The 144179-nt window shown below is 36.8% G+C and overlaps 10 protein-coding genes across 23 annotated transcripts in view; 4 read left to right on the top strand and 6 right to left on the bottom strand.

The window, feature by feature from the left end:
* Positions 1–2780, top strand: part of LOC110798144 (protein WVD2-like 4) — a 4380-nt gene extending 1600 nt beyond the window's left edge. For 3 of the 5 annotated variants that reach the window (XM_022003300.2, XM_056831058.1, XM_056831057.1), the window contains 6 exons: positions 1–52; positions 169–249; positions 342–426; positions 528–599; positions 718–825; positions 2039–2780. The exon at positions 1–52 is cut by the window's left edge and continues 7 nt beyond it. In XM_022003300.2, the coding sequence (XP_021858992.1) occupies positions 1–52; positions 169–249; positions 342–426; positions 528–599; positions 718–825; positions 2039–2494 (854 nt within the window). In that variant the 3' untranslated portion in view covers positions 2495–2780. Of the gene's footprint in view, positions 53–168; positions 250–341; positions 439–527; positions 600–717; positions 826–2038 lie in introns of all 5 variants that reach the window. The other 2 variants (XM_056831055.1, XM_056831056.1) reach the window with 1 other exon arrangement.
* Positions 2781–13264: 10484 nt separating this feature from the next.
* Positions 13265–18529, bottom strand: LOC110798141 (fasciclin-like arabinogalactan protein 16). The gene is made up of 3 exons (XM_056831235.1): positions 17115–18529; positions 13668–13823; positions 13265–13567 (listed from the first exon to the last, which is right to left on the bottom strand). The coding sequence occupies exons 1-2, from the start codon at positions 18367–18369 to the stop codon at positions 13747–13749; spliced, it is 1332 nt and encodes a 443-aa protein (XP_056687213.1). The 5' UTR covers positions 18370–18529; the 3' UTR covers positions 13265–13567; positions 13668–13746.
* Positions 18530–32480: 13951 nt separating this feature from the next.
* On the bottom strand, positions 32481–42914 carry LOC110798142 (E3 ubiquitin-protein ligase RHF2A). 6 transcript variants are annotated; one of them, XM_056830715.1, is made up of 9 exons: positions 42550–42914; positions 41011–41154; positions 38196–38242; positions 35415–35477; positions 35215–35320; positions 34719–35104; positions 34509–34610; positions 34097–34408; positions 32481–32760 (listed from the first exon to the last, which is right to left on the bottom strand). In XM_056830715.1, exons 2-8 carry the CDS (start codon positions 41140–41142, stop codon positions 34186–34188), a joined length of 1059 nt encoding a protein of 352 aa, XP_056686693.1. In that variant the 5' UTR covers positions 41143–41154; positions 42550–42914; the 3' UTR covers positions 32481–32760; positions 34097–34185. The 6 variants fall into 6 exon arrangements, with proteins under 6 accessions (XP_056686693.1, XP_021858987.1, XP_056686694.1 ...); XM_022003295.2 differs by having other exon boundaries at positions 34509–34607; positions 42550–42800; XM_056830716.1 differs by lacking the exons at positions 38196–38242; positions 41011–41154; positions 42550–42914 and adding an exon at positions 36167–36589 and having other exon boundaries at positions 34509–34607.
* A 1140-nt stretch (positions 42915–44054) lies between these two features.
* On the bottom strand, positions 44055–45184 carry LOC110798133 (uncharacterized). The gene is made up of 2 exons (XM_056830717.1): positions 45051–45184; positions 44055–44918 (listed from the first exon to the last, which is right to left on the bottom strand). Exon 2 carries the CDS (start codon positions 44898–44900, stop codon positions 44355–44357), a length of 546 nt encoding a protein of 181 aa, XP_056686695.1. The 5' UTR covers positions 44901–44918; positions 45051–45184; the 3' UTR covers positions 44055–44354.
* A 2111-nt stretch (positions 45185–47295) lies between these two features.
* Positions 47296–48996, top strand: LOC130462469 (uncharacterized). Its single transcript, XM_056830718.1, has 2 exons — positions 47296–47644; positions 48628–48996. The coding sequence occupies exons 1-2, from the start codon at positions 47518–47520 to the stop codon at positions 48891–48893; spliced, it is 393 nt and encodes a 130-aa protein (XP_056686696.1). The 5' UTR covers positions 47296–47517; the 3' UTR covers positions 48894–48996.
* Positions 48997–51481: 2485 nt separating this feature from the next.
* Positions 51482–57976, top strand: LOC110798132 (B3 domain-containing protein LOC_Os12g40080). 3 transcript variants are annotated; one of them, XM_022003281.2, is made up of 6 exons: positions 51482–51822; positions 53031–53592; positions 53677–53965; positions 56653–56734; positions 57123–57348; positions 57492–57976. In XM_022003281.2, exons 1-6 carry the CDS (start codon positions 51779–51781, stop codon positions 57798–57800), a joined length of 1512 nt encoding a protein of 503 aa, XP_021858973.1. In that variant the 5' UTR covers positions 51482–51778; the 3' UTR covers positions 57801–57976. The 3 variants fall into 3 exon arrangements, with proteins under 3 accessions (XP_021858973.1, XP_056686921.1, XP_056686920.1); XM_056830943.1 differs by lacking the exon at positions 51482–51822 and having other exon boundaries at positions 52855–53592; positions 53677–53920; XM_056830942.1 differs by lacking the exon at positions 51482–51822 and having other exon boundaries at positions 52855–53592.
* Positions 57977–58388: 412 nt separating this feature from the next.
* On the bottom strand, positions 58389–66371 carry LOC110798140 (dolichyl-diphosphooligosaccharide--protein glycosyltransferase subunit DAD1). Its single transcript, XM_022003292.2, has 5 exons — positions 66190–66371; positions 66054–66101; positions 60279–60366; positions 60152–60195; positions 58389–58713 (listed from the first exon to the last, which is right to left on the bottom strand). Exons 1-5 carry the CDS (start codon positions 66271–66273, stop codon positions 58630–58632), a joined length of 348 nt encoding a protein of 115 aa, XP_021858984.1. The 5' UTR covers positions 66274–66371; the 3' UTR covers positions 58389–58629.
* A 1287-nt stretch (positions 66372–67658) lies between these two features.
* Positions 67659–75030, bottom strand: LOC110798139 (sucrose-phosphatase 2). Its single transcript, XM_022003291.2, has 9 exons — positions 74837–75030; positions 74520–74596; positions 74143–74442; positions 73467–73568; positions 73151–73345; positions 72774–73064; positions 70473–70659; positions 68108–68154; positions 67659–68014 (listed from the first exon to the last, which is right to left on the bottom strand). The coding sequence occupies exons 2-9, from the start codon at positions 74577–74579 to the stop codon at positions 67919–67921; spliced, it is 1278 nt and encodes a 425-aa protein (XP_021858983.1). The 5' UTR covers positions 74580–74596; positions 74837–75030; the 3' UTR covers positions 67659–67918.
* A 16981-nt stretch (positions 75031–92011) lies between these two features.
* Positions 92012–98614, top strand: LOC110798138 (prolycopene isomerase, chloroplastic). The gene is made up of 13 exons (XM_022003290.2): positions 92012–92733; positions 94178–94384; positions 94475–94574; positions 95257–95339; positions 95460–95516; positions 95592–95744; positions 95855–95933; positions 96029–96177; positions 96257–96391; positions 96590–96703; positions 97528–97638; positions 97728–97836; positions 98192–98614. Exons 1-13 carry the CDS (start codon positions 92149–92151, stop codon positions 98263–98265), a joined length of 1956 nt encoding a protein of 651 aa, XP_021858982.1. The 5' UTR covers positions 92012–92148; the 3' UTR covers positions 98266–98614.
* On the bottom strand, positions 98557–109933 carry LOC110798137 (ABC transporter G family member 22-like). Of its 3 annotated transcripts, none has more exons than XM_022003286.2 (11): positions 109766–109933; positions 109243–109623; positions 102322–102392; positions 101565–101800; positions 101298–101453; positions 101018–101201; positions 100598–100906; positions 100167–100454; positions 99630–99914; positions 99411–99518; positions 98557–99248 (listed from the first exon to the last, which is right to left on the bottom strand). In XM_022003286.2, exons 2-11 carry the CDS (start codon positions 109616–109618, stop codon positions 99036–99038), a joined length of 2226 nt encoding a protein of 741 aa, XP_021858978.1. In that variant the 5' UTR covers positions 109619–109623; positions 109766–109933; the 3' UTR covers positions 98557–99035. The 3 variants fall into 3 exon arrangements, with proteins under 3 accessions (XP_021858978.1, XP_021858979.1, XP_021858980.1); XM_022003287.2 differs by having other exon boundaries at positions 109243–109620; positions 109766–109906; XM_022003288.2 differs by lacking the exon at positions 109766–109933 and adding an exon at positions 102086–102169 and having other exon boundaries at positions 109243–109296.
* Between the last annotated feature and the right edge of the window lie 34246 nt (positions 109934–144179).

The raw sequence follows: 144179 nt of genomic DNA, 5'->3' as shown, positions 1-144179 counted from the left end.
AATCTGTTTCAAAGACTGCAAATGCTAATGGTCATGTCTCCGAATCCTCTATGTATGTTTTGGCGACCTTATAACTTTGCTTGTTAAAATATGTCAACTGAAATATCTTTTACTGCTATTCTTGCACTTGAACAACCTAGATTCTAATTAGCTTCTAAATAACTTCAGAGTTGTTGATGTATGTCCGAAGCCTGAAAAAGAAGTGTTTCCTGAGGTCGAAGATAGCGATGATTCCAAGGATTCAAATCAGTATTGTTCTTACCCTGCAACTTTCTTTTATTATGATGTTTATCCTTTCAGTATTGATCTGATCTCCTCAATGGGATGTCTTATGTTAACAGGAACCAAGATGATACTTCATCGAAGAAGAGTTGTACCTCTGGATTTGCCTTTAGGTTGGATGAACGTGCTGAAAAACGAAGAGAGGTATTCATGAATGTGTGTGTTATCTCAAATTTAGCTGGCAAACTTTTTAAGCTTTTATTATCAACTGTTATTACAAGTGGTGTATTGTTTAACTTCTTCAGTTCAATATGAAAATTGAAGAGAAGATCCATGCCAAAGAGGAAGAAAAAAACAACTTGCAGGCCATGTCTAAGGTATTGATACTCAGCTTTCTGTATACACAGTTATAGGTGTCTTAGTTTTGTTGCTCATATATTTGTAATTAATCTGATCCATATTTCATATATATTATATGTACTTTGATGTGTACAGGAGAGCCAGGAGGCAGAGATCAAGCGACTGAGGAAGAGCTTAAATTTCAAAGCTGCGCCAATGCCAAATTTCTATAAAGAACCTCCGCCAAAAATCGAAATAAAAAAGGTAGCTTAGCCATGTGATTGATTTTTCTCTGTTTTACGTACTTGAATGCTGTATTTCTAATGTTCTAATCAGAATATTTTAACGAAGCACATCCTCAAAATTTCTGCATAAATTCTTGTTTAGCATCAATGAAATTCCCGTCAATGTCACCCTTTTTCTGCAAGCTCATATTGGTTGGCTTGACCCATTAGGAACATGTTTATCAGGTTAAAGCTTTAGAAGCGTAATACATTGAGCTGTCCATTTTAGTCAAGCTCTTTAATGATAAGGGCTGATTTAGTTTAGCCTTGATGTGATTCAACAACATTGTGCAAAAATGTAGTTCTTCTGAGAATTTAGGAAGATTACAAAATCCCCTTGTATGAATACTTGAGAAACCCCTTTTTTTGTATTGATTTGATGTCCAGGCGATGTTTTAGGCATCTCTTGGGTGGATTGGCAGTTGTCATCTTACTCATATAGAGTATTGAAGTGTTATATTCTCTGCTTCATAAGAGATTCTTTGCTGGTACCAGGCTGTCCGTTATACTGTCCTCGCTATGACTATTATGGGCACTAAACTTAGGCTTGTCCACACATTCTCATCTATTGTTTACAGGATCACCCTCACTTTCTGTATCTATCACGTACACATTTTGTATTTATCTTATGCTTTTGGCTGTTTGTGTGTTTGTTGCATAATGTTCTACTTGCATCAGCTATATACATATATGTGTACTTATCAAACTGATAATTGAAATATTACTTACAACTTCACATGGTATCAAAGCAGTCATCCATCATCACCTCCTTAATAAATTATCCTAATTATCAATCTTTCACTGCTAATTACTGTTCTCACGGCTTAACCCCGATGGTAACTAACAAGAACCAATCAACCTTTCTTGTTATCATAATCCCGAACTCTGTCAAGCACTAAAGCTGGCACAAAGCAATCACTGAACTTTAATCTTATAAAACTTTCCAGGTTCACAATATCCTTAGCATAGTGACAAAATGAAGGCAACAATAATGCACAAGTTAAAACTTGTGGGTTGTGACTTGCTTCTGTTTGAGAAAATTAGCTCAAGCTAGAAGTGAACTGGAGTATTGTTTAATCATCCAATCCCTGGCTCATACACCTACTTGATTGAATTGATTGCCCCCTTTGGCTTTAACTTCCACTTGGCTTCTACTTTTTCCTGTTTCTGATAGTGTTAACATACTCTTTCAGATACCAACAACACGTGCCAAATCTCCAAAGCTTGGGAGAAACAAGAGCCCAGTTGCAGCAAATACTGCAGCATCTGAAGGAGGTGCAGCTTGTGTTAGCCCCCGTGTGAGCAATGTGGTGAAAAGAGCTCATGTAAATGGTGAGAGAAATGCTGATTCTTCTACTCAAAAATCTGCTAAGAAATCCCAATCAAAGCTTCAACCTCGAGAATCTGGTACTACTAAAAGCGAAGAGAAGAATGTTAAATCTAAAACAAAGAAAAAGGAAGTGATAACCGAAAATGATAAAGCAAGTGGTGAGGTGACAGAAGAGACCCAAAGTTCACCTCAAATTCCTTTCGAGGTTGCCGAGGAAGCGAAACAAGTCTCACCGATGGAAATCTCAAAGGACAATGGAGTAATAGAAAATGCTAACAGAAGCGAGGCCATATCCAGTGAAATCATGGTTGGGGGTTGAGGAAGAGTTTAGCGCGGAAACTGCCTGAGGTTGATGCAGTTGTAAAAAGAATTGCTTTTGTATATGGAGAGTTGTATATCGTTTATTAATTTGATATGTTGAAGGGGGGAAGAAGAAGATGAGAAATGTATGTATTGGCACCTAAAAAGGTCAAATACATTGTTTGTCTTTGGTTTTTTTTTTTTCTGTTCATTTATATCATAGTTTTTGGGTAAACTATCTAATCCTTTGGTTTGGTTTTCCCTTTAAACACTAGAAAATATGATTATCAGAATACATTCAGACCCTTCCTCCCTTCCCCAATTTACCTGTCTCTTTTTTTTTTCTTTTTATTCTAGTATGGATATTGAGTTTTACCCCTTAGTTTTTTTTTGAAAGATTTTCACCCCCTTAGAAGGATTTTTACCTCTTAGTTAATTGGTATTCATTATGCCCTTAGGAAAAACGGATATTAGAAGATTGTTTTGTATTGATATTTTCTTTTGTAATGATATAAGGTAAACTAATTGTCGTTCTTGTCTTTTTTTTTGAACCTCCATATTGTTCTCGAGTACATCCAACCATTTAGGGGTGTGTGTTTTTTTTTTTTTTTGCGTAACTCGTAAAATGAGCAAAAAAAAAACACCAATAAATACACCTAGCTCTAGCTGTACCGAAAACACGATATATTTTGTACGTAGTCCTTTTGTGTCTTTTTATATCCATAATTCCTCATTCCTGAAAATCTGAAATGAGTTTGAAGTAATTATGAAGTCAATTGAGTCTACTTCAGGAATTCAGGATGTAGTGGATACAAGTTTTGTTGGGCCATAAAAAGGACTGACTGGACAATAAAGCTTATGGATCCAATTAAACATGATAACAACTAACATGGACTCACTGCGAACACTTGATTGGGTCCAATCCAAAGTCACAATCAAGTAATGTACTCCGTCCGTTGTCCTGATCTTCCATTCTTCCTACGTTACGTTTACATGTATTTCCTCATGTAACTTTTTCTGTTTTTTTCTATTTTTTTTTGAAAGGTAAGGAGAAAAGTACCTTAGGAGCCCCTCCGCACGAGGAGTTCTCCTAAGTAATCACTATCTAAAATGGACAGTAATTAGGGACTATTACAAGATTCTATACCCATAGTGTTACTAACTAGATGTCCTATATTTGCTATCCAATCTGCTGCTCGATTTGCTTCTCTGAAGACGTGCTTGATATCCCAAGTGTCGAATAAGTTGAGAATATCCTGAATGTCCTGAATAATATAATGGAGTTTCCAAAGGATGTTCCAAGTTCCTTTGACTGCGTTGATGACTAATAGGTTATCACCTTCAATCACTACAAGAAAACACCAATTTTCCGACAGCCAAAAGTAGTCGGAAAAATGGTGAAAATAGTCGGTAAAAAGTTTTCCGACTGAAAGTAGTCGGTACTAAGTAGTCGGAAAATTACTGGTCGGAATATAAGAAAACTCAACTGAAAAGTAGTCGGGAAAATTCACCGACTACTTTACCGACTAAAATGAGGTTGCTAAATTTTCGACCACTATTGTGGTCGCTAAATTATCAACTACAATAGTAGTCGGAAAATACCGACTACTTTTGTAGTCGCTAAATTAACTACTACAAAAGTAGTCGGAATTTTCCAACTACAATTGTAGTCGTAATTTTAGCGACCAATAAGGTTGTCGTTATTTTTCCGACTGCCATATATAGTCGGTAATTTAAAGTCTCAAATTTTTTTTTTTTAAAAAAAAAAAAAAAAAAAAAAAGGTGAAACCAGCCACTGTAATCTACCAACGCCTAATTCCATTAGCCAAACTTTAATTTGCAACCATACAAAACAATAAAATTTTCAATTAAGCAAAAATTGAACCATTTTTCATATTACTAATCTGGTAAAATAAAATAAACACAACTTTATATCATCAAATTTTCACAGAATTCCAAAACAACACTTGTAACAAGAACTTAGATCTAAAAATCTAAAACCTGATCTAATTAAAAAAAAATATGAAAAATACCTAAAATAAAAATACATCCTTAATTCACCTAAAAAAGGTAGACATATGTACAAACTTCAATTCTTCTCCCCACTTCAAAAACTTGCTTGAAAACGTGAGATATTCACCTACAATCACATATAAATCAAAATTCAGATATATCAAATTTAAAAATAAAAAGAAATTAAATAAGAAAATTAAACGAAAGATAAGGTGGAAAAGAGGAATTTCAAGTTTCTTCATTGTTGAGCATTTGAGACCCTTGGCAAACACTAGAGATTCCCATCCATTTCACTCATAATCCACTACTCCGTATGTCCGTATATAGATTCACCAAAAACTTTTGCATGGCTCTGATTTACAATAATATTGTCGTGTAGTATGTCTTACTGTGCATATATAATTAACAATATAATTCTTCCCTCTCATCTCCCCCCCTTATTTTTAAGGGTTTATTTACTTGGTCATTGTAGGTCGAAAATAGTCTAACTTTCAAAGAAAATAAGACTATTTTTCGAACCTATCTCTTTATAATTCAACCATTTTCTCTTAAGTTTAATAAATTTCACCATATGGACGAAGTTCGTCCTTGTTCGTTAGTCTTCATGTGGTGGAGTTAGTTTTAGTACGTTTGGTTTGTCGTTCCCTCGTAGTAGATTTATGTAGAATTTACTCGTTGGTAAAGTGTTATACTGGTTGCAACACATTAATTTTCCGAGTACATTCAGATAAATCAAGTGAAAATCATCCTCGAGGCTACAACAAATTGTTAGATCCTCTCTCTGAAAAGGTTGCATGTTCCAGCATAACATACAAGGCACGTTCAATTCTACAGTGTAAGATCTATTCAACGACCGTAGTTTTAATGAAGGAAGTAATATTTGATTCAATTTTGATGCATCTATCTATATATTATACTAAAAGAGAGGAAATCAATGTGGAGCTGACAAGTGTCACTCTGTGATTTGCCTCTCTTTTAATATTATTAATTAATTTATAGATAATTTATTGTCATATTTAACTTACTGTATTTATGGTAGCTGACTAATATGAAAAATACATAAAGAATGAAAGATTCTTTAATATTTTATTAGCAATATTTTTACCAACTTTTTTTTGGTAAGTAAGAATAATATATTTATTCCAACTTATATGGAGCATTTTCTATATATATACTTGATTTCACTCATTAACTTCCTATCAAATATTTTAGGCAAAACAATTGAACTATAACAAACATAATATAAAATATAGAGGAAGAAAATGACAAATGAATTTGTAGTTCAATTGTACTCCGTAATAAATTGTAATTCATTACTTTTTGCCTAAATTGCACTATTAATAATTAAATATGATAATCAACCATTAAGTCATACCCATTAATACCTGTATTTGCATAGGATGTATACGGAAAATTTGGTAATTGTATTTTTTATATTAAAAATTACAACAAATTTTACTAAATTGGTATTAATTTACCAAAAAAATAATTCCATTGACAACAACGTCATGCGATACACCGTTTATAGAATATGATGTGGGTTCTATCGTAGTCGTTAGGCTCGATAATCTAATATATATATATATAAAGGGGAGTTTTTTCAAGAGCATTTAGAGCGTCCACGTAGGATAGCCATGTCACTAAATAGAATTTTAAGATTATACTAATAAAATCGATTAGAAAAATAAATAATAATTTTTAAACTTGTAATTATCTTTAAAATTTTATATTTATAATTAATTAAATGAGAAGATTGATTGGGTTCGCTTATCCAATTGATAAGGTTGTAATGTATCAAATAACTAATGTTTTGTTTTTAAACGTAACCTAATACATTATTGAAGTACGATATAATTTTTTGTAATTAAATATTAATTATTAAGTACAAAATATAGATGAAATAATTTTGGGATATATTCAATGAGATAAAGATTAAAAGAATAGATAAAATTTTGGTTCAATAAAAAACCCAGAGATTAACCTAACTAAAACTTTCAGTAATTGAAACATTATAAATAGGCTTGATTTTCTTAGGATTAATCGTAAATTTGTAACACCTCTCTTCATATCAACTTTTCATTTATTTGCGGCAGTCAATTGGTTTTTTGTTGGTGAATTGTACGAATACGATGATGATTGTAGTACTTTTAGTTGTAACGTCTATCGTAAAATTTTCTCAAATTCCTTCACATCTTGATTATGTAATATATGTGGTTGTTTATTCATCTAAAATATATACGTGGTTGTTTGATTGTAATTCTTATTTTTATCTTTTATATTTGATGTTCATGTTTTGTAATGCAATCATATATACAATATGTTGAAGAAGAACTCAAGAACATATACTTCGTATATTTTATGTGAGAATATATTCTTGGATGTAGAGAGGATAAAATAGTTCTTCGAATCAGATTCAATATGATAATTTATAATGAAGATCAATTTTTACTATTCAAGATAAAATAATAATGCATATTGAATCTACCTGAAACCAGATTTTAACACAGATAATTTTTTACTTTGTACGGAGTATGTAACTTCTGAAGTCACACTATATCTCTACTTGAAGTAAAGTCTAAATCATTCTCCCCAAAAAATGTACATATGCTATGTATATATCCAAAAAAAAAAAAACCACGCACATATAATTAATTAAAATCTAAAACGCTTATTTATTAAATGATAGAGTTAAATAGATTATCAAAATAACCAATTAATGTTAAAAGTTGATTAAAACATTATCCAAACTTTTAATAATTTAAAGATAAATTTGTTAAAAACTACCTTATAAAATCATATTTCTTACTCCGTTCCAATAGTATTTACCATTTACTTTTTAAGGAAGTTTCACAAATATTGCAGCATTTCCATTATAGGAAATAAAATAGGTGTTTTTACACTACAAATATCTAATATACCTTTAAATCTTAACCCTTCTTGATTTATTTAATGTTGCAATCACATCATGACAAGTTTGTATTTTTATCTTTCTCTCTTTTCTTTTTAACCACTGCCAAATTCTTTGATATAATCACATCATGGTGCAATAATATAGGAACAAAGAAAGTATGAAACTTTGTGCAAAAAAATCCGTGCATCGCACGGGCATCAAATCTAGTATAATAACATTTTCTATATAAATTAAGCTCCTCCAAATCTGTTAGCTAAACAATTGAATTGTTTAATAAACTTTTAACAAATATCTTGGTGCCGAGCACTATATTAACTGAGAGGAAAATCGATGTGGAGTTGACAAATGTCTCTCTCTTATTTTTCTCTCTTATAATATAAATAGCTAACCTATGATAAAAATAATTAATTAATATAGTTCATATATATTTTACCTAAAATTTTCTAATTATGGTAATAACCGATTAAAATATGAATTAATTATTTACTTATGCAATAAATTTCTTGATTTAAATCCATATCTATATCTATATACTCCATACTATACTTAAAGAGAGACAAATCGATGTCAAGATGACAAATGTCTCTATTTGATTTGCCTCTATTATACATAAATAAATAATGACTAATGTACATATGTACTATCAAGTTTTGTTTAGAAATTTGGTCATATACTGGATGTGGATATGTAAAAAAACCTTTACTTTTGATTGTTTGTTAATTTTAATCCAATAACAAATCTTTGCATACAATTTCTGATAATTGACCGGTATAGAAAATCTTATAATAGTTGAACTTATACTATGAATTAAGACTTTATTCTGTTCGACTTATTTTGACTTATTTCTGACAGATAAGTTCAGTTAAGCTCAGATAATATACGTTCAGAAAAAATTTGTTTTTCAGACATTTTTGCACACAAATAAGTCTATTTCAGACCAATTCAATTTTTTGAGATAAAATAAGTTTGATAAGTTCAGTTAAGTTCAGCTAAACTCAGATAAAATAAGTTTAGAAAAAATAAGTTTTTTCAGATATATTCAGACACAAATAAGTTTATTTCAGATAAAATAAATTTAGATAAGTTCAGTTAAGTTCAAATAAGTTCGGATAATATAAGTTCAGAGAAAATAAGTCGAATAGAACGAAACCTAAATTATTGTAATGCTATCAATTTTTAAGAAATTGTGTCATATAATGAATATGGATATGAATAGAAACCTTTAACTCTTTATAGGTGTTGTCACAAACATTTTATAGGCCCGATGTTAACTAACAAAATGAGACCCCTAGCCATATAAATAAGTAATTTTTAATAACGGGCCCTATCGTATTTTTAATCTTAAATATAAAAGAAGGATTTTTCTAGATTCTCATTATCGTAATATTTTTATACGGAACACGAATAATAATTTTTTCGCTCTTATTATTGCAGTCTTAAGGGCATGTTGATTGAAATTTTGACTAATATATCGTAATCAAATACATCCAATATGCACCAAAATATATTTGGATAAGGGAACTTATGAAATTAACAACCTAATTACTAAATCATTTAAGTAAAATAGTGTAGTATGTAAGTATGTGCAAAGTTTTGATATTTGAAGTCAATAAATTCACAATCCCAAAAAATCAATCGTACCCAAAATTGTCTTTGTAAAATCAATTACACAAAAGTCAATCAACAATAATTATTAATTAACGAAGGAAAATTCAGATCTTTTAGACTGGAGTGCAGGTTTTTGGATTAAGAAAAATCTAAGATTATTATAAAATTGCATAAGTAACCTAAAATAATAACAATCTATAATGTAATGAGAATATATATAATTGACATACAAGTATAATGCAAAACTTAAATGTAGAAACATCATAAATTAGTGTTGCGATATGACATCTATATCTATGTATATTGTACTAAACCTAAGGTCCATAGAACCAAAACTGATATATATGGAGCTCTGTGGTTAAAAGTTTTCCCCCTATTAACTGAATAATGACTTAAAAAAACATTATTTGAATATTATGGTGCCCATTATAAACTAATCCTCTACACAAGCCATAGTCTTTATAATGATTATATCTTATAAGGGTTTATATTGTACAAAGTAGTATCTTATATTATAAATTACTATTAATATGTTTGCAACAACAACAAAAATATATGTATATGTTAATGCAGAGGATAGCAATATCACTTATATATATATATATATATATATATATATATATATATATATATATATATATATATATATATATGTATATAGTATGTATATGTATATATATATATATATGCAATTTTATAAAAATATATGTATATGTTAATGCAGAGGATAGCAATATCACTTTTAAATATATGTATATGTATATGTATATATATATATATAATTTTGTGCAAAATTAACATTTTGATGTGTAAATCGTGCATCACACTTGATGATGGAGCGAGTTTTTGGATTTTAAATTGGATCGACGACGAAGATAAACAAAGATGATTGACTAATATTGATTAAATAAATACATATTTGGTGTCGGTGAGCGGGTATAAAGATGACATGTACCCATCTTCGAGATCGGGCGAGTTTGAATTTATTGAAATTGAGAATACTCACCTAATTTAATTATGTATATCACTTTTAAATATTTTATCAGTATATAGCTAATACAATAAATTTTAATAATAAACTTATGTCAATAAATTCAAAGTTAGCTGAAAGACAAAGTTAATTATTTACTGAATATAGGGATATCAAATTGTCAGTGGGACAGGTTTTAGGGATATCCCCGAGTCATCCGCCTCAAGTGGGTGAGGATGAAGGACAGTTTTGTTGGTGATAAGGTTAAGAAATGTATTCGTCGCGGGTGAAGAGGCGATGATGTATTTTATATTGTTGGGTGACAGTGTTAAAAATGTATTCGCCGTACAACTGTCCGCCTTGCTTATCTTTCATATAATGATTATAAATATATCAACATTTTTTTTAGGAAATTTTGGTATTTACTACCTTTAAAATACACCACTTTTGTATTTACTACCTTATGAAATTTTTATTTTAAATTACTACCTTAAACTTCCAGATTCTTTTTATTTACTACCACTTTACAGTTTTCTCATTTTAAAATTAAGATATCTCCTTCGTTTCTTAATCGTTTAAAGTGATTCGAAGTTCATTATTTTCCTTTTTCTATAGGGATTTAATTGAGAACGTCATTTCAAAAAAAATCGTTTGATAATTCATAACATTTTAAAATTTTAAAAATAATATTTAATTTGTTTAAACTTTTACGAAATGTTAAAAGGTAAGATCCCTATGGAATCCTTACATATAAATGAGAAGAATGAGCTTTGAATCACTTAAAATGATTAAGAAACGAAAGAGATATCTCAATTTTAAAATAAGAAAACTGTAAAATGGTAGTGACTACAAATAAAATGGAACTTTAAGGTAGTAATTTAAAATAAAATTTTCATAAGGTAGTAAATACAAAAGTGGTGTATTTTTAAGGTAGTAAATACCAAAAAATCCTTTTTTTTACTACTAACCTGCATATTGTAATGTATTGCTTATTTTACTCAATTACTTTAATTAGACAATCGAATTTTCAAAGACTCTAGAATAGAGTTTTAAAATTCAAAACTCTATTACAAAAAAAAATGTTGAGTACAGGGGTAGGTTTAAGACGGGTGTGGATACACTGGTGGGTGACAGGGCGGAGATGAATTTTATTTTTCACCCCTCGAGATGGATATTGGGAGGGGTGGGTATTGTTCCTATATATCATGGATGGGTATTGTTCCTATATATCATGGGTGGTGGGGATGAGATGCGAATTTTAGGCGGGTACGCGTGGGTGTGGATGCTTCGTCCCGCCTCAAAGTCATATCTAGACGAATAAAGTAAATGGTGGTGGTAGGTGGTAAATGATCGGGTAATAAGGTAGATAGAGTGAGTATTGAGTGGGTGTGACTAACTATCAGGTGTGTATGGTGGATGATCGAGAATAATTTTATATTTAACACAAGTTATTAATGAGGATGGAAACAATGTTTTCTATGTACTTTTATTGATTTTTTTTTAATACTCCGTATTGAAGACACCCCAACATGAGACAATAACAAATTTGTACATAATTGATTATTTTTCATTAGGAGCATCCAAGCTCTATTTTGATGATAATGGTCTACCAATAAGCTTAGTTTTTATTTTTATATTTAGATTATTAACCGTGCATCGCACTGGTTCTATACTAGTTGGTTAGATCTATATTTCACTTATAGTATTGTGTGACTCTTAATTAATGAACTATTTTTTCTTTCAAAAAGTGTATATCTTATTGCGAATAAAGTAAAAAGTTACCTTTATTTATTTAGATAAGCTCAAATCACGTCAACCAAACATAACCTTATCTCATGTTAGTGTCTTGATACTAGCTCCTTGTGTGAACTTGAATTTATTGTGAGTTAATTTTCCAAATTAAGTGTAATTTACATTGCTTAAATTCATATTGAACTATTCCTAAATATATATGCTCAATTTATGATTATTACCTACAATTCTGAAAAATAATTGATATTACCAAAATTCACAAGTTGCATATAAACCCTAATTATACGTAATGGAGAAAGAGTAGTAAATTCATAAAAATAATATCAACTTCAAAAATAACCGAAGACATAATACATAAAATTGATGCATATAAATGCAAATTAATCCCAACGTTGTAAATAAATCACTTGATAACAAACCCTGAATTTTAATTTAAACCCCTAAACGAAGAACATAACAGTAATTCTTCTTACTACTCAACAAAAATTGAATCAAATAATTCTTTGATAGTAATCTTGATCTGGTACTCTGGCAGTGATTTTAAAGAGCCACAAAAAAAAAAAAAAAGTATAAGTTGATAATTCTTAAAGTGGATAAAGCATGTATAAAAAAAATCTCAAATTTAATCTAAAGTACATTCAACGATTTATCTATGCTTGGGAAATATTACTAATCAAACCAAATGCATGTAACACATTGTGGTTGAACTTATTAGCTCAATGTATAGGGTCGAAAGTTCCTCCTTCATAAAATTTACACTCTCCAGTCCCACTAAAAACAACTAGGGAGGATATAAAGAGCTTCTGCTATATAAGGTGATAATTGACTACTTTACGGTATCTGTTATTCTGGATAGGATTATCTGTTTTGGACCTATTTTCTGGGCTTTTTCGCATTTGTTTAGAGAGTAATATATAAACTCTCTAGGCCATAACCTAGTTGTATTTTGTAATCTGTACTACGGAGTACTCAAAATCAATAAAACTTTCCTCCCCTCTGCCTGTGGACGTAACTAACCCATTGTTAGTGAACCACGTTAAATCTCTGCGTTCTTTATTACGTTATTTAATATTTCTTTACATCCGTTATAACAGTTTGGATTTAGCCTTTCAACAAGTGCTCGTGCATTTAATTTTATTGTACTTAAACTTGATTTGGCTCACTTCCATGGTCTATATGATTACCTTCTAAATTGCGTTCATTTACCATTTTTCTTGCAAGAAACAATTAAGTTGTTTGGCTTATGGACTTTGGAAAATATTTTATGGTCATGCTGAGTCCGTGCATACTATGAGAGTACATATAAAGTACTCCGTATGATTTATTGAGAAATTGAGTTATATTTTCATCGTTAAAACATTCGTACATGATAGAGGACTAAGTAGGTGTTTTACACCCTAATGTGAACCATTTTTAGTTTAAATTGAATTTGTTAGCCCTAAATGTAATTTTCTTTTGAGGTCGAGAACCCAAAATTAAACTTATTATAAACTTGGAATGGATGAAAAAAAGGGACAAAATACACAGCTCAAAAGTATACAGGAGTATATGTTTCATTCACATCACAAAATGGATGAACAATCAACAAGATTATTTATGTCCTAGGGCCTTGAAAAATCATCAGTAACAGCTTTCCAACGCCCAAATCAAACGTAAAAGAAATCAAAGAATTGGGTTTCTAATTACAAAAAGGGTTTACCAACAAGCTAAACATCCCACCAAACAAAAACTCTCCTAACAAGTATTAAGAATCCGAGGTAGATTCTTAATTAAGCTGGAAAACTTGGTTTTCCAAACTAAAATAAAATCCGCTGAAATTTTCTTTCTTGAACCTACAACTGCAAAACAAACATTCATATTTTTTATGAGAAAACATTAAAAAAAATATTAAGCTAAAAAAATCACTTAAAGAACAACTTGTGAAATAATGTTACTTACAATTCTACATTGCTAACAATGTTCTTGTGCTCCTTTTTTTTTCTTTCTTTTTCATTTTTTTTTGAATTTGAAATTATATTCATTGACTGCAGGACGCAAATTGTGAATCTTGTCCAAGTGTTGCAGCTAATGTACATGCTACTTCCAGCAATTTCCCTGCAAAATTAAAATTGGTTAATTATACTTTAATATTACTAAATTCGACCAAAGTCAGCTCTATTATTTTCTAAATCATGCATCACTAGTGCTTAATTAAATACTACGAAGTACTTATTATTATTATTTGAAATAGTGACAAGAATATCTGGCACACAAATATAGTCCTTTTGTCCGGAATCTGTAATATAGTCTTTTTGTCCGAAATCAATAGTAACTTATTCACTTCTACAATATTTCAAATTATTTTGAAATATTCGAAATAAATCATCATATTCACAAAATCTAAATCTTTATGATTGAAGTTTCAAACATTTCCACAGTTAAGTGACGATCGATGGGGACTATGGTACCGGACTTTTTATTTTGGGCCAAAACTATGAATTTTTTTCATAAAATAGCCGACAAATCCTTCATAAATTTTCGTAAAATAGACACTTGAACACGTAGGATAAATAATTCAAGACAGAAAGAATATATTTTTAAATGAATAAAGCAAACTCAAATGCGCATATGCAGTTTAATAACCCATTTAATATTTAATACGAAGTATATAATTATAATATATAAAAAAGTACATTCAATTTGGACAAAAGGACAGAACAGTTATGGGAATAATTGATGAAAACAGCTGAAATTACAATTTCTATTTGTGGTAAAAAATTAGATACACAATCTAGTTTTCGGCTGGCAAAGTCTGTAGCAGCAAGGAATGTGGATCACACAGCTAGGCTTTCAATTATATACCGAGTACTTTTTAAATAATTAAATACGGAAATGATAAAGGTCGCAACATGCGACCTTTAAGCCGTGTCACAGTGGTGACATGGCACGCCTATGTGTCATAAATGTATTTGGAAACTAAAATATTTAGATTATATGACCTATTATACATGTCATAAAAAAAGTAGGAATATCTTAATATTCTAATTTACAAATTGAATAATATAATTTTTTATTTCAGAAAAATAATTCTAATTTGTATAGAAAATTAGAAAAAATACTTTTAATTATTTATATGAATAATATGATATAGGAAATTAAAATAAAAAAAATACATTTACTAATTTATACTTAGATTAGTAAATCATTACAGGCAATAGGTCATATAATCTTAACCTATGCGACTGTTGACAGAAGTTCATTTCAATGAGGGACAACCTATGCGATTACATGCAATCATTACAGGCTACCAAGGTTAACCGTACATTAGAAAGTTACATGTTATAAAATTGTTGTACATTTCATAATGCAAGGAAGCCTGTAATGATTGTACATTTCATAAGGTTAACCAATTAGTAAATGTAATGATCGTTCCATACATACAGGTTACCAAGGTTAACCATATATTAGAAAATAAAAAAAATTAGGAAAATGATTTGTCTTTATTGGTTTACTGGGTTCTTCTTCTTCTCTAGATGGGATGATGATAATGGTGCGTGACTAAATTGATGTATTTTTTTAATTGCACAAAAATATATTATTAAATTATAATTTTTATTTTTTTAATGTGTAATTTATGAGATGAAAGGAAATATATATTTACTATGAATATAATAAATATTTGTTTCCTTCTTTGTATTGATTGCCTTATTTATATAATTTCATAGTAAAAATATTGAATTGATAGTAAAAATAAATTGATGACGTGTAGCTTACATGGTGCTTATTTGTACCATTGAAATGCCGACACGTAAGATTGCGACAACAAAATGTTGTCGCAACTTGCGACCTATATCATCGCCCAATTAAATATATACTCCACTACTTACATGATACGGTGTGCATAAACAACCTTTTTGTTTTCCCCATTTACAGTTTTGGTCCGTTTTAAAATATTGTCCTCTATAAGAATTATCGATAATGAAAACTACGATTTTCCTCTCACATAAAATATATCTTTCTCAATTCCAATTTCACTCGACCAACTCTTAAAACACACTTTTAATACATGGGATAAAACAATAAGGGACAGAGGCCGAGAGTATATAAAGTTGTTCTTTACGTGAGCATGATACTAAGTACTCCATAAAATAAATCGTATAATAAGAATATTAAATCGCATAGTAATTGAGGCTTTCATTCAACTGCACGCAAACTTATTGTATAGTAGCTGGCCATTTCATTATAACAGCCCATTTTGTGAAAAACTGAAAGTCTTGCTTATAGCCGTACCAATGAAGTCATAATCTATATCTGTAGTATTATGTCGATCAAATCTCGTCTATATTATTACCTTTTGTATAATCGCCGAGGCGCACATCAACATAATAATTTGAACAGTACATTTAATTAGTGACAGAAAAAGTGGGTCATGCCAGCCTATATTGAGTTAATAAGGTGTGACAAAATCCCATTTATTATAGATTTGAAAGCTCATTTAATTTGATTTTGAGAGCGAAATAAAAATAAGCAACTAACCTTTCTTTCAATAATTTCCACGGTGTCCCACCCCCATCAATATCACCAACTCAAATTTAATTAGTCAATAAATGGGCCTATATATGCTGGCACTATGCTAAACTTTTATTGGACTACCTTTTAAATATTGTCCAACCAAGATATTCTTATATTCTTTAATAATAAAAAAATTATTATATTTTGTCTTAATATTCCACTTGTTTTGATTTATTGGTCTTAATGGACTGTTCAACACTTCTACTTATTCCCCCATATGTTTACTCCTCCTTGTTTGTGTCGGTTGGTTTTTTTCCTACCCATAATTAGGTTTCGGATCCGGGCATTATTGGACCATACCCTAACTCTCATTTGTTCTAATGACTACGGAGTATACTCATTGATATTATGTATTGTTTAGTAACCGACACAAAGTATAAAAAATTATACAAATTAAGTATGATAACAATTAAAATTAGATAGTTTTTGTAATAGTTCCCGGTTACTTTCTATAGTATTCTTCATGATGACTATTTGGGAGTATCCCTCGAACGGAGGGATTCATATTCTATATTTTTCTTACCTTTTAGAAAAAATAACATTAAAAATTTAGCACATTTTGTTATATAATTGTTGGTATTATGCATGAGCTTCAGTTTCAAACAGAGAAAGCTAGACTGTACATTCATGAACTAATACACTATTTAATAATAATTCAATTTGCATACTATAACCCAAAGTAATTTCCACAAAGAAAACAACGAAGATTAGTAAGGTAAACAAAGTAGGTGTACTTAATAAACATGCAAAAGTGTAAAAGTGTATGTATTATCTTAATTAGGAAACTAATCATTACTCAATAAAATAAAATAAATTGAGTTTCAATGAAGTTACCTCTTCTTTGCTTGGCGACAACCTTTTTCACAGTAGCCGGAGACTTAACCTCCTCCGCCGGAAATAAAACGCCGTCGATCCCTTGAACTGATATTCGGCCGTCGGTGTAGATATCCGGGTCAAACAAATAAGCAGAGCCGTCACCTTGACCGAACCGGACAGACCCATCAGCCTCCTCTGCCGCCACCTTGTGAGGCAAACGCAACGTTTCATAGCTGACTTTACCAAAACGCCTCACTGAGCTGTACATACTCTCTTCCGTTTGGTACTCCGGTATAATATGGTAATACATTATTTGCTCAGGTGCTCCTGGCTCACTAAGCTGGTCCGCCGTCAACCTCCCCATTGCCTCGTCATTCGGGGCTAAAACTGTAATTACATATCCCTCTGAGACTAGTCTCCCCATCTCGGTGGCTAGGGATGTGAGGTTGACTAGGATGTCGGCGAGCTCGTTGTATCCACCGTAGTGGACGAGGGTAGTGATGAAGTCATTGACCTGGGTAGCCCCATCGAAGTGGTGCTGGGGCCCGCCAGGTCCTGGCGCTGGTGCCGGGGCTAGTGAAGGTCCCGGTGCTAGCGCTTCAAAGATGGGAACAGCTGGCGGGGCACCAGCTGGTCCCATCTTTGATTGTTTTTTCTTATTTCTAGAATCCACCGTCGGTGCGCCTGTCGGCAGCACTGCAGATATAGAGCGGAGTTCACGACGGCGATTGAAGTTCTCAAGAACCGTATATGGTATGAGTAGCTTATCGATCCCGTGGATTAGGCCATCCGGTCTTACGATCGAATTTCTATCCACTACCTCCACCGACTCCTCAACCAACATTCTCTTGTTCCTCAAGGAGAGGCGGAGGTGGTGGTTGGACAATGCCCTCTTCCAAGTCGACTCAATTCGTTTAGTTAAGTCGACTCGGGAAGGGACAATGTGATGAAGAATGAGGCTCTGGAGAGACTTTAAGTTTCTAGGCTCAAGCAAGAACTGCTTGAACTCAGGGTTCAAGTCTCGTTCCAGAGCCTCATTTTTCGGAGCGAAGATGGTGAGGTTAGTCTTCCCTACCAAATCTTCCAAAGATTGTAACAAGAGTGCCTTCTCCACCAACTCGGCCAACTCAGTGTAGGACGAGTCGAGTAAGGCTACCAGGATAGAATTAGAGTTGATGATGGGTTGGTTGATAGACGCGAATGCAGAAGACACGAATAAGAATGTAAAGAAGATGGTTTTGGTAAGGCCATGGAGGTGAGAGGCGGCATCCATGGCGCCTAATGTGGGAGAAATGAATGAATAGAGGGAAAATAAAAAGCAGTGGGTTTAATTGGTTTTGTTGTTTGTTTGGTTGTTTTAATTTATATATCTGTGTTTTGTGTAAGAAATAAGAATAAATCATGTGATTTAAGGCAGGACCAATTGAGGGTAATTGCTTAATGCTTAAAGGGAAGATATATAAAGCTAGCTAAAACAGACTGTAGTTATAAGTGGGGCCACACGTAAATCTTAGCTGACAATTTGTCAAAAACAAATTTGGTTCTCTCTAATCAAACAAAAATATGGGGTTTATTTATTAATATTATGAGAATTAAGACATGATGAAATCCATGCACTTAGGAATTAGTATTAATCAATGGCCACCTTTCGAGTCTTCATACCAACAATCAATATTTAAATTAATTTCTTAAACATGTCAGAAGATGCCGTGAACCTTCTTCGGCTCCTAGTACAACCATAATCATACTCTAAAGCATTAACCCAAGATGTGTGATATTATCCTGCATTTCTAAATTAATACGGAGTAACGGTTTAAGAAATATGTTTAATGATTATATGCAACCCTAAAAATTGTACAGTATATGGAAGGTATAACTAGTCATCGTCTCATCGATCAAAGACTTTTATTTATTGTTCCGGTGTTGTAAAGATGGAAACAATGGGCTTCGAATGAATGCCCTTTCGTATGTGTTGAAGATCTTGCTTGTTTGAATGAGTAGAGTCCGAATTCACCTGCACAAGAGCAAAGTCACTAGCCTCGGGGGTGTTTCCGAGGAAAGCCCCTCCGATGCCTAAGTAAGAACGATGCTCGGATTCTAGAGAGAAGTTCTCTAGAAGAGTAGTCTTAAGGCGATAAATTGGACGTACCTTGAGGTGTGAGCCTTGGCGGCCTATTTATAGTGTTTGCATAATAAATGCCCATAGGTCATTTATTGCTTTTGGGCCTTGGGCCTTGATGGATGGCTGACTAGCCATTGGTAGGTTTGATGCTGTTTGTTTAGAGCCATTGGGCTTTGGACTTAGTGGCCCAATTGGGAATCAATTGGGAGCCCAAACAACATGCCCCCCAGACCCGGTCCATTTAGAATTAAATGGGTGGGTTTCCAGCTGTCAGAAGTCCAAAAGTTCCCTCTCTTTTTTGAAAAGAGATGACTTGCATTGATGACAAGTGTGGGGATTTGTATTGTGTCGTGGAGATCATGGGTTGAGGAAGTTGATGCGCCCCCTTTCTTTTCTATAAATACTGGGTGCTTTGCTCCTTTCGAACTTTTTACTCCTTCTTTCAAACTTGTTCTCTCTCTAAATTCCGGCGATCGCAGTTTTCAAATTTCTTCAGATCTACGAAATTCGGCCAGCTTTAGACTTCGGGAACTTGGGTTGTTCGTTTTATCGGCGAATTCCGCTTCGGAAAAAGGTAATTTGTTTCTGAATTCTCCTTTCCTCTTCGTTTTTCCTTCTACCCCTCAATCTAAACCCTAGACCGAGAATTCGCGACCATGGCAAAGAATAGGGGCAAAAGCAAGTTCGTCGTTGGCTCCTCTAGTGAGAGGGAGAACGTGCCTTCGGGAAGGTTACCGAAAACTTCGAGGGGTCGGCCTTCGGAGAGGCCGGTGGAGAGGCGTTCGACTGGTTGGGATGCTTCCAAAGATGATGTTGTTGGCGGGTCTAGCGTGTCTGAACGCGCAACTTCTGGTAAGAAGGCTGGTTCTTCGGGTGTGCGCCGTCCTTACCCTGAGTTTCCAGTTCATTGGACTGAAGCTGATCCGCAGGGTAAGTATGCCCCGATCCTGCATGAGACCACTAAGATCGATGGTCCGTTGGAGAAATCGTTCAGTGGTGACTGGTTGGTGGAGGCGAAGCTGGGGAACTACCATCGGAGGGCCGAAGAGTTATACGGAATCCAGCACGCCTTGGGGTACTGGTGCGAGCTTCCTGATCAGGAGCGTCCTCGGGTGACTCATCCGCCGAGGGGGTTCATCTCTGTGTATACTCATCACTTGGAGAACGGTCTCCGCTTTCCCTTGGATCCCTTCATTTCCGAGCTCCTGGTGTCGTATAACATCAGTTTGGCCCAACTTACCCCCAAATCTATGAGGCACATCATCGGATTTAGATGGGTGTGCGATTTTGTTAACTTTCCCTGCTCTGTTGCCGTGTTTCGGGATCTCCACGATCTGTCTTTCAATCATGCTTCCAAGGGGGATGGGTATGGTTGGTGGACCATCATCAACAAAAAGTCCCGAAGGAAGGGGGAGCCGAACTACATTACGGCCTACCCTTACCTCAGCTCTGACCATAATTGGAAGACGGAGTGGTTGTTCGTTCGTGTGGCGACAGATCCGAAGCATCCACATTTTTATCGCCCTCCGAAGTGGTTTGTGACTCCTGATCCTGATATGCGAAGCGTGGCTGCTCCGGATCGGAACCATCACCACTACGTGGATCTCCTCCAGTGGTTTTTGGCTCGGGAGGACAACTACAAACTGCCGTCTAACTGGCTCCCGAACCTCAACTATATCTTGCGGGAGGACATTCTTGCTGTTGCCGGTCTCAGCAGGATTTTTGACAGGGGTAGGTGTCTTTCGGCTGGGACCGTGCTTTAGTAAGTTTGTCCTCCTCCTTTTTGTCTCGTTTTATTGACTTTGTTTTGTGCTTTGTTTCTGCAGAGTACGGCTTTAGCTGCATTGATCCTGTGGTTTTGGGCATTTCTTTGGATCTGAAGACTATTCACGACTCGGCTCCTGATTACAAGTTCGGGAAAGAGAATCCTCGTAATCCTAGCTTGAAGGATTACGTGCTGTCTCCTTCGGGTGTCGCTCGGATATCTGAAGTTCGAGCTGATCCGTGGGATTCTGCCTCCTCTCCCGAAGCTGTTCCAGTGAAGGTCGTGCTTCCTGATATGAGGACAACCTCAGATCCGGTGAGTGTTTCTATATCCCGAAGTCTTTTGTTTGTCTTTCTTTCTGGTTGGCCGTCGGCTAACGTCTTGGTCCTGGACCATCTTTTTAGGGTCCTGGGACTGACGCTGTGCCGCGTGCCGTTCCTTCGGTTTCATCTCCGGCTCGAATAGATATCTCTTTATCTAGGAACCGGGTACTTCACGCTTTTTTCTTTATTTCTTCCTTTGTCTTCTTTTACATTTATTGACCCTTGGTCTCCCCCTTTTTAGGATCAACGCAAAAGGAAGGGTAGCACTCTTCTGAGGCCTTCCGCGCATCCGAAGAAAGCGAAGGCTTCTCAGTCCTCGGAGAAGGTATTTGCTCTGACTTGGAGTATTTTTTGTTGTCCGTTTTTCCCTTCTCCGAAGCTGACCTTTGAATGCTTGTTTTGCAGGAAACTGTTTCGGAAGACATGCCTCCTCCCAAGAATCTCCTTCACTTCATGCCCTTGCCAGGGCAGAAGTTAAAGAGTGTGGTGGTTGCGGAACCGCCGCCCGTGGACCAACCGCTGGCTGAGGAAGATACCATCCCCTCTCCTCTGAAGCCGTCTGCTGCTTTAGGGATCGAGATTCAGGATATCACCAAGGTGATGGAGGCGATTGAAGCCGACCTTGTTCCTGGTTCGGATGTCCTTATTGTGGCCGAGCAGGAGAGGGAATCTGCTGACGTTTCTCTTGAAAGAGAGAAAAGTCCAGATAAGGAGATGGTGGACCTCACCGAAGCACACGTTGAGGTTCCCGAAGCTGAGATGGAGGTCCCTTCTGCTGAGGAGGAGCAGCCCGAACAGGGTCTGACGAGGAAGAGGCGCCACTCGACCTTGGGCTCTACTTCGACCTCGGCCTTGGATAGACTGATCCACGCTGACCCTTGCTCGGATGTTCCGCTGAAACGGATCCCCGAGGAGGTAAGGGAGGCGATAGGTCGCTATGCTAGGGCTTCGGTTTTGGGGGAGAACCCCATGGCTCATGTGGGATCTTTGGTGGGTCCCGAAGCTGCACGGGAGAATCTTCTTCGGGCCAACCCGCAGTGGAGGGTTCCTGGAGCTGAGGAGAGGAACCCAGCTATGATGGCCCAATACTATCTGAATGAGGTAAGTGTTGGATTTTCTCTTTTGAGTTCCGTTTTTGCTTTGTTTTTTTTTATCTTTTCCTCATCTTTTCTTCTTCCCCAGGCTGTTTTCTGGTCCTCGTTCGCTTCCGAGTGTAGCTCGGTTGAGGAGAGACAACTGAGGAGATATCAGGAGGCTTATGCTCGTGATATCCCTATCTTGGACCAGAAGGCTGGGCAGCTCTTCGCCGAGCTGGTAGAGGTCAAGCAACTGTACCTTCAGTACAGTCGTGAGGCTAGGGAGTCGGCTGAGCAGATCGGGGCCGAAGTTGGGAAGCTCACTTTCCAAGTCGAGGAGGATGCTGAAAAGATAGCTTCCTTCGACAAGGAGAGGAAAGAAATGGCCGCCAAGTTTGCGAGCGAACTTGAAGAAAAAGACGGTCTTCTCAAGGAGATGACGTCTAAATTTGAGGTGGCCATTAAGCAGAGCCAGGAAGCGGAGGCGAGGCTTCAGCAGTTTGTCAAGCATCGGGAGATTATTCAGAATCAAGCTGACAAGGTGCCCGTTCTCCAGCTGAAGATCCGAGAGAAGGATGCGGCCATTCGGAAGTTGGAGCAAGAGAGAGTTGACCTCTACACTGCTGATCAGTGTAGGGAGCAATACTGGAATGGCATCCTGGGTGCTCGGCGGATGTTTGCGAAGCATATGCCTCATTTCCCTTGGAATGAGAAGGTTCTGCTCTGGATGAGGGCCCAGGATCACTTGGTGGAGTGCCAGGCCGATCGAGACGAAGCTGAAGCTGAACGCCAAGCTGCTCTTGCAGAGGCTCGGGCCCAGAAGGCGACTTCCGAAGGTGACACTACTGCTGGGGGTTCTTCGAAGGATGCTCCCCTGGGGGCTACTCCTGAGACTCCCAAGAGTTAGGGATTCGGGCAGTCGTCTTCTTCAGAGTCGGTCGGTTCCAGTTGAGGACTTCCGAATATGTGCTTGCCTTTCCCCCTTTTGCCTCGGCGCTGCGTTGTACTTATTTCTTTTTGTTTTCTTAGTACTTCGGTAGGCCGGTATTGTCTGTTGATGGCTGCCGATTTTAACTGTTTCATTTTGTTTTCAATTTTTGAGGTTTTCAATGTATTTGTACTTCCCCCAAATATTGAATGAAAAATGAATGTTTGTTACTTGGCTGCTTCTTTTCAATTTTGTACTTTCGTAATTTTAAGTCTTTGAATCCGTAGACTCTCCGAGCTTTTCTTTCTGTAGACTTGCTGAAAACCTTTTGATCTTGCGAGCTCTTTAAATCCGTAGATCTGTTAAGAGACTTTTTATCTTTGCGAGTTATTCAAATCCGTAGATCTGCTAAGAGACTCTTTAACTTTGCGAGTTCTTCAAATCCGTAGATCTGCTAAGAGACTCTTTAGTTTTGCGAGTTCTTCAAATCCGTAGATCTGCTAAGAGACTCTTTAGTTTTGCGAGTTCTTCAAATCCGTAGATCTGCTAAGAGACTCTTTAGTTTTGCGAGTTCTTCAAATCCGTAGATCTGCTAAGAGACTCTTTAGTTTCCAGACTCTTCAAATCCGTCGATCTGCTCAGAGGTCTGGATTGTTCTTCCGATCTCTTGTGGTTCGGAAACCTGGGCAAGAGATCGCTAGTCTGCCTCTTAGTTATGTCTTCGGCGATCCGTGGATCTGAGCCGAAGTTTTATAACTTGATTCGAGCGACTGTTTGTTGCGAACAAATTTTATCTGGGTATCGCGAATCCGAGGATTCTGGACGATTCCCTGAAGTGTATGATTTGGTCATTTCTTGCATTTTATCAAGGAATGGGCAAAGTCAACCTGTTTTTAGTCTCGGATTGATCAGATCCGAGGCTGCATGTATATATAAAGGGACAATAAATATAGAGATAAGTTTAATGAAACTCATGGTGCCAATGGCTTTCCTCTTCTCATTAAACAACTTACTTGGTTTACAGACAGAGATCATACAAAATATTTCTTGAGAACATCGGTATTCCAATGGTTCTTCAAAATTGTTCCATCTAACTGTTTCAGCATAAACGTGCATGGCCTTTTTTCGGAATGGATGATGTATGGTCCTTCCCAAGTGGCTGAGAGTTTGCCATGGATCCGTCCTTTCTGAACCGAGGCGGCGTTTCTGAGTACTAGATCACCGACTTTTAGGGGTCTGGCGTTGACTCTTCGGTTGTAATGCTTGTTGACCCTCTGCAAATAGGCTGCGTTGAGTGTCCTTGCATCGTTCCGAGCTTCGTCCAGTAGATCGAGAGATTCGGACAGAAGTTGGTTGTTGCTTTCTCCTTGGAGTCCATCATACCTGTTGTATGCCTGGATCCTCAGGCTCTCTGTTCCGATTTCCACAGGGATGACAGCTTCGGATCCATATACAAGGTGGAACGGTGTTTGCCCGGTAGCTTCTTTCTCAGTGGTCCGAAGGGACCATAGCGTTCCGGGTAGCTCTTCTAACCATTTGTTTTTGTCATCCTCGACTCTTTTCTTGAGTGCATTGAGGATGAGTTTGTTGGCAGCTTCGGCTTGCCCGTTGCTTTGTGGGTGGCAAACTGCCGAGTAGGCTAAGTGTATGCCGAACTGTTTGCACCATTTTTGCAACGGGGTGTTGTCGAACTGTTTCCCGTGGTCGAAGACCATCAGTCTTGGTATGCCGAACCTTGTGATGATGTTCTGCCATATGAACTTGCGGACCTGAGGTTCAGTGATGGAGGAGACAGCTTCAGCTTCGATCCATTTGCTAAAATAGTCTACTCCTACAATCAACCACTTCTTCTGGTTCGTAGCTGAGGGGAAGGGACCAATGATGTCTAACCCCCACTGTGCGAATGGTAAGGGGTACAGTGTTGATTGTAGGGTTTGAGCTGGTTGATGGATGGCTGGTGCGAACTTTTGGCATTTCTCGCATTTCCTTGCCATCTGCTTTGCCTCGGAAACCATAGTGGGCCACCAGTATCCGGCCCGAAGGGCTTTATGTGCCAATGTCCTGCCTCCGATGTGGTTTCCGCATATCCCGAGGTGGATTTCTCTTAGGATGTAGTCAGCGTCTGTTGGACCCACACATTTTAGCAGCGGAGCGGAGAATGATTTCCTCATGAGCTCTCCTTCGGCGCTGATGATGAACCACTTGTTGAATCTTTTCAGTTTTCTCGCCTGCAGCTTATCCTCGGGAAGTTCTCCCCTTTCTTTGTATGCAACTACTGCGTCCATCCAGCTGGGTTCGGTACGTAAGCTGCATACTGTGGTGGGTAGCAAGTCAATGCTTCTCTCTTGGTGAACTTCCACGTGGACCGACCTGTTTAGGTCGATGAGTGTTGAGCTTGCGAGTTTTGACAGTGCGTCTGACTGCGTGTTTTGTCATCGGGGGATGAGAATGACTTCAAAGGATCTTAACTTTGACGTTAAGGATTTAATTTTTGCTAAGTAAGCTGTCATGCTGGGCCATTTGGCCTCATACTCCCCTCGGATCTGGTTGGCTACAAGCTGGGAATCAGTTTTGAGGCAAACATGCTCGGCCTCCAGGGATAAGCAAAGCTCTATCCCTGCGATTGCGGCCTCATATTCGGCCTCGTTGTTAGTTGCTTTGAAGCCGAACTTCAATGCATACTCTATGCTTTTCCCCGTCGGGGGGATTAGTACAACTCCTGCTCCTGAGCCGTTTACTGTGGAAGATCCGTCAGTGAAGACCTCCCAAGTGCTTTTCGTATCATCCAACATTTCCTGGTATGAGCACTCGGCCAAGAAGTTTGCCAACGCTTGTGCTTTGATTGTTGTCCTCGGCTGATATTTGATGCCGAACTCTGATAGTTCGAAGGCCCAGGCAGCCAATCTTCCTGACCTCTCTATTTTGTCGAGTACTTTCTCGAGCGGTTGGTCAGTTAGTACTGTGATCTGGTGGGAGTCGAAGTATGGCCTCAGTTTTCGTGCAGCTACCACTACTGCATATGCGACTTTCTCGATGAGCGGGTACCAGGTTTCGGCCCCTATGAGTGTTCGGCTGGTGAAGTAGATTGGCTGTTGCTTCTTCTCTTCTTCCCGAAGAAGCACTGCGCTGACGGTTCCAGGGCTAACTGCGACATATAGGTACAGGGTTTCCCCCTCCTTTGGTCTGGCCAGTGTCGGCAGTTGAGCTAGGTGGGCTCTGAGTTGCTGAAAAGCTTCTTTTTGCTCCTGTTCCCATATCAGTTCGGGATCCACCTTCCTCGGGACCCCCTTTTTTTTGACTGGTTCTGCTTCTCCTCCGGGGGGGTTCTTTGGTTTCAGTGCTTTGAAGAAGGGGGCTCCTTTGTCCGAAGCTTTTGATATGAACCTTGTTAGTGCGGCTAACCTGCCGGTTAGCCTCTGCACATCTCTTTTGGTCTTCGGCTCGGGTAAATCCAATGCCGCTTGGACTTTGTCTGGGTTCGCGTCAATTCCTCTTTCGCTCACCATGAATCCAAGGAACTTCCCTGACTTCACCCCGAAGACGCATTTTTTCGGGTTCAGCTTCATGCTGTATTTCCTCAGATTTCCGAAGGTCTCTGCCAAGACTTTGACATGGTCTTCCTCCTTGATGCTTTTTACGATGGAGTCATCCACATAGACCTCCACATTCCTCCCTTTCTGGTCGGCGAAGACATGATCAACTAGCCTCTGGTAGGTGGCTCCGGCATTTTTCAAGCCGAAAGGCATCATTTTGTAGTTGAACACTCCTGCACTTGTGATGAATGCTGTCTTTGCCCTGTCGTCGGGGTGCATGAACACTTGGTGGTAGCCTGAAAAGGCATCCATGAAGCTGAGCAGTGCATGGCCGCTGGTGGAGTCCACCAATTGATCTATCCTTGGGGCAGGCTCGGTTCAGATCTTTGAAATCCACGCACATTCGCCATGAGCCGTTCGCTTTTTTGACCATCACCACGTTGGCCAGCCACTTCGGATACATGCATGGTTCGATGAATCCGGCCTCTTGCAACTTTTTCACCTCCTCAGCGATGGCTTTGTTTTTCTCCGAGGAGTAATTCCTCTTTTTTTGCTTGATTGGCCGAGCTTCAGCGTTGACGTCCAGCTTGTGACAAATCAGCTTCGGATTTGTCCCTGGCATATCTGCTGCTGACCATGCAAAGATGTCTTTGTGATCCCTGAGTAGTCGGATCAAATCGATTCGGAGCCCCGAGCTTAGGCCCTTGCCTATTCGGACGCTCCTGTCTGAATCTTCTTCGAGGAAGATATCCTCCATTTCTTGATCTGGTTCGGGAGATAGGGTTTCGGGGCGGGCATCAACTTCTGCGGGAGATAAGCTGCTCGTGCTTGCTCTTCTCTTTTTTGCCTCGCTTTCCTCTCCCGTAGCTCCTTTTTCTTCCTCGGGGCCGTCCCCTAGTTTGGGCTTTCGGACAGCAGTGTGGCAGGTTCTTCTCGCCACTTCTTGATCACCTCTGATTCGTTCGGCGAATCCTGCATCCGAGACGTATATCATCAGCTGATGGTATGTGGAGGGGACTGCTTGCATTTTGTGAATCATGGTTCTTCCCATGATTACGTTGTATACGGAATCGCAATCCATCACCAAAAATTCGTCCCGAAGGGTTTTTGCTGCTTGGCCTTCACCCACCGTGACTGGCAGGGTGATCTTTCCTCGAGGGATAGCTGCGGATCCGTTGAATTCGATCAGAGGATAACTGACTTTCGTCAGTGCTTCCTCTGGTTCTTCGAGGATCAGCTGCTCGAAGCAGTTTCTGAAGATGATATTGACGGCACTTCCTCCGTCGACTAACACTCGATGTACGTTGTGGTTATTGAGGTCCATGGAAATGACTAGAGGATCGTCATGTTTGTACTGGACTCCGAAGCAATCATCAGCAGTGAAGGTCATGTTCGGGGGGTGTGGCTGGTTGTCTCCCACCGCGCTGAAGTTGACCCGATGGGAGAGGGCTCTTAGGTGTTTCTTGCTGGCTTGGCCAGACTTCTGTCCCCCGAACACCACTAGGATGTCATTCTTCTTGTGCCCTGTTGCTTCGTAGACCCTTTTCTGGGGTTGCTCGTGTTGTTTGCCACTTGCGGCCTTTTCTTTTTCCTCCCTTCGGTCTAACAAGTACTGTTTCAGGTAGCCTCGGCGAACGAGGTCCTCAATGTTGTCTTTCAGCGAGTTGCATTCTTCGGTGTGGTGACCGAAGTCATCATGAAACTCGCACCATTTGTTCTTGTTTCTCCGAGCTGGGTTGGACTTGAGCTTCCCAGGTAGTTTCCACTTTTCATCATTTCTGTTGAGGCTAAAGATTTCTTTTCGGGGCAGAGTCAGTGGAGTGTAGTTAGTGTATCTGGGTTGAAGTTCACCCCTTCTCCCGTCTTTCTTCGGGCTCATCTCTCTAGCTCCTACTTTCTCCTTCCCTTTCCTTGAGCCGCCCTCGGGCTTGCTCTGGGTATTCTTTGTGTCTCTCGGATCCGACGATCCTTTCAATCTTGCAGCGGCCTTGTTGAACTCTTCGGTTCTGATGAACGCATCAGCCATTTGGAGCACGTCAGCTATTCTGGAGGGGTTCTTCATTGAGAGTTCGTCACGGAATTTCCCTTCCTGGAGCGCGTGCTTCAAGGCGAAGATGGCCACGTCTGGCTGCAAGTTTGGTATGTTTGTTGATTCCTTCATGAATCTGGCCATGAATTCTCTTAGACTTTCGTCTCTTTCTTGTTGGATTGAGGTCAGTTCTGCTGTGGTTCGCTCGGGGCGATTGTTGCTCACGAACTGTGTGCAGAATCTCTTTTTCAGCTTTTTCCAGCTCTTGATCGATCCCTTCGGCAGCGATCTAAACCACTCTCCCGCCACTCCGGTTAGCGTGGTTGGAAAATATTTACACCAACATGCTTCGGAGTAGGGACTCAAGAACATTTGCTGCTCGTAGGAGATGACATGATCCCTCGGATCTGTGATTCCGCTATAGGTTAGGTGTGCTGGCAGTCTTACCTTCGGTATTTCTTCCATGATCAGCTCGTCCGAGAAAGGGGATGACGTGGGAGTCATGATTCTTTTCCCGAGTCTAGCCCTGATGCCTTCGTTTGCCGAGGTTCTGTGATTAGAACGTTCGGGCGTACGATGGGGACTAGGGGTTCGATCATGCCTCCTGTCTCTTCTTCTTTCTCGGCTACTGACCTCGGGTCGTTCGCCAGATCTGCTTGACTCACCTACCCCGAGTCTCGTATGGATCGAAGGTCTTAACCTTGAGTGGACCGAGGGCCTCAACCTGCTGAGCACCGAGCTTCGGATCCGAGTGTTACGAGTAGTCGATTCGCTTTGGAGAGCTGTTGGAGTAGGCGATGGTCTTGCAAACCAATCTGGCTGTTGTTGTGCCCTTTTTTGGGTGTCCCACGTGCTTTCCATCCATCTCGACGTCAAGTGTGTTCCTGTCAAGGGGAGGAGCTCTCTTTCGGGTCTGGACACTTCTACACTGGGCTGTTCGTTCAGCCTTCGCCTGGTCCTCCTCTCTTCTCTGCGGTCCTTTGCCAATCCTTGCTGCTTCTCATTGAAGAGGAAGTTTTGCATGATGGTCATGGCCGCAGTGAGCTCTTCCCTAGTTGGAATCGGAGGTCCTGCGTTTGTGGCGGTCGTAGCTCTGCTTGGCTGTGACCTCGCCATCGATTGAGGGTGCTCCTCTTGGTCAGATTCTGAATCTGACCGCACCATCATATCGTCATCATTGTTGTTAATAACATCATTAACCATTTTCGCGGAAAGAGGTGATTGATGTCTTTCAAAGGCTTTGAAGTGTTCTTCCCCACAGACGGCGCCAAATTGTTCCGGTGTTGTAAAGATGGAAACAATGGGCTTCGAATGAAGGCCCTTTCGTATGTGTTGAAGATCTTGCTTGTTTGAATGAGTAGAGTCCGAATTCACCTGCACAAGAGCAAAGTCACTAGCCTCGGGGGTGTTTCCGAGGAAAGCCCCTCCGATGCCTAAGTAAGAACGATGCTCGGATTCTAGAGAGAAGTTCTCTAGAAGAGTAGTCTTAAGGCGATAAATTGGACGTACCTTGAGGTGTGAGCCTTGGCGGCCTATTTATAGTGTTTGCATAATAAATGCCCATAGGTCATTTATTGCTTTTGGGCCTTGGGCCTTGATGGATGGCTGACTAGCCATGGGTAGGTTTGATGCTGTTTGTTTAGAGCCATTGGGCTTTGGACTTAGTGGCCCAATTGGGAATCAATTGGGAGCCCAAACATTTATAATAATGACTTTTTTTTTTTGCAATAAGTTAAATGGTTTTGTTGTGTAGGAATAAGATTGTCATCTTGTTGGTGGCCTGTTTATACAAAGTTGACTAACAATATGTGCACTTGTAGTTAAAGAACAATATGAGTAAAAACAACATATTAATGGTAGACAATAAATTTTTGGCAATATACAGTGTAAAAGATACATCTCTATTTTATAAGAAAATTGTTAGTTAATTTGATGTCCAACAATAAAGTTTTAATATTGACATTTTATAGGTTGTGCACATACTTCTTGAAGTATTAAGCATGCATAACGTGCATTTAAACCTTGATAAATATTTGAGGAGATATGCCTAGGAAATCTCATACGTACTTCATATGTGAGTTGACTTGAACATATTAAAAAAGAAGAGAAGGATTGACCAACATAATTAAGCTAGTCTGATGGGCTACACTCTACCTATTAGGCTATTAGTCTATTGCCAATTAATTTTAGGATTTCGACTTGTATTTCGTCAAAGTCTCCCAAGAATGGGCTGGTGTATCACGTATGATGGCCCAATAAAGATAAAGATTTATCAAAATGCTTTTTCTTTTGATCTTTTTAACTATTCAAAAGTTCAACGTGTTCCATGTTAGAAATGCAATATTGCAAATAGGAGACTACCCTTTATCTTTATTTTTATATGAAATGTGTGTATATGTGACATTTTTTTAGAAGTAGGAAGGCTATTTTTGCACATTTAAGAGTATTTTCTTACTCAAATAAACTTATTAATTTGGTGTTCTAAATATGAATAAGAGATTGGCTTAGGTGTACCTACTTGTAGGTTTCTCATGAATTTTCGATGTGTACTATAGATTGTAGGTTCCGGGAATGCATTTGCCATTAATTATTCTTGAATATAATGGTTGAATCAAGCCTCACATTCACACAAATAATTGATCGGAAAATAAAATAAAATTAGGATAAATATACTTTAATTAATTCTAATTAATTACATTCAACAAATTGCATGATTTTGTAACCCCACAGAGATATGCACGTAGCCCTAACGCCCATGCACCTTCGAACGACGTTAGGTAAAGTCGTAAAGAGAGAATACCAACACCCGACTAAATTGCACCGACAATAATTCGAGATTTTTATAAAGGATTTTGCTTGATTATTGTTCTTTAATGCATAGTGAGGTTGTTGCCACTGATATTTTATTTGTACTTGGTCATCAAATAATGGTTGGAAATTTGGAATTACGACTGATTACTAATTTTACACCGGTTGTTTTAATGTATGTTCATGGACACACATCAAGAAAACTCAAATTTCATTAGTATATACAGTACTAAGTACTCTGCTTTCTATACATATTGACATTTTTTATATTCTGTATAAAAGGTAGGTTGAATATTTTAATTGTGAAATAATATAATATTCGATATCGATCAGGAGCAATAAATCGATGATAACAGTGGACAAAAAAGCCCATATCCACCCCCCAAAAAATGAAATAAAATAGAAAAAGTAAAGGGTGCTCTTAAATGAATGGGTTAAAATATTGAGAGTTGGTCATATATACTGTTAACGTTTGTATAAATACAATCATTGTTATATAAATATTGTCGTGGATAATCCACCACTAATACAACGTTACAAAAATTATTAACAAAGCTGACATCTACTTCCTATTAGCGGTGGGTATACCCAAATGAGTAGACAAAGTTTTTCCCTTTAATACCATCTCATTAATTGGGGAAATCGGTTTTACCACCGAATCATTTGTTTGAAAACTAATCCGTATATAGTTGAAATTATGCAATTATATGACAAGCTTGATAAAAAAAAATGTTTTTTTTTGCTGGGTTATCCTCTGTAAGATCGCCTAGATTGTAGTCTAATTTTCAGACACAAAGAAATGAAGAATGGCAATGATATATAATCCACTAGTCCACTCTACAATGATTAGAAGGCGAAAGAATTTCTTGTGCTTCATTACATAAGTTGCATTCATAGATTTACAAGCATCCATATATCAGATTATGGAGGCGACTTCCCAAGAATTGTCTGTTTTAATCAATATATACATACATACATACATAATATACATAGATGGTCTTCAAACAATTGATTATACGATCTTTGATCGTTCCATAATGGAATAAAGTTCAGCACAGTACAAAACAAGATTTCCGTCACCTGAAAACAAAACAAAAACACACACAAAATTGTAAATTTTTTTCTGACCCAACAAACCTAATGTCACAAAAATCAAAAGGGTAATTTTATTTCCTAGTGAATGTTATTTTAGACAATAAATAAATAAAAAAATAAAGACAAAATATTGCAATTTGAACAGGCCATATCTCTGCTCGATCAAGAAGTCCATAATGTTTCAGAACTCAATAATAATGTGACTAAACGTAAGGTTGAAAAATCCCCACAGCAGAAATGATTTGCATCAGTGTCTTCAGGGAACATACAATATTACATGCATTACAAGCGCGCTTAAAAACTATACTCAATATGGTCATTACATATGGCAATGATGTAAATCATGTACTTCATAATTGATTATGAAGCGCCACTAGAGCTAGAGCTAGAGCTTTCAGATAAAATACACGACGTTAGCTGCTCCCAGCAGTCATTATATCTCTGAGAGGTATTGGCGGCAACGGAGCAACAATATTTTCAAGTACATGTACTGTGAATTTGTGAGTACTTAACTCCGAACAGTCAGAGGGGTTTGCTCAATTATATTAGTAGTAGAGGGGTTCAATTAACTGGCTATTTATGGTTCACTAACACACAAGAGTATTTTGCAATATTCCATTTCGCGTCTTCTACTACATCAACATCGGTCTATCTTAAGATTGTAATCTATTTTTACCCAGTAGTAGAGGATGCTTGACACAAGTCATGATACCTTACACAAAGATCACTATATAATTTTAGCACTGACATGAATAATGCCACCTCCTAAATAAAATGTCAACTTCACACAGGCTTTCCAAGCTACTGGTGTTTGGGTGCTAAAATAGGCATACTATTTTAGCCCAAAGCTAATGAGACCCACTCAAGCCCAATATCACTCAGAAAGCTTAAAGAGCCCCAAAGGCCCAACAGGACCACTATATATACGGATATACCCCACATGGGGCAAGGTAAAAGACGTCATTCTCTAACCCTAGAGAAGCCATCATACTCTCTCTCTCCCCAAAATACTATCAATTGTACTGGCTTTAGCGTCGGAGGCTCCGCCTCGGGGATCCCCTCGAGGGCCCGGAGTTCATCTTGCAGGCACCATACATGATACACGGCCGGAACTCAAGACACCAAGGACACTTATGCCATCATCATGGCATCGTTTCATACCCGAAATAACTGGTAACTTCAAATGTTTAACCGCACAAAAATAAGGCAAACTGGGAGAGAAAACAACTACCACAAGAATTCACTGCTAGAAAGAGGGGAAACTTGACGAAAGAACGATAGAAAATTCAACTTCATAACTAAATACAAAGTGAAGGCTTACCATGAAGAATAAAAGGTATAAAAGTTCTGAACAACAAGGAAGCTTAATCTGAGACTGAACTTGTAGCATAAGGAGCTGACATCTGGCGATCAGTCATTTGAGTAATCATTTGTGGTGGTCCTACCTGCATGACTTGATTGGGAAGCACGATCAGATCCATTATTCATTCTGCTATCAAGTCTTTCCATCATGCGAGCAATCCCAGAATTCACCTCTCTGCGAACCTCAGTACCAAGCTCGGCCATGGATGTGCTGCGAGCAAATAGCCTCTCCTTCCAGCCTCTAGTATTCCTCGATATACATTCCTTGTACCTTTACAATAACAAATTGTTAGCTTCAAGATGCTGAAACAGAATCTCGCGCGGTAGCTCCAATATGTTTTTACGGAACTGCAAAATCTGTGAAATAATACCTCATTGACCAGGAATTAAAGCGAGATCTTAAAGATTCTGACTGCAGCTCTGATTGTTCTGCCGTGTTCTGACTTCTCATGAAAGATTGACTACCAAGGCTTCTAGACAGGGAGAGATAAACATGAAAGTCATAGTAAAAAACACAGTAACTTAGCCAGCCAATACATGTATAAGAATCCAAAAGCAATAACAGGGAATTAGATGTATACCGAGTTTCTGATAAAACACTTTGTCGATTTGCTGATGCAAAATTAGATCGAATCCTATGAGCATAACCCTCATCAGTTTGTGGTGGAGGAAGTGAGACTGGCACTGGAGCATCTGAACTACTCCGGCTCAGTATGGTAGCACTTCCTAGAGACACTGAAGGAGAATGACTTTCATCTCCAACAGGATTCATAGAATTCAAAATAGAACCATCATGAAGAGCATTAGAAGATGAGAAAACAAAGAACGGATGATGTCCCGATGAAGACGACCAGCTCCTTTGGCCTTCCCTCCGGAAAACAAGATGTCCACTTCTCATGGCAGCTGCAGCAGCCAAGTGTTGAAATATATGCTCTTCAAGATCAACTTCACCAACATCCGTAGGTAACTGCCAGTGTTCAGAGATATTTCCATGATATAAGACAAACTGAAGTCAAATACATTTAGAAGAAAAGATTAAACAAGGAAAAAAACAAGGCAGGCTGATAGAAAACAAACATGAACTTCAAGATTCTCAAGGCTGGGATGGTAGAATGATGTCCGATTCCTCGATCTATTAGCTCTGAGACTCCTCTCATGTTCCACAGATTCCAGCAATTGCTGACTACTCCAAGATGCAGAAAAAGTGTCCATCAAATAAACAAACAAAAGATTGCACAAATGAAAATTCAATGTGCAAAAAAGCAGGAGCTAGAAACCTTGCTTCATCTTTCAGGCTGATTGGTCGCCAACACATTGGGCAGTTTGAGCTTCTATGGCACCTTCAGAACACAATTTAAGTAAATTAAATGTCTGCGCATGGTAAGAGAATGTTGGCAGTGCAGGCGTCAATACCCACTAAGGTCATAAACAACTAGAACACTAACACGCTGAAATCTAAGAGCCTAAGGCCAGATATAAACTTCAAATTTCAGACATACTCATGGTAAAAATTCCAAGAGACATACTCATGGTAACAATTCCAAGAAAAACAATCATTGATACAAAGACCGCCTAGATTCTAATGTCTATCAACCAACTTTCCAACAAGAAGAGCTGGTCTAGCACCATGGGCCTTATCTTCTCACAAAATATACCTATAGTTTGCTACAATTGACCAATAAGAGCTTGAAACATCATTCACTAGTAACCGATTTCTTTAGGTCACCAAGGCACTTTTGGAAGACACCCCAAGTAGTAGGGATTGTTGTGAATTTGTGAGATATGAAATAGTTGGGATTATTAAAAGCGGAATGGCATTAGTTAGGATAAAATTTTCAAAAATATATCCAAACCATACTAACAATTGTACAGAGTAATAAAAAGAACAGGAAATTTATAACTGTAAAAAGATGTGGAGAAGAAGTTCAAAATGGAAAATGACAAGAAGAAAAAATTTACAAAAAGAATGAACCTGTGGGCTGCAGTAAATAAATAGACTCAACAAAGGAAATCAACAAAAAGGATTAACCTAAAACCGTGTAGAAACTCATTGATTGTTGTAGTAGGAATTTTAGGCATATAAAGCGGAAAATCAGCAATATGAATGTGAAAAGAACTTCTTGCTGAAAGGTTTGTCTCCCTCGCTACTTTGAACACCTAAAACTACAATCTCGACATCATGGATTTTTTGTGTTGTTTGTTTAGGCGGTTCATGGTTCAGTCATTTTATTATGTACTTTGTTAGTTTGGTATTGTTTGGTTTAACGGCCCCTAGTAAGTCTCTTTATATCAGTTTCCAATTTAAAGGCATGCTTGGAATCTTGGATGAGGATAATGCATTAAGAGGGTAATAAAAGTCAAACTTGGAAAAATGAAGGTGAATGAAGATGATGTTAAAGAGGATGAGGTGGTGATAAAGTAAATAAGCTAGTTGTGGATGAGAAATAGAGATGGATAAGGGGATAACCCTCATTGTGAGGGTAATAGTTAACCACCCCCACCATATGGTAACTTTAACCCCAAAATGAGGGTAAGTATTCCCCTCCTGTCCTTCTCATCACACCATCACTAACTCATTCTCTATTCTTATCACTATCTCATCTCTCCCTACAACTATTCATATTTATTTTCATTTTCTATCCCCATTTCAAGCATAACCTAAAAGGAAAAAAATAAATTAGTTCCTCTATTTCTATCTGGTTTTTCTACTTTCCTATATAATCTGTATCAAATTCAATTTCTTATTTAGAATATTTCCTTATAAGGCCAGCATTTCTCCTTATTTTAAGGCCAAATACCCCACCCAATGGGTCCTACTCCTACTTACCTCCACGCACTCCTTCCACCCCCCCTTTATTATCATTATTTACCCCATTTACCAAATGGATCCCACTTACCCCCATTAACTTCACTTACCTATTTTTATTATATTTTTATCTACTTTTCAAGGTCTCTTCCTGTATTCCAACTAGGAACAACAAATAGAGACAGAGGGAGTAATATACAAAGAAAAAGAATCACCATTAAAAAAAAAAACTAGGAAGGCATATCATTCTACTACTGAAACTATTCATGTGTATATTCTATTATTCTGAAGAAAATAGTATGTTAGATGAAAATGGCTACAGAAGAAAAACTTTGATCCAAATTTCCTTCTTCATATGGTGACTCACTGGCTCCTACAAATTCGAACAGTATGCTTATCTACCAATATTAACCGTTAGAATAGTTTTAATTATGTAGAAATCAATTTTGAAACGTAAAAGGGAGAGATAGAAAAACAGGTAGTGATCAAGATAAAGGGAAAAACAGGGTTTTGGATCCTCTAGAGTTCTTAAATAACTCTACAAGGTAGACTTTGAACAATATCAACCATTGAATGAAAAATCAATGGTTCATATATTATCTTTCCAAAATTCCCCTATTTTTTCTCATCAATATGAGCCATTGATTTTAAAATGTATGGTTTAGATACAACTCTACCTTGTAGAGTTTTATTAAAACTCTAAAGGATCCGGACTCGAAGAACAGTGATTACTTGTTGGCACAACCACTAATTTCGAAGGAGATAAAAAGGCTTGTATATGGATTATTAGTGGAAGAAGGAACGGAAAAGAAAGGACGTGACATGATTACACTTTTCTCGTTAGCCTTTACCTAGGATGAATTGTTTGAATTCCTTGACAATTAGGATTATCGTAACAACAAAAACAAAGGAGAACTCGAGAGGGAAACCACTCATGTGGTACTTTTTTTTAGGAGGAAATCAAATAAATAGGAAATAAGAGAATTAGTACGGAGTACCTACAATTGGGTCCCTCAAAAAGTAAAATTGAGTAGAATTTAGAAAAACGGATGGAAGGAAAGTGAGAATAACTTAGAAAAACGGATTAAAACGGAAAAAGTGAGTAGAACTTAGGAAATTAATGGATCTAATTTTTTTCATCCAAAATCAACAAAGTGTCTCTCCCTAAAGTTGAAAAGTTGCCTGAGGAGGAACAAGTAAATCTTAATAGTACTTAGTTAGAACATATCATCGAAAGTGTCAAGATTAGTACCATTCAAGGATGCAATGAAGGTGAAACTCATGCTTGCAATCAGTTACCTGAAAATGTTGGAAAAAAAAATGGTGTGAGAAGAAAGATGAACCACGCATCAAATGTAAGGCGCAATTATCACAATGCACAAAGATAACTCCATCAGGACATTATCTTAGCCTTATTTTGTTTCTCAATATAGAGAAGCCAACCAGTCGAGGACAATTAATTTCAGGTTCAAGTCATTTTCAGGTCAATGGGTTAAAGGATTTTAGGACCCCTTAATATTTACTCGCATATTTTAAGTGCAATACGCATGAGCTTGTCTCAACAAAAGTAAATACAAAATATATGCTGCAAATATCAGGTCATGGTAACTAATAAACATAGTCTTTCATAGCCAAATCCGTCCATACAAATGATGTCCAAGTTAAATGAAAACCATGCTAAACAGTTGAAAGATTTTTTTGAAGGAAAAATCACACTCTCCTCTTTTATACTAAGTAACTTTTAATGCTATGCTTTGGGTCAAGTTAGGTTTGACCAAAAAAATTGGGCTTGTACAAACTTTGACTTTGGGTCGATTTTTTTTGTTAAATGCCCACTTGTTTCAGGTTGGTTGAATTTGACAAGTGATGTCTACCAAGAACAATGTGTAAACAACCACAGCGGGTCATGATTTTGGCGAAGAACCAGGATTTCACCCCCGCTAGGTATAAATTTACCCTGGGAAAAGAAATGCTTTAAATAAGCTTTAACCTCAGGATCACAGTAATTTTCTTTTATCTCGACTAGAACAATTCCCATTATGTGCAACCCCGTGAATAGCGTCTACCACCTTCAAAGAGAATAAAAAACATCTTCTCCTGGTAGGAAGTAGGTTTTGAAGCAATTATGAAAAGACAGGGTCCAGAAAAGGTTGTGAGCACTGAGCAGTCTCAAGGGAAGCCTTAATAGCGGATACCTTGAACAGTGGAAAGCAGCATAGGAAATATTTACTTACAAACTTCAAAGCACAACCTCACTTACACATCTTTATTAGGATTTCCACCTCTGAAAATCATACATATACCACAGCATAGCATAAAAATATACAATCGACACAAGGAGAAAGGCCCCATGGCCATTCATAGAGGGATTTTGCTGTTACTCAGTCTTCAATCCTGTTCTTTAAAGACCTGTCTTTTCTTCTCTCGAGGTTAACAGATTGATAAAGATTATAATTACAACGATATTCTAAAAGGTTTCACCCTCAAATGACATAACAATGTAACAGAAATTTGAAGTTTAAAGATGTCAAACTCCAAAAAGATGTCTTGTCTGTTTGCCACATAAATTTGATGGATCGACAACCTTATAGCTCATGCAAATGGAATGAAATTGGACTTTTTCCTCAGCATTAGTTCACAAAAAGAAGGTTAAATTCTCAGCTGATGAGTTGAATTCCCGGATTCAGCATATTATGTTTAGGTGTACAATGACAATTTTCAACTCCACCAGGCAAGTGAGGCAACTGAAATGTTGTAGGAGAATTATCTGATAGTGCAACAAAAGATCCAAACTTCCAGATTAGACCCCTTCCCCAAAAGCTTACTAGAATATGTATTGATGAAGGTGTAGATGCAAACCAACAGAAGTATAAAATGCACATCTTTGCTCAGAAGCTCTAGAGAAAAGGCGGGAAAGCCTGTGGTGTGCTTAAGCAAAAGAAGATAAAAAAAAAAAAAGATGTCTAAACAAGGACAAAGGTGTGTACAGGAAACTGCAGAAGAGGGGGAAATCCATGTCCCTGATCTTTATGGATATTCCACCAGTCAGAAAACATTTCAGCAACTAAATCAAATTGCTTCATAACTCTTAAATCACAAGAAATGACTTCAACTGAATCAACTGATGTTTGAAACTCTTATCTCTTAAAATTGTATGCAGATTCCTCTTCCTCGATGACTTGATATTGATAAGGAATCAACTTCAAACTTTCATCTCTATATAAGAAATAGGCACCTAAGCGACTAGTTTAAGATTTTCTTAGATGCTTCTTCTCTACATCAAATTGATCCTTCCCAATCAAAATGCATTGATTTGTTGGCTCGCAAGCAAAATACAGGCTATCGAATATGATAGTTTCAGGCTTTCAGCACAATAATCTCCTCTCTAACCTTTCGCACTTGGTGCAATAGAAGATGTTTGCTTTTAAAGAACTTGGTTTATTTGTATAAAAGACAAGTATGCTAGAAGTTTGCCTTCATTGTCATACTAAGTATGCTTTGATTTGCTAAACAGACACACTTATATTTTGGAGAGGGGACCAAAATGTTGTCTGAACAATATAATGTTTTAATAGCAGAAAGCCACATCTCCCAAAAAGTTTCAGCTCAACTAAAGTCAATATCTTACTTTCAAATTCAGGTAATAAACATAGAAATGAAATAATGAATATCAACTTAGTTGATATTATGATACTCCCTCCGTCCCAGATTAGTTGTTACACTTTCCTTTTTCGTCCGTCCCAGATTAGTTGTTACACTTCTAAATTAGGAATGACCCCACAATTATTATATTGTCTCTCTCTTCCCACTAAATGTTTTTTTGTCCCCACACCCTCTCTCATTCAATTAAAAAAAATACTCCACTAACTCCTATCACATCTACTTTTCCAATAAAATAAAAATTGATAACCAAACAACCACTTATCACCCAAAACTTTGTGCAAAAGTAAGTGTAACAACTAATATGGGACGGAGGGAGTATTATCTTTATATTCAACTATTTCAAGTAAGCAAAGACAAATCGTACCATGAAAATACAGACAATCAAAAGAATTACACAACAATACCGTTGAAGGATCACTTTCAGAAAAATCTTCAAGGCATATGCTGCAGGCATCATCACATGCTCCTTGCATTTCACCTTCTAGAAAGGTTCCAATATTCGTTGAATGATCATAACTCTCCCTAACAGTGTCCATTCCTGAAAGCTCCTATTCCAAGTCAAACAGAAAGCACATATAAGAATAGGAAATAAATCTACAAGGTGTTATAGAAGTGTTGCTTAAGTATTACTGTAGCAAAAGCCCCTCATGGAGACCAGTTGCAGCAATGTGATTGACTTAGGACTCTAAAACCTATAAGGCTTGAAGAGATCCATGGGCACATGATAGGATCTTCCCTTAAGGAGGGAGAGTTTTCAACATATCAAGTGCCTTATATAAAAAAGGAGTGATATTTGTGATTGCCTCAAATTATTCAACCTTCCTACCATAATAAAAAGGATATTTGCACTTTGTGTTTAAGTGGACCACTTATAGGTACAAATTGGATGCTTCCCATTTCCCACTATAGAGTTTCCTGGATTAGGTTGGCATTTAAGGCTCATATCGTAGGTGCCTAATGCTTACAATTTTCCCCATGCTTCTGCCTCTTACATTATCATTTTTCTGTTGTGTTTGGGATGCTTTCTTTAATATAGCTACCAAGATTTCAAGCTCCTACAAGGTCTTGTATGCATGGTCCGCCAAAATGCATTAGCACAAGAAGCCTTACTATAATTTATTTTCCAGAAGCAGTGTTTCAGAATATCGACCCCAACTATTTGGAATGCGGTTTCCACAACTCCTTATAAACACAAGACAAATTCTGACTATACGTAATAGAATGAACAACTTTAGCAGCCATCCAACATCATTCTCTTCACAATAAGTTTCGAAACTTTAGGTCTTTAATGAAAGTTTTAGAGGACTTTAGGTCGTCAAAGCGGAGGTTAGAACTTAGACGTGGTATAGTTCAGGAGTGAAATCATATCCATGAATTCACATATCTCACTTTCTCTCTCTGAAATTACACAAAACAACTTCCATTTTCCAATGAATCTAAACAGGGTATTTCTTTGTTTCATTTACTCCTTAAAAACATTCTATCTCAATCCAATTCGAGTAGCTATCCCTCCATCAGTATGATACATAGAACATAAATTGCCACAAAAAAAAAGGGTTTTCAAATTTCAAAGGGTTGCCACAAACACAAATTCATTAAAGGAGAAATTTCAAAATTCCTCAAACCCATTTAACTGCAAATCACACATGCGCAAAAGGGTTTTTCTTTTTATACCGCAATAATAATTAATGATGAATAACAAAACCCAGTTCACAACAAATATAATTATAAAAATAAAAACAAAGATACCCATGAAATTTCGAAAGGGGAATAGTGTTGAAAATTCCCAGTTTCAGCAGGGTACACATTAAAAAGAAGTAAACAAATTCAACATCAACTTAAAGAACATTAAATAATTTGATCATGCCAATCAAATGTACCATAAAGTTGCATTGAAAAAGCCATGAAATAAAAACAATTGAATACAAAATTAGTTAAGGTACCTCAATTGGGGAATTCAGAAATGGCAGGGCAATTTTTGCCCATGAAAGGGAGAAATGAGGCGGGAGCTGAAGAATTCCCAGAAAATGTGAACGTCAAATGTGAATTGCAAATTTTTTGAAATTTAAGTTTAAAAAATGTTGGGACCTTAATTGTAGGAAATAATGGGAATTTTGGGATTTGCCATTTCATGAGAGAAGCAAGAGCCAAAGAGGGAGGGAGAGAGAGAAATGAAGACACATCTCCAAATTATCCCGATTATTACTAATTTATTGGATTTGGGATATCTCATATCTGTATCAAGCTTTGCTAAATTGTCATTCCTAACTAATCGCAACAGTTTAGTCGGTTACAAATTTGATCAATAACTACGATTCATGTTTAGGTTCCGGTAATGTTCAAATAGTTGTATGAGAAAATTAGGGAATGACCTTTTCTCTTCATATTGAATTTTGGTTGCATGTATTTTGTTTATTTAAAATATGTTTGGTAAAAAATGGACATTGAATGTTATTAACAACATTCAATGTATTGATTGTTAAAAAAGAGTGACCATGCTTGGTTTTTTTAGTACTTGTGGAGTTGGAGATGAGGAGGATGATGCATGCATGTGACATATAAGTTCAAAGTTTATTAACGATTAGGCGCTCTTTTACAATAATTTGTGTTTTCCGGTTAGGCACACAATCAAATATCGATTCCTATTATACAAATAAATTATATTCATGGAGAATTTTGTATCCACTTAAAATATATATATAAAATCCTCTTAATTTTTACGTACTCTTTTTTAAAATGATTGTTGTTCATGTTCCATGAAATTTGAAACATGCATTCCACATATTTAGATGTAGTAATAAATATATGAAGTATGTACCAAAATTATACTTTACATCAATTATCTTTGGCTACATCCTTCCTAGATCAAACACGAAACAAGTTGTATTGACCATCAGAAATAGTTATCATGTCTGTAGTCGAGAAGAAGTTTAGAAAATAAAGATAATTGTCCTATTTATAGGGATTGTTAACGATTTACGCAACATTTTCAATGGTTTTTCTTTGAAGGACGACTGTGTGAGAGGCTATTTCAAATAGCTCAGCTCTTAGTGATTCCGACATTCAAGGGCCAACAACAAGAGTGTTTGTTTTAGTGTTGGCTTTTAAACTTTGGTTTGTAAGAGCAAGTAATGCTCATGTTATTAGTTTGTTTCATCTAAGGGTTGTAAATGGCCGACTAGTGTATCTTGTTTTAGTTTGAACCTTTTAATTTATGTATGATTAAGCTTATGTCAAAAAAAATAAAAAAAAATACAATGCAAATGTACTTCAATTTGCATGATATGACATGCACCAATGGCGACCAATGAGGTGCACGTGTTGGCTACCGACACCCCAAAGAAAAGAAAAAAAACTTTCAAACCATACTCATATGTCAAAATATAAAAATAAATATGTACTTTTTAGCATGTAATTATACATAATATCGACACCTAATTAAAAAAAATTGGCTCCGCAATTGTATGATATACTATATATACACTCATTTCTTTAATTAACAACCATAATCCAACCCCACTCGATCCATTCACAATATAATAAAAATAAGAGAGAATAACAAAAAATAAAAATTACCCTTAAATCATCATATCTTCCTTACCCAACCCAAACCATTAATTAAAATACAATTAAGTACCCAAAAACAAACTAATTAAAGATAAAGGAAAAATTAGAGTTACATAAAAAAATAGGAAGTCTTCTATATAAAAAAAAAAAAAGACCAGCTAACAAAAAAAGGACCAAAAAATCAATGTTGTTGACTCTTTATTTCTCTTTGGGAAGGGCTTCTCCAAAAGCCAGTAGTATAAAACTTATCCCACATTTCCTCTTCCAAGTGCATCAATTCCTTATCCATTATAATGTCTAATTCATCACTGCCGCAACTCACCTGATAACCATGACGACCCATCATCACCACCGCTGTCACATCCTCGCCCTCGGTTCGATTCTCCATTATCCCTTCAAAAGGGGTGTTGCACCGACACGGGGTCAGTGTTCCCCTACTTGAACCGGTGTATGATGGGATCGGAAGGAGACCATTTTTCATCATTTGCCGCCTCTTTCGCATTCTTAGCGCTTTTTTGCATATGCTTGTTGGGACCTTATATACGACAAGCACAAGCAAATTGACCAATGTGCAAGGACAACAACACCACACCGCGGCGCACTCCGCCGTGGTGCCTCCGGCCATCTCCGCCAGTCTCCCGTTGGTTGGTGATGGTTGCAAGAGAGGTTGTTGTTTCCTCCTGTTTTTCATTGACCTTGATCGTAGGATTATCTTCTTTTGAGTCATAATGTATCAAATAATACTCTATTACAAAATAAAAATAAATCAATTTCCTTGTAATAATTAGTACGTATGTAAAAATTAATAATTCCCTCCCCAACTCCTGAAAAATTTCCAGGAGCTAGGTAGTGGAAATTAAGAAAATTTAAAAATAACCTTAATGGAAAAGTAGATAGCTCCCCTCACAGACGGACCTAAAGAGATTCGACTGTGAGGGGAGGATTGAAAATGAGCTCCTGGAAGAACGGTTATTGGCAGGGTAAGAATAAAAGTATCATAAATTGGTTAAAATTAGGCAAAATATCCAGAAAAAAGGGGAGTGTTAATATATTACTCCGTATATGTTTAGAGGTTTTCCCCCTATTTTCTAGTGGTGGTTAATGATCACGGTAGGAAAATACTGATGTCACAACAATTTAAGGATAAAAAAGTTGGCAAATTAGGAATAGACCTATCAAAGTAATTAAGGTATTTTCTAAGGAGAATAATAGTATCATTAATAATCAACTCTATGAAATTTAATTAGGATGTTCATTCATTCTCCCACTTAATAATTAGCTCTATGTACTAAGTTGAATAAACAATGATAAATGATAATCTTTCAAAAAAAATAATTATGTGTATAAATTATGAAGAACAACTTGTTTGGAAATTAAGGACCTAACTTTTATTGCACGACCTATCACTGAACACCTTAATGTCTTAACTTTCACCTAGCTTCTTATAGAGCATATTATATGCATCTGGGTGCACGGTGCACTCACTTATATTTTCTCCGTACATATAACGAGAAAATATGGTAAAGATCACCAATAAACATAAAAACACCATTGGATATACAGTGCATCCAAGTACATCTAATAATTTTCAAGCTTCTTATACGAGTACGGGGTACTTAGTTTTTAGAGTAGTCGCCCGATCTATCATATGCATATGCCAATTTTTTGGATAAACGCAAGGCTTTTTATACATTTAGATTTAGATTAGATATAGATCCCCAAGAGCTACCTATCGACAATAACAAATGTACGTACTCCCTCCGTTCCATAATGTTCCTCACTTTTTCATTATGCGCAGTCTCCAATGTACTATTTTGACCGATAATAATTTTAATTTCGTATTAGTAAAATTATAAAAAAAATTATATTTAGAAAATTTATATTGAAACGAATCCAATGATATCCCCACAAGTTAACATTTATACTCTTAATCATACTATTAGTTACGGTCAAAGTTTTAAACTTTGACCATATAACATGAAGAACATTATGGAACAGAGGGAGTATTTCCTAAAATGTTATTACCCCCGTTTCAAAATTTTCTTTACATTTTTCGTTTTAGTCTGTTTCATAATGTTCTTACACTTTGTTTTAATCTATTTTTGGACATGAAAATTTACTAGCTTACCCTTCTTACCCCCATAATATTTACAGTTTTCACTTACTTTCTCTTATTTTGTTCATTTTTCTTTCTTATACTCGCCCTATTTCTCTTACTTTATCCATATTTTATTATATTCAACCAATTTTTCTACTTTTGTCTTAATACTTGTGCAAATAGTAACCGTAAAGATCTTTGAAACAGATGTAGTAAAAGTCTAAGAGAATGTTTGGTATAAAGTTTTTAAGTGATGAAAATGGAATCAATTAACTATTATCACTTGCTAGTTGATCTTTGGTATGAAAGGAGTGGTAACACAATCAATTTCCTAAGGGTAACCATTACCACCATTTGGCACCTCTCATAATACTATATGGTAACAAAATTATTACCCTCCTCCATTCACGATTTATTACAAGTGATTCATTTCCTAAGATATACCAAACAACTAATATTGGCAATACAAACACTACCCTTTGCCATTCTTATTTATTTTCTTTCCATTTCTTTTCTTAAGCTTATACCAAACATTCCCTAGGTAAACATTGTTAAATTAATATATACTACGTATAATTTATTATATATGTTTAATAAAGATGTTTGAAGTTATGATTTTATCTTCTACGCAAAATTAGATATATCATCTGCATAACTGCATTAGTACTTTTTAATTATTTTGCCGTATTTATATTTCATTAAGCCATATTGATTCATAAAAAAGTTCACAACTTTAGGAGTAGTTTTGCCGAACAGGGCATTAGTTTTAAGGTATTTCTCCTCCGTAGCAATCCAATGAGATTCACAACTTTAAAGTTTTTTTTTTTGTCGTAGGTTAATGCAAGCCACTAATTAACTTTTTTGAGGGAAAGCCACTAATTAACTTTTTTGAGGGAAAGCCACTAATTAACTTTCTAACTACTAATTTTGAAATATTTGCCAAAAAAAAGAAACAAAAAAATACCTACATTTAGTTAGCAACCCTTTTATTAGAAAGAGAGAGATCTTAAAAATGAAAACAATCAAAATTGTTTTCTTAATTCCTTCCTCTAATAATGCATGTTATTTAAAATATAATTAATGTACTTTCCATGACACATAATATAATATTGTCACCATGCTTTTCTCATTTCACCTCCTTAATTAATCTCTTCTAAATTATTCATTATCTATGGTAAATTGGTAATGTTTTGAATTTGATTGTAAATCATCTCTTTGGGGATCAGAGAGATAAACGAGGGAAAATATGGATGGGTCGACAAGCATGGGTTTCATGGCAGTTTTTGCTGTTTCAGGAAGTGTAGCGCTCCTTGCACTCCAACTTCACAAACGCCTTGTGGAAGATTTTATGAGGAGGATTGACTTTGAAGTTGGTAATTTTTTAATTAAATCTAATGCTTGTTAATGTCCTTTTCCATGCAAAAAAATTTCGACATGTATCTGCACGCTCGGGTCACTAACTAGTTTCCTTCTTCAAATTTCTAAAGTGGTTGGATGCCCAATTCTAATCATCGCTTTTCTAGGACAACCCTTTTGATGTGTATAGACAACAAAACTATCTAGTTAATCGATTTATTAGCTCTTGAAGTATATAAATATATTACCATTTCAAATTAATTTAAGATATTTATTGAAATATACTTCGCATAGTTTATTAAAAAGAATAATTTCATTAATTTCCTCTCGAAAAATCATACTATTGATCGGGATTTCTATGGATTATGGCCTTTGTTCCGAGAATTTTCATAAATCTATTTTTTCTAGGCTCCGTTTAATTTAAATGAAAACATTTTTAAAGAAAAATAACTATTCATGGAAAATAGTTTTCAAGGATAATAATTATCTATGGATTATGGCCTTTGTTCCGAGATTTTCATTAAGGAATTTTCTTTTAGGCTCCGTTTATTTTAACGGAAAACATTGTCAAAGAAAACTATTCATGGAAAATAGTTTTCAAGGAAAATCATTATGGAAAAAAAAGTTGTTTTTTTGATTTGTTTGTTTCCTTGTAGAGAAAAAAAGAAAAAAGTAGAAAGATATGGACGGATCTTGAATAATTTTAAAAGGGGGCCAGTAGAAAAATTAAGCAATAAAGTATGGAATAGTTGATAGAGAAAACGCATGCATTCGATCATCACCTATGGGTTATGGTTATGAAAATAACGAATTAAAGCACTATATGAAAAGACTCACCCACCATAAGCAAGGTGTGAGACACGGGTCGGATCCGGATGTAGTCGGAGCTAAGCTCCGGTGAACCGGGTGTGCTATGCGTAAAAAGAAAAGTGTGAATGCATAATTTTGTTGGTAGAAATGTTTGGTTGGACTTCACCTTGACATTTTCCCTTTTCTACAGGATGCGGAAAGTGTCAATGCAAGAGAAGAATTCGGTTGACAAGTAATGTAAAAGAATCGTCAAGAATTGAAGATGATAAAGAATCATATGAAACGAAAGTGGCGAAACCATGTTGTGAAAGAAGCTATAATGGGGTTGAAGGTACAATGCCTCTTAACAGGTTGGCTTTATATAAAGGTATAATTAAAAGTAGGATGTCATGCCCTAAGACAGAATACGGACTCTCGAGAGGAAGGAATGCACCTTATGATAATACGTACTTGTAGTCACTTAATATAAATTTTGATAATGTGATATTTGAGGATTGGGATTGTGTATATTTTCTTTTATTTTGAATATATACATACTAGTAGTTGCCTTTTTGTTTTATTATGGGATTTTTCTAACTAATAATATCGATTATTGAGAAAAAGAAAATTAAATTTGCTCCGAGTAATTCAGAATAAAATTTGAAACTATAGATTTGTTATAGTCGCGATGAAGATGGTTTTCGTCTGATTGTACTCTAAAGTTTGACATGTCATTTGATCCCGCGTAAATCTTTACTAAAGAAATAACTTGTATTACACTATACTCGCAAAATTCTACTAGAATAAAACCCACCATAACGGTACTTACTACACTCAAAGATATACTTTTATTGAAATTCACAACAAAAATGAGACTTAAGTAAAGAGAAAGGAACGGGAATAACCAAATTTCAATTTGATAATTTCTGGTCTAATATTTGTAAACCACATAGAGAGAGGATGGAGAGAAGTTGTACGCACATGTATATATACGTTCAAGTTGAAACAATTTAGAGCAATATCAGTGCCAATTCTTAAGACTTGAATTTTGCTAACATGTCATATGATTCACCAGTCTTAAGATCAGACATATCAGTTTGTAGCATTGAAATGAGTTAGTCTTAACAAGGTATAAAATCAAGTCTTGAAAAACTAAGACTTAACTTAAGACTCAATATATGAGTTAAATAAAATAATAATAATTAAATTTAAGATGTTTTAAATGAGTTCGAGGGGTGAAAAACTAAATTTGGATGAATCTGAATAAGGTCCTGTTTAATTCACCTTATTTCTCCTGATCTGATCTGGTCTGGTCTGATCTGATCTGATCTGAACTTATTTTTTCTGATCTGATCTGGTATGATCTGATCTGATCTGGTCTGATCTGGTCTGGTCTGGTCTGATCTGATCTGATCTGATCTGATTCTTCATAATTAAGTTTAAACAAAAATCTACATTTATTAATATTAAACGACTTACGTGTAAAATAAATGTTTACACAAATTTATAATATTGATATTATTTATTTGACTTTGCTCATGATTTAACTATTCCTTATATTAGATAGACCTAGACATGATCTAGATAGATCGGCTATGATCTATACATATAAGTTCTGATCTGGATATGATCTGTACAGATCGATTCTGATCTGGACATGATTTGTACAGATCGATTCTGATCTGGACATGATTTGTACAGATCTGTTCTGTTTGGACATGATCAGTTCTGATCTGGACATGATTTGTATAGTTCAGTTCTGATCTGGACATGATCTGTACAGACCAGTTCTGATCTGGACATGATCTTTATAGACTAGTTCTGATCTGGACATGATCTGTACAGACCAGTTCTGATCTGGACATGATCTGTACAGTTCAGTTCTGATCTGGACATAATCTGTACAGATCAGTTCTGATCTAAACATGATCTGTACAGACCAGTTCTGATCTGGACATGAGCTGTACAGTTAAGTTCTGATCTGGACATGATCTGTACAGATCATGTCTGATCTGGACATGATCTGTACAGATCATGTCTGATCTGGACATGATCTGTACAGATCATGTCTGATCTGGACATGATCTGTACAGATCATTTCTGATCTAGACATCATCTGTACATATCATTTCTGATCTGGTCATGATCTGTACAGACCAGTTCTGATCTGGTCATGATCACTATTAATCAATTCTAATATGGACATGATCTTTGCCGATCAATTCCGATTTGAACATAATCTGTACAGAGTCGATATCTAGACCAGTTATAATCTGGACATATCGATTCTGATCTGGACATGATCTGTACAAATCGGTTTTGATCTGAACATATTGGTTATGTAAGAATTGAATCTGATGTAGACAAGATCTTTACAGATTTGAACATGATCTGGACATGATCTGTACAGATCAGTTATGATAAGGATATTATCTTATTCTATCAGTTCTGGTCTAGATATATACTCCGTAGTAGTTTTGATCTATAAAAATCAGTTTTGATATGGACATGACCTAATCATATCGTTTCTGATCTGGACTTAATGGTTTTAATTTGGACATGATGAATTTGAATGTTTTGTTAATGTTTTTTTATGCCTTAAGTAATAGGTTTTAATTGCACCGACAACAAAATTCTTTTTTATTAAAGCAATAATAGTAATAAATATTAAATATAATCAATGATATAAATAATAATAATAATTATCATCATAATAATCTGGTCTGATCTGGTCTGATCTGATCTGATATGGTCTGGTATGATCTGACCTGAACTTATTTTTTCTGATCTGATCTGGTTTGGTCTGATCTGATCTGATTAAATCTGAAATAAGTAATAAGGTCCTGAAATAAGGTGAACTAAACATGGCCTAAATCTTAACAAAATTTAATTAATTAAATATTAGTAAAAAGCTTACATAACATATGAGAAAAATCTTAAAATAAGACATTAAGACCCTTGATGGTGCTTTTAGGCTAGAACCACGCAGCCCAACTTCAATTCCTAGATTAGGAAACTATGTTACGATAAAGTTGATTTGGAACTTGCCATGGTAGAAGTAGAACTCACCTAAATATGTATCCTCAAATCTCAATAGTCAATACACTAACTATTGGAGTGGACAGATTTATATGTAACCACATTTTGGGAATGATAACAATATTTATTAGATTAAGAAATGTGATTTAACTTCCCAAGAACAAACAAAAAAACAGAATAGAAATGCAAGAAATAAATGCAAGTGAGTAATTAAATAAAGCCACTCCACTCCCAACTGTGGCAATTTACTTCTTTGACTATCACAATCGCTATCAGTCTATCACTATTTCCAGTTTTCCACTACAAGGAGAGGAATTACCAAAATGTGCAGTTTGAAACCGGAAGTGTTTGACTCCCAGATTTCCAGGTACTCCTCTTATTTTTTGGCTCAAATCTCATTCTTCTTCTTACTGTTGCATGCTTTTTCTTTTTCTTTTTTTTTTTTTTTACTTTCATCATGTTTTCAAATTTGATTGACCATCCATCTCTTTTTATTGTCGGCATTGAACAACTTTCACTTTGTTGAAACTGAGTTTAAATTGTGCACATAAATTGGTAAAGTGGGTTCGAGAAGATAGGGATAGAGAGGAAGTGGGAAAACATACCAAAAGAGAGGTATGTGACAAATTTATGGGGACATCCCAAAGTGGAATATGAAGAATAATAATAAAAAACGGATGGGGTATGAATGATGTTATTGGACTTTAGGAAGTTAATCATAAATTTGGACCAACGAAGTCACGGGTCACGACGGGGCTAGTCAATCAGACGGCCGGTGTGCACGGTCCGATCCGGACCGGAAATTGGACCGGAACCGGACCGTAATTGGACCGGACCGGACCAATAGATTCCGGTCCGGTCCTCGATCCTTGAAAATACATGATTTCGGTTTTTCGGTCCGGTCCGGTCAAAATCCGGAATTTGCCGGTCCGGACTGGTGACCCAGAATATAATTTTAAAAATATTAATTTTAGATAAAATAGCTCAATTTATAGCCCACATACATTAATCCCCTCCCGCAATTTTTTGTATATCAGTGGCCTTTATCTCCTTTAAATTAAGCTTATGATGTTATGTATGCTATACTTAAAGAGAAATATAGGTCGTAAAAAGATAAAATCGTAAAAACAAATTGAGTTTAAGATTGTAATCGCAAAAATTAAAAAAACCGGTCCAAGCCGGTCCAAAACCGGACCGGACCCGAATTTTCCAGTCCGGACCGGATTCTTTCCGGTTTGGTCCTCGGTCCGCGAATTCTGAAAATTCCGGTCCTACCGGTTCCGGTCTGGTTTTGGACCTGTGCACACCCCTAATTACGATAGACTTGTGACGGGTCGTAAACTCGTAATTGCATTTCATGATGTTAATAATATATTTTCTTGTAGTGAATTAGTCCAAGCCTTTTGAAGGAGAGATCCCTTCCAAAACCACATTAATTCAATAGAATAAAGTGTGGATGTAATTAGAAGACGTTGAATTCCTTATTGCTGCTTGGTTAATGGTTATTGTTGTTGAATGTATTACATTGTTCATAAATCTTGAAATGCTGATGATGTATGAGCATTTCCCTGTTAGAGAAATGAATGGCGAGCCACAACCAATGACAGATAATGATCAAGCATCCAAACACAAACACGAACACGAACACGAAGACAAAGTTATAGATGAATCTGAACCAGAACCACAAGGTGTTGTACCTACAGATTCATGCCTGCAGGAAGATGTTGATATTGAGTCGCTTTCAGGAAAACATTTCTGTCATGTAATTCTTGACAAATCAATGAGTAAGAATGATCAAGCATCCAAACACGAACCACAAGCTCAAGTTGAAGTTGTACCTACAGATTCATGCCTGCAGGATGATCATGATGTTGATATTGGGCCGCAACCACTCACTAAGAATGATCAAGCATCCAAACCCGAACCTGAACCTGAACCTGAACCTGAACCTGAACCTGAAGCTATACATGAATCTGAACCACAAGCTGAAGCTGAAGTTGAAGTTGTACTACCTACAGATTCATGCCTGCAGGAAGATGACGATGTTGAAGTTGAGTCGCTTTCAGGAAAACCTGTCTGTCATGTAAGTCTTGGAAAATCACACCTCGGCCGTGGTGCTACTTGTACGTGTCTATTGGTAGGCTTTCTTCTCGATCAATTTTTTATAATTGGATTCAGTTAAGAATAGAACAATGACTCCTTTGATGATCATTGATATCAGGCGTTGCCTATACATTTTACTCGAATACTTCCTAACAAAAGAGTCCCAGTTATCCTCACTCATGGCCCAAAGAGTTGGGAGATGGCTTATCATGGTGATGCAAAGGAAGTCAAGCATAAAAGGTTTGACACAAGGTGGAGGGTTTTTGTTGAGGACAACAAACTTAACATTGGAGATGTTTGTGTATTTGAACTCATGGAATGCAATCATACTTCTCTCAACATCAAGGTTCAAATCCGGAGAGGTGACTTTCCATCTCAACTATCAACTATTACACACTATGGCCCAGGTTAGTTACAAGCTGTTAGATGTTAACTGTCAACGGTTGATTGGTTGCATGTGTATTAGTTCATTGTATTTAGGTGTTTGTCTAAAAGTTTTTGCTAGATCTTAGCTGTTTCAGTTATAAAAGACGAAGTGCATTAATCAATAAGCTAAAATCTCTTTCAAAGAAAGCTACTCGTATCACTTTTTTTCCTTAATTTACCTAAGTTTTACAAAGGGAAAGGGCAAGACAACAAATGATGTAGACAGGTTTTGAACTCAACCCTTTTAAGACTTTACCAACTAAGCTGGTTGATATCCACATAAACGATCCATTTTGTCCTAAACAGTAAAAATACAAACTTTTCTATAAGGCGGTCTTACACAAAAGACCACTTTGGTATCATATAAGTTAAGCAATGAAACCAATTAGTTAAGCACTTGAACTAATTAGTTAAGTACTGAAACCAATTAGTTAAGCAAAGGAATTAATTAGTTAAGCAATTGAATCAATTAATTAAGTAATGTAACTAATTAGTTAAGAAATTGAACCAACCAAAGTGGTCTTTCCGGTAAGGCGGTCTTACACAAAAGTTGCCGCAATAAAAAGGGGCAGAAGGTGTACCGGTAAAGGATTCCGCCACCTCAAAGGAAAATAAACATTTACTGTAAAAAAATAAAAATAAAAAGGTACATGCAATAAATAAATACTTCCTATAGAAGTGGAAGGGTCTTTTCAGTTTTCCTCTGAGTTTCTTTAAAAGGGAAGAAATTACCAAATCTAAACCATTTTCCCAGGTAACATTTTTTGCTCATTCTGATTTATTCTTGCAAATTTATAGCTTAGGTTCTAGGGTTCTAATTCACGTTTGTTCTATTTTTTCTTCATACTCGTATTATTACACATTTTTAAAAAACAATTGGGTTCTACTTCAACTCTGTTTATTTTGTTCTTGTCTTTTTTTTTATCTTGTTTTTATTTTAGTTGATGTACTCTACTTTAATTTTGCCTGTGCAGTTGTGCTCGTAAACAAAAAAAGTTGCCTGTGGATTACTCACCCAGTCACTCATAGATGTTTCATTTGACTTTCACGGGTTTCCTACTCTAAGGCACAACATAAAACATTTAAACTCTATGCACAGTAAACATTATAAAATATTGCAAAAATGTACATTGAAACGAATCTAATAAAGCTTTACAAAAGCATAATAATTTTTATAGGTTAGTGCAAATTCTTGATCAAAACTTTTAAAGTTTGACCCATAACAATATAGTGGGACAATCTTAAAGGGATGGAAGGAGTAATATTTTTATTGTCATACTGAGTATTTGTAAATACTCTTAAGTAAACTTTGATTTATTGAAATTATATGTTGACAAGAATTGATGTTGAAGCAATCCCAAATAATATTGAGAGAGTTAATCACTTAATAAGGCTAAGGGACTACTCCCTTTATTGCTATATGATTTTAAGGTGGATTGCGTGTAATGGATTATGGAGGTAATAAAAGTTAAACCACCATAATAAAAGGACAATGAAGGTGAATTGAGGTGGTTGCAAGGAGGGTGGTGTGGTGGAATTGTGATGAGAAGTTGTGATAGTGGTGGTGTTGTGAGGAGAAGGGAGGAAGGGGGGAGTTATTACCCCCAAGTGAGGGTAATAATCACCCTAGTAGGATGTTGGATAACTATTCCCCCACGATGAAGGTATTCGTTTCCCCTTTCCTTTTATTTTCTTCTTGCCAACACTAGCTTATTCTCTTTGCCACCACTTCATCCCCTCATCATCACCTTCAATTACCTTATTTTTGTTCGTTTGACTTTTATTACCCCCTTAGTGCATTACCCTCAATCCAAGCATGCCTTTCCTGTAAGAAATTTTTTTAAAAAAAAGGTACATGCAATAAAAAAATACTTCCCTCATTTATATTGAAGTATAGAAGTGGAAGGGTCTTTTCAGTTTCCCTCTAAGTTTCTCTAAAAGGGAAGAAATTACCAAATCCAGCAATCCATACCATTTTCCCAGGTAACATTTTTTGCTCATTCTGATTTATTCTTACTTCTAGGGTTCTAATTCCCATTTGCTCTATTTGTTTTCTTCGTACTCGTATTTATTACACATTTTCCAGAAACAATTGGGTTCTACTTCTACATACTCTGTGTATTTTGTTCTTGTCATTTTCTATCTTTTTTTTTATTTTAGTTGATGTACTCTCCTTTTAATTTGCTTGTGTTCCTCAAAGAAAAAGAAAAAATATTTTTGTGGATTACTTACTCCGCCACTGAAATATTGTTTCATTTGACTTTTCACTGGTTCCTACTCTAAGGCAAACCACAAAACATAATATTTTCAACTCTATGCACAGTGAAAATTATAAAATATTGTGAAAAATGTACATGAAAATAAATCTAACAAAATCTCACATAACTGTAATACATAATAATTTTTATAGATTAGTACAAATTCTTGGTCAAAACTTTTAAAATTTGACCCATAATAATGTAGTGGGACAATCTTTAAGGGATAGAAAAAGTAATAACTTTAGAGTATTTACAATACTACTCCAGTTAAACTTTGATTTATTGAAATTTTATGTTGACAAGAATTGAACAAGTCATAACATTTTGGTTGGTGAGAATATCTGCCAAAGAATAGTTATTTGAAATAAAATGTCAATTAGTATGATTTATGACAAGTAAATTATTTGCAGAGGGCAGGAGTATGTCTATCCAAAAGGTGAAAGGGGCCCACCACCGGACAACTCACCCGGCAACTCGAGCACGGTGGAAGAGGTAAGTCATAGCATGTGGCTCAATTAGTCGATTTACAAGAAGTTATGTTTTTAAGATTTGAACCCTGGACACGCCATACACTTTATTCTTTACCAATTAAGCTATGAGCTGGATTGCGAGGGAGTATGTATTGATTGACATTCCTTCCGTAATTGGTCAAAAGTAGCTAGATACTTAGATACGGATACGAAGTACTACGTACATGGCTTCTAGAGTTCTAGGTAACCAATAAGTAGTCCTACTTAATTAGCCTGATTATTGATGTTTTAATCTTTGGTTCTTTGTGTTGTGAACGAATTTGTTATTCTATGTTTGGTTCTCCGTGCTTTCTATCAATATATTCATGTACTCCTTCCGTACATTATATTGATGTTTTATTTTCTGTTAGAGAAATGAGTGACGGACCAAAACCACTTGTAAAGAATGAAGTTAAAGTTGAACCTGAAAACAAATTTGAAGTTGATCCTGTACTTGAAACCAAAGATGAACTTGTACTGCCTACAAACTCATGCGACGATGATGATACTGATATTGAACCGTTATCGGGAAAACCTTTCTTTCATATTACACTTCTCAGATCACATGTCGGTGGTGGTACAAATAAATATCAACTGGTAAGCTTTTTCTCCAACCTTTATAGATGATTTCAACTTGTTAAGTTTTTTGGAGCAAAATTCCATATGAATGCTTTAGATTTAGAAGAAGGATGAAACATGACTAATTGCATGGCTAATTAACTTTCACTGATGAATTTCAGATATTGCCCAAAACTTTTACTCAAAAACTTGCCAACAAAACAATTCCAGTAATCCTCACCCGTGGGAAAAGGAGTTGGGAGATGGCTTATTTAGGTCAAAATGCAGCCCATTATAAGAAGTTCGATCAAAGGTGGAAAGCATTTGTTCATGACAACAAGCTCAAGGTTAAAGATGTTTGTATTTTTGAACTCATGGAATGCAGTGACAATGCCCTTAAGTTCAAGGTTCAGGTCCTACGAAGCGACTTTCCATCTATCCTGTTGGAAAAGGAAGATGGTACAATCAATAATCCCATAGTTGTTGAGTAAATTTATGGCTTCTGTGATCCATGCATATGATTTTTGGGATCACTAGTAGAATTTGTAATACACTTCTGTAATTCCCAAGTTTCTGTTGTACGTAGTAATGTAGTATGTAAGTAGAATGTAGGTGTGTGTAAGATCAAGGTATTGTTTTGATTAAGGTTTGAATGGTATTTGCTTCATTTTGCCTTACTACTACAACTTGTTTGCTAGTCGGTAATAAACGTCAACAACTAAAATGAATTTAAGTAAAATTTTGCAAAGAAAATAACATTGTAATCTCCATGATAATGCAATCTTAGTCAAAACTTGTGTTTTTTCTTCGTAAATTTCCATCCCACCGGATACCCCCCAAATGGTGATAGGATGGTATGAAAAAATTTGAAGAAAATGAGACAATTTGGGGTGAACTAGCATCATCGTGGAAATAGACATCGATTTTCCTTACAAATTTATTCTCGTTAACTTATTAATTTACTAATGTAAATATAATTATGTATAATTTTGTCCTTTCTGAGGGGGGGGGGGGGGGGGGGAGGGACTAAACCTCATCTCCAATTCAATCCATATGATCAGCAAGATTTGATTCGGAAATGCTGCTACCAGATTTAGCCTAGGATGAAAAATTGTTATCCTTGAATAATTAAAGGATTTTAGGTTTTGAACATAATCCTGCAAAATTGAGTCTTACTGCATAATCATCTGGTCATCCAATAATCAGTGTGTCTATATAGATTCTGAAAAGAAAACAGGAAAACCGCCTATAACTAATCCTATGTAGTATACTCTTAAGCACAAAATAGAACACTTTTTATCTTTTCCAAGTTGCTCCACCTCATCCCAGGAAATTCATTATAACCAAATGGAGCACTAGATTGCAAAGAACAAAGTCTGCAAACGCACGCTCTGGAGCTAAATCCTGTAATGAAATATAGAAATTCAACAAAGATCAGAAATCAAGTATGCAATCCACTCATAGGAACCAAATATAAGAGGGACCAATTAGATTTTGCAATAACTTTTTAATTGATTCAGCACAGTTTTTATATTTTGGTTTACAACGATATGAATCCAATAGCACAGGCTACAAACCCAAATCTCAACTCTAGACTTTTCTTAGTTATCTGCTACAAGGCTAGAAAGTTGCACATTAGAATCAGCCTACTGGGTTTCATTAATAAGCAGATGCTCCACCACCATTTATCTGAGGGCTAACGGGGAAGATCATCCAACCACTTAAAATTTTAACAGTAAGTATTCGCTGGAGTAAACACCTCGATCAACTAAAATTTGCTGGAGTAAGAACATCAGGGAACAGGACAGGCAAACCCAACAAGGAAAAGATTAAACATGAAGGAGGTTCCTCGCCCAGATCCGTATAAACAATAATGACGAATGGGCAGTTACAAAAGTTTAAGGTGACTCAGATACACGGTGAGAAAATGGTGGCGGCTTCTGACCAGCAGTGAAGGAGCCGGAAATCCAATCTCAAGCTATGAGATTATTAAAAAAAAAACTTTTAAACTATCTACTGGCTTCAATAGGCCAAGAAATTTCCACCCCATTCAAAAATCAGAGAGAATCCAAATGGAAGGAGGCAAGAAAATTGGAAGACTGCACAAGTGCACATTTTGACAAACAAAGCATGGTGATGCCCAGATTTTCAAGATTAGGATGAGAAAGAAGTTTTGGAGGATTTAAACGAGCAGCGGAAAAGGTTGATTGGGCTAGCTAGCTAGAACCTCGTAAGAAGGGGAGGGATGTGTAGGGCTGGTTTGTACGCTTTTCTTTTGGGAGCTTTGAGGGGGGTTATCGTTTCTAGAGAGAAGCATGGTCTCTCCATTACATATTTATTTAAAGATTAAACATTGCAAACCTTAGTTCTAACTTCTAACCCATAACACAGCCTATAATTTAAGACGGAGGTAACCACTTGGCAATTATTCCGTAGAACAAAGTGTTAACACTTAAGATCCCCAATTTCAACAGTCTTCTTCAACTAGTCATACTGTTTCAACTCCCCAAACCCTTTTTACTCAGACCATGACGAATGCTTCATTCCAATTAGTTTAGCGATGTTTCATTCCGATCTCATAAGCGTCTCAAATTTTTTATTACAAAGCCATTCCACCAGTATGAGTTACCAAATTGTAGCTACCAAAATTAATCCATATAAATCAAACTTCAAAACAGAAACAAAGATTCATAATAATAATTAACTGCCAATGTTAAACCTAGCAGTAACCTGGCCTAATTTATTTTTTTAAAAGAGGCTTCGTTGTTCCTACTTTGTCGGATAACTCAAATCCTTTACTAAAGCACGCCAAAATAAGAATTCTGCGGACAAGACACCATACCTTGAATTCCTTGTTTTCCTTATTCACCTGAATGCGAAGGCATACTGCAAAAAAAAAAAAGTAGGTTTTAGGCTCCAAAGCAGACAAAAAAACATCTTAATGGAAAACATAAGATGATTAGACATACCAGCAAGAACAGCTGTACCAACACAAGAAAGTACACCAGACAGAAAAGAGTTAAATGGAAAAGATCCAACTGTTGCCATATAAGCCACCTGGTTGGAGATCAATACAAGGGTGTCAGGGTGTCACAAATGTCGAATGATAACAAAAAATTATGTTACAACACAACAGGATGTAAATTTCATGCAAAATAAGCATATCAGATAAAATACTAGCTGAGGTTCTGGTAAATTTTCATAACAGAGACTTAACAAATTGACTATCCTGCAGGAATGATGCTTTGCAACATTAATAACCAGAAGATAAAAACTTAACACACAGGTAGAGGTTCAAAAGTCCAATCATCGTGGGCCTCGTGGCTGCAACCGTCTTTTAAGAGATTCCTGGTTAAACAAAGGATTGATTACTGATCTAATTTCAACTCCACCATAAACAATCCCCTTTTGTTTTTGTGGAGGGTGGGTGGGAGTAGGGCAGAGCAGGGTGTCACGGATGGCCTTCCCACCATCGCGTGCAGCAGCATGCACGGCTATGAGCATCGCTAGGCTAGGCTAGGCTGATCGGAATGTGGGTCGTCGAGTGGGTCGAGGCATTGGGGTGCATAGTGTGCAACATTATTGGCGCTGGCACAGGGCGCTAGGCAGCAAGTGGGCTTGGGAGCAAGTGGAGTACCCACCCCCCATATAGGAATATTATGGATAAGGCACAAATTCCTAATGAACAAACACTTATCTATAATGGGTCGTTCGAGGGACCAAACGAAGTCCAAATGAGCTGAAACTTTGGGATCCCACCAGAATTCGGCCAATGATGATGATGGTCCAGATCAGGCCCACAAAGGCCCATTATGCAATAAGTCAGTAGAGAATGGGCCCAGGAGGTCCTAGAGTGCTCCGGTGATGTCTTGAGCATTCTAACTTGGATATTTCGTGAAGGTTCTAGATAGGGAAGATCTGGAACACTTGTATATTTGTGTAAAGTATCTAGAACGGTCTAGGTACCTCCTTGTATAGGAAGTTTCCTTGGAAGTGGGAATGTTCTAGAGCCGTGTAGGTCGTTCCGCATAAAAAATTGTATAGAATGTTCTAGATGTAGAATATTCTAGGCTAGGTGGATGGTGGCCTATAAATAGCCACCACGACGTTAACTTGTAATCAATAGAGTTTTCAATACAAGTAAATCATTCTCCAAAACTCTCTTGTGTTCTCTATCATTTAATTTTCCTACACTTAGAATGAGTGAAGAAATCCAAGGCACTTAGTGTATCATTCGAGTGTGCGGGCATACAAGTGAGGGGCAAGCTTGTGTGTTCCCTACGATCGAGGGGCAAGCTTGTGTGTTCTCTACGACCGAGGGGCATCATAATCAGCTAGCTAGACAACAAGGGTGAGTGCATAACTAATCGTTGTTATCTCTAGCACTAAGGGGATGTGCTACGAGGTAAACCAAAGCGCTATGAGTTGTGTCATCCTTGCGAAGCTTGACTAATTTAAGCATTGCGGCTTGGAGAGTGGCGCATGATGCGTGATTAGGCCAAGGGACTAGGCAAATTAGTCAGCACGTGTCAAGGGGCCTACTTGAAAGGTTGAGCTTAACGGCAAAATCAGCATGATGATTTATGCTCTTGAAATATGCTACTTAGCAAACATAGCATTCCGACAAAACCGGATGGAGAAATATCTTGGACAATTGGGAAAAGGAAACATACACAAGTAAACCACTCTCTTAAGAGGAGGTGGCAGGGAACTTTTCTGAAACGAAAGGCTTAAAAATCAATCCTTCGTAGTCACTAACATAATCTCAAATAATAAAAAGACTAAACCACCTTTGTTTTAGATTAAAAAAAATTGAAATACTATATAATGAAGAGATATGAAGGAGAACTTTTCTCTTAAAAAGAACAAAAATACGAACGCCCCAATTTAATACAAAGCAAATACTATTTTAAAGAATCTCTGGTTGAGGTGCCAAGGAAATAATTAATGAGGCTGAACAGCCCACTAACACAAAGAACTTTGAAACACAAACCTAAATTGCATCAAATTATCATCTTTGCTTTTTTGCTCTACCAAAATTAAATGAATCCATAGTTTAAAAATGCGCGGGCGCTCAGAAGCGCAAAGGGTCCATAGAGCATAGGCGCAAGATGCGGGGCGAAAGCGCCACCTTTTGTATACGAAGCGCACTTTTTAAAATATATTAAATTTTTTCTGTTTTGTATTAATTGTAAAGATTTCAAAATTACAGAACAGTAACAAGGCAAAAGTTATAAAAGTATTAAAAGCATTAAAAACATTTTAAAAAAGAACCAAAGAGGGTTGGGAGCGACTGACAAATAAAATAAAGAACTATTAGGGAATAACAAAGAGAGAGTTGTGAACAAGCGGGCATCACCTACTACCCAGATGGTGGGCAAACACAATAAAAAAAATGAAAAAGTTTCGTTCTCCTATGTCCTTTTGACCGGCTAAAGTGGTAGAGGGGATGGGGTGGGCCGTGGGATAGTAAGATCACATCACATGGCCTAATGCTTTTAAGAAAATCATAAATCATAAAAACAAGCATTGTTTGTTTGTCATAAAACAATTAGCGCGCCTCACCCCAAAAAGCGTGTGCATAAAAGCATAAAAAAGCGCACATTCTTGCGCCTTTTGTAGATGGGGTGGGCCCGTGGGATAATAAGATCACATCACATGGCCTTGTGCTTTTAAGAAAGTCATTAAAATAAATCATTATTTGTTTTGTCATAAAACCAATTAGCGTGCCTCACCCAAAAAGTGTGTGCATAAAAGCATAAAAACGCGCACATTTTTGCGTCTTTTGTAGATTTCCTCACATGGGGTTGTAAAAGCGATTTCACGTGCGCCATAACACTTTTTGCGCTTAGCCGCACTTTTTAAAACTATGGATGGCCCATAACAGGATCAGGGGAACCTCAAAATTTATTAGGCACAAATTGCTTACTCCAACCCTTATAAATCATCATGAAAAAGGGAGATTGATAACGGAAAAAAGGGTTACAAATTATTAAACAAATGATGATAAGGAAAAGCGGGATAAACAGTAGACTCGTGAGAATTGATACCGGAAATATCCTCAAAAAAAAAAAACACATACTCCGGTGATAAAAGGAAATCCACAAAATTGCCACCAAAGTAATCCCATCCAGTTGCTTATCATGAATAATTGCATTGTACAAGCATGACCCCTGAACACATATCTCTCCTTACACAAGAAACTGAAAGTACAGAAACATTGCGTAGGGAAGAAAGCTGGAACACACATGTAAGTTTGTAACCTTAAAATTGAACTCCTTTTGTTAGCTAGAAACCCAAGCCCAATTTTAAGTGTATTGTAGTAAAAAGCTGACATTCATGATATGAACATTGTTAGTTAGGACATGCCTATCATAGTTACATACCAAAATACTAGTATAAAGCATAATGGTGCAAGGTAATTCCTTGGCGGAATAGCAATGTAGTTTGTATACTTTAAAGGAAATATCGCGTATGGCTGTCCAAGTTAATGAACCTTGAGTTCTTGAGAAACACATACGGAGTATGGGTTACATACACACGTCTATAGGTGGTAATAGATACAATGAAAATTATAAGAAAAACAAAATAGTAAAATGCATTACCTAGAACATTCATATGGATATGGGGCAATATTAATCAAATTACACAAGAACTTGATTACCATATCCCTTCATTATTCTCTCCCCTTTATGACAGCATCACCTACCATACCTGATAACCCACCTATATTCCACTCTTAAAATTTGTATGAAAAGTTATTGCGGAAAATAATATGAGAGGTAGGGAGTATATGAATGATTATACTATAAGGAAAAGAGGAGCTTTTTCTTGCAACGTCCCAATATATTAAATTATTAATAATAAAGAATTTACTGAGGGGTGACAGACTGTAAGCCTATTGATCACATCCAAGGTGAAGGAGAAACCACTTTCATACTCCTAACACTCTCAAACAGGAATGTCATCCTTAACTTTCAAGGGAGAAAAGAAATAATTTCCCAATCCTTTAAACCACAATACCAAACCATATAGGACAACTTCACTGATCACACATTCACACCTGCAAGAGATGCATAAACAAAGGCTTGAGATATGCTATAGTGACCTGCACTTTTACTGACTCCAAATCTCCAATGGGCTATAGGTGCATCATCAACTACCATAGGCATAGGCGATTCAAAAGGCTAATCACAAGTTCCCTAACAAACTTTTTCAGTTTTTAACTACAAGCAAAGTTAAGTGAATTTGTTGGTGAAACTACTTTTACACCAGAGAAACAGGCCTTCCGAATAATGATAAAACAAAACTGTGAACGAATGGAATTCAATTAAAAAACAGGACCCATTATTTGAAGGGATCACACCAGAAACTATATTACAAATCACCACCCATACTCTTACCCACTACATGGTATATTTGCCTCCAGCTATATTCACCCCCTCCCAAAAAAGGAGTAAGAAGAAAAGTGTGATGGATATACCATATGATATGCCCGTAGAATGAGGAAGAAAGGAGAATACAAAACTTAACAGAAAATCAGCAATTGCCATCATTTAATATTCCACCAGAGTAAAATGAAAGTGGACTACTAACAACAAACAATCTAACTTCTGCAGTATTTCGAAAACTTTCAGGACAAACAACTCGAACTTAACTTGACACGTTGACAGTCCATAAGGCTACAACTCTACAAGTCAATAACGGAATGATATATCTTGTGCAAAAATTAAACCAACAGGGAACTTGGAAAAAGAACATTGTGCTTCCATCATCTTCTATATGGCCCTTAGTACCTTAAAAAAGGTTATTACTGCTGGCTACTGCCAATAACCAACTCCAGATTAGCGCCACAGTCCCAGGTCTCACATCCTACTATAATACATCGAGCCTAATCCTATTCATCTTTGGCCACAACAATATCTTCCCAATAATACAATTGGCATCAAATTCCACATTAAATTCCACAAGCAATGCCAATCTAAAATAGTTCTCGATTTGGCTCTTGTCGCAAAGTCTTAGATTCAATAAGTAATCCCGTCAATCTTATCTTCTTTTAATCTTCTCCCACCTAATATTACTCACCCTATGTTACTTTGACTATTCACACATCTCGCATACCCAAACCAGTATAACATAGATACGTGCATCAAGTATTTTTCTCCCACATTCTGGAAAGAAAACCCACAATAAAATAATAATTCCCAATCGCATTCTCAACAAACAATTATTTAATTTTTATCTTTATTGTATACTCCTACGTTACTTTTTCAGTTGGATCACTTGCATTTTCATTTTGAGGGCCAATAAATTTACAAACTTTGATCATGCGTCACTCTAATACATATTGAAAAACATATATTATCAACAAGTGGGATCTTGTAATATTGGTCCTATGTGTATTTTCAAAATATCAATTTCTAATATTTTCCATTAATACGTAACTGCAAATATCAAAGCTCAAAGTCATGCGTTGAAGACTGCAAATTAAAAGACGTTGCAGCTAAAAAGAAATGGAGGAAGTATAACAGACTAAAATATACTTTTGTATGCATTAATCAAATGTCCATCGTAGCTAAATAGCATCACATTCGCAAATCATACAACTGCCTTGCAATCAACCATAAAACCCTAATAATAAATTGCCCGCAAAATTCGACTGACAAGTAGATCGAATCCATCAAAATGCAATTCAATTGAAATCAAACAAGGAATTACAGTGAGCAGATCTAGAAGAGAAATACCTGAATCAAAGCAGTAGAAATAGCAAAAACGACGTAGAGGTCGATGATCTGTAGGACAACAATTGCAACAACAAAAAAAGTTAGAAATCCAAAATTGAAGAAGAATAATTAGAATGAGTAGAGAGAAAAGGATGACCTTGAGATTAATCGGAGTGGCGGCATAAGCCGAACGGAGAGAGTGGATTAAGGCTTGAGCGTCTCTGGTTGTTGATTTCGCCATTGTTTTCTCTCTCTGATTGCTCACTCTACTTTCTCTCTCTTTTGTACTGAAATTAGAAGTCAGGTCTAATTTTCTACGCTTTGATTTGGTGAACCCACGGACGGTTCTACATTTCTACTAGAGTCGGTCAAGATAAACCGATGAGAGGTAATGCGCACCCGGACGGCCGGACCCGGTAACATAAAGTTACTCCCTCCGCCCCTTAATATTCGACCTATTTTGACCGGACACGCTTGTCAATACACAACTTTGACCAACAATTTCTTTAACTACATATTATAAAAACTTATAAAAATATTATATTTTGAAAATATATATTAAGATGAAGTCAACAATATATTATATACTAACATTTATTTTCATATACTAGAAATAAAATAGGGTCAAAGTGAATTATGTGAATAGTGCAAAAAGTCAAAACAGGTCGAGTATTAAGGGACAGAGGGAGTAACCAATATTATTAGTGGTTTATTTTTTGTGAATCGGGTAAGTTCGATTGTTGGAAATATCATGTTTGTCTAGAAAAATAATTATAAATTTCACTGATATAGATCAAGGCCATGTTTGAAATCTAATCTAATCGAATTTCAACAAATTCAAACTATTTTTTATTCAAATTCAATCAAATTGAATATGCATTAACACGAACAATATACTCCTAGTTATCATTTTTCTAATTTTTAATTCATATATGAGGTTGTAGTCTCCCGGTTTAAATTTTTTTAAGGATTATTACAAACTCGAAATTTTAAGAGGGGTAAGAGAATGACACAAGTCTTTCATTTTTCACAGTCGTGAGAAGAGTGATGGCGGTTGAATTGGTTGAACGATTCTTATTGGCGTTAGGGAGAATTTGTGGTAGCTAGAATTTCCATGGCAGAGTGGTTCTGAATGTGGGTGGTTCTTGTGGATTGGTGGTTAGGTTGAGCGACAGTGGGATAATGTATGGTCAATGTGTTAGTCAATGATGATCAAGATAGCCTTAGGAAAAAGGAGAGAAAGGAAAACTAAAACCCTGATTCACTTATCTTTCCTGGAGGTACTCAGGCTAAACCTTTAACACTAAGTCAATATTTATGTTATTATTATTTCCAGTATACAGATAATTTTTTTTTAATAACCTAATGTATATTTTTAACAAAAGGTCTTAAAAAAATTATCACCAAAAAAATACTCGTGAGAATTGATACTCGAGTAGATAACTTTTACATATATCGGGGTAACTTTTAGTTAACTTTTACTCTGATGTACATTTTTTTTTTTTTGATGTACATATTTATTATACACCATTATTTATTATACACCATTTGTAAGTTGTAAATAAGAATTTTATAGAAATTCGCTGCTAATGCACGAACATATACTAGTTTAATTTGATCAAACAGTTTAACAAAAAAAACATGAGATTGTAGTAAGCTGGTAATCGCTCAATTCACGTTACACAAGGTTAGTAATTATTAACATGTATCTTGTATAATCTGTTGGAGCATTGTAAAGAATTTAACATGTCGCGAAACATATTTATTACTAAGGACAATGATCACGGCACGTTCATGATTCATCGTATAGCTAAAACAATGTCAAGGTTTTACAAAAGAATTACACCCCTCAGATTTTAGCCTCATCCAGCACAAGGTGGGCAAACCTACAACATCCATGAGTTGTTATCCTTGGCAGCATAACCATCCAACCATGTTTGATGCACATGCTCCCATAAGAGGTCACTCAAGGAGTCGGCAACCTGCAAAATAAACCGGTCAAACTCAAACAACTAGCAAAGCTAGCACGATCATGGGTATAATGTATAATGTATATATTAGAGCCTTGCACTTGCCTTAGATCTCAATAGAGTTGAAACTACACCACACTGGCGCTCTTCACCTGAAATCACAAAACCAATTGTTAGAACACGCAAAACAAAACAAGAAGCTCTTCGTAGAATAAACTGCTTTGAAATGAAATGAAATGAAAAGAAAAAAGGGAGTAGCTCAATCTATAGGTCTAAATGCAGCTCTCATCCTGACATGAAATGATCATATTTCAGGAATAAATAAGGACGTTCAGATTCAGGTGGTACTTTAGCTTGGTCTATTGAAGTGTTGTTTACACGCCAGAGTCACAAGACTCGCAATAAAAACCTACTGCAATCTTTTTAATAATTATGATCTGAAAAATAACACTAGGGTCATTGCAGACAGAGTTCAACAATTGCATGAGGCTTAGGAATAGATATCGCACATCAGCAAAATGAACAGAATAAGAGCAAGCATGATAGAAGCAATAAACTTCAGTGAGTTCATTTTTCTTTTTTCATGAGAGGTGGAATTGCAAATAACTATACTAAATCAACATATAATGGGATCACTCACCCATTTAGCATATACTTTTTTAAGCTGAAGGGATGATTTTCTATAGTTCTGGAGTCACCACAATGTAGGAGGCTGGTCGTAGAATGGAAGTCATTTATACTAAATTCACTTGATATTCATGCTACATTGCTACATAAATGTGAGAAAGAGTGGGAATGTATTATCATAACCAAAGGGTTTAGAAAATGCAAGCAGAGGCCCACTAAAAGTAAGTGACTTGAGAAAACTATCCCTTCCTCTGTTGAAAATTCTGATACTGAAGTCTGAAACAGACAATCTAACCATTCATTTCCACTTCACAAGTCTTCCGTGGATAAACAGATACGTACACTACAAGAAACTAATCTCCATTTGTGCTTGCAAACCCCTCCCACACCCCTTCTCCACGCCCGAGAAAGAAAATTGGACTTCCAGCATATATCCTGGGAATAACCTATTAAAATTCTTCATATGGACCTTGACTGAAACAAGCAAGTTCATTTCATAAAATGGATACCGCATTACCATGTACATACAGACAATACAGATTGGGGCCTTGAGAGGTTCTGTCTCCATGAGAGTTTGACAGTTGAACATCTAAACATTACTAGGGAGCAGGGACTTATACCAGGGAACTAGGCTACTAGACACATTCACTTTTCCCATTTCTTGTTCAATTTTAAAATTTAACTAATCAATTATTGATTTACAGGGTGAGGATAGGTCTGAAACACATATGCCCTAAATCAGGCCCCATTCCTGAAAACCAATGGGAAATTCTATGCATCTCACTATCACGTTGGTCAACCTGTCAATTCCATTTCTAACATTGAGAATCATGTCTTCAACACTGAATCAATGGTAGTAGCAACTAGCAAGGAATGGAAGTATGGAATGATATAAGGCGAATATAATAATACTTCCTCCGTTATTTTTCTATTGAAATATGGAACGATATCAGGCGAACATAACGAATACTTCCTCTCTTTCACCATCTATTGTGATTTTCACGTAAGCAAAAATATAGTAATGCGGGGTCTTGTATTCGTCTCGATATATACTTCAAAAATATCAAAATTTTATTATTTTTACTAGACGACAATTAAATATATTAATGGTTAAAGTTGTGCATTGCAAGCGTGACAACTCATATGTCGCCATAGAAAGAGAATGGAGGAAGTACATCTCGGGGGAGTTTATCTCTAAGATCTTCAAACCAAATGCTACCAAAGCAGCAATGCAATACAAAGGAGTAATCTGAAACAATAAAAGAACACAAACTTTTGCAGGCAACCCTGTTCTTCTGTCACATTAAGGCAACCTGCTGTCTGAATCATAGTTAGTAAACTTCCCTCAAATTAGGCGCTATTTCAAAGATTCTACACCTGCCACAAAATCACCCTAACTTACACTCCCAAACTGTATACAAGCTTTTAGTCACTTATACATCTTTCGTGATAGTAAATAGGCTCATCTTAATCTTCAGTTTACTATGCCATACGGCCCCACATTACCCTAATTCTCTCATGAAGTTTACAGGACCCAAACCAGACCTGACCGAGTTGCTTACCACCTCTATTTCTTTCACATGTAAACAATTAAAGATGCAACAAATTTGCATCTACTAGTAAAATGTCCAAGTCTTAGTTCCTGCCATCTTTCAAGTTCTTTGTGAAGCTAACCCAACGGAAGTATTTCATCGAAGAAAATAACTTCACTGATATCACTAAAATATACAAGTATAAATGTCACATGAAAACCTAAGAAAGATTCAAAACAGCATGTAAAGTAAGATATGTTAAGTAAAAAAAGTTTACGACTGCAAGGTAATATACTATTTAAAGGTCTTACCAGATGTTTCCCATTTATCAAACCTCACAAGCCATGCATCATTGCTTATCCTTGTTGGCAAAAGGCGATCAATCCAAACCCGGTATTTTGTTCCCTGACGATCTCCATAGCATTTTTTGAGTTTGTCTATGCTGTCATAAAGAGAGAGCTCCTCGCCAGATGGATGGATAAAACCCCCTGAAGGATGCTGTAATAATGCAACAAGAATGAGATTGGATGTAAAACACAGAGAATTGGAAGGATTCACACGCATATAATAACACGACGACAAATAATAATCCACTACGACTTTAAGACATAATTCAACCATTTGGTTTTTCCATTTAACTCTTAACGACCCTGTTCAGAACAACTGCTAAACAAACTAGTTAAGCATTGTCCCAGATCTAATACAGAAGATAGAAGTCAATAACAGATGCAACTATAACAGATAAAGTGAATATCTACAAAGTAGTCCTCGATATTTCTCCACCACCAGCCAAACACAAAGAGGAAAAAATCTTAAAATTTACGAAAAAGACTACAGATGCATATTATTCCTGAACCTACATATACATGTACCATAACTCTTTAAGCACTTATGTTGTCCAAGTTTAACAAGCAAATATCAGATAATCGGAAATAAGGTACCTGGAAAGGACAGCATTAAAACAAAAATCTTGTGATTTTAATGCAATAAGAAATCATTACACACACAGGAATATAAGTAAACTAAACCATGTCAAAATAATAGATTTTATCAGAGACAAAAGGAAAAATTCACATAAACAATACCAACTATGCTGTTTCTTCCAAGAATAATATTAATCTAGTATAATCCTGACTATGGGGAGTACCTTCCCAGAATAAACCAATAACTTAAATTATCTGATTTAGCAGGTTACATGGGCCATGTGGCAAGTTGTGATTGTCACAAATTAATATTTTTTCTCAGAAAATCTACCTTCATTTTCCCACAACCTTTCTTAACTAACGACTCCAATCGTCGCAGGTAAGAAGTAATTTCCAATTTAACGCACGACTCTACGCTATGGGATGATTTCAGACTTTAAATTTTACCAAGTGATGTTGCGAAATGGTGTTGTATCTGGTGGTCTTAGGTGGCGTTGATGCGGGCACGAGGTATGAATGATGGTGGTGTTGGAGGCAGGAGGATAGAGAGATGAGGCGGCAAGATGGAATGAGACTTGGATGTAGCTGGGGCAGGGCTGTGAAGGGCGTGGTTTGGCTGGACAAGGAGAGTGTGGTTTGGGCTGGCATGGATTCGTAGGTGGTTGGGGGCAGACAAAGGAAAGGGTGGCTAGGCAAAGAAGGGGGCAGGGAGAGGGGCGAAAAGAAAAAAAGAAAGAAGAAGTTACTGGTTCAACAAGTTGATTATAAAATCGGTTTGTTTTGGGAAGACACACCCTAATGTTGAGATTATATTAGAATAATTTATAGTTGGGTTTATTATGAGAAGAACAATTTTTCCAAAACAAAATAAGATTTAGATATCTAATAATGCAAAACCTTCTTCTGCCTTGCATAATTTACAAGAAAGCTGTCCAACTTTGGACTATAATGGCACTGCTCTCCTGCTGCTTCTTTAAAATACATTTATTGAAGAAGAAGCTCTGAGACAAAACACAGCATAAAAAACAGTCCACTCTCAGTTAAAAGAAAGCTTAGCCAATACCACTCTGAAAGTCTGAAGAAAAACAAAAGCATTACCAACTTAATTTTTCATAACATGGACTCTGTAGATCTCATCATCAGCCTTCAAATTTCAGCAACAAAAACTTTATACCAACATTTCCCATGTACAAAACTTTTTTTCCCCAGAAAGCAAGCATACCTATAAGATTAATCAACTTTAAGCTGTAGATTGAAGACAAAAGGACAGAGCATATCCATTTATCACAAGCTCTCTTTTTGCATTTTGTTGCAACAGAATATAATACTCATGCTCTAATTTGGAAAGAATGAATGTACAAGGTTGTATCATCAAGAAATCTAGTCAACTAAAACAACGTTGCAACAAGTGAGAAAAGGTGAAACTCAATTCTGTTAAACAAGGTACAAAGGACACTAGCACTTTGAAGTTGGAATAAGAAAAGGGTTACAATGTAGAGTCAGCGAGTTACCTCAGAAACACCCCACAAAGGAAAGACAAAAAAGAGACTTGTATTGTCATAGATACTGTAAATTAGCATAAAGAAAAATGGCAGGCATGCATGACCAATTGACCAGTACGGAAGTACAGCATAGCAACCATGGATAATTTCAAAATAAACTTTAAAAAGAGGATAGGAAATAACATACACAAACTGATTTGAGGCTTGCATAGTATGACTCAGAGTTCTCAACTTCACCACGTCTCCATCTCTCATAAAACAAGTAAAATTTAACGATTTCATGGCCTGGGTTCACATGCTCCAGCTGCAATTCAGTAAAATCCATAGCATCCCTGGGAGAAATGCTGGGACCAAGGTTGAAGTGACTAATAGCCTGTATTATACCAGCAGCACATCTTTCAGTTGCATGGATAATTTTGTGGTTTCCTTTTGCGTTTTGTGCATGCCATTGCAGCAATTCCTCTTGAGCATTGCTAACCTACATACATTCACTACAGCAAAAGTCACTACACCTGCCTTCGGTTAATCTGAAATTGTGATAAAAGAAGTGATCTAGCTACCAACCATGACACCGTAAACTTCAGGGATGCTGAAGAGCTCAGCATCATTTCCAGAATCACCACACACAAGGGTATTGGTGGGTAGTTTTCCCTCAGACTTAAACTTCTTAAGCAAATAAGCAAGGGCTTGTCCTTTTCCAGCACCTTGTGGCAATATATCCAGGTCAATTCCTCCACTGTAAATTATCTTGGCATCCAACTGGAACAGTAAAACCACAACTTTCAGACAAAAGAAATCCTTAATTTTCTACGCAAAACAGAAATTGAAAATTGAATCATATCTTGTTTAGTAATAATACAACAATATTAATAGGTATTACCCCACGTTTTTCCAATCTCTCGGCAAGAACCTTCATCACTTCTTGCGCTTTCTCCTTCTCAACGTAAAAGCTAACTTTATGTGGTCGTTGCTCTGTCTCAGCCTGCATTTACTTGGAAACTTAGAAACCCAAAAATGTAAATCATGTAACCATCAGACCATAATCAGCGTGGAGAAAGACTCTTCCATCTCATTTATGCTACTTTTCCTACATGTCTAACTACTTAAAATGGACAGGCAGGAATATTGATCTATAGGTAACAACAACCACTTCCTAAAAATGGACCTTTTTTTCCAGTGACAAATCACTTTCCAGCCAACCCACCAAACTTAACCTCAAATAATAAAATACAGTGTAATATTTTCATATAATAAAACTAATATGAAAACATAACCTTTCTTAACAAATTAAACATTTCAGAATGAAGAACGAAAACAGGTCAATCAAATGAATCCCCCCCAACCGACCAACCAAACAAACAATATAAGCAAAACTATTATACCTCAGGCTTAGACAACTAGTACCCAGTGATAAGAAAAACTAATACAAGAAAAAGCTGCAAAAGTGCAATATAGTACTCCGTACGAGTTTATAAGCGAAACTAAGAGACTTACTCCACTCAAGCAGGAATTCAGCAAGCTAAAAACTACTAGTACAAGTTATAAGCAAACTATACCTGAGGTTTGAGCTCAGAAAACTTGCTTGCCTCTTCTTTAACTATATCCCTATCCCATTTCTGACTCAAAATTTTGGCCCAACCTTCATCCGGAACCATGGATTTACCATATGTTATCTCAGTGCCAACTGACATAATTGTGATATCTGGAGTCAACATGGGTTTCTCTTTCCTCAACTCCTTGTAAAGGGTTAGAGATCTCCCAGTTGAAAACACCAGCAACGAATCGTGGCGATTATTCGATTCCCACAAAGCATTGAATCTCAAAAGAGAGAGATTCTCAGCATCATGATGATCAACCTAAAAATTCAAATCACTCATTTTCAATACAATAACTACAGAATTTGATCAAACTCAACTGATTAAACCAATCTTACCATAGTATGATCAAGATCTGAAACTATCATTAGACGTGCTGGGGAACTAAGACGATCCATTTTTCAAAGAGATTAACCTAAAATATGAAATCAATCAATCAATCAATCCTCAAATTCGGGAAATTGAACAGAAATCAATTTCCGCAAAACTGGGTGAATAATCAAAAATAGTGCGTAAAATTTGAAAATGAAGTTCGAATTCAACTAAAAAAAGTAAAAGAAATCATAAAATTTAACATAAAACGAGAGAATCGATTTGAAAATTGCAAATGATTCTAAAACAAAACAACAACAACAACAAAAAATGAATTATTTACCTGAAATGAAGCAGAAGGCGAATAAAATTGAGGAATTAATGCATTTATGGTATCTGAAAGTGATAAAATCTGGGAGAAAACAAAATGAAATCGTGTGGCTATTGATATTGAAGAACGTGAAGATGATAAAATTGGGAGGAATTATTTTGGCATCCAAGAGAATAGGATCGAGGGTATATATCTTTGGCGGTTCTTTTGTTTTTGGCAGAGTAAATAGGTCTGGAGTTCCCTAAACTTTGTCAAAAGGAGCAGTTAGGTCCCTCAAGTTTCAAAAGGAGCATTTAGGTCCCTCAAAATGGATGGAAACCGCTGCTTTTTGACTTCTGTTACTAACGTCTGTTAAATGAATTAAAAATAAAGGCAAATTAATATAAAAGGCAGAAAAGGACAAAATAACAGTTACTTTTACATATTAACAATAATTAAATAAAGGGAAACCCTTTTAAGTTAGCTTTTTACAAAAAACTAGCAGTTCAAAGTATTTAACAAGGCCATTTGTACCCAAATTATTCAACACTTAATAAAATAAAATAATGGATCAACGCTTCCTACTAATCAAATCCCCAAATTAACACACCCAACAAGCATAGGTTAATCAACAACATTTCTCAGAGACAATTTATCAAACACCTTGTGTGCACACCCAAGTAACTTACATTTCCGGTAAAATTCATCCGAGCTCAAACCCATAAACTCCATGCATCATCATCATCTTCAATCTCATGTTTAATCAGCAAGTCAGCAACTCATACATGAAATCTAACGAGCCTACGACTACTAGTACTCTGCTCAACCATACTCTTTCAATTATATTCTTATCAACAGCCTAGCTAGCTAACATAACTTTGTGGATCAAACAACAATGCAAAATCGATCGAGAACCAATACTCACAACCACAAAAACAAAGCACCTTGCTGGATGTTCCTTAACAACAGGGCCCGACTCCGAATTTTCAATCGGAGCCTCTAAGTGGGCTTAGCCAAGCTCTGGACACCTCTTGGCTGATTTCCTGAAAGGGGGTTTAATTTCCTCCGCCTCTTAATTCTTACTCAAAGTCTCGAACCATCTTAGTTTACTCCTCTTCTTCTTCGGTATTTCGTGGCTGCAAGTAGGGAAAAATCCCATGGTTGATTGGTTTCTTCACTGCTACTCTGCATCATCGTTGATCCTCATCATGATCACCATCAATCATCTATCAACTTGAGCTTGAGATCACAATAATCGTGCACCTTCAAAGATCACTTTCAACAGTATCCCATAATAAAAGAGGAGAGAGAAAGAGAGAGAAAAAGGTAGAAGAAGAACTAGTGGTAGTAGCAGACATCTGGGAGAAGAGAATTTGAAACTTTAGAGTTGTGGAAGAACAACAATTAGCTGAAGTTTATGGCGATAATTGCTGAAAATTTAGAGTAAATTTGCTTGGGTTACTCACTAAATTCGATTTGATTAGGAAGAGTTGTGGAAAAACCTAGAAAAGGGAATATAAAGGGTGAAACGTGTAAATGGAGAAAAAGCCATATGAAAAAGCTAAGTAAGTTGAAAAAGCTAAGTCATAATTAAAATCAGCTGTTTTCATTTATTTATACACGTGTAAATTAATTTTCCTTTTCTTTAAAGCGGTTTTAATATTATTTTATTGAACTTAACGGAAAATGAAACGGTGTTAACAAAAGTAGCTGATTCCATCCATTTTGAGGGACTAAAATGCTCCTTTTGAAACTTGAGGGACTTAACTGCTCCTTTTGCCAAAGTTTAGGGACCTCCAGTATAGTTTACTCTTTTTTGGCATATGGACAACTTACGGTAGCCTACTGCCCCATATCCCGAGGCCCCGAGCTAGTACTCTAATATCCGTTGTGACAAAAACCGCGAATTAGAGTATGGACGCGTATGAATGTTGCTTATTGTACATTTGTACTCACTACTCATAAACAAGCTATCGAGGAAATAGGGTATGCAAAAAATTTAACATATTAGTAAAACTAACGATAACAAGTATGAAGTTGTTGAGAAAAAAAACAAACTACTAATTGTTGGTAGCCTAGTGTCGAACTTGGGGTATAGCGAATATCATTAGGATTTTTTATCCAACAGACCATACTACTTTTGTGATATTTAGATGCTTATTAATTGTTTTAACCTCAGCCAACAGGGTGTGCAAGTGTCTACCAATGGTACACACTGCATCCGCCCCTGGGTGTGGGAATACCACTCTTTTGATGTGATTATCCTGCGTCACACCTCAATTTATAAGCTAGTCCGCCGCTTAACTTTTTTCTCGAAACACATTTTCTACCTTCACCGTTCAGCCAAAGTTTTAGTATATCTTAACCGATGTTAATTAGGTAAGCAGGATGAGCACATTCACCTTTACCCAATTCTACGCTTCATCAAATCTGAACACAATCTAAATTATCAACTTCAACCACTAATTGTGCAATATGTTGTCTTTAGCTAGTGTTAGGCCTTTAATTGTTTAAAGAATATTAAAAGAGTAATTTAGTTCGTCTTAAGAATTGATATCGTTTAATGATTTCAACCTTGAGATCATAAAGTGTATTGATTAGAAGAGAAGTCAACAATCGTAATCTCATTTTTCAATTGGTAGATAGTACTTACAAGGTTTTAAATGTTGGGAAACATCTATTGCCTTGAAAATGAGTTATTGCTCGTTGTAAGATATTACTGTAAAACAGAGGAAACAATCATCCCTTAACTCTGTACAATTTCTACACGTAACACAAACAATGACAAGTTACAACCTCAGTAGCTTTGCTTGCCTCATCAGAAACATTACCTTTTCAAGCTACAACGTCTGACATTGAAAGGCCAAGTCGTGGCAAACAACTTTGCTTTCCAAAGAAACAACTCTAACTCTGAACTTATTTTTTATGATTTGATCTAATCTGATCTGAGAGAAGTAATACGGTTCTGAAATAAGGAGAACTAAACAGGCCTAAGACCTGTCATTATTTGCAAGCAGGTCCAAACTCTCTTCAAATGTGGATGCTCTGAGGTTAAGAGATTGGAATACACGAGCTCTTGATAAAAAAAAATTAAAAAAACAACATACAAGAACTTAAATTGTGGTACTAAGAAGACACAGAAGCAATTATTGAATACGTATATTATCACATAACCTATGTTACTCCGACACTTCGTCGAACGGTGGGTATCGGTGTCCAAACGACCAGACCCGCAACACGACGCTCGAGAGTGGTGGAAACAAAGTTTGGAAGTGCAAATTTTGCAGCAAGCAAGTAACTAGCTCATATTATAAGGTGAAGGGTCATTTACTTCATTTTTCGGGGAGAGGAACCACTGCTTGTACAAAGGTCAATGATGGGCTTAAGGCAGAATTGAAGCGTGAAGAGGATGGAGTTGCACTCAGCAAGTTGACTTCAAAGGTAGAGGAACAACAAAGGTCAGAATATCTTTCTCTTCCTCCAGAATTGATTTGAAACAACCTAAGAATAGAAAAGGTCATATTGGATCTTCTATTGAAAAGGCTTTCAAAGCCAAAGATAGGGAAGATCTTGATAAACAGTGTGCCAGGATGTTTATTTCAGCTTCTCTCCCAATTAATTTTGCAAGAAACCCTACTTCAGGAGTTATTGTACGAATTTAGCCAACAATGGTCTTGATGGTAAGTTCCCCCCACTTATATTCAACTTAGAACAACCTTGCCTTCCCAAGAGAAACCCCATATTAGTTTATTATTGTAGCTTATAAGAGATACTTGGGTAAAAAAAAAGGGTTTCTATATGCTCTGATGGTTGGTCGGATGTGGTTAGTAGGCCTATAATAAACGTCATGGGTGCATCTGGTACATCCGTTGTGTTTTGATTCTGTTGATGCATCTGGAAAGCGCAAGGATCGTACTTTTGTGTCTGAGGTATTCATTAAGGCTATTGAAGAAGTGGGAGCAGAGAATGTTGTCCAGTTTGTTACTAATAATGGACCTAATTTCAAAGCAACATGTATCGTTTTTCTCTTTTCCATTTATCTTATTGTATCCATTGAATTCTCCTGTTCTTGTTTGTTTATTAATTATGTGTTCCCCATCCTTGTTAGGTTCCATTGTTGAATATAAATATTCTCGTATATTTTAGACACTATGTGTGGTGCATTGTGTCAATCTGGCATTCAAAAGTATTAGTGAAACGCCTGAGAAATCTAACCACTTTGATCAGTGTGTATGGCTGAAGAATATGTGTACAGATGTAAAGGAAATCAAAAAATTTGTGACCACGCACAACATGGTAAAGAGTATATTTCGTAAGCACACTAAGTTAGAACTCTTGTCAGTGGCCGAAACAAGGTTTGTGAGCCATTACGTTGTTGCAGAACGCATGAAAGAAGTGAAGGAAGGTCTCGAACAAATGTTAATGAATTCCGACTTTAGCTAGGGTTCTATTTAGAACTACCAAGAATCCGATTGATATTAAAGCGTGTGAGTACAAAGAAAAGATTTTAAGTGATGGTTGGTGGGGCAATCTTGACTATCTTTTGAAGTTTGTTGAACCTATATACGAGATGATTCGTGTGGGAGATAAAGATGCACCTGTTTTGCATCTTGTGTGCGACATGTGGTATACCATGATCGAAAGAATCAAGGTTTACATTTCCGAGCACGAAGGAAAAGACATTTTAGCTGGCACATCTGATTTTTTTTGATGTAATTCATAGTGTGTTATAAAGCAGGTGGAATAAAAGTTGTACCCCTTTGCATTGTTTGGCACATTCCCTTGTGATAAGATTATATAGCACCCGATGGCTTAAGTGTAGCACAACGAGATTCTCAAGGGTTTCCCCAAATGAAGACGAAGAGGTTTCCAACAATAGAAATGAATGTTTTGGGCGTCTCTTTCCTAATTCAGATGATTTCAAACATGTTAGACTGAAGTACGAAGCATTTTCTAGCGAGGCACCTCCTTTCAATCAAGCTCATGTCATTGTTTCCCGAGATGATGAAGGACATATTGTTTGGTGGGAAATTATGGTTCTTCACTTCCCCACCTCCAATCTTTCGCCTTTAAATTATTGTCACAACTGACATCATCTTGATGTTGCGAACAGTTGATGTGGATGCTGAAGTTTGCGAGATCGCGCAACTCTCCCTTAATGAACCTGATTCGGAACGAGCTATTGCTGGTGTTGGAAGTGAAACAGAAGACTAGTAGTTTTTATGCTCTGAGACTTTAAACTTTTTAGTAGCTTTATTTTTTTTTATGTTGTAGATAATCTATTTTATGTTTAAGTTGTTAAATTTTGCATTTGGATATTTTGAGTAACTTTAATTAATATTTTAGTCTTCCTCTTTTTTTTATACTTCCTCCGTTCCGGAAATATCGCACAATGGTTGACTTTTACTCCTCTAACTATTACTTTGACTCTTATCATCTCAAATCGTGTGCAAGTAAAAATTATAAAAAATTAATGTTTAGAAAATATGTATCGATACGAATCTAACATGACCCCACATGACTTAAATTTCCTTACGTACGAATCACAAAAAATGGCCAAAGTCGTAGTGTGAATAGTGTAAAATACAAATGGTGCAATATTTCCTAAACGGAGAAAGTATATAAATTTAACAACTATTTTTTTATTTTTATAAAAAGTATGTGTCGCTTTTCTTTAATCTGACACTTTGTATGGGAGCCGTGTCTAAAGCACAAGTCAAAACACTCCTTTAATCGTGTCAGAATGCTTGCAAATATTTGAATTGGAGTGTCAGGCACGACACCCACACTCGTGTCTAAGTAACATAGCACATAACAAAAAAAAACGTTGTAAAAATTCTTATGATCATGCGCTAAGGTTAAGAGACTGGAATACACGAGCTCTTGATAAAAATAAAAATAAAAACATACAAGTACTTGAAAGTAGTACTAAGCAGAAATAGAAGTCAATTATTGTATACATATATTATCACATAACAAAAAAATAACTTCGTACTAATTCTAATGAATAATGATCATGCCATGAATGAGAAAATAAGCATTTATTAAAAAGTATTCGTAACCTCCAAATCACTTATTAATATATTAATAGTGTGTGGCTCGGGCGGATACTCCGGTTGCTACTTTGAATAATTAAACTTGGAGATTCTTCTCAATTCAGCTCAATATTTGACCAAAGTACGTGTAGTCCGTAAAAGTGAAAAGATTTAAAAGTTCATCAACCACACATGTACATTGCGTCATTTATCATGACAATTAATTTTTCAATTAGATCATTTTACATTTCGTTTAATTTATTAGTGGAACGAAGTGATTCAAATTATCAAGATATATGCAAGGCATTTTTATACTTGATGCTTACGAGACTTATGATATCATGTTTAATTTATGGTTTTCCTAATGCTTTATCCAATATAGTCTATAAGAAATTAAAAGTAACATAAGATTTAAATGTTTTAGACTTATTAAGGTTAACATGTATTTATAAATTAATGTGCATGGGTAAACAGCAATTAGTGGTTGGTTAAGATGGTAGTGAGAGTTTTTATCCAAACTTGAGGTCTTGTGTTCAAACCTTGTTGCATTGATTTTTGGAAAAATTGATAAAGACAGTCCAAACTATGGACATTCTTCTTTAAAAGGTCCCAAATACGGATTATTACTGGTAGGTCCAAACCGCAAATTTTTGGCTATACCCGGGTACAGCCAAAGCTGGCTGTACCCCCATCCAAAACGATGTCGTTTTGTGTTGTTTAAAATGAACATTAATATACTGGTACAAAAATGAACATTTACTATTTCGGAAATGAACATTTATTTATTTGGAATGAACATTGACTATTTTGGAAATGAACATTTATTTATTTATTTGGAAATAAACTACAAAAATGAACATTTACTATTTCGAAAAAGAACATTTATTTAGTTATTTGGAATGAACATTTACTATTTTGGAAATGAACATTTATTTATTTATTTGGAAATAAACAATATAGGCGCTTGTAAAAACATAAAAGACCAATGAAGTGAACAATTTCATTATGAACATTAACCATATATTTATTGTGAACAAACAAATAAACAAGAAAGAACAAATAATTCAACAAAAAAGAACAAACAATATAAAAAAGAACATAAAATTCCAGAAAAAAGAACAACCAATACAACAATTATGAACAATTTTATGATGAATTTTAAAGCCAACATGAAAAAACAAACAATACAACAAGAAAGAACAAATACTGGTACAAAAATGAACATTTACTATTTCGGAAATGAACATTTATTTATTTATTTGGAATGAACATTTACTATTTTGGAAATGAACATTTATTTATTTATTTGGAAATAAACTACAAAAATGAACATTTACTATTTCGAAAAAGAACATTTATTTAGTTATTTGGAATGAACATTTACTATTTTGGAAATGAACACATATATTTATTGTGAACAAACAAATAAACAAGAAAGAACAAATAATTCAACAAAAAAGAACAAACAATATAAAAAAGAACATAAAATTCCAGAAAAAAGAACAACCAATACAACAATTATGAACAATTTTATGATGAATTTTAAAGCCAACATGAAAAAACAAACAATACAACAAGAAAGAACAAATACTGGTACAAAAATGAACATTTACTATTTCGGAAATGAACATTTATTTATTTATTTGGAATGAACATTTACTATTTTGGAAATGAACATTTATTTATTTATTTGGAAATAAACTACAAAAATGAACTTTTACTATTTCGGAAATGAACATTTATTTATTTATTTGGAATGAACATTTACTATTTTGGAAATGAACATTTATTTATTTATTGGGAAATAAACAATATAGGCGCTTGTAAAAACATAAAAGACCAATGAAGTGAACAATTTCATTATGAATTTTAAAGCCAACATGAAAGAACAAACAATACAACAAGAAAGAACAAACAATAAAGCAGATAATTATTATGAACAAAAAAATAAACAAAAAATAACAAAAAATTCAACAAAAAATAACAAACAATATAAAAAAGAACATAAAATTCCAGAAAAAAGAACAAACAATACAACAATTATGAACAATTTTATGATGAATTTTAAAGCCAACATGAAAGAACAAACAATACAACAATAAGTTTGATGAATGAATTTAAAAAACAACAAGAAAGAACAAACAGTACAACAAGAAAGAACAAACAATACAAAAAGAAATAATAAAATATTAATGAAGAGTTTAATTATGGTCATTAACCATATGATTATTATAAACAAACAAATAGACAAGAAAGAACAAACAATATTAAAAAAAACATAAAGTTCTAGAAGAAAGAACAAAAAATACAACAATTATGAAAATTTGATGATGAATTTAAAAAACAACATGAAAGAACAAACAGTACAACAAAAATGAACAAACAGTACAACAAGAAAGAACAAACAGTACAATAAGAATGAACAAACAGTACAATAAAAAAGAACAAACAGTCGACAAGAATGAACAAACAATATGAGCGCGTCATTTTTGGGGGGTACAGCCAGAGTTGGCTGTACCCGGGTACAGCAGTTAGCAATTGGGTCCAAACTAAAGGGGGTGATAACTTTGCGTGGGCCTTTTCCAGAAATGACCGGTTACGTAAGTAAAGCTTGATGACGTGTCGGGTTGTTTAAAAAAAAACGTGCCACTTAAAAAATGCCCACCCATTTAATAAAAACCCACCCGTTTAAAATACCCACTTCCCCTTTAAATGAAAACCCAGACCCCCAACTTCTTTATTCTTCATCTTCTTCGACAAAATCAACTGTTGCTGCTGGTAATGCTCTGTTCATTCCTTCTTCTTTTTTTCGTCTTTATATTTTTTTCACCTATTCACTCATTTATAAAATAATTTGCAGAAAATCATGATATACTTTCATTTACAATTTTTATTTTTGATTCTATTGTACAATATAAAAATTAAGAAAGAAAAACAGTGGATTGTGCTTACCATGATTAATGCTAACCATTTTCTAACAAAATTAGCCGAGACAAAATAAAAATAATAATCAGAAACAATGTAAGTCGAGACATACATAGGATTATTGTAAATTAACTAATCTGATCATTTCATTACTGCAAAAGAAACATTGGCAATTTAAGAAACAAAATTCAAAAGAAAATTGTGATCAAGAAAATAAAATAACACAATGAATTTCACAAAATCATTTCCATTAAACTGTAAGATTAGATACATCATTACCAAACCTATTCAATAACAGAACAAAATACCACCTTGATTCAATCCCACATCTCTCAAATTTTCACAACCCAGACCCTAATTCCTACCATAAAACCCCCAAATTCAACGGAAAAGAACACTAAAACCTTATTTAAGAGATAGTAAAATAGAAACGGCGTGCTTAGCGAGTTCACCGGAAAGAACAAGCCTGACAGTTCACCGATGTCAGGGTAAACTTGTTGCTCCGGCTTGCAAAATGATCACCGAACCACCCTGTCACCCAAACATCCACCTCTATCCGAAACTATGAATTGGGTTGAAAATCCCAAAAATTGAAAACACTAACCCGCAAAAAGTAATCAATTTTGCTCCAATTGACACACAATTTTTCCCCAATAAACCACTGAAATCAACTAATTAAAGAGAGAAAAAAAGGCAGCTGATGAAGAGCGAAGAGGACCGATGAAGGATGGTATTAAAAGGAGGAAGGAGGAGGAGAGAGAAAACAGAAAGGAGAAGAGGGAGGAGGAGGAGATCGAGATACTGGTGGGAGTGGTGGTGGACTGGTGGTGAGGGTATTTTCTTACAGAGGAGTGAGTGGAATAGGAAGAAGAAAGAGTTGGAGGACTAAATGGATGATGGAGAATAAAAACACGTGCCAGCCTATTTCTTCCCTCAAATTATTTAGAAAAAAAGGTAAATTAAATATAAAATCAAAAATCAAACACTTTAACTTATTTAACCAGTATCCGGTTAAAAGGCCCACGCAAAGTTATCACCCCATTTAGTTAGGACCTGCCAGTAATAATTTGTAGTTGGACCCTTTTAAAGATGAACGTCCATAGTTGGAACTGTCTTTGTCAATTTTTCCTTGATTTTTGGTTATCAACAACTTCACATAGCCTTGGTGAGTGGATGATGTGGCGTAACAGAAGAGTTCTTGTAATACCCCGAATTTTTAAAGCTTGATTAATTATGCTAAATTATTTTTATTTAGCTTAAAACCGTTTTAAATCTTAATTTCAAACTTTATTTTAATTAACGAAGTTGTATTGCGATTAAGTTTTTAATATCGTTACACGATTTATTTATTTTTCAGATTTTATAATTTAATTTTTTTACGAGCTTAAACTACCTTTTTAAATCTTGTTTATTTCGAATTTTTAATAATTTCGGAACGTTTTTATTTTATTCGAAAATTTAATTTATTGCTATCGATATTTTATAAAAATTATTTGAAAATCTGATTTTAATTAAACATTCCTATTTATATCAATTCCTAAATATAGCAAAGAAATTTCAGAATTTTTCCTAACTAAGTGAAATGACCAAAATGCCCCTAAGGAACAAATTGGCATCTTTCTCTTCCTTGCTCTCCACGTACAATGTAAGGAGGAAATTTCATTCCTTCCTTCTTCCCTCATTTCAGTCTCCATTCATAGCAAATTACAAATTTGCTTCCTCCACTCCTTCAGCTACATATTCAACATCTCACAATTTTAATTTCAAAGATCAGAAACCACAAAACCAATTTCAATTCACCCTTCCCTTGTTCCTCTGATTCGGACCATCACCCATCACGACCACAACAACCACCGTGGCCACCACTGATTACCACCACTGCCCCCACTGTCTACCTCCGTCCCACACCTCTCGACCACCGTCCACCACCTATCACCCCACCGTCTCCCCTGCTCCCTCCCCGCTTCGCACTCCCCTGCCTCTCCCTCTTTTCTCTTCGCTATACCACACCCGCAGCCACCAGCGTCGCACCACCGCTCCCAGCCACCCTCTCCACTATGCGAACCCACCTCCGTCCCCAATAATCGGCGAGACGCCGCCCTGAACCGCCCAGAAACACCCCCAACCTCCCCTGCTTTTCCGTTCGACCTCCCTCACTTTCCTCGTGGCTCTTCCGCCGCGAACCCCACCCCACTACCGTCGACCTAGCCGGCGAAATCCGGCAGCTCTGGTCCACCCAGTCGCCGCCGTCCTTTCCTCCTCCCCCGTGCCCTGCTTTCCCCTGTTTCGTGCTTCCCCTGTTTCTCACCCTCCTCTCTCTCTTTTGGTCGACCTCCACAAACCAAAAACCAAATACAGACTTTGATTTTATTGCTTTAACCAAACCCATATTTTAATTGGGCCACTCTAATTTGGGCATTGGTAAGAAACTAGTTTGCTATTTCAGATTTTGTAACTTATTAATCTCCATGTTTTAAACATTTTTTTTTATAATATAATTATTATTATTTACTAATAAATTGTTTATTATTTTCAGGTTTAATTATTGATTTTCCTAAAATAAGTTACTAGCTTTATTTATCGAATATGAAATTTAAATAATATTTTCATGAAAATCGATTTATGAAATATATAAATATATTTCGATTAAAATTTCGTTTAATAATATTTTCATTAAATTATAAAATTATATTTTTATTAAAATACGTTATTTATAAATTCATTATTTATAAACTTAATATTTATAAAATATCGATTTTATAATTATTTGTCGATTTAATACTAACTCGATAATTTAATATTTTGAAAGAAATTGAACTCGGGGCTCAGGAAGGACGATCCATCGGACATGGAATATAAAAACTACGGTCGAGGTAACGGTTATTGCTAGTACCCGCAATCCCTTCGAAATGTATTTATGAGTGATGTTATGAATTATTGATGTTTTATAATGATGTTTTATGATTTGCGGGATTACAAGTATGGTTTGATTGAATTATTTTATGATAATGCAGCTTTATGCAAAGTATTGATTTAATGAATTATTATTCCTGAAAGAAATGATTTTACGAAATAACGAGATTTAATGATTTTACTGAAATATCCTGAATGAATGAGATTTTTCTGATTGATGTTCTATTAAAAGAAATGTAAACATGATAAATGAAAGTGTAAGAACTGGTCAAGTTCCCCTGATATGGAGCCCAGGCTCCCCCTGATAAGAAGCACTGGCTTCCCCTGATATGGAACCAAGGTTCCCCCTGATAAGAAGCACTGGCTTCCCCTGATATGGAACCAAGGTTCCCCCTGATAAGAAGCATTGGCTTCCCCTAATATGGAACCAAGGTTCCCCCTGAAATGAAGCACCGGCTTCCCCTGTTATGGAGCATTGACTCCCCCTGTTATGAAGCACTGGCTTCCCCTGTTCGTAGGAGACGTCCTACCATGTTTTCCTGTAAAGTCCTGACGACCAGAATAATACTGTTAAAAGGAAAAAGATTAATGAAATGACGTTCCTGAAATGATATTCTTAATATTAATGTTCCTGAAATGATGTTTTAGAATGATGCTTCTGAAATATTGATTTATTAAATGTCTTACTATATTCTATTCTCCCTGTTTATTAAATAAAATGAATTGAAATGATGTTACGATGCTAGGGTAACTTGTTACTGAGTCTTCGGCTCACCGTTTTGTTTTCCGTTTTAGGTACTGCTGGGGACCACGGAAACGAGTAGTGGCGAGGATTTCACTATTACCAAGTTCACCTAAGTTAATGTTAATTTGTAACAAGTTGAAGTAAAGATTCCTAATTAAGTTTCGTACTTTTATTAAGGAATTGAGAAGGATGATTATGTTAATTTTGGAGTTTAATAGCGTATGATGGATAGTTGCCTTGTAATTCCCAAGAGGGAGTTACGGCAGGTAATGTCCCGACCGAATTAGGTTAATTCCGCTGTTAATTATGCTTTAATAAGTGATCTAGAGGTCGGGGCGTTACAGTTCTACGTGGCACATAAACTTTTTTTCGCAATGCCTTTTAATATATTAGTATAGATGGAGTTGTTACATGAAATTTAGTAGCTAGCAGAAAAATATATATCAACAAGCAAGTTAGAGAACTGAATTTGTTTTTCTTGAAAACTGAATTGCATGTCTCATCCTTCAGGTATCACGTGGACTAGACTATCTAAACTCAAAAGATAGACTTTATTTATAACTATACAGGGGCGTTTAGTTTTGGATATCGGATACGATCTGAAGTTTCGGATATTTAAAATTTTCGGGTCGGAAAATGTGATCAAAATAAGAATCCGGAAATTTCAAACTTTCAAAATTTTTGTATCAGATATTTTGAAACATATATCCTAAAATTTGAACCTATATATATATATATTCATGCTTTACACTAATTTTTTATGGATATCCGATCGGAAATATCCAAAACCTTAAAATCGGATAGGATAACCGAAATTCTGGATCGGATTATCAGATTTTCTGTTTTTTTTATTACTTTAAAAATGGGAACATTTAGGATCCGAAATGGAAAAAAGTTCGATTTAAATCTGATCCGAAAATCTGAATGTTTTTTATGGATATCTGATCTGAAATGTGGGAAACCTTAAAGCTTGATCGGATATCTGAAATATCGGATCAAATCGTCGGATTTTCATATCGAATTAAACTGATCTTATATATTGCACACTCCTGTTTCTAGCACTTTCAATCTGGAAAATGATTATTACATTCTACTTAGTTGATTTGACACACATAATGTGAGCATAACACAATTTTCTATGCTCTCACAAAGGGTGTGCTAAAATCAACTAATTAGTGTGTCTAAATCAATTTCCTTTTCATTTGCACCTAAAACTAGACACTTATCCAGACTTATCATAATGTTGTTGAACTTGTTTGGTTCGCTAAATTTTAGCTGCTTTGAAACAAAGAAAACAAGTTAAAAGTTTGGTGAACGAAGATGGACATTAAAAACTAGCTAGGGAGCCAATGAACAAAACTAGTTCGTAAACTATTCGAACTTAATTCAAAATTTTCATCATCCAAGCGCAAAAATATGATGAACATACTCTTAACATACGAAGTAGTAATTCATGTTTTTTTAACTATATATTGTATGCTACATTTTGGAATGTGTACGTGCATTAGCACGGGATGTATATAGACATATAGTGTTAGAAATAAAATAAAGACATACTTTATATAATGAAACATAATAGTTTGAACCGATAACACTTACAAACAAGCCCTTATTTTATTGATTCATTCAACAATTTACAACCATGAACCCCCTATTTTATTTATTGATTCATTTGCATAACAACCAATAACACGTAAAAACCCAAATCAAATTTTCTTTTCATGAACCAACTTCATGGGATCCTAGGCGGGAACGGGAACCAAGACAACAATATCAACACCATGAATATCATCTACAAACTAAGCAGGAGTAACATGATTGATAACATATAGAGAGGGTATAAAAGAAATAGCGAGAAGAAAAACAAGGTTAGACACTTTTACACATAATCAGCGGGAACATTATTTTAATGGTTATTGACTTGAATTGTAAGTTTTAAAATGAGCTTATCTTTGTATACATGAAGAAAACCTTGCAAACTGAAAAGATAAGGTGGTTGTCAAGTGATAGTCTACGGTCCAATAAGAAACAAAAATAAAGCAAAACCAAACAAACATGTAATTAACAAATGAAATGGGTGAGGAAATATAATTGTTGTACATTTCTAATGTAATCCAATAACTAACGCACTAAGCTACTTGGGAGTTCGGATACAAAGCAAAACAAAATACACCTTTTTTGAGATATTACTATACGAGGAATATGGAAATAGAAAAGAATACTATGTAGGGTGATGATAAAGGTCGCAAGTTGCGACAACATTTAGTTGTCGCAATCTTACGTGTCGCAGTTTAATTGGTACACATAGGCGCCACGTAGGCTATGTGTCATCAGAATATTTTTACTATCAATTCAATATTTTTACTATAAAAATATATAAATAAGGTAATCAATGTAAAAAAGGAAACAAATTAGGATATTAAGATTTTCCTACCTTTTTTTGAAAGGTATATAATAGATTATATAAGTTAAATATTTTAATTTCCAATTTAAATCATGACACATAAACATGCCATGTCATCATTGTGACACGGCTTAAAGGTCGCATGTTGCGACCTTTATCATTTTCGTACTATGTAATGGGTTTGTTGGATGTCGAATGGAACCAAAAAAACAAAAAGAACACAGGTATTAAAAATAAATAAAGAAAAAAAAGGAAATATTGGATGAAAGAGAAAAAGAAATATGAAAATACTCATCTCAAGCAATTGCAATGAAGATACTAAAGGCAAAACTTCATGATAACCCTGGAAAAGCCTATAAATTATTTATGTTATAATTTGATGGGAGAATCAAGCAGAAAACAAGCCCTCAAATATATTTAATCATTTTTTGGATGTATCGTATCTCTGTCGTATCCCATACGTTTTTTCTATTATTCTAAATGATATAAGGGGTGTAGAACTACAGTCAAAGTATCTCTATATTCTATAACCAATCCAATAAATAAAAAAACTCTTGTTAAATAATTTAGTTCTAATTTATTCGTTAATTACTCCAACGATTGCTACAAATATTGACTATCGACAATGGAAGCTGGAAAAAAAGTGAATAGGAGAAATAAAAGAAATTAGGAAACCTGAATCAGGATGTATCATATAACAAAAAAACCACCCTTATTCTAACTATCACAATAAGTGTAAAACTATGTAAGACAATATAAATTGTAAAATTTTAATAGAGGATGAGGATGATAGATAAATTAATTAAGGTAAAATAAGGATGATTAGTCGAGTCCGTTAAACAAAAAAATAAGATGATGGCGACATAGGCATTAGACAATAAATCTGATTGCTTAGGTCACAATGCATCCTCATTCTACGGCCGCAATGTCCCTTCTCTTTACAAGATCAACAAATTCGATTAGTGAAGTAGTGTACATTGGGATAATGAAATAATACATTACACAATTACAAATTTAAAAGAAGGAATGGGGAGTTTGATGAATTTTCTTTTTTCAAATTACCAAGGAACTAAACTACTTGTAACATGATGCTCAAATGGGACATGCTAATATTGATGGTGCTTCAAGGATGACGATGTTGATGTTGGTGTTGGTATTGGGCTTCATTTTCATGGTGCTTGGTGACTGTTGGCAATAGTACAACTGCACGAGAGGAGATCGTGCATGAAAGAGAGGGACTCATGGTGTCATGAGACATAATTTGTATATTCATCATAAGTAAACATATCTTACCATAATAAAATTTTAAATTATTGAAGCAAGCCAACATTTGAGGTCAATGCAATTACACGTACCTTAAACAGAGAAAACGAAGAAGAATAGAAAAATCATAGAACATTAGAACACAAACAAAATATTTAGGCACAAAGAGTGAATTGAATTTAGTGGAAGGAGGTTTTATTTTTTGATGTAGTAGTTTTAAGAGATACTTCAATGGTAAATATTAAAGACCTGCTTGCAATTACAACAACAAAGAATATATATAGCAACAAGCTTACCGTTGTTGGCAAAAAATATTAAGTAGCTTGCAAGCCGTTGTAGCCCAAACGAGCTACAAGCTTGAATTAAAAACCTCCACTCAAAATGTGACATGTGTATAACAAAATTTATTTCATACATTTATTATTTTGGCAAGCTACAATGTATTGTAGGCTTGTAGCTATCGTTGGAGCACCTTGTAGCTAGAAAGTATAATAACTTAAAATTTTGATGTGGCAAATCAAGCTACGATTCATTCTAACTTATCATTGGAGATGCTCTAAGCATCCAGTAGGATTAGGGGGCATGGTAGTGGTCTAGTGGAGGTTAATTTTATCATTTTGATGAAAATGTGTGTTTTTTATTTATTTTTGTGCGTAAGTTTTACTTGGGAAGTTATCAATGAGGGTTTATTTATTCAATTTTAAAAATTTGTGAATTTTTTTTTTTGGAGGGATTAAGGGAGGATTAAGATATTAAAGTAATTTTGGTAGGAGTGTATTGAATTGCTCTATTAAGGATTTAGAGGACTCTTAATGACATTCTTATTATTTTATATATAGGTTTTTAACATCGTTAACTCGTAAAATTTGAGACTCGGCTCGAATTCGTATCCAAGTTAACGAGCCCAGCTTCGGCTCATGCTCGGTCTCGGGCCACTGGTGGACACCAACGGTAACCAATAACCACCAAAATGGCAGACTGAAGAGGGTTGGAGAAATTAACACAAAATCCAATACCCTCCTCCACTTTCAGCAAGTCTGCACCATCATCAGTCATCACAATGCAATTCCTCGCAAATTCTCCACCCCCAATTCTTCAAGCGTCTCCCAACCGCAAAAATTTCCCAATCTCTTGCTTATTTCCTCAAATCAAAGCAAGAAATCATGACTTCACTTGTTTTTCTACTAAATTTACTAAAACCCAGCTCAATTTTCGCTCATGGGGTCGTCAAAGCTCTGTCAAATGTTGTAATTTCAACTGTACAAGTGTGAATTTAGGGTTCTATCGCACAGAAAACGTCATATCAAGTAAAAAAAGTAGGGTTTATTGTGTAAATTCTGTGAAATTGGGTTTTGCGTTTGATGGGATGAATAGAAAAATTGAGGGGAGGTTAAGAGCAGTGATGAATGTAGATAGAGAAGTGGAGAGAGAAAGTGGTGAAGGTAAAGTAAAGGAGAATTATGATGCAATTGTGATTGGGTCTGGTATTGGTGGGTTGGTTGCAGCAACCCAGTTGGCTGTGAAGGGTGCCAAGGTTTTGGTTTTGGAGAAGTATATCATCCCTGGTGGTAGCTCTGGGTTTTATGAGAAATCCGGGTATACTTTCGATGTCGGTTCGTCAGTAATGTTCGGGTTTAGTGACAAGGTTTGTGCCCAATGATTCTTTGTGTACTTATTGTTTTTGGTTTTGCTTTGTGTTAGGTTGTTAGAGAGGGGAGTATTTCAGCATTGGAGATTAATTGACTTTTATTGATGTTATGAGTTGTTTTTACAAATTTGAATGCTTTATTTGTAGAATGGTTAGACAATGAGGCGCCTGTTTCGAGTTTAATGATTATTGTGCAAGTAATGTGTAAGCTGAATTCAAAACAGACATGAAAGGTTATGTTGTGTAATGATGATTTGGTGATGAACTTATTTTGTTGTATGTAATAGAACTATAGAAGAGAGAAATGGACCACCATATGATGCAACTTTAGCAATAAGTATTTTGTCGGCTTATAAGCTTTCACTAGCTGAACAGCAACATACCGGCGAGATAATGGTCATTGTGATCTCAGTAAACATGTGCATAATGTATTAATTTCTTAATCTTATGGTTCCTTGACATAACAGTTGGCCTGTTGTTGATTACTTAAGGAGATTCCTAGGTTCTTTCTCCGTTTAAGTTTAATCTTGTTTTGAAGAGCTTGAGTTCTATGTTCTTCTGACTATCTAATCCATGTAGTTTTTATTTTTTATGGTGGAGTTCATTTTATACGCATACATCATGTTCAAAATAGTTTTGATATAGACTACTCCAATGCAATCCAATATTTAAATACAATTTGCAATCGTGTAGAGGTATGATATAAGATTTTTTCTAATACCATCTTGATGTCAGATTTGCAATTATGTAGAGGTATGATATTTTGCTGTTCTGCTTCTAGTTTGCAACGTGATGCTTGTAAGTGTATTTAACGACAACTATCTTGTATCATCAAGTTACAACGTGGCACTGATAGATACTGTGTTACTTGTTAATCATTCTATCTAGTGACAGCCATTCCTTATTCATCTTCATCGTATCCTATGATGCTTAGACCTTTTTGCCTGCTAAAGCCCAGATAAACAAGGCTCACAGACAGAAGATGGGTTGATGTGTAAAGCTTGCTTGTATAAAGTAACTAAATGTTTTATTTCACTCTTAAAATTGGTTTCTGTTAAGTGAATCCATTTGCAAATGATGATGAATTTGTAATGTTTGGATATTCGGTAGGGCTGTAGGGGGCGGTGTAGCTGTGATCCATTTTGAACTCAAGTTTACGGGATGCTAAATCTGTCATCTATAAATGGAAGTAGTTGCCTCATGGTGGTGGTAGTTAAATATGATGATTTTGCCCCATCCAAACGGTGGTTATTGAGGCATGAGTTAGATAGAAAGGGTTAGAAGGAGAGAAGACAGAAATTCAGGGTAGCTAGAAAGGGGATGGGAAATTTAGTTGTACCAAGTGTTATATGAATTTACGTAGTATGTTGTATTAACCTTTCCATTTGCTATATATATTTTTTTATCTGGTAGCTTTTGTTAATGCCTTGGATATGGACAGGGTAATCTGAACTTAATCACCCAAGCATTGGCTGCAGTAGGATGTAAGATGGAAGTCATACCAGACCCAACTACTGTTCATTATCACCTCCCAAATAACCTTTCTGTTCGAGTGCATAGAGAGTACAGTGACTTTATCACTGAACTGACTAATAAATTTCCCCACGAGAAGGACGGAATATTGAATTTTTATGGGGAGTGCTGGAAGGTCAGTTTTGAGTTATGCTTCTGTGGCTTATCTTGAGCTTGGTTCTTCCATTGTCAGCCATTGGTCTCATTAATAGTATGAATTACATAGATCTTCAATGCCCTGAACTCATTGGAGCTGAAGTCACTTGAAGAACCAATCTACCTTTTCGGGCAGTTTTTTCAGAAGCCCCTTGAATGCTTAACCCTTGGTAAGTACTTACTTTAGATGTTAGCTACAATTTCATTACTTTTGGAAGATAAGTTTAGGACGGTGGAACTATGGATTTCTACCTTCTAGTGACTTGAAACCTCTGTTGGGTTCGGGTGGCAGGTTGAGCGGAAAATGTAATATGCATTGAGTTACTCTAATTTTTTTTATTTCATGAGGAGCGTTTTCCATAGTTTTCATTGTTGTGATAGTTAACCCTATGCTAGTAAAACAAAATTGTAATCTTAATTATGTCCATGGAGTTTTAGAAGAAAGAAAAACATCTTGCCTACATCTTGACCAGGGGCCAGATCCACTAGGTGGCGTGTGTATTTTTTTCTTCTTATTCACTTCTTGATTAATTAGAGTTAAAATTGTGCTTGTCTTTGTGTCTGGTTTTTGAAAAATATAGAAAATTGCTTGCCATGTTAGAAATTAAACTAGGCAATAATATGGGGAAGACAATCTAAGTGTGAATTAAGTGCTGGACTTTGCATTGCTCTTGAATTCATGTCTAAGAAAATATAGTTTTATACCATTATTTTGAAACTTGAAAGCTCTAATGATCTCTCTCTTGTTAAGAACAAATTTGGTGTTTTCCTAGATGCTACTTTTCTTTAAATTCCTTAAAAAGGAAATTGCTCCATGCTTATAGTTTAACATTCTGCTACTTGCATTTGCAGCCTATAATTTGCCTCAAAATGCTGGAGCAATTGCCCGTAAATACATTAAAGACCCTCAATTGTTGTCCTTCATAGATGCTGAGGTAACTCAAGCTACTTTGTCATCTTTAAAGTTCAATCCATTGGCGTGCTTTTTGATTTATAACACATTAACACGAGAATAACAGTTTGATCTGATAGTTAAATATGTGTATCTTCTACAGTGTTTCATTGTCAGCACTGTTAATGCTATGCAAACTCCTATGATAAATGCAAGTATGGTAAGATATTTCATATGTTTTTTCCATTCCATATATTTTTCTTATTTTTTATTCTTATAATATGCTTTATGATAGGTTTTATGTGATAGGCATTTTGGAGGTATCAACTACCCTGTTGGCGGCGTTGGTAAAATTGCCAAATCCCTTGCACAAGGTCTTGTTGATCAGGGGAGCAAAATACTTTACAAAGCAAATGTTAAAAACATCATTCTGGAGCATGGAAAGGCTGTAAGTTCCAACTTAGCTCAAGATACTGGAATATGTTAGTGATAGGAGATTTGAAGGGCTTATTAGAAACTTTGGCTTCGCCTTTATGGCCTTCATGTATAAATTTACAGATTGGAGTGAGACTGTCTGATGGAAGTGAATTTTATGCCAAAACCATCATATCAAATGCTACTAGGTGGGATACCTTTGGTAAGTTTGGGCAAGGAGCTACACTTTAACGTCCTTTTTGATTTAGAGTTTGCAGTTTTACACTCCGTCACATTAACGGAGGTCTTGCACTCTAGGCAAGCTTTTAAAAGCTGAGAAACTTCCAAAAGAAGAGGAAAATTTTCAGAAGTTATATGTCAAGGCTCCATCCTTTCTTTCAATTCACATGGGAGTCAAGGCTGAAGTCTTGCCGCCGGATACGGATTGCCACCACTTTGTTCTTGAGGTGGTAGACAGACATTTTGGAATTGTGGATGCAATTTGAGGAACAAATTAACTAATGGTTTTGTTTCTTTGTCTCTCAGAATGACTGGAAAAACTTAGAGGAGTCATATGGCAGTATATTTTTGAGCATTCCCACCATTCTTGATTCTTCATTGGCTCCTAGCGGACATCACATTCTCCACATATTTACAACTTCCTCCATTGATGATTGGCAGGTGCACTCATGACTATGTAGATTACATCGTCACTTTCTTTTGTTTTGTTTAATTCTTGAGGGGAAATACATATTATCTTCTTTCTCTTGCTTGTTTATGTAATGATCTTTTCCTTCTAAAATCTATTAAGAATGTTTTGAAATCTTAATACACGTAAAGGGTTTGACAAAATCTAAAATCAGGTTTTTAATGTCACAGGGACTGTCTTCAGCAGATTACAACACAAAGAAGGAGCTTATTGCTGATGAAATAATAAGCAGATTAGAAAAGAAACTGTTTCCAGGGCTTAAATCTTCCATATTGTTTAAGGAGGTATGGTTACAGATAACCAGTTTTTAGCAACTCCTTGTATTTAGGGCATTGGTACTTCCATTCTATTTTGTTGCTGCTGTTGGAATTCAATGTTTGATTACTTTGATTATAGGCGCAACCGTACAAGCTTAGTTTTTTTTGTTTTTAGACTGTAATGCTGGTTAAATCTGTGTGCCCTCCCTCCTCTCTGTCGGTTTCCCAGTCAAGTTCATAAATCATCTCCTCTTTTCTGCAATGCTTTCTTCTTGAGTTGGATTAAACTTGTTTGAGTGGTCTGGTCACTGGTGTAACAAACACTTTGAACCTGATTAAGATATTTGACGAGGGACAGAATCACCTGATAAGCATTGTTTCTGACAGCTTTGCAGGTTTAATGTTTCTCTTTACATGTCTATTTTGATTTTTTGCTGGTTTTAAATGTTAAAGCAAGCTAGTTTCTTAAGTTGGAGGCTACAAGTATATCACTTAATAAGGAAAGTTCCCAATTTGGTACCCTAGCTATGACCAAATTTCGTTTTAAATACCTGTTTTTGTTCACGTTCTCATTTTAGTGGCCTGATACGGGAAATGGAATCTTGTTTGACATGTCACTTTTAAACGAAGATTTAATGGCGTTAGTGTGAGATCATTAACGTTTTTTACAGCCTTAGTTCACCAAAGTGGGATTATGAATATGAAAAATACAGGTCCCTCCATCCCTGAATTGGATTTTCTTCATAACTTATGGCATCTAAGTTGGTCATTATTTCTAAAGCTAACCTTTTGTGGGAACTGGAACAATAGATAAATTCATGTCATTCTCTCATTTTGAAATGCATCCGCAGATTGGTTCGCCAAAAACACACAGGCGGTTTTTGGCTCGTGATAGTGGCACATATGGACCTATGCCACGCTCAATTCCTAAAGGATTACTGGGAATGCCATTCAATACGACGGTTAGTTGAAAGTTACACGGTTTGACATTTCATGGTTTTCCACCTGTATCTTGATTTGTGAATGGGGTTGTCTGTTGTCGAATTTGCAGGCTATAGACGGGCTTTACTGTGTTGGTGATAGCTGCTTCCCAGGTCAAGGGGTCATAGCTGTCGCCTTTTCAGGAATAATGTGCGCTCATAGAGTGGCTGCTGATATTGGTTAGTAATTTTCGGGCTTTAGTAGATATTAGACGAAGTTCTGTTACTATCTATATCTAAGCTAATAAATTGCCCCAGAAATGGGAAAATTGACCTGCACCGTTCATTCTTGCATTAAACCTTCCATAAATCTTAGCATTAATTATATATTTAATACAATTTGATTAATTCAGATTGTGAATGAGGGTACTATAGACTATTCTATAGGGGGACACCAAAAGGACATTTACTAAAATGACCTCAAGAGTTCCTTTATAGAATAGAGAAGATTAAAAATGAATTTGGGTTGTTTTTAATTTATGTCCAACATCCATTGCTGACTTGCATTTCCTTAATCTCATTCTTTTGTATGTAGGTATTGAGAAGTCCTCCCCTATATTAGATGCTGGTCTCCTTCGCTTGCTTCGTTGGTTTAGAACATTGGCCTGAATACTCGTATAACTAAAGCATAATTGGGTGCACTGCATGGCTGCATACGTAGGTCATACTTTTTTCAAGTCAAGGTGAAGAAACTTCGAGATGTTATTTCTAAAAATCGGTTCCTTACTGTTCCAGAAGGATGACTGCAGCATCAGGTCTCAGAATCGGTTCATTTTCGCTTTGAATATGCTGAGGTGAAATCACGTGTACTTTTTTTTTTCAGTCCCAGAAATAGTAGTCATTGAACAACTTCTTTTGTTGCTTATACATGATTCTTGTAAATGCACGTGAACCTTAAAGTGTACAAAAAAGAGCATTTACTGTTCTACATATATGAAATCTTTTTCTTCTTTAATAAGCCCAACTAACTGAATTTCAACTGTCTTGCTTTCACTGAATTAGCTAACAGTTTCCCCATGATTTGGATGTAATTACACTAATTAGGAGAACTAACACTAATTTATAGGATAAAGTTGAGAATTTGAGACTGAGATTACCAGAAAAAGAAGCTTAACTCGAGATATTTTGCACATAATCTCTACACTTATAGGACAACTGACATGTAACCACTCTATGCTCTTTGTTGAAGTAATAACTAAAAGTACTTAGAGAACTGCAGTTGGATCAGCATCTTTGCTAGGCTAGCTTTCTCCCATCCTTTAAACTGTTTGACAGTCTGACAATGACATGATTCACCCTCGTAGGCATCTGTTATCGGAGTAAAATGTATTCTGTGTGGCTCCGTTGTCCGATGAATTGATCCGTTGGGATTTAGGTTATCATTTAAGTCGCATTCTCCTAAGGGCTATGTATGCTAACAGTCGGTAGCCAAAGACCATGGCAACCAGAGCACCAACCTCCATTAGGCCACTGTCAAATTTCATCAAATTTCTTGGTCGAACGTGATTCTCATAGTGGACTTTTAGAAGCAGCCTATAGGTATGGTAGTTGAAAGAAAGATAACGGATCCAAGATATGAATACTGGAACTTTCTGCAGAAGAACAATAGTTATCAGTGTCAGTGTAATGCAATTATGTCAATAGGGTTGGAATATCTTCAGTGAATACGGTTATGTGGCCTATTATTTAGGACGGATGAAGTACATTCTTTTCGAATCTAATCCTGTAAACATTAATGCTTATGATGGCCTTACCTTTACAAAGTATCCACCAGCCAACATGAAGGTCATTACTGTTACAGAACCTAGAGTTGTTGCCTTCTTTATGTCCATTAGTGAAGCACCTATTGCCAGTCCAAGTCCCTGCCATTACAGCAGATCATACAAAGTTAATGAAAATGATTCCTAACATATGAATATGATATTGAAGAAATTTGCTGACTGATTGTGGAAGAGTTGATTGAAATGAGATACCTGTGCTGCTACAATGCAAAGAAAAACTGTGAGCACTGTTAGGAAAAAAATCCCAGCGTCAAGCCTTAGGCCTGCCATGAAGTAGACTACTAGCAGGAAGAGAACTGGAAGGACGAGATCAAGTGGTAGGTCACTTGTCGTCCTTGCTAGGAAATAGGCACTCAGTCGATACATGTCAGCCGCTCTTTCTTTTAAAAGCATGGCTCTTTCTTGAGGAAACGCAAAAATCGCTGTAAATACTGGAAAGAAACCCCAGAAAACTGAAATAAAGAAAAGCAGCCCTGCCTGCAAAGGTTGAAAGATTGAAAGATCAGTATCTGGTTAGAATGTCAGTCCCCATTGTAAATATTGACTGAATCCGTTTTTTCATAGACTGTCTAGTGATCTTCATGATATCAGTAAAGCTGTAAAGATCACTCTACATTTTAGGGATATTCTCTTACATATTCACAGAAATTAACCTAACTGTAGCATTTGGAATGTAATTAGAGCAGAAATTAACCTAAGTGTGGCATTTGGAATGTAACTTTAGCATACCTGATCTTCTAACCCCTTTTCGGTTTTGCTATCTGACTGCCACCAAAGACATCCTAGTACAACTGCAGTAGCCAAAACTTGAGTTATCCGCAGCCAGCTAAAATACTCATGTCTTCGCTCTTTGATTCCTCTCTTGAATAGGATTGAATATTGTTGCCACCAGCTTGCTCCCCATTCTCGCTTTGCTGAAGTTAATTTTAACTTCATTTCTTCATTAATCGGTATAGGAACTCCAAGCTTCCTCTTTTCCTTCTCTGCTACCCGTGATTCGTAGGATTCCACCAGATACTGCAATAATGCAATGAAACTTAGCTAGATTAATTTCATTGTTCATAATTTTTAAGTTGTGATTGTACTTTCGGATCATTCTGTATTATATGTGAGGACATTAAATTAATTACAAGTGTGACTGAGAGGCAGGGATGACTTACATCATGGATTACTGCAGCAGATGGTTTACCATGGTTTTTCTCGGTTTCTGGGTCACCTATCTGTACCTTATCATCTAATTCTGATGGTACAGTTACATCATTTATGTTCCCATTAGCAAGGTCTAGCAGGAATTCTGCTGGGTTCATGGATATCAGAGGGGTGCACCCTATGGTGGAGAAATAGTTCATCACTTGCGATGCCTTTCCAAAGTAAAGCAAGCTTCCTTTTCCAAGAAGGATCAGTTTGTCAAACTTGTGAAAAAGTCTGCTTGATGGTTGGTGGATTGTAGTTACGACCGTCTTCCCATCCTGCAAGATTTACCAGATGAGAGGTATGTCAGTGTCAACTGTCCTGTTATCTGAAACTCTTGTTCATTAAGAATTTTGATAAATAATTGGAAGTAGCATTTGTTAGTGTACCTCAGCTATATCTTGCAAGACCTGGATGATCCTTAAGGCGGTTGTAGAATCCAAACCCGAGGTTGGTTCATCTAGGAAAAGAAGGGAAGGGTTGATTAAAATCTCATTACCAATACAAACTCTCTTTCTCTCTCCACCTGAAACTCCACGAACAAAGGAACCGCCTATCATTGTGTCCTGACATCTGCACATATTTATATTTTAGAGAATCAGTAGCTCTCCTTTATAAAGGCACTGGTAGATTCCTGTTTGTATTGACAGACCACAAAATGAAGGTTACCTCTCTAACCCTAGCTCGCATATGACATCCATAGCTCGTTGTTCCTTTTGCTGTTTTGTTAATGTTTTAGGGAGCCGTAGGTATGCAGCATATGTGAGGGTTTCTCTCACAGTAAGGTGAGGGTATAGAACATCATCCTGAGTCACAAATCCTATCCTGCAAGTGTCATACATAAGTTGAATACTCTCATAAAACTTACTCCGTATAATTAAGACTTGATATTAAATTAATTAGAAAATTAATTAATCTACTCGTATATATACTTGCCTGCTTTTCAGGAACTTTGAGTACTGCTGTTCATTATACGTAACTGAACCACCAGCTTTGGGCTGCCTTAACCTTCCTCCAAGCACATTCAAAAGCGTTGTCTTTCCACTTCCTGAAGGACCCATCAGAGCAAGCACTTCTCCAGGACTCACTGAACCTGTAATTCCATGTAAGATTTCTTTCTCTTCTGCTGTCGTTAATCCTTTCAGAACAACCTTGTACGTCACTTCTTTGAACTGCAACATTTCAGGAAATAATCAACTCATATCAGTAACCTTATAATAGTTGCATCAGACTAGTATATATGAAGGAAATTCCGTGTACAAACACAGCCACTAATATAGGGTGCACTCTCGTCACTTCTCTACCCTCCCTACGAGTAAAAACAGTAAAAGGGCATTCCGTTCTAGTTCTATTTCTCCATCTTGCTACTTTGCTAGTTTGTTTAACTAGTAGTTTGTGATCTGATTAGATGTCTTGTACATACTGTCATAGGAAACAAGGTCTGTACAAGACTGAACCTGAGTATGCATGATTTATAGCCATATTCAATGCAATGGGATTCCGTTGATCTGTGTGTAGCTAAAATCTCCAAACCCCGGTCCCTGTTCAGATACATAGGTAAGTGACTAGTGAGTGATAGAATTAATCCACATTGCCTTTTTGTAGCGTAAATGCAGGATGATCTACACCATGGATGCATTATACTGTATGGATTATTAGTGTTAGTATATACAGTATGTTGTTAGTTACGTACCTTTAAATAGATTGGCAAAGTTGGTTCTGCTTCAAGCCTCTTCTTTCGTGTTCCCGCTTCAAGATCTTCAGCTGCAACAACCAAAATGCACTTTCTTTTCAATTTCACTTACTATAACTTCTAAATTTCCTCCCCATCTCCATGTTATGTAATGTAAAGGTTATTGACGGTATAATCTATATGGGGAACTAAAACTAAACATGCTATAGTCATCCGGGTTTTAGAACAAAAGGCGTTCAATCGTTTACAAATTGCATTCATGTTCGAAATCTATGGGGGTGTTTGGTTATAAAAGGTTTGGAGAAAAAAGAGTTTTTTGAGATGAATTAGAGGTTTGACCATTTTAATAAGCTAATTGGAGTGTTTGATATGAGAGGTTTGCAAGAGAGTTGTGGGATGAAAAAGCTAATTTTGAAAAAGATGAGCTTTTTGCATTAGAGGTTTGAAGTAGGTGTAAAATGACAACTTTTATCAACATATATTACTTTATATTAATGCCATCAACGATCATTTTGCACGGTAAACAACTAATAACTAACAGCTAATTTACCAAACACTTTACACAAACAACTAATGCAACCGGTTAATACAAATAGCTAACCAGGTAACATCTAAGCTAAAAACTAACAGTTGATTGTCAAATAGGGCCTACGCATAATTTAACTTTGTTTTTTTCCTAATATTCCAAACTACTAGTATACATGACTTTCAGTTAGATACGGATGGAAATAGTTAGTGCATGTTGCGAAGATTCAAAGTAAAGTAGTATGCTTAACTATTAATTACGGAGTAGATTGGTTATTGCTAATTCCACTAGTTTGTAATTCCAAATAATGAACCAAAAATGAGGGGACGTGTGTAAAGTTTGGGGTTGATTGGGCAAAGTAGGAGTAGCAATATTGGATTTCCATTATTGTTAGTGGTTTCAAATCTCTAACACGTTAAGATGGGGTTTCCCTTTTTCAAACGTTGTTGGGTAGCTACCAAGACGTATACCACTTTGATTTTTGAATGCATGATTGATTGGCTTAATCAGTCCAATTGAAAGACTTGATGAGTGTGAGTTTTTGACATAGACAGATAGCAAATACGAACTTTATCGTTTAGAAATAATAGTCACATATAAATGTAGGAAAAAAAAAGTTGCTAGATGTACTATACAATTATTAAGAAGTCAAATGTTACAATATGAATTAGGAGCTTAGGACGTGTAATAACTATTTATGTACAAAGGTATGATGGATTATTATGCAATTTACTTTGATTAAATTGAATAATTACTAATAATTCTTCCCAATCTTTTTGGAGCTACAAAATTGAACTACGGAGTACTTACTACTTAGTATAAGTAGTTATTGTGCAATTAGGAGTTAAGACTCGTGTATAAATAATCGGTTTAATAGTTTTTTTTTTTTTGGTGCGAATGGGTTACGAGGGCAATGTAAATTATAAATGGGGGCGGGGAGATTCGGACCTGAGACCTATTATACACAAGCCATCAAGTTTTAATCACTAGGCCAAGACATCATTGACATAATAGGTTTAATAGTGAATACTCCATACATGTTTATTTTATCAGAGAAACATTGATGTACTCCAAAATTATTAACTGCACTTGTTAAGTTGACTTACAGAAAATGCAAGAATTGGAAGGTCAGTATTTTGTTGTTTATTTTCAATTTTCCAGCCTTTTCCCAAAAGAAAAAGAAAAAAAACAAAAAAGTCAAAATAAGAGATAGCTGCTTCCATAAAAACAAAAGAGACAGTTGTGAAGATGTACATGTATTTGATGATGATACCCTAACCAATAATTGAATAAAAGCTCAACTTTTGTTTTGATGTGCATAATGTTTATAACATTTTTCATATACGGGGTTATATCGGTACTCATGTATACGAAATATTACTTTCAAAACACGTACACCAATTTTGTGGCCGTAATTGAACTTTGTGTACCTCCACATACAAGGATAAATTGGTATTACATTTTCAAATAATTTCTCCATTCGGGGATTGAAAGGCCAAAACATTTACCTTGGTTTATACGTACTCTGTGGTATCGTACTAAAATTGACGAGTTATGGACGTACTACGACGGACAGTAGTAGTACATAGGCATAGCAAAGGGTATGTCCTAATCAGTACTAAATACTCCGTAGTAAGCAAGAGCGGAATATAACTTTAAAAAACGTACACTAACTTTGTGGCCGTAAATGAACTTTGTGTACTTTTTGCACATACGAAGGACAAATCGATAGTACATCTTTAAACAATTTCTCCATTCGGGTATTGAAGGGCCAAAACAAAATTTGCCTTGATTTATAAGTATCCCGTAGTATCGTACTAAAATTAACGAGTTGTGGATGTACTACGACGGACAATGGTAGTACATAGGCATAGCAAAGGGTATGTCCTAATCAGTACTAAACAGTAAGCAAAAGGGTTTAGCATTAAAATCAAAAAAGGGTCCCTCGATATAAAGACTAGAGGTGGAAAACAAAGGAAAACTTTCCTACTAACAATGACCTTTGTCTTTGTAAGGTTCGCTCTTTATTTTTGTAGGGTAATTCAGGATTTTTATCATTGAAAATAATTCATCAACTTTGACATATCACAAAAACTTTTATTTTCTTTTTTCTTTTTTTTTGTGTGTGGTCCTTGTACGATTTTGCAATTTCTTGGCTATATAAGTTTTGAATGTTAATATTAGGTGCATTGTTTAGAAAAATAACGTGGACAATGGACCCCACTTTGGTTACTATACAGTTGATGATTTCACATTAAAGCATAGTGATGGAGGCTCGTTCATGTATGGTGGGTTGCCATCAATAGTTTCAACTCCCCCCCTTTCTTAATTTCCTCCATTAACATCAAGATCGATCGAGCTCCTATTGGGACTAATCCTTCCTTTAATTTGTGGAACATTGTATTTCAAGTTATGTTTATCTAAACAAACAATGAATCTTAATTGTCGTGGATTGCTACTTTGAATAAACACGGGGTGAACTGAGTCTCACAAAGAATATATGTACTACTACCTCAAAAAAAAGAAAAAAAAGAATATATGTACTACAAGTTTGTTTCATGAAATACCCCTGAGGTTTGCAAAAACGCATCAAATACCCTCGCGTCTTTTGAATCACATAATATACCCCTATTTTTGCGTACTGTTCATGAGATACACCTTTGAGTTAACGGCGTTAGTCTGCCGTTAGTCGCGTTTTACTATTTTGCCCTTAAAACATGTTTTTTGACAAAATTCCCAAAGAAATCTCAACCATTTTCTCTATCTTTTTCTCTCTCCTCTCCGATGTTCTTCCTCCGGCTCTCTGGTCGCCGGCGGCATCCGATCTCCGCTCTTTTTTCGCCGGCGGAGGCCGATCTCTGGTCGCCGGCAAGCCTAACCCACGATTTTGAAGTATAGTGGCTACTACAAATGGGGGCAAGATGTTGGTGATCCTCGTGACCAGATTCCAAACCCAACAGCCTCACTTGCATCATCCTCGTGACCAGATTCCAAACCCAAATTATTTTCTCTCTCCTTATCAAGTAAAGCTCTACAAAGCTTCTTCTCTTTCCTTTGATAATTATAATTGCCCAGTAGAAGGAAGTTTCTCATTGGGTTTGAATTAGGGATGGGTTTCGGGTCTTCTGGCAAGGGATCGACAAATTTCGCCGGATTTTGATCGGTGGTTTGGTTGTGATTCTTGGGTTTGTTGTTGATTAGTTCTTTTGATTACAAATTGGCGTTTGATTTCTAGGCGTTTTTTATTTGGTTTGATTCGCCTGTTGAATGTGATGTGGTTATTGCAGTGCCTGATTCTGGGGTTGTTGCTGCTCTTGGGGATGCTGAGAAAGCTGGTGTGCCCTTTCAAAAGGGTTTGATTAGGTCCCATTATGTGGGGAGAACCTTTATCGAGCCTTCACAGAGGATTAGGGACTTTGGTGTGAAGCTTAAGTTGGCGCCGGTGAAGGCTGTTTTAGAGGGGAAGAGGGTTGTGATTTTGTCGACGATGGCTTGACTGGAGTTATTGCCCCCATTGATGGTGCTTGGGTTCAAGGCCCTAGGTATCGTAAAGCAGATGAAGTTGCTGGTCATTTGTAGTAGCAATTTCAGATAACAACTTGATGATGATGATTTCTACAGTTTTGATTTCTATATACTCTTTGGTTGTGCTTTCTAGTTGAAATTGGTTATATTTCACCCTTGAATTCATCATGACAGTCATGTTCCTTTCTTTTTCTTGTAATTTTGATCTCATTTTATTAGAGTGAGCTAAAGTCAGTTGATTATTAGCACTTCCCTGCTAAGTTGTTGCCCCACCTTGCTGTATCTATGGGATATGAAACTAGTCGGTTATTGTTTTTCTGTGAATTCAAGCCCAGAGGTGATGGTGAACTAATATAGAAATGAACCACTATGATTTGGTTTTCCGATTAATGTTTGTGGGTGGTGATTGTGTAGACGCCCCCCTTTTATTTCCATTGCTGGTCAAACAAAGTGTGATATTTTAGGTGAAAGATTTGAGTGACAATATTTTCTATTATTAATTGCATATCCTCAATCCCCATATTAGGTGAACGATTTATGGAAATCAAATTCTGCGGTTTAAAAATATTTTGGGTATTTGGTGCAACTTAGTTTATAAATAGGGGTATTCTGTGAATTATAAACACGACTTAACGGAGGCTTAACGGAAGGTCGGTTTAGGGGTATTTGGTGCAAACTTGGGAAAAAATAGGGGTATATTATGTGATTCAAAAGACGCGAGGGTATTTGGTGCGTTTTTGCAAACCTCAGGGGCATTTCATGAAAAAACCGTACATATTTTATACACGGATTGATAATATTTCTTGGACTGATTATATTTCTAACTCAATCACTCAAGAGTGATTATATTTCTTGGATAATTAAAATTTTAAACTTAAGCGCTCTATCTGATTTCAAACCGTTAAAAGTTGGTAAATATTAAGAGCGATTTCCTTCAATATTGCATAAAGATTCAATAATTCCCAAAATACGTTACTTTCTAACTTAATTCCCACCATACCGCCCACGTCAGTAAAGGAGAAAGAAAAGTATTTTTTTTCCGGTTCAGCGTTGAACCGCCATCTGAGATGGCGGTTTTGTTTTAAAGCAAACCGCTATCTCAGATGGCGGTTTTGTTTTAAAGCAAACCGCTATCTCAGATGGCAGTTCAATGGTATAAACCGCTATCTGAGATAGCGGTTTCTTTTAAAACAAAACTTTATAAAACCGCGTGGTTTTATAAGCCGGTTTTTCAGATAGCGGTTTACCTCTTTAAACCGCTATTTCAGATAGCGGTTTACCTTTTTAACCGCTATTTCAGATAGCGGTTTATTGTAGATTTTATAAAAAAAAATTAGACCGGCTTTCTTGCTGACATGGACGATAGAGTGGGAAATAAGTGAAAAAGTAGCGTATATTGGGAATTTACGAATCATCAAACAATATTGGAGGAAATCGCTCAAACATTAAGGTGTCCCTTCAAATAAAAAAAAATATTAATCTCCTTTAGTGAAAAAATGTAATGTTTCCTAACACACTCCATAATCTTAATCCCAATGATAGGTAATATGAGCAAACTATTTTCCACTAGTGCATACAGAATACTATTATATAGAGTACTTTTTGTACAATCACTTTAGGGTTTTATACTTTTAATTATTCCACACAGGGATGTTTACGTCTTTCATAATTAAAAATGAACATCCAATCCCATGCTAATAAGAAAAACGAGCGACCCTAGTTTTTGTGCAACTGTTGTTCAAATGTTTTTTTGATTGTATTCCGTATGAAATTATCAAGTCAAATGAATCGAGATTGTTTGGGTTATCAATCTTCCACTTTTTATGTACTATTTGAATCTTTACATTATTTACACTTTTCTTTTGACCTACGGAGTATTACAACAGTATAGAAGTACACCATTAGGACATTCTTAACATTGTAGGGGATATAATCAATCTTTCTTATACCTAATTATAAGATGGCTCTATCATTTATTTGAAAAACGTTTAATTGTAAGTTCTCTTTTATCGTTCATTATTAATCTAAACAAAAAGATAATGTTAATTGTTAAGTTCATCCACTTGTCTTTACCAGAAAGAAAAGAAAGGAACATTGAACAATCCAGGCTTTATTTGAAATATACTTATGGGTAGTAGACTAGTAGCTTGTCACTATCTAAAACCATGCACAACTTGTCTTCTAAAAGCTAGATTAGTTGTATGTTCTAGCATTCTTCACCTATATCTTTCCATTGTTTCCCTTTTACATACGGACTACTATATACTCCGTCCCATATTGTAACTAACTTTTTCATTATGCGCGGTCTATAATGCACTATTTTGACCATTAAACGTTTAAATATCATATTAGTAAAAATTATAAAAAATTGATGTGTAGAAAATTTACATTGAAAAAAATATAATGACATCCCGCAGGTTAATATTTTTCCTACTTATACTATTAATTGCGATCTAAGTTTTTGAACTTTGACCATATAGTAAACATGAGAAACATTATAGAACGGAGGAGGATGTACTTCCCTTTTTTCATTAAGATAGGTGTAGAACTTACCAATCATGTTCCATGGATTATAAGTTCGAGCCATTCAATTCGTCAACTATGAATGCTAGGAGTTTTTTTTGCTTAGTAATCGGTATTATCCAGTTAGAGAAAATGAAATGAGCAAAACTTTTCAAATCAGAAAAAAAATACTCTTACGTATACCTGAATACAAGATAGATTTTATATGTACCTGAATAATTAATTTAGGTTTATATTATAATACTATAAAAACTATATTATCCATTCTAGTACTCAGTAATTAATTATTAAATGACTCAGTTTAAATGAAAGAAAAATAAAAACAAATAAATAAATAAAGGACTTACGGATATCATCGTCACTGAAGGGCTTAGAATCAGCAATATCTTCAGGAGGGACACTAAAGCCAGTGAAGGAGAAAGAGAGTCCCAAGCTAGCACTAGACGCTCTACTAAGGGCAGCCCCATTGCTAAGGTCATCAATATCAAGCTTCAATTGCGCACTCCTTGTTTTCCTAATATGACTATTGTTGTAGTGTCTACTCACCCCTGGAGAGGTTATTCTCCGGCTAGATTTACGCGATCCGTCTGCCGTAGAAGGCACCATACTCCCGTCCCCTGACGGTGGTGATTTCATCGCCGCCATGGCTGCCGCCATTGATTCCACTAGCTGGTCTGATTTCGTCCGGACTAAACCCATGGTGGAATTCACCTTCTCCATCATTGCTACTTTAACATCAAGTGTTAATTAAGAAGTGTCAAGCCATGCACACACATTAATTAAAATGATATATTATAATATATGCATGTAATCTAACATGATGTTACTATAAAAGTATAGTAAATTAAATAAAATGAGAGATTTGTGTACCTTGTTTGGTGAATATTTGGTGGTGTCGAAGTTTGAAAGAAGAAGAAGAGAGGAAAGAGAAAGGGGGAGGTGGTGGTGATCTCTTTGAAGAGGGAAACTGTGACAACTTTAGTGGTGCAACCCCATCCTTTATAAAGGTGCATTTATTAAGGGGGAGGGAGGGGGGGTCCTAGACCTTTACCTTTCAATAACACCCTATAATCTTACCACTTTCTATTGTACACTACGGAGTAACATTATACCAACTTACGTGTATGTAAGTGCGTATGTTAGTATGTATATATAGATTTATAGTATTTCTTCGTTTTTTTTTATATATATATTTACAAATTACAACACATCGTTTTGGTGCGATATTTAATAAAGTGATTAGAGAAGGTACACAGTTAAATTCACTGAAATAAGTTATTAAATCTAGTAATCTGATGTGTCTTTACCTCTTGTCGATTGTAAAGTTGTTTTGGTCGATTTGTTCATTTACGACTTCTCTTTCTTAAACAACGTTTTAGGAAGTGTGTTGCAAGTAAAAGAAACCGACGAAGTATACTTTTATTTTGTTTTCTTGACATTCATCATATAAGATAGTTTCATTGATAAACGACCATTCACCATCTATACTTAATAACATCAAATTTAGGCTCCATTTAGTTAAAAGTTGTTAGCTTTTAATTGTTAGCTAGTTTGTATATATTGTCTTGCTTGTTTGACTATACCCATTTACATTAGCCCGTTTGATTAGGTGGTTTTAATACCTTGTTTGTGTAAAAAGCTAGTGCATGTTTGGTAAATATACAGTAGTTGATACTATGTATTGTTGTTAGTTGTTTTACATATATAGTACTTGTAGCTGATACTAAAAGCTCCTCATCTCGTATGAACTTTTTCTAAATTAGCTTTTAAAACCTACAAATCTCTTTAAATAGGCCGTTAATCGTCTCGTTGTGTCAAATTTGAAAAACCCCAAATAGCTTTTTGAAATAATCAACAAGCTTATTAATTTGCATCAAATCTAGCTCTTTCTACTTAAAAAATATTCTAATTAGGGTCTTAATCAAATACAAATCTATCATAATAAAAATCGTTTTCAAAGAAATCGTTTTTTCCAGCCAGTAATTAAATAGGCCGTTAATCGTCTCGTTGTGTCAAATTTCATCCTTAAATTTAATTTGAAAGTGTCCAATTGTTTGGTATAATTTTCTTGCATCGGAGATGAATATGATGTTTTAATATTCGAATAATTGCTTACTTGTTGCAAAGCAATTGAGTACCAATAATGAACAAATAGTCCCTCCACAGCAATGAAACTATGAAAGACTAAGGTTCCGTTAATTAATTTACGAAAATGATAAATGTCTCAACATGCAACCTTTAAACCGTGCATAATGATGACATAACATGCTTATGTGTCATTATTTAAATTGTAAACTAAAATATTTAACTTATACAACCTATTATACAGGTTACGAAAAAAGGTTGGAAAATCTTAATATTCTAATTTGTTTCTTTCTTCATATCGACTACCTTATTTACATATTTTTCATAGTAAAAATATTGCAGTAAAAAGATATTCTGATGACGCATAGCTTACGTGGCGCCTATATATACCAAACAAAATCTTCAACACGTAAGATTGCGTTAACTAAATGTTGTTACACTTGCGACCTTTATCACCACCCTTTGTTTTAACAGAAAATACTTTTAAAGAAAAACAAATCAGGGGAAAATATAATTATAAAATAGTTTTCTTTGTTTATTTTCTTACAAAAAAAAAGGTAGAAAGAAAGAAAATTTAAGTGGAAAGGAAATGATGATAGGAGGATATAAAAAGGGATAAATGCATGTATTGGAGTAGGGAGAAAATGTGACATTCTTTCCTTACACAATAGGAGTACAATTATATTGTAATACAAATAACAGAATATTGGTTTTTCATTCTTCTTATTTCTTCTTCTTCTCCTTTATAAGTGCATCATATGAATTAAAAACTAAGGGGAAGTATTTACATTTAAAAAAACCATCCCACAAAATTAATATTTTTTTTTAGCTTATCTAGCTTTTATATTGGTGTCCCTTTTTTGGGTCTCCATTAATTAATACTTAAATAATATTCCTCTCAATATATATTTTAATAAATTAGTTATAATTGACTAACTCACTTACTAGCCATTGACTCCAAAAATCTGGACTAAGATATGATGAATTTCCAATCAATCATAATCAAGAACTAGGGCCATCCATGTCGTACACGTGTTCGGACAATTAAAAAGAGTGTTGGGTGTATGTTTACTCATCATAATCGATCCTTGGTTGTCTTGTCAAACTCATTAAGTTGGAAAATCCACTCAATCAACAATATATATAACGGTAGCCCCTTTTGAAATTAATGTCATTTAACTTTATTATAATACTCTAATTAAATATTTTGCCGCCTAATTATCAAATTGAGACAAAAGAATGAATTGAGTAAGTCCAAGACATGCAACTCACTCTTACGTTGCATGCATAAGTTTGTGACTATTATCGACTTTGGAATTGAATCATCACCTAAAACAATTACCTTCTAACTAGGGAATTTGAATCAATTGGACTTTAGCTTAAAACTAGTTTATGTACGACTTTTCGGTTTTTTACTATCAACTTCCCTTTTAGATTTGGGAGAACGATCGGCTTATATTGTTTGCCGATTTTAATTATGACCTTTGTCATTTTATGCATATATTTGGCATTATCAGTTTCAAATCATCTTTAGCGTCATGCTTTCATCATATCTTTTACTATTTTTATCAATTGAAATTAATGTATACTCCGTATATTACTATAAAAAAACAAGTCCATTGATTACAGGCTCAAATCCACCTTTTGTGAAAACCATATGACAATGTATTTGGACCCGTCATAATTAAGCCCATGAAATCTGCTAACAACCCTCTTTCAATTGCCTTGTGCGGTAGCACTAGTTAATTATAATTAGCTCTTAAGTCCGTTCCAAGAACGGACAGTTAGTGATTTTTTTTGGAGGGCTAGCTTGTATTTGAGTAGGAATATATGATTTAAAAGAGGTGAGAAATTTGAAGGTTAAAAGAATATACTTCATAAAATTAAATTGAATGATGAAATTAATATTAAGTGTTAAAGAAAGAGATGAATTGGAAAAGATTGAATAATGATATATGAATTAAAATTGTAAATAGATGTTGAATGGAAAATATGAAGTGGAAAAGGTGCTAGAGTCAAAATGATGAATTAAAAAAGGGATGCCACATGTCAAAAAATGATGTATGAAAAAAGGAGATGCCACATGTTATCTATAGATTTATGGTTTTGCTTTTTAAATACTAGGTATAGACTAGGTATAGATGACCCAATTCATAACGGGATTATGGTAAATTATCCTGTCATAATTGATGTTGTGACGGGAAATCTAGCTTGTTATAATACTTCATAATAATTTTTCTTGTACTGTTTATAAGGACGGTACAATTTGTATAGTTATCGACTTATCGTGGCCTTATTACGGAGTATAAAGATTGCATCATATTACAAAAACTTGTACATACCAACTTTATACCAAATAGTTATATTTTCTAAGGAAATAATTACAAATGGTGAGCAAATAGTTATGTTCAATAATTATACTCAACTAAGTATAGTTATACTCCGTTCTTTCTAATCATAACGTATATAGCGATTTTATGTGTATGACTGTCCCAAAAAAACCCTACTCGCATCTTATTTACAACCTCAATGGAGTAAGATTATAGAATAACTACAACACAAACGGACCAAGAAAATTAAATAGAATTATTCCATTTAAGCTAAGCTTCATAATTCCATAATGTATAAGTGTGTCTGTGTGTAACTTGCATGTGTAATTTAATTTCTAGAGTACGTACGAATTGAAGTATTTCTCAAGCCAATATGCTTGTCTCATAAAAGGATTTGGGTTGATTGATTAGGTTTATTTTGTGAAGGCTAATTAACTTTTTTTTTGTAAAGGCTAATTAACTAATTAGTATGAAGTTGGTAATTACAACGTGTCGAGTGAATATGGAAGGGGTGGGCATGACCAACTGTCCACCAGCAACAGACAAAATAAAATGTCCATCTTTGAGCTGGTTGTTTTATTTCCACAGCCACTCACGCACCATATAACTTCAATTTTAACAATGATTGATGTCTTGGCCGAATGAGGATGTATTAAATATTAGTTGAATACGAAAAGTATGTTCTATTTGGTTCGACGAAGGCAAGTTTTAGTTCATTATTTCTCCTTTTTTTTTAAAATATATATAGGCTTAATATTACATAGAATAAAGAGTCATTACACAATTATATACCACAAACTAAGACTTTTATAGACCATTACACAAACTAAATTAACACGATTCACAAGATTACATAACGAAACGGAAGAGTGCTCCTCTTGTTTTGGTCCGGAAGGCATATCCAATAATTTCTCCAAATGTAATACGGCTGTTATGATTGTGGTAAAGTGATGGAATTAATTATAGAAGTATGAGTATTTAGGAAATTGACAACATCTCTATGAAGAGCTGAGGGGCAATAACGTAATCACACTTTTGGTGCATGTCCCCCTTAAAAAAGACTAAACTGCCTTTGGTAATTGAAAAATAAATTATTTTAAAAAAAACAGAAATGGCTATCCCTAAATCTCCATTAATCTTCGGGCCAAGTTTTCTCTATCCTCATTTTCTCTCTCCTCTTTATCTCAGGGTACGACATGAAAGCTCAAACGTGTCTCATGATGCCGCCGGTGAGGCTTCTCCTTGCCTCCACCACCATCGTCAGCGCGTTCTCGCTCTTTGTCGATGTTTTCTTTAGCGTTTGAGAAGGGACGAAGTGTATTGGAAACATATCTTAGATCAGTTGTGTTTTATTGAAAGGAAGATAATATCTTGAGTCTGTATGTTTCTCTTCAGTCTCCAGTCTAACTCATCCTTCCTCCTCTCATTAACTCAACTTCTCGTTATCATTTCGATCAATCTCTTAAAGAAAGGTATTTATTTATTTGGTTAATTCTTTCCTATGAGTTTTTTAAAGAATTTGATGATAAATTGTGTTGGTTTATCGGTGAATTGTATGATTCAACTGAAATTGTATTTCTGCACTTGGTGTTTTTTGTATTGATGTGGAACTTCTAGATTAGGTTATATGTTCTTCATGATTTTTCTATTTTTTTTCCTCGGAGAATATTGGCTATTCCCTAATTTTATGTATAGTACATTCACCGAAATTAGGGTTTATATTGATCAATTGTACATGAAATTGCCAAACAAAAGTTGGGAAATTTCCAACATTTTCTTGAATTTAGTAAATCAATTCCTCTAATTTTATCGATTTGGTTATGTGTCAATAGCTTGATTGAGTTTGTAGTTCACAGTTGTGACGTTTTGGTGATTGGGGTATTAATTTTATGCATCTGATGAAATGATTGTAGGATGCTAAATTTGATTTTTATGTCTTGGGTAAGCTGTTCTGCGACTCTGGTGGTTGTCAAGCGCTTAGTAGTAGGCTGCGAGAAGACCAATAGCTCCCATGACTTGCAAGACCTACACTTTCGGTCCTAAATTAGTTTGATTCTTTGTTGCTCGGAATGTCAAATGACTGGTAGTAATTAGTTGCATGATGTTAGACTAGTGGTTAAATCATTCAACGCGAATGTTCAATTTTCTGTGTTTTTGTATTTGATGTGGGGGTTTTGTATTTCCATGTTCATGTCGATTGTGAGCTTACGAATACTACGTATATACAACTCTATCCAAAATCAATCACTCTAACAATTTTTTTAAAAAATCTATAATGAAATTCAATCCAACATCAAGTACTTATTTAATCTAATATATAAAATATCAGTTGATATATATATATATATATATATATATATATATATATATATATATATATATATATATATATATATATATATATATATATATATATATATATATATATATATATATATATATATATATAACAGTTTTATTTTAACTTAACAATTTAATAGAATCGATGCACAGGCTAAAATTTAGTTTTATAGATTTAGAGGTGATCAGAGGTTGGGTCGGGTGATCGGGATTTTGACCAAAATAATGGCCTCTTTTTCTTTACAATGGATTAAGGTAACTCATGGTAAAAAATTAAAAATATCCCGTTCAAGACCTTAGTGAGGAATCGGATCTAGTTTTAATTTATTTTTCCAACAATAAAGTACTACCTCCGTTTTATAATTATGGCGGGTTATTTCGAATTGGGATGTCCAACTATAACCTACCTCGTTTAAGATTTAAGTTGGATTCAAGTAATTCTGATTAATTAAACAGGTTAAAAATTTCACCTTAAACAATTGGGCCTTTTAGTGACAGGAAATTTTGTCAATGGTCATCTTGATTCGGTACCAAAAGGCTATAGTGACAGTGATTATTTGGATCCGTTAAACTTAGCTCGTCAAGAAAATTTTACTACCACAATTTTGTGATAGATGTCAGCCCTACATGATACGGATACCCATTATAGTTGTGACAATTTAATGAAAGATTAGTAATCATCGCCGTTTAGTGACATATTTTTTTTCCCGTCATTATATGGCTACTAACCTTTAACTATCCCAATTGTGATTGAAAATATCATGAAAGTTTTGTTACTAATTTCTCCCATTACTACGTACCTAGCTACAAATACTTTAATTGTTCTTATATTGTGATTGGTTTACAATTTCATGGCGATTTAGTTCGTTGTTGATCGATTTCTCCCAATACTACGTAGCGACTAACACTTTAACTATCCTTAAATTGCGATTGCCAATTTTGTGAAAACTTAGTGACCGTTGAATCATTTAATCACAAATCCACTGTCAACATTAAGCAATCCCCACATTGCTATAATTAAGACAATTCCAAAGTAGATTAGTAACTAAGTGATTTGGGTTGTAAATTTGAACAAGGAATGCTAATTTAATCCATCTTAATTGAAAAGTTTCAATCAATAAACGATGACCGTTATTTTTTATGATGTTTGTTGCAAGATCGTATTATTTTGGATTTGCTTTTAATTTTTAATTAACATTTGTCTAATGAGTTCACTTCAATGTAGTTTAATTTAGCTCTATAATCCAATTAATTTAGTCTTAATAAGTTAAATTCCAATATTCCATACAGATTTATCGAGCTTTGAAAAAAAACAGGGCCAAAATCCAGTGAACCATTTTGGAGAAAGTAGTAGTGCCAAAAAATATCTTTTAGAAGGAAAACACAAGAAAAGACTGATTAATGATGTCTGACAACGTAACACCTATTTCTCTCTCCAAATCTGTAGAATAAGGGCGGTGCCGGCCTAACCAAGTTATGCCACGTGACAGGACGACAGTGTTTCGAACCAACACTCACTTCCTACCTTTCAGTCTTTCACTATGTTTATGTCGAGGGCGTCAAAATCGCAGCCAGGCATGTATTATGAAATACATGCTATGGGCTTGTTTGTAATTTCTTAGCCATTTTGAAATGGTTGAATAGTCAACCCCGTTTGCCAACTTAGATCCCGTTACTGCCAATTTTGTAATATGAATACCATTTTAAAATATTTAGCACCATTTTTGTGATATTAATACCACTTTATAAAATTTAGTACAAAACGAGTACCATTTAAGGAAAATGAATTTCATTTAGAAAAAGTTTAGTACCATTTTTGTAATACCAATACCATTTTTCTAATGAATTGCCAACTCAGCAATGCCAAGTCAGCACCCCGTTTTATAAGTGTACAATACCGTTTTACATTTCCCCCCAAAAATATTTACCATTTAGATTTACCTTTTTATTTGGAGTTGGCATGTTTTTGCAAATACATGCCTGGCATGTATTTGGACTTCCTCGTTTATGTCTATGTAACTGGTTTTCTTTTGTAAGGGTGAGTTTATTCCTAGTTTTGAAGGGAGTTTCGAGGTGAGTCTCAAGCCTAAATCCTGAAATAATGTGGTAAAATACTACACCAAGTCTTGAAGTGAGTTTGAAAATTCAAGACTCACTCAAGACTCACTTAAGACTCCACTTTTTATTCCTCCAATCAAATCATGCCACATCATCAAACTTAATTTATCTTATTTCACCCAACTAAATTATTGATGGTTTATGTATTAATTTTTACATTTGCCTTTAAATTTATGTTCTAGATCTTTTGAATTTAATATGTTGTATTATTGTTTCTAATTTGTACGGAATATATGTCAATTTCGAAATTAACATTTTCTGTTTACTTTTTTCATTTTTTTCTCGAATTATAAATTACTTTGTTTTTTGGTGTTAGCATCCGGCTCACCCTTAGGGCTAATCCGGATTCGGGGCGAGTTCTGGGTGGTTAGGTTCCAGTCCCCTCCCAATTGTTGTTGCGGGGGATCGGACATGGGTTCCCCCTACCAAGTTCAGCCCCAATCACCACTGAACCAACAAGCAATTACTTTGTTTTAGCGATGATCAACATGGGCCTGGCCCGCTGGCCCGTTCCAAATAATTACCGGGTTTGGGCAGAATCCTCGGCCCGACACGATTTTTTTTTAAGAATTTACGAGCTTTGGACAACGCAAAACAACAACTTTAGTTATAAATTTGGCCCAATGTAGACACCTACTTTTGTCCCCATTCCCGAAAGGGAAGGTTCGATGATGAAAACGTAAATCTCCACTTGACAACGCATCTCCTATAAAATAACGAATCTCAATTCCCCTTTTCATTTCACCCGAAACCTGCTATTTATAGAAACCTGTTATTTATGGAAACCTGCTAAAAATAGTAACTGCCGTAATGGGAAGCTGTAAAAAATGGCAAGTCATAAAAGATAGAAACCTGTCAGAATTAGGTGTTGCACTCCAACGTAAATCCTAAATGAGATAGAAACTGCGAGAGAATCCTATTCCTAATACGATTCGAAAATAAGAGTTACGTATTGATCGAAATCCTAACGAGCCTAGAGTTCGTAACGGGCCCAGACGCATTCCGTCATAAAATTAATACGCACTAAAAGACTCGATTAAGTCTCATACACTCCGGATTCTAAGAGTCCGAATCTGACAAAGAAACGGCCCAAACAGCAATTTCAACGCCCAGCCCTGGGCGCTGAAATTGCCTGGATCCTATTTTCAACGCCCAGAGCTGGGCGCCGAAATCTTCGGCGCCCAGGCCTGGGCGCTGAAAATACCTGGTACATGTTTTTTCCTAATTCCTCGTGGATTAGAGTTCTGCAATTCTATCTTTCCACGAACTCTTTTCTATAAATAGGGCCTTAAGTTCGACGTGAAAACAACACACAATTATATTCTGAGTATTGACTCTAAACCCCTAAGCCTAAGCCTCACGCTGCAAAACTGATCACGCGTTCTGTCGCAATCGATCCATAAATTGAACAGAACGTATCCCGTCCCATAATTTGAGATTCGTTAAATAAAAGGAGAAATAGCAAAGTCAAAGTGGTTAGTTTTCTGAGAACCGTGACGCACCTCTCAAGGGTGCGTCGTAATGTGTCCCTTTTCCATGGTTTAATTGCTTTCCTCGCCCTTTTATGAACTGTTAAACTTACTAAAATCTGATTGTTCGATCAGGCTTAATAAATATGATATTTTTGGGAAATTGGATTATCATGCTAGGTCCCTTAAAACAATCTAAATCAGATAATCGCGTTCGATCTAGTACTATATGTTGCATATTGATAAAATCAACTCAGATTAGTTTAATAGTTAACGCATGTCCCTTCAATTATTTATGCTGAGCTAGTAAGGATATCCTGCCTCTGGAGTTATCGACGAGCGAGTACTCCTCTCGGTAGTTACAGTCCCCCGAACCCTCAATCTCTACCCTGCGGGTGTACGTTGAGCGATCCCCACCACCAGGGATCACAAGGGAACCTACGGCCGTCGTGGTCAAACATAATTGCACTCCCTTTATGCCACGATAACCGGGTTTTGTCAGTTTTTCTCATTGTCGTTAAAAACTGAATGACGACTCCTATATTACTAGTCAATTGGGTGTAAACTCACAGGAAATCCAATTACACTTGATTTGACAAAAAGAAGCGTCACACCCACGAGGGACGAGGTCACGCATTAGCCTTGTGCTTTTTCGACCCCCTCACAGTGGCGACTCCACTGGGGATAGTGAAGGAAATACTCGTGCTTGTAGGTAATCAAAATAGCCGAAGGGTGAAACGATCCTACCCCGTGTTTATTTCCCAATCAAGTTGGGACGACCTAAAAATCAGCATATTAATGTGAACGGACAGAACCGCATAATGAATCTTGGCTCCCTTGGTGTTTCATCTTGGGAGTTGGGACTAAGGATACCCATCGCCAACCAGGGGGTGCATACGCTTCGAATGTTGTCCACTCGGCGCTTTCGCTAGTAGTACACCCGTCCCAAACCCAATCGCTCGCCCATTAGGTCCCTTTCGCCTGCATGCCCCCTTGGCTTGCACTTGCGGGTTGGCCTCTTGAGCGAAATTCGTCTGCTGAAGACACTACCTCGACCGGGGCATGTGTTGGATCTAAGATAGAAGCGGTACCAAGCCAGTCGCAAAAACTACCCATAGAAGCCTATCATAAACTACATGGCATATTATTATTGCTTCATGATGTAATGAGTAATGTGTAGCGAAATATGTGATTGTGTAACAAACAATGTTAGCAAACCAACGACCTAAAAAAAATTGCCCAAACATTCATAAACCAATTTGCCAAAGAGTTATACCGAAATACGTGTTCCGCAAACCCGAACGATCGCCACAAAAATAAGCGACGCTCGGGACGGCCTGTAACGAATCCCACAAACGCTGCACGACGCGTAAAGGACGTTATTAGGCAAGCACGCAAAATCGAAGTCGCATAAACAAAAGTAGACGCAAACAGAAAACGAGAACCAGCCAGGGACGCATTTTCAACGCCCCTGGCTGGGCGCCAGAATTTCTCACGCCCGACGCTGGGCGCCGAAGTTGCTGCTTGGCCTTCTGGTCAGGCGCAGCAGCCTCGGTGCCCGCGCATAAAAAAATATATACGTAGCAAAAAAAAAACTTTTCGAAAAAAATTGCTGCGAGGGCGTATGAAAAGGCACTCGATTCTAAAAGCGACTTGTAAAAAATAAAATAACTCTTTGTGTCGTTGTTAGGCCTCCTATGATGACAATGTTCGGCACCAAAACCGAGCATACTAATTAAATTACCTTGAATGTCACATGGGCAAAGTATTCAAAAAATAATGTTCGAATAGAGTCTTCAAGGGAAAATAATGTTCAAATGAAAAAATAAGTAAATCCGAGTCTAGACTAGGCTATGCCAAAGTACAATCTAAATCCTAAGTCTTAGTTGTCTTATCCATAGAATCGGTCCTAATTCTTAGTGTCGTTCTGCAAGTCAAAAGGTTAAACCATATTGAGTCTCCCTTCCTAACATTTAAATCAATAAGCACCCATATGTAATTGTCGTCCCTTGTTAAGAGTTTACGGCCTCAATACCCTCTCTCACCAATAAAAAGAATATATTATAGTATTTGCAAAATGGAAACAGTCACATTCTGAAAATCATTCCTCCATAGTCGCACAACCCCCAAAGTGAACCTAAGGTGTCAATACCATTGGCAAGAAAAAAATTAATGGCCTCAAGGCTCAAGATCACATTGGGTCACGACTATCATAGTCCTCTCGAGCCACTCGCTCCTTGAAATACTCTTAAGTATGGACTAAAAGATTTTCCATGAATGCAACATGACGAACCATGAAAATACCCAAATCGGCATACCATAAGGCTACCATTGGGGTAAAGCAATACACACTAAGAGGGAAGCCGCACTAATGATTCTAGTCTTGCAAAAATAAAAAAATTCGATCTCCCCAACTAACTACCTTGCCAACATTAAGCAAAATGGCACATGACAAATGAACACCCAAGGGTTAAAATCTAAAGTGTCAACCAACGAAAGTTATGGTCCAATTAGCCTAAGTCTGAGAGTTGCTTGGTCAAGTATTATAGGCTTACGCCACGTCATTATTTTGAGGGTAGGCCACCTCCTTATATTCATACACGGGTTATAATCAGAAAGATTAATGAAAATTTGAGTCTAAATCACAACTTCCCATTAAATCCCGAAAACTGGAATATGAAAAGAAGCAAAAAATTATTTTCGATGTAATTCTTTCGTTAAATTTCAATAAGGTAAAAATAACATTTTGAATCTACGCTATTTGCACATTTTAAGAAACCACTAAATACGCTTGCAAAGTAAGACAATTTAAAAGGTTCACCCTAGGCCTACTAAAATTAAAGGTCCACCCTAGACCCACTAAAATTAAAGGTCCACTATAGGCCTACCAAACGAGGCTCACTCAGTCTCGCCTCGTGACTCAAAGACCACAACCATCTACCTTTTAGCCCAAATAAAAATTTTTGAAGGATTTATGTTGGGGAAAAATCCCAAGCAAAAAGAAAAAAAGAAAGAGAAAAGGGAGAGCGAAAAGAGCGAGCCATGAAATACTTAGCCCGTACCTCCCAAAGTGCGAAATTTACCCAAGTAAACGAAGGAAAAGAATTGAGTCAACCAATCCAAATCATAAAATTCTACGATGTCTACCCTTTTCAATCCTTATGCTCTTAGACGCCTTCGCTCTGGGATCCCTGTTCAGCTCATTTAACCCATCCATGTTCTCATTGCCATAACTCAAGAAACCATTACCTCGACTCTTGCTCTTGAACTTGTTGTCAACTGCAAACCACGTACGGCTATTGACACCATTAGCATAATGACCATATAACTTGTTTGAATACATCCTGTTGATATACCCTTGAGCCGTCCCCATGCTACTCATTAGCCTTGGTTGATGTAAATTCATGACACTAGCTCGAGGCTGCAAATTGTGAGTCCTAACAGATGTAATCCTCATGCTTGACCAATACCTGTACAAATTATCCTATCGCATTCAACCCATCTTTCAAACCGTCTTGAGTCACGAATAAAAAATGAAGACAAATGAAAAGTACAAAAAAATAATAAAAAGAAACTTTACAAAGCGCCTCTAAAGTTAGTCTAAAAAGAAAGAAGCATTTAGCGCACCAAAAAAGATCCTCCCAGAAGTCATCTTCAGCGCCCATAGCTGGGCGCCGAAATCTTTAGCGCCCCTGCCTGGGCGCTGAATCTCTCTGCTTGCTAAAATTTGTCCAGAAGTGCTCGTCATTTTATCCGCACATACACGGAACAATAACGAACACTTGGGGGGGGTACAACACGTATTCAGACATACGTACCACCAAAGAAATACATGTACTCAAAAAAATATAAAACAAATTTTTGGCTTACAACAAGGCAGCAGATTAAAATAATAATAAACTTCACTTACTCTACCGTTTCAAATAATATGTTTCCACCTCAGAACGTACTTGTTTAAAATCGGCATTCTAAGAAGCCATTTTCTAGGCTAAGAACTACGCAAGACCTGATTCCAAATTAAATCTATTTAAGGCGGATACGTAGGAAATCCATGATTCGGTCCAACCAATTTGCAAAAATGTTAGAGCCTATAGAATAACAAGAATAAGAAATAGAGTCCCTTATTGAAATTTAATTACTTGCAATCCAAGTCGAAAGAAAAATTTAAGTCAAAGAAAGAATCCAAGTCGTCAAGATGCCAAAATGAGCACACATCGAAAAATAATAAAGGGCACGTACCCTTGCCAGAAGGAGCATTCACACACCTAGGCACTTAGCCAAGACTCAAAAGACCGCTTTGCCTCAATTGATGGGGGCTAGCGCAAGCGTCCATGACCTCTAAAATACTCGACCTGACCCTCCCTAAAGCGAACTAACTCACTTAAAGACCTTCTTTCACCACTAGACATAGTCGTTCGCTTAAAGACCTTATTTCACCCCTAGACACAGTCATAGTCGCCGACAAGTAGTAAAGGCAGTAAGCTTGCAATAAAGAGGATTGTTCTACGGCATCACCCCATCGTTCTTTCGAACTCAGGGCACCCGTTCATGGTAATTCAAATGCTTGCTAATCCCCTTTGGAAAAAATAAGACATTGTCAATAGGACTTGGCATTTAACCGAGGCTCACCCTACTCAGACATGTAACACGGGCATCTAAAATCGAAATCTGAAACATCATTAATGGGAAGACATAACAGCAACTGGGGGCTAAAAAATTGAAATGAAAGAGCTAGGGAAAGAACTAAGTATACCTTGACCTTTTGTGCAGACATACACCAAGTAAATCTAAGTCAATTAGAAAACGGTTTATATTCCCGCAATTCTGGAAAAGATGGCCCTAAAAGCCTAAAAGCATATGCCAAACAGGCACAAGTAATATCTTGACACCTGCACCCTGGCTTCCAGCAAATCCTTAGACAGCATTCCAAAATTGGAACAGTATTTTGATTCACTCATGTAATCCTGTACGAACCCTTCTATAAGTCAACCTACTTAGGACACCTCGGATTGTACACAGTAGGACTCGGATTTCAAATAATTTTCAAAGGCTTCTTCGAACATAATAAAGTGTCATTGGTTTAATCTAAGTATGCGTTTTGCAAGTGAGTCAAAGATATTTCTAAATATGATTATGGGTAAAGAAAGGCACCTAGCTTTTGGTCAAGGCACCCTTCAACATGTGATTACCTTGACCATGGCAATGTCGCACAATACGACATTTACAAGAGAAGTAGCAGATCACTACTCGAACGTACCTTGCACTAAACGAGTCTGGTTCAAACTATTCATGATCCATGTCATCATGAATGCACAAAAACGTATGCAAGGCATTATAGCACCAAGCCAATCCCGTAGCTACAGTTGGAGGCTTGAGAAAATCACTCTAAAAATGCTCGAGATGATGATTTTATCGCAAATTCTCGACGTTAATGCTATACACACGTCATAGGGGCACAATCCTAAGCTTTAATCGTGTAAAACGAACCTTAGAATGGCTACAACCCCTCCCAAATTCTAAGCACTACTTAGAATATATAAAGTCACCCCACTAACAAGGGTAACTGAAAATCGCGAGTCACCAAAACTCCGATCAAACTACTGCACATAACGCTCGCCCTACAAGCGCCCGTTACACAGTCTACCTCGTTCCAAAGAGAAAACAAAAGAAAAAAAAATCAAGGATAAGAACTGTCAAAATATACCCAGAAATCATTTTCAACGCCCAGAGCTGGGCGCCGATATCTTTAACGCCCCAGCCTGGGCGCTGATTCTTTCTGCTAGCCAAGTTTTGCCCAGATATAAAAATAAGAAAGAAACACCTATGAATCATCGCATCGAACGAAGTAATAAACCGTGCATACCCACGCGGAAGGTGCTACACTTGCTCGAACACCTAAACGAGGCGTGATGAAGTACTCTAATGCAATGATATCCCAACACCTGGAGAAATGTTCTAATACATGTTGTTAGGCCACACAAGCCTACGTCGCACCATAAGTTCAGCCATCCCGCGGTGCAAGTCTAAAAAACGAGAGTAAGGCATATTGCACTAATGTAGGCACGACCAAGAGCACGTGTAAAGAGGCAAAGACTACTTATCGCCCAAATTCAAAATGCAAGCCACACGACTTCTACATTAAGGATTAAAGGTAGCAAAATATTACCTACCACGGAAGGGATCGCTCGCACCTACACGAGCGAAACCCCAAGGCATCTTTCTCGAAAGAACCTACAAAAATCGTACGCCAAAAGGAAAGCATCCCAACATGCACACTTGGGGGCTCCAAGCTACGAAACAACCATAGCAAAATAAAAAAAATCTCGAAGCAAATGTTTGAACAATCGAAAGGGCACGATGTTTGAGCCCACTTCATGAATGGGCCTGAACCCTATCAAACTTCTAAGCAAACTATTCAAAATCAGTCGTTGCTCGAAAAAAAATGAAACAATTCAAGCAAACTGATTAATGGACCGCATACCACGGCCATTCTATGAACGCTCGTTCGCACATACATATCATCTTTTCTAAGTATCGAACGTTTACGAACGCGTCCAAAAGAAAAAAAGAAAAACGAACGAACAAGAGGCCAACTGTGTCATCAAGAAACCTCACCAGAAATTATTTTCAGCGCCTAGTGCTGGGCGCCGAAATATTTAACGCCCAGGCAAGGGCGCCGAAAATGATCCCAGACCCAAAAAAAAAAAACAGCTCTGACTTCTATAGGGCCCTGCCATGTTCATTCGACTTGAAAATTGCCGATTTCTTTACTGAAAGTCGCACCTCACGGCTTTGTTAAAGAGTAGCACACCACTACAAAGATCGCTCGCACTTACGAGCACAATCCCAAACACGATCAAGGACATTACGGAATGCGTATCCCCAAGGAACCTCTTTGACAAGAAATGACCGTCAAGCACGAATGTTTGGAGGCTCGAAAGAAAATATATATTATGCAAAGTAAAAACAATATTCCCAGACTACGCTGTACAAAGTCCCGTGTTTGGATGTCTCAAAAAATAAAACCGGTTTACGACCTCAAGACAAAGGTCGCCATTGATGCTTATACATAGTCCCCTAATCAAGGACCCAGGTAGTGGCAAGATTGAGCCGTAAAGACTAGCTCAAAACCATGAAAGATGATGACCACAAGACAATGGTCCGTCTAAGCACGTTGTCAACCCACATTCAGGTTATAACTAAACCCGAGCATCCCTCGAAAGAATTCGCTCCTGCAAGAATGAATAAAAGAAATTCTCAAAAGAAATCACGACTTGCCCACCTCAATCAGGCAAGATCGCGCCACGAACCACGAAAAGACGAATTCAGGGGCGTCCACCCTTAGCGGACAGGGCTCGCCCACCTTCAGCGGGCGGGGTCTGCGTCACTAGCCGCGCAGGTCCTCAGTTTTCGAAAAATAAAATCTTCAAATTCAAAACAGGCTCGCCGTCTTTAGCCGGCGGGGTCTACGTCACAAGCCGCGTAGGTCCTTATTTTCAAAAGCACAAACAAATTTCAAAAACAAGATTCGTCCACTTTTTCGGACGGGCGTCCACCCTTAGCGGACAGGCTCGCCATCTTTAGCCGGCGGGGTCTACGTCACAAGCCGCGTAGGTCCTTATTTTCAAAATTTCAAAAATAGATTCGTCCACTTCTATCGGACGGGGTGTCCACCCTTAGCGGACAGGCTCGCCATCTTTAGCCGGCGGGGTCTGCGTCACTAACCGCGCAGGTCCTTAGTCGCTGCAGTGATAACCTTTATCGGTTTTCCCTTTTTCCAAAAATTAAAGGATCGGTTTTCCCTTTTTCCAAAAATTAAAGGATTGGTTTTCCGTTTTTCCAAAAAAGAACGATGTGATCGGTTTTCCCTTTTTCCAAAAATAAAAGGATTGGTTTTCTGTTTTTCCAAAAAAGAACGATGTGATCGGTTTTCCCTTTTTCCAAAAATTAAAGGATTGGTTTTCCGTTTTTTCCAAAAAAGAGCGATGTGCTGGATTTTCCTTCGTTTTACGTCCCATAAAAACAAGGGGGTTTTCTCGTTTAGCTAGCCCTGAAAATGAGAATCGTTAAAAACATTTTTTACCTCGTGGTTGGGCTTGGCCAGACCCATCAATTACACTTATAGCTTTGATTTCGAAAACATCTGTAGCTACTCCCAATGACAAAGTGAGGGAGTTTCTGCGCACCTTTAGATCCTTCCAATGACAAAGTGAGGAAGTTTCTATATTATCCGTTGACAAATCCCAATGACACGTGAGGGATATGTCGACACTTCAAGTGATGACCCTTAAGTCAAATGTTATCACTCGGGGGCTCGTGAGACCCTCGCAAAAGCAGGTCACCATGGCTTGTGTGACGCACTCCGTCTAGTACTTTGACCATCGTCTTATTCCAAGACTCAGACAAAGTGGGGGCTAACTGTAGACACCTACTTTTGTCCCCATTCCCGAAAGGGAAGGTTCGATGATGAAAACGTAAATCTCCACTTGACAACGCATCTCCTATAAAATAACGAATCTCAATTCCCCTTTTCATTTCACCCGAAACCTGCTATTTATAGAAACCTGCTATTTATGAAAACCTGCTAAAATTAGTAACTGCCGTAATGGGCAGCTGTTAAAAGTGGCAAGTCATAAAAGATAGAAACCTGTCAGAATTAGGTGTTGCACTCCAACATAAATCCTAAATGAGATAGAAACTGTGAGAGAATCCTATTCCTAATACGATTCGAAAATAAGAGTTACGTATTGATCGAAATCCTAACGAGCCTAGAGTTCGTAACGGGCCAAGACGCATTCCGTCATAAAATTAATACGCACTAAAAGACTCGATTAAGTCTCATACACTCCGGATTCTAAGAGTCCGAATCTGACAAAGAAACGACCCAAACAGTAATTTCAACGCCCAGCCCTGGGCGCTGAAATTGCCTGGATCCTATTTTCAACGCCCAGAGCTGGGCGCCGAAATCTTCGGCGCCCAGCCCTGGGCGCTGAAAATACCTGGTACGTGTTTTTTCCTAATTCCTCGTGGATTAGAGTTCTGCAATTCTATCTTTCCACGAACCCTTTTCTATAAATAGGGCCTTTGTAGACACCTACTTTTGTCCCCATTCCCGCAAGGGAAAGGTTCGATGATGAAAGCATAAAAACTCCACTTGACAATGCATCTCCTATAAAATAAACGAATCTCGATTCCCCATTTCATTTCACCCGAAACCTGCTATTTATGGAAACCTGCTAAAAATAGTAACTGCCGTAAAAGGGTAGCTTCTAAAAGTGGCAAATCATAAAAGATAGAAACCTGTCAGAATTAGGTGTTGCATTCCAACATAAATCCTAAATGAGATAGAAAACCGCGAGAATCCTATTCCTAATAGGATTCGGAAATAAGAGTTACGTATTAATTAAAATCCTAACGAGCCTAGAGTTCGTAACGGGCCCAGACGCATTCCGTCACAAAATTGATACGCGCTAAAAGACTCGAATTAATCTCAGACTCTACGGATTTTAGGAATCCGAATCTGACAAAACAAAACTGCCCAGACCCTATTTTCAACGCCTGGCTCTGGGCGCCGAAATCTTCGGCGCCCATGCCTGGGCGCTGAAAGTACCTGGGTACGTCTCTTTTCCTAACTCTTTGCGGATTAGAACTCTGCAATTCTATCTTTCCACGAACTCTTCCCTATAAATAGGCCCCTAGTTTCGACGTGAAAAACACACAACAACACATAATATATTCTGAGTATTGACTCTAAATCCCTTTAGCCTAAGCCTCTCGCTGCGAAACTGTTCACGCGTTCTGTCGCAATCGATCCATAAATCGAACAGAATGTATCCTGTCCCATAATCGAGATTCGTTAAATAAAAAGGAGAAATAGCAAAGTCAAAGTGGTTAGTTTTCTGAGAACCGTGACGCACCTCTCAAGGGTGCGTCGTAATGTGTCCCTTTTCGATGATTTAACTGCTTTCCTCGCCCTTTTTATGAACTGTTAAACTAACCTAATTTGATTGTTCTATCACGCCTAACAAATATAATATTTTTGGGAAATCGGATTATCATGCTAGGTCCCTTAATGCTACTTAAATCAGATAATCACGATCGAATTAGTATTATATGTTGCATATTGCTAAAATCAACTCAGATTAGTTTAATAGTTAACGCATGTCCCTTCAATTATTTATGCTGAGCTAGTAAGGATATCCTGCCTCTGGAGTTATCGAAGAGCGAGTACTCCTCTCGGTAGTTACAGTCCCCCGAACCCTCAATCTCTACTTTGCGGGTGTATATTGAGAGATCCCCACACCAGGGATCACAAGGGAACCTACGGCCGTCGTGGTCAAACATAATTGCACTCCCTTTATGTCACGATAACCGGGTTTTGTCAGTTTTTCTCATTGTCGTTAAAAACTGAATGGCGACTCCTATATTACTAGTCAATTGAGTGTATACTCACAGGAAATCCAATTACACTTGATTGAATAAAAAAGAATCGTCACACCCACGAGGAACAGGTCACGCATTAGCCTCGCGCTTTTTCGACCCCCTCACAGTGGCGACTCCACTGGGGATAGTGAAGGAAATACTCGTGCTTGTAGGTAATCAAAATAGCCGAAGGGTGAAACGATCCTACCCCGCGTTTATTTCCCCATCAAGTTGGGACGACTTGAAAATCAGCATATTAATGTGAACGGGCAGAACATCATAACGAATCTCGGCTCCCTCGGGAGTTGGGACTTAGGATACCTTTTTCGCCAATAGGGGGTGCATACGCCGCGCATGTTTCCCACTCGGTACTTGTGCAGGTAGTACACCTATCCCGAACCCAATCGCTCGCCCATTAGGTCCCTCTCGCCTGCATGCCCCCTTGGCTTGCACTTGCGGGTTGGCCTCTTGGGCGAAATTCGTCTGTTGAAGACACTACCTCGACCGGGGCATGTGTTGGATCTACGATAGAAGCGGTACCAAGCCAGGCGTAAATAAACTACCCATAGAAGCCTATCATAAACTACGTGGCATATTTAATTTTCAAATCCATGTTTGTAATGTAGTTATGTGTAGCGAAATATGTGATTGTGTGTGACAAACTATCCTAGAAAACCAATGACCTTAAAAATTGCCCAAACATTCATAGACTAATTTGCCAAAGAGTTATACCGAAGCACGTGTTCCGCAAACCCGAATGATCGCCAAAAAATAAGCGACACTCGGGATGGCCTGTAACGAATCCCACAAACGCTGTTACGCGTGAAGGACGTTATTAGGCAAGCACGCAAATCGAAGTCGCATAAACAGAAAACAGAAAACGAGAACCAGCCAGGGACGCATTTTTCAACGCCCCTGGCTGGGCGCCAAAATTTCTCACGCCCACTGCTGGGCGCTGAAGTTGCTGCTTGGCTTTCTGGTCAGGCGCAGCAGCTTCGGTGCCCACGCAAAAAGAAAGTACGTAGCACAAAGAATGTTCATCAAAAGAATTGCTACGAGGGTGTAAGAAAAGCACTCGATTTCAAAAGGCGACTCGCGAAAAATTAATAACTCTTTGTGTCGTCGTTAGGCCTCCTACGACGGCAATGCTCGGCACCAAAACCGAACATGCTAACAACTATGAATGTCACACAGGCAAAAGTTTCGAAAATCCAAAGAATGACCAAAATAAAAAAAAAAAAAACCCCAAAAAAGTGTACCGACAGAAGAAAGAGCGAAAAAGTGAAAAACCAATTTAGAGAGTCGAAGTCTAGACTAAGTAATGCCTGAAACTTTGGGAACCTAAACTTTAGCTTATCTTATGCCTAGGACTGGTCCTGCCACTTAGTGCCGATCAGGGAATCAACGGCTAGTGCGTTTCGAAGATACATCACCAACACCAGGTCTAGCAACTCCAAGCTCCGTCCGTCGTCCCTCATTTCAAGGATCTCCGCTTCCCCAACCTCGATTCGCACCTCCAAACATGTCCATTGAAAATTTGCGAGACCAGATGGTCCAAATGACCCAACTCATGGGCCAACTGAAAATGGAAAACGAAGCCTTAGCGGCTGCACAAGCCAAAAATGACCTCGAAAACGAGAAGAGGATCGAAAAAATGGTCCTACAGCAAACCATGGGGAGCAAATACTTCTCCCTCGAGCCTGAACCTTTTTCTGGCAAATTACCAGAAAAGTTCAGTTCATCTGACTTACCAAAGTTCAAGGCCACGGACAACCCCCGTGATCATCTACTGAGCTTTGTGAATACCATGAACTTGAAAGGCGTGGACAAGTCCATGTACCTACCTGCCTTTCCTTTGTCCTTGGAACCTGTGCCGCTCAAATGGTACTATCACCAGGACCCTAAGCTCTTCCCCACCTGGGAAGACTTTGTCAATGTCTTCATCAAGCAATACTCGTCGAACATGGATTTCCAAGTCACCATGCGCGAGCTGGAAGTTCTCTTCCAAAAGAAAAATGAGGGTTTCACAACCTACTTTGCTAGATGGAGGGACCAGGCGGCCCAGCTAATCAATAGGCCTCCCGAAAAAGAATTGGTCCAAAAATTCATTGACAACTTAGACCCGGCTTACAGACAACACCTTAGGTACCTAGGACTCGACACTTTCAAAAGGGTTTATGATGTGGGAATAAAAATCGAGGACGACCTCGCCAAAACCATACAGAGCAAACCTGCATATAAGACCAACACCTATAATCGGGGTAACACACCCCAAGCCCAAGAAGTCCATGCTGTAGAAGAGGCTCCCGCCCGAAGATACCCTATAAGATGGGTCCGAGACCGAAAGTTTGCCCCACTCGGGTCAAATTTGGTACAAGCCTTTGAAAGACTAACCAGTCAAGGAAAGTTGAGACCTATAGGCCCCACCCGTGACCCTCCTGTCAAAAACAAATATTGGGTCGAAGGTACTTACTGCAAATTCCATCAAGGAAATGGGCATGACACTGAAAACTGCTGGCATCTAAAATATACGATCCAGGACATGATAGAGGATGAAGTAATACCTCTCCCTAACATTGGCAAACCCAACAACAACAAGAGCCCACTCGGCTCTTGTCACATCTCTCTCAACCAACCAGAGAATTTCGACCCCACGGTGTATATTACACCTCAAGGTGCACCACTCGCTGTGGTACCTATGGATCGAATCGAGGGGGAAGTATGCGGTGTGTGGAACGATGATGCTGAAGATATTCACCTATCTCAAGTCTCGGGCCAGGACCTCTTCACCGAAACTTGGCCCGGGTATGCTCTCATTGACACCACCCCTCAGGAGCCCGAGGTCGACAACCTCACCCGATCCGGAAGGATATACCAACCGGATATTCACCCACCTCCTATGGACGACATCCCGGTTAGGCAAACTCCTGAGAACGGGCGGCACGCCACCGTCGCGGAAGTCATTGAAAATCCTCTCCTGAAACAACTGAAAAGAACCAAGGCTGAGATTACCATATGGGATCTTATGTGTACTTCAAAGGAACATCGCGAAAAGCTTATTCGCTCACTTGACCTCATCTCAGTACCCATAGATATCACACCTGACTCATTGGTTAGCCATGTCACGAGAGATGCCGGAGAAAAGGCCATAGTTTTCACTGATAAAGACTTACCCAAAGAGGGGGGTGCTCACAATAAAGCCCTTTACTTAGTGGTTGGATGCAAAGGACAAAACATCCCCCTAGCGCTCGTAGATAATGGTTCGGCGGTTAATGTCTGCCCATTGCGAACCGCCCATTGCTTGGGGCTGGGAAACGAAGACTTCCAAACCTCCACGCAAGGGGTACGAGCTTATGATAACTCCCGAAGGCCTGTATTGGGAAAAATCAACCTTACCATACAAACCGGGCCTGTGGCACGCACCACGGAGTTTCAAATAATCGACATCAAGCCCACTTTCAACCTCCTCTTGGGGCGACCTTGGCTCCATGACTTAGGAGGTGTGGATTCTACCTTGCACCAAATGGTAAACTTAACCATAACGGGGTAATACTAGAAATCCGCGCCCCTCCTCTCGACGTCAGTTGTACTATGGTTGGAACGGCCGAAACTGCAGATGACCTTTATGGGTTTCAAATGGAAGAAACAATCCAGTTCATCGAAGATTATGATCCGGCATTCCTAGACCCGCATGCATCCCGAGTCATCCCTAGAATGCTGTTAGCTCAAGGTTATTTCCCAGGAACCCCATTAGGCATAAGGAAGAAGGAATGCACATTCCATCCTTTTCCCGACAGATCTACTCCCTTTGGCTTAGGTTATGAACCAACGGAGGAAGATATTGCTGACCGCCTATCTAGGCTACGCCTTAACAAAGCAAAACAAACCACCCTCCTTCCCCCATATCAAAGGACCCTTAACGGGATGTTTGTTCGGGAAGGAGAAGAACACCCATGCTGTGATTTCCCTGAACCCTTCGTTCAGGATGGCTTGCTAAAACCCGGATTTGAAATTTTCCATGACTGCCACACCTTGGATGAGGCACCCCACCTCACCAAGACTAAAACAGCTGAAATATTGGACAACCAGGCTCTATGGACATTGTTTAACGAATCGAGGCCTATGGAGAACGGGACTGTGATGACTACCCTAGCTTTACAAGATGAAGGTTTCGATCCAACCCGGTTAATCTCTCCTGCATCAACACCAAAAGAGGTCGGGAACGGATGGGTGAAGACATATCAGTGGGTCAACGCAAAAGGAATGGAATTCAAGATGAGTACCGGTGAAGGACCAAAGTTTTATGAGACTAAACCCCAGGCTTGAGCCACATAGAGCACCATTAGTAAAAAGCGCCTAGTAGTTCTTTAGATTGATAGAAAAAAATAATAGAGACTTTAGATGGTCCTAAGGCCCTTTAGAATATGGGTCAGTTTTATTTCAGTGTGTTTTCCTTACTTTCCAAATCAATAAAGGCGTAATATTTTTCCTAAAAATTTTATTCTAACACTAAATAAACACCAAATGTACTTGCAAAATAAATAATAATAATAATAATAAAAGCGGCCCACTATAGGCCCAACAAACAAAGCCCACTCGGTTTTGAAATAATGCCATGAGAACCAGTTCCCGAAACCCACAAAATAAAAAGCCAACCATCATAAGAGCCAATCCATGCAACCCAAAATCAAAAAGAAATCAAAAATTTAAAACAAATGCAAATGTTACCAAAAAATAAATTCATAAAACATAGAATCCACCAACAGCGGTTTCACATAGATTCCATCATACCCTCCACAAAGATCTTCATAAGTTCCGCACCCTAACTCCATTTTCAAAACTGTTTTGAGTCACCAATAGAAAAAATTAATCTGGACAAAAATGCGTTTCACGCTAACAGTCAAAAAAGCCTCCAAAATAACCTCAAAATTAACTTTAACTACGAAGCAAAATATCGAGGCACAAAAAACGAAATAGAAATAAACGCAAGAACATGTGAAGCAAAAACGTCAAAATTGACCGCCCAAGTTATTTTCAGCGCCCAGGGCTGGGCGCCGAAATTTTCTGACGCCCCAGCCTGGGCGTTGAAACTCTCTGCCTGCCAAAAGTTTTCCTTTTTTCGAAAAGTGCTCGTCATTTTTTCCGCACACAACGGAAAAATAACGAACACTTGGGGGGTACAATACGTATCCAAATAGGTTTACCAACAAATTGCTCGAATTTTACGCAACCTATGGAAAACGGCAGATGAAAATGGCAAATACTTCACTCATTTGACCGATTAAGTAATATGTTTCCACTTCAGGACATATCTACCGAAATCCGGCATACTAGAGCTTATTCTAAAGCTAAGAACTACGCGCGACCTGATTCTGACAAGATACGTAGGCAATCCTTACCAAAGATTCGGTCCAAATAATAATAAAAAATTATATTCTTTGTGTAAAAAAGTGTTAGACATATAAACAAATTGAATGGAAACTAAAAAAAAAACGCCTTGATTAAAATATAATAAGAAGGAAAACAAAGTGCTAGGAATAAAAACAAACACAACTGAAATAAATAGAGGGCACCTACACCCTAGCAAAGAACTACACTACTCTAGTTCTTCCGGATCATCAAATAAAGTCTTGAAGAGAGCAATGTTCGCAGGATCCACCCCCATAGTCTTCTGCGCTGCCCCAATATCAATCTCCATAAGAACTGGCTCCTAGACACTAACTTCCAAAGATGCCAAAGCTTTAGAAACATTCTCAGTTATAGCCCGCTCAGCCTCAAGGGCACAAACAGTGGTGGGAGAAGGATTACTATCGTCAACTGGACTAGCCACTATTTCTACAGGCGGCTGAGCCTTCCTAACCCATACATTGTTCCGGCGACGATCTCCGCGAGAGCTTGCATTTCTTTTAACAACAGCAGGCCTTTTCATGTTAGGCATCTTTTTAGGCCTGACACTGGAACGGGGAAGAACTTCCTTTCGCTTTCGATCAGGACGAGCTTTCACAGTCTTAAAACTATAGGTACGGGGTCTGGCAGAATCAGGACCCTCATACTTAACACGAATACGAGGTATCAAAAGCTCAGTCGGCTCCCCATTACGAGCCTCGGTCCTCACATCCTTGTCATCGGAACTCATCCACAACTTATAGTTTTCAGAAAGACCCACAAACCCATTTGTTCTACAGCCCAACGCGGGAGACCATCATAATACCTAGCCCACGCTAAGACCCGTGTTTGTGCAAAGGTCGCTACCTTAGGTGGTACCGTATCAGAAAAGGGGATAGTCTGCCTTAAACCATATTGACGAATGACTCGGTAAGGGAAAATATAAATGGGAAAAGATAGCCCCAACAAAGAAACATAAACCGATACATCAGACCCCCCTGTCATAGTAGTCAAACCCCACCATGGTACCACCCACTTAATAGAACAAATGCCATAAGTAAAAAAGGAGGTCCATTCGGCCTCGTCCTGGCCTTGGTGCAAGTATTTTCGGTTACCCAAAGCTATAGGGCGATAATGTTTAGGATCGGCAGGAGCTTCCAAAAGTCTAAGCCGTTCCGCGAGCCAAATCTGCAAAAACAGGTACGATCGAATCAAAAGAATGAAAAGAAAGAAAAAGGTTCATGGGGCGCAGTTTCAACGCCCAGGACCAGGCGCCGAATATTCCAGCGCCCAGCCTTGGGCGCTGAAACTCAGCCCCAGGCAAAAAAATATATAAAAGTGGCGTATGTGTGCGCAAAGAAAAAAAATAGATTACCTGCAGTAATAGGAGGCTTCCCTTAAAAATTTCGGATTTGGCATCCTTCTTCAGCTCATCCGCACTCAGCAAAGTCTCAGCAACAACCAACGGCATAATAGAATATCAACTTTCCATCTGGCTAATTAAGGGGATCAGCCTTATGTCACCGAACTCACCATTATTATTCGACAGCAAATAATGATTCAACAACCAAAATACAAGGGCTCGAATGTTCAGTTTTTGTTCAGTCATATTCTTACTAGGCCTAAAATGATGTTTTACGAGTTTTGCCAAGTTAACCTTATCGTCTACAACAAGTTCAGCAAACATGTTATCATCTAGCCCTAGGAAAGCCCTTATGGTTGTTTTACCCTCTTCAATAGTGCCAGGGGTAACAGGAGTAGCATTAGTAGGATAACCAAGGATCGCAGCAAATTCATCAGGCAAAGGACATATTTCATTTCCCCGAAAGGAAAAAACATGATGATCGGAGTCCCAAAAGTTTAGGGCAGCATGCAAAAAATTATAATCAATATTAATTTGTTGTAAGCCTAAAAGTGCCTCTAAGTGGTATTCTTTTAACAAAGCTTTTTCTGTGGGAGTAAGGGCTCGTAGCCAACGCCTAACAGTCCGTTGGAGTGAGAAAGTAGGGATCGACATGGCAAAAGCAGTAAATAATTAGAGCACAGCAAAAAAGAGAGAAAGAATTTGAGAGTGGTGGAAAATAAGGACGTACCTAGCCTCCATATATAGCTGAACGCACCCAATAAACATCCTGATCCCATTCGGAAACGTGTTTAGAAATCCGAAAATCAAATATTACCAGGAAAGAACTTTCAGCGCCCACCTCTGGGCGCCGAAATTTTTAACGCCTGAGCTTGGGCGCGGAAAATGCAGCCCAAGGCCCCGATTTCACAAAAACACGGAATAGGAAAGGACTTAAGACCGTGTTGCTAAAACACGAGGCCCTATTACAAGTAAGATCAAGCCCAAAGCACCTTTAGCTCCCAAATAAGCAAAAAATAATAATTACAGTGAAACTTGGTCGAAACTTAGACTCATCTCAGAAAACGCTCATGTACACTTTTCAAAAAAAAAAGCAAGTTAAATATCATGGTCATTCTTCGAAACACCAAAAATATGTGTCGTCAAGTCATTGGTTTTCCAAAAATAATATGTCTGTCTGTCAAAGGGATAATCCGGGCCAAGCCAAAACCGGATGTCGCCTGAAAGCTAAAGTCGCACTCCACTGCTTCACCAAAAATAGCACACTACTATAGGAGGTCGCTCGCACATACGAGCGTGACCCCAAACATGATTACAAGACGCGAAGAACAGCCGACGAGCCCCAACACTTGGGGGCTCGCGAAAAGTGGACTCCAACAGGGAGCGCCAATCAGAATCACATTCCCAGACTGCGCCACGCACCATAACATGTTTGGATATCTAAAAAAATATCGTTAAACAAAAATATACACAGTGTGGACCCACTTATAGGACACATCTAATCAGGAAATATTACGACCCACCAACAGGTTGTAATCACCAAAAGCTCTTCTACATAGGCAAAATAAGAAATTCAAAATGGGCTCGCCCACCCTCAGCGGGCGGGGTCTGCGTCACTAGCCGCGCAGGTCCTCAGTTTCGAAAAATAAAGTCTTCAAATTTAAAATAGGCTCGCCATCTTCAGCCGGCGGGGTCTACGGCACAAACCACGTAGGTCCTTATTTTAAAAAAAAAACAAAAAAAAAAACAACAAAATAAGATTTCAAACAGATTCGTCCACTTCTATCGGACGGGGGGTCCACCCTCAGCGGACAGGCTCGCCATCTTCAGCCGGCGGGGTCTACGTCACAAACCGCGTAGGTCCTTATTTTCAAAAATTTCAAAACAAATTCGTCCACTTCTATCGGACGGGGTGTCCACCCTCAGCGGACAAGGTTCGCCACCTTCAGCGGGCGGGGTCTACGTCACAAACCGCGTAGGTCCTTATTTTCAAAAACATCAAACAGATTCGTCCACTTCTATCGGACGGGGGGTCCACCCTCAGAGGACAGGCTCGCCCACCTTCAGCGGGCGGGGTCTGCGAACAGCGCAGGTCCTTAGTCGCTGCAGCGATAACTTTTATTGGTTTTCCCTTTTTCCGAAAATTAAAGGATTGGTTTGTTGGATTTTCCTTCGTTTTACATCCTATAAAAACAAGGGGGTTTTCTCGTTTATCTAACCCTGAAAATGAGAATATTTAAAAACGTTTTACCTCGTGATTGGGCTTGGCCAGGCCCAATTACACTTTACAGCTTTAATTTCGAAAACATCTGTAGTTACTCCCAATGACAAAGTGAGGGAGTTTCTACGCGTCTTTAGATCCTTCCAATGATAAAGTGAGGAAGTTTCTATACTATCTGTTGACAAATCCCAATGACACGTGAGGGATATGTCGACACTTCAAGTGATGACCCTTAAGTCAAATGTTATCACTCGGGGGCTCGTGAGACCCTCGCAAAACAGGTCACATACACCATGGCTTATGTGACGCACTCCGTCTAATACTTTGACCATCGTCTTACTCCAAGACTCAGTCAAAGTGGGGGCTAACTGTAGACACCTACTTTTGTCCCCATTCCCGCAAGGGAAAGGTTCGATGATGAAAGCATAAAAACTCCACTTGACAACGCATCTCCTATAAAATAAACGAATCTCGATTCCCCATTTCATTTCACCCGAAACCTGCTATTTATGGAAACCTGCTAAAAATAGTAACTGCCGTAAAAGGGTAGCTTCTAAAAGTAGAAAATCATAAAAGATAGAAACCTGTCAGAATTAGGTGTTGCATTCCAACATAAATCCTAAATGAGATAGAAAACTGCGAGAATCCTATTCCTAATAGGATTCGGAAATAAGAGTTACGTATTAATTAAAATCCTAACGAGCCTAGAGTTCGTAACGTGCCCAGACGCATTCCGTCACAAAATTGATACGCGCTAAAAGACTCGAATTAATCTCAAACTCTACGGATTTTAGGAATCCGAATCTGACAAAACAAAACTGCCCAGACCCTATTTTCAATGCTTGGCTCTGGGCGCCGAAATCTTCGGCGCCCAGGCCTGGGTGCTGAAAGTACCTGGGTACGTCTCTTTTCCTAACTCTTTGCGGATTAGAACTCTGCAATTCTATCTTTCCACGAACTCTTCCCTATAAATAGGCCCCTAGTTTCGACGTGAAAAACACACAACAACACATAATATATTCTGAGTATTGACTCTAAATCCCTTTAGCCTAAGCCTCTCGCTGCGAAACTGTTCACGCGTTCTGTCGCAATCGATCCATAAATCGAACAGAACGTATCCTGTCCCATAATCGAGATTCGTTAAATAAAAAGGAGAAATAGCAAAGTCAAAGTGGTTAGTTTTCTGAGAACCGTGACGCACCTCTCAAGGGTGCGTCGTAATGTGTCCCTTTTCGATGATTTAACTGCTTTCCTCGCCCTTTTTATGAACTGTTAAACTAACCTAATTTGATTGTTCTATCACGCCTAACAAATATAATATTTTTGGGAAATCGGATTATCATGCTAGGTCCCTTAATGCTACTTAAATCAGATAATCACGATCGAATTAGTATTATATGTTGCATATTGCTAAAATCAACTCAAATTAGTTTAATAGTTAACGCATGTCCCTTCAATTATTTATGCTGAGCTAGTAAGGATATCCTGCCTCTGGAGTTATCGACGAGCGAATTACTCTTCTCGGTAGTTACAGTCCCCCGAACCCTCAATCTCTACTTTGCGGGTGTATATTGAGAGATCCCCACACCAGGGATCACAAGGGAACCTACGGCCGTCGTGGTCAAACATAATTGCACTCCCTTTATGTCACGATAACCGGGTTTTGTCAGTTTTTCTCATTGTCGTTAAAAACTGAATGGCGACTCCTATATTACTAGTCAATTGAGTGTATACTCACAGGAAATCCAATTACACTTGATTGAATAAAAAAGAATCGTCACACCCACGAGGAACAGGTCACGCATTAGCCTCGCGCTTTTTCGACCCCCTCACAGCCTTAAGTTCGACGTGAAAACAACACACAATTATATTCTGAGTATTGACTCTAAACCCCTAAGCCTAAGCCTCACGCTGCAAAACTGATCACGCGTTCTGTCGCAATCGATCCATAAATCGAACAGAACGTATCCCGTCCCATAATTTGAGATTCGTTAAATAAAAGGAGAAATAGCAAAGTCAAAGTGGTTAGTTTTCTGAGAACCGTGACGCACCTCTCAAGGGTGCGTCGTAATGTGTCCCTTTTCCATGGTTTAATTGCTTTCCTCGCCCTTTTATGAACTGTTAAACTAACTAAAATCTGATTGTTCGATCACGCTTAATAAATATGATATTTTTGGGAAATTGGATTATCAAGCTAGGTCCCTTAAAACAATCTAAATCAGATAATCGCGTTCGATCTAGTACTATATGTTGCATATTGATAAAATCAACTCAGATTAGTTTAATAGTTAACGCATGTCCCTTCAATTATTTATGCTGAGCTAGTAAGGATATCCTGCCTCTGGAGTTATCGAAGAGCGAGTACTCCTCTCGGTAGTTACAGTCCCCCGAACCCTCAATCTCTACCCTGCGGGTGTACGTAGAGCGATCCCCACCACCAGGGATCACAAGGGAACCAACGGCCGTCGTGGTCAAACATAATTGCACTCCCTTTATGTCACGATAACCGGGTTTTGTCAGTTTTTCTCATTGTCGTTAAAAACTGAATGGCGACTCCTATATTACTAGTCAATTGGGTTTAAACTCACAGGAAATCCAATTACACTTGATTTGACAAAAAGAAGCGTCACACCCACGAGGGACGAGGTCACGCATTAGCCTCGTGCTTTTTCGACCCCTCACACCCAACCCGAAATTGGCCCGATAAGCCCGCTATTTTTATCCCGAAATAGCGGGGTTTGGGCATACAAAATTGGCCCAAAGCTTGCCCGCCCCCCCGACATAGTGGACAAATTTTCATGTCCTCGGCCCGACCTGAACCCGGCTCGGCCCACCTTTTGACCAGGTCTACTTTGTTTGTATATAGGAAAACATAGTTTCAATATTATTTAGAAAATGTACAAAAAAAAATATATATACATAAAATATTATTTTAAGAGTTAGGTGAGTCTGAGGTGAGTCTAGGGATAATGTGTAAAAATAGGGTGAGTTTTGTGTGATCCTGGATAATGAAATAGTTAGTGGAAAGATGATGTGGCAGAGTCTGAAAATTGGAGGTGAGTCTGGGGATAAACTCACCCTAATCAATATTCATGGGAGCAACTTGCTTTTAATAATTTCTTTTATACAAATTAATTAATTGGTAAAAGCCATAATGACATTTACAATGAATTTGAACCAAACGCTATTAAGCGGTAATGGAAGGTTTCTTGGACGATTTTCAACATCATTTCCAATGCGGAGAATGAGGTTTCGAAATTTGAATCGATATCTTTTCACCACTGTTTCCTAGAGACAAATCAGGCGGCAGACTTTATGGTTAATCTTGGCCATAACTACCCTACCATGTTTTATTGGTTTAACTCTTGTAATGATTTGTTCTCTTCCATCATCCTTAAGAATGAGTTAGGTTGGTCCTATGTTAGACACTAATCTAGTTTTTATTTCCTTATAAAAAAATAAAAAATAAAAGAATTTGAACTAGCTCGCTCCCGTGCTATTGCACGGAATATGAGTGTGTTCGGCGGTAGCGTTTGAGATAGCGGGCAACAGTTTGACTTATTCAAAACGCTACTTGTAAAATATGTAAGTGTTTGGTATGGTAGCGGGTGAGGTAGTGGTAGAGGTAGCGGTTGGGTAGCTTTTGTCAAACGTTAAAAATAGTAGTGTTTTAAGGTAGCGGGTAGCTTTGATAAAATCATAATAAATTTTTAAACAAAATATATAACTTTATTGTATTTTACAATCTCAACCGCTACTTTTACCAAACACTCATACTAGTTACCCGCTACTTTGACTGTTAACTGTTACCCACTATCATTGACCGCTACCCGCACCATCAACAGTTACCCGCTACCGCTAGTTTCGCCGTCAAATACTCTTGATAGAAAATATAGAGATATTTTTTGTGACTTTCTCTGTTATAATAATGATTCTTTCAAAAGAAAATGTTGGTTAAAGTAAATGAAATTAATTTGTCTAATTGTCATGCGTATTATGTCTTGTAATTTAAAATAATATTTTAGTTTTTTCTTAACAAAGTTGATGATACATTTATTTAAACAATAATATTGATCTCCTAAGATGTAATAATACTTCGATCTCTTTGTTTTCTTTTGTTCTACATGCATTCTGTTTTAGGGTATAACATAAAGTTCTTCCAATTTTGAATATTTCTATATTAGGTATATTTTATTTCACCATAGTACCATTACATGTTTTCAATAAGCTAGCATTGTTGTGTACTTGTATTGTGAATGTACAAAATTTGATTGTTGTTTAATGAAAAAGAACAAAAATTGACGTGGGATGGTCGATAAGGAAAAAACAATCATGTTTTATTTCTTTATTGTTTTTTTCATAAATTTCTGAAAAAAGTGGAAAGAATAATAAGACTTAAAATAGAAATAAAGTAAAATATGAAACGTTTTTTGGGATACCTGATTAGGAAAACAGAAAGCGTAATAAGAAATGGGGGGAGTACCATATATATTTACTCCATATTTTATTTTTAACGGTTTTTTTTGTTCTTTATCAACATATTCAGTCTCTGTCAATTCAACCTTCTAGAACCGGCCATTAACCTTTGTAAAAAATCATTTATGTAGAAAGTTTTACCATTGCCTATCAGAAAATGCACAACGACCTACTCATCCCCTTCCATCAATTACTCATTATCGTCCAATATAATAGAAAACTCAATATCGTCTTCTCTTCTGCACCACTGCCACATCCTCCTCATCTAACGTTACGCCATTCTCCTCATCTACCTTTACCACCAATATTTTCTCTCTACAACTCCCTTTGATTTCAACTTATACGCTTTACGCTTTCTTTCACATTTCCAATTAACTTAGTGACGACGCCTTATTTTACGTCGTTACAACAACCACTGATACTAAATCCAATCAATCTATCTCCATTATAGCCGTCTTTCCCGGCTTCTCCAAAAATATACCAACTTTCAACTTCTCCCCACCCCCAATCTGTTGGCTAATAGATGTGTTATAAATGAAGGACCTTTTAGGCTTGAATGTTGATTTGTATGACAATTTGATGTTTGAATAATGAGAAGAAATAATTAAAGAAATTAAAACACACACAAAGATTTAAGGTGGTTCACTCTTCAATGAGCTACATCCACCATGGGGGAGGGTTTGGAGCTTGTATTACTCTTCAATGGAGAAAGGATTACAAAGAGGAATTCTCAAAGGTGAAGAAGAGAGAATTCTATGTTTGCTTAGATCTAGGGTTTCAACCTCACTTGTGTTTCTCTCTCTTAATTCTGAAAATCTCATTACATTTGGTATTTATAGTGTTAGACATCAAACCAATCTAAGGGACAAGAAAATGCCACGTCGATTGAACCTTGCGGAGAAGAAAACAGTTTACCCGCAGAGTTCAATTCGGTCGAACCTTTATAGGGTCCGGCCGAACCAAGGTCAGGTTCGGCCGAACTTACCCAAAGTTCGGGCGAACCTCCAAAATCAAAGCTATTGACTTCAGGTTCGGCCGAACCACCAAAGAGTTCGGCCGAACTTCCAGCAGGTTC

Source organism: Spinacia oleracea, chromosome 6 (assembly GCF_020520425.1).
Source record: "Spinacia oleracea cultivar Varoflay chromosome 6, BTI_SOV_V1, whole genome shotgun sequence".
Classification (NCBI taxonomy): domain Eukaryota; kingdom Viridiplantae; phylum Streptophyta; class Magnoliopsida; order Caryophyllales; family Amaranthaceae; genus Spinacia; species Spinacia oleracea.
This window is presented reverse-complemented; position numbering and strand designations above follow the sequence as displayed.

Bases quoted from the DNA above. Each gene is read 5' to 3' on its own strand.
- LOC110798139 (XM_022003291.2), bottom strand. From the start codon at position 74,579: ATGGATCGTCTTAGTTCCCCAGCACGTCTAATGATAGTTTCAGATCTT. The intron at 73,346-73,466 runs GTAATACCTATT...TTACTGTTCCAG, and splicing joins AGAGATTGGAAAAACGTGGG to TTGGATGCCAAGATAATTTA. The intron at 73,065-73,150 runs GTTGGTAGCTAG...GAATGTATGTAG, and splicing joins CTGAAGTTTACGGTGTCATG to GTTAGCAATGCTCAAGAGGA.
- LOC110798132 (XM_056830942.1), top strand. From the start codon at position 52,954: ATGGTTATTGTTGTTGAATGTATTACATTGTTCATAAATCTTGAAATG. The intron at 53,593-53,676 runs GTAGGCTTTCTT...CATTGATATCAG, and splicing joins CTACTTGTACGTGTCTATTG to GCGTTGCCTATACATTTTAC. The intron at 53,966-56,652 runs GTTAGTTACAAG...AATTATTTGCAG, and splicing joins TATTACACACTATGGCCCAG to AGGGCAGGAGTATGTCTATC.
- LOC130462469 (XM_056830718.1), top strand. From the start codon at position 47,518: ATGGATGGGTCGACAAGCATGGGTTTCATGGCAGTTTTTGCTGTTTCA. The intron at 47,645-48,627 runs GTAATTTTTTAA...CCTTTTCTACAG, and splicing joins GAGGATTGACTTTGAAGTTG to GATGCGGAAAGTGTCAATGC.
- LOC110798141 (XM_056831235.1), bottom strand. From the start codon at position 18,369: ATGGATGCCGCCTCTCACCTCCATGGCCTTACCAAAACCATCTTCTTT. The intron at 13,824-17,114 runs GTAACTTCATTG...TTAATTTTGCAG, and splicing joins TGTCGCCAAGCAAAGAAGAG to GGAAATTGCTGGAAGTAGCA.
- LOC110798138 (XM_022003290.2), top strand. From the start codon at position 92,149: ATGCAATTCCTCGCAAATTCTCCACCCCCAATTCTTCAAGCGTCTCCC. The intron at 95,745-95,854 runs GTAAGTTCCAAC...ATAAATTTACAG, and splicing joins TTCTGGAGCATGGAAAGGCT to ATTGGAGTGAGACTGTCTGA. The intron at 96,178-96,256 runs GTGGTAGACAGA...TTTGTCTCTCAG, and splicing joins GCCACCACTTTGTTCTTGAG to AATGACTGGAAAAACTTAGA.
- LOC110798140 (XM_022003292.2), bottom strand. From the start codon at position 66,273: ATGGCGAAATCAACAACCAGAGACGCTCAAGCCTTAATCCACTCTCTC. The intron at 66,102-66,189 runs GTCATCCTTTTC...GTTGTCCTACAG, and splicing joins CCACTCCGATTAATCTCAAG to ATCATCGACCTCTACGTCGT. The intron at 60,367-66,053 runs GTATTTCTCTTC...ATCTCCAACCAG, and splicing joins TTTCTACTGCTTTGATTCAG to GTGGCTTATATGGCAACAGT.
- LOC110798142 (XM_056830715.1), bottom strand. From the start codon at position 41,142: ATGGACACTGTTAGGGAGAGTTATGATCATTCAACGAATATTGGAACC. The intron at 35,105-35,214 runs GTTTGTTTTCTA...GAACACTGGCAG, and splicing joins TTGAGAATCTTGAAGTTCAT to TTACCTACGGATGTTGGTGA. The intron at 34,611-34,718 runs GTATACATCTAA...CTCCCTGTCTAG, and splicing joins AGTGTTTTATCAGAAACTCG to AAGCCTTGGTAGTCAATCTT.
- LOC110798133 (XM_056830717.1), bottom strand. From the start codon at position 44,900: ATGACTCAAAAGAAGATAATCCTACGATCAAGGTCAATGAAAAACAGG.
- LOC110798137 (XM_022003286.2), bottom strand. From the start codon at position 109,618: ATGATGGAGAAGGTGAATTCCACCATGGGTTTAGTCCGGACGAAATCA. The intron at 100,907-101,017 runs GTACACTAACAA...TAAATCTTGCAG, and splicing joins TCTTGCAAGATATAGCTGAG to GATGGGAAGACGGTCGTAAC. The intron at 100,455-100,597 runs GTAAGTCATCCC...GCATTATTGCAG, and splicing joins CTGCTGCAGTAATCCATGAT to TATCTGGTGGAATCCTACGA.